This window comes from Gossypium hirsutum, chromosome A11 (assembly GCF_007990345.1).
Source record: "Gossypium hirsutum isolate 1008001.06 chromosome A11, Gossypium_hirsutum_v2.1, whole genome shotgun sequence".
Taxonomy (NCBI): Eukaryota; Viridiplantae; Streptophyta; class Magnoliopsida; order Malvales; family Malvaceae; genus Gossypium; species Gossypium hirsutum.
In genome coordinates this window covers 110,107,711-110,229,606 of record NC_053434.1, presented here as the reverse complement: position 1 = coordinate 110,229,606, position 121,896 = coordinate 110,107,711, and the positions used below count along the sequence as shown (strand labels likewise).

The window sequence follows — 121,896 nt, the reverse complement described above, 5'->3', positions numbered from 1 at the left end:
ATTAAAGTATTATTTTAAAATTATTATTCAAATAAATTTGAAATTTTCCCCCAAGAAAATCTAATTGCTTAAAATATTTTTGAAATAATTTTTAAGGTAAAATATATATATATTGATAATTGGGAGAGGGGAATGGGATTACTGGCGATTGAAAATATGAAACATTGACATCATAATGTTTTTTAATTCTAAATTTTTATTGTTTTGATAATTAATTTTAGTACTTATATAACATTGGTCAAATTTCAATTTTGATACTTATACTATGTTTAAATTTGAAATTTAATTTTTATAGAATATGATACTTGTATGCTCAGATTTACTCTCTTCTCTCTTTTTTAATCTGACCGATCAATGATTGGACACAATGATGATCGCGGCTAGAAGAGAAGAGAGAAAAATGAAAAAAAAACAAAATGAAAAAAAAAAGTAACCGACACGGTAAGGTTTTTTTTTTGTTATAAAAAATCTTATGTTTTTATTTAAATTTGGCATCGTTGACCCCCTTCGTTTATTTTAATTTTCTAAATGAAAAATGATTTAAGTGGTCATAAGGGTCTCTAACAGTCAACCTTCAAGTCAACAGCTTTAGCTAACGGGAGTAAAGTACAGAGAGTTAATTGGATATTTTGAAAGTATAAGGGCCACATTAGAACAAACCCCAAAGTACAGGGGTCAATGGTGCCATTAACCCTTATGAATATGATGTGTAAAAAACATACGCAAATCTAAAATATATAGGAAGCCACCTACCAATCTTTAATATTTTTAGATTATTGGGCCTGCCACGTGTTTCTTTTCATAGATAGTTGTATAGATATGAAAAAAAAAACTAATTAAATATATGTATATTATATATAAAATAATTAATCAAATTGATACCACGAATTAACAATATTTTTATCTTTTTATATTTTTACATATTTAATTAAGATAATTGAAAATTATTATTTAAGATTTCTAACACATTACTAATAATCGAAATAAAAGCCTTTTATAAAAATATTTTTTAATATAAAATAGTTTTTTAATTTATAGGTATCACTTAAGCAGTGTCGGTAGCCTCTGATTGATGTTTCTGCATCCCCTTTGAAAGACAAAAGCAAAGTCATGTAGTTTAGATTTACCGGATCTACCGCTAAAGTAGTAATAGTAATGTACGCACGCATTCTTCCTCTACGTTGAATTGCTTCATCTAAATTTGTATAATTTAAAAGGCAATTAGTAAAAATATTTTTACTGTGAAGTGAATTGAATTTTAACTTAATTGATATTAGTATTATTACTAATATAGGAGAACGTAGATTCTAATGTAATGAAGTGCGTTATTTTCTTATTTAAAAGTTTAGGAGGAGTTATGGGTTAATTCTAGTCATTCTATAAAAAAAAGTAGATTGAACAATAAATATCGTCGCAAAAAGACAATAATTCTATCTAAAGTTTATTATAATTGAATGTATTTAAGTTTGCAAGATTTTAAAATTGTCAATGGGTAAAATTTAGCGGTATTTAAGATAAGTTTTTAATTAAAACGGGGAGAATATTATAGATGAAAACTTATAAAAAAAATTTAAATTTTGATGCTTCAAATGTGATCCTACAACAATAGTAATGTGAATTTTTTTTAAGAAAAAATTAAATTAATATCACATCTATTTGTGGTTGAACAACAGAACAAACTATTAATGAAAAACAAATGCAACAATACATATTAAATTTGAAAGACGTAATTGTAGATGTGAACGTGATAAATAGCATAATAATAACCATAAAATTAATAGTCATAATAACCCTTCTCACTATCAGAAAGTGAAAAAGTGAAGAAAAACAGAGTCCTCAAAAGAATCCTTTAAGAAATGTAAATAACTTATGTGATTAATATGGTATAAAATATTCTTGGTCACATACTTGATATACGCCTAAATATTTCATTAAATTCTATTAAGATTCTCTTAAATCGAAAAGAGATAATGTGGATATGAATCTAATTTATGATAAAATTTACATTGAATCAAATTTAGCATACAAAAATAATAACTCTAATAGTTTGGATGATACTAACACATCTAGAAATAGAAGACTTATTCGGGAATCATGATTAAAGAATTTTATTCTATTAGAGATAAAATTAATTAAAATTACTTTATTAATTTATTTGTTTTCATTATTTAACATGTTTTTTCTTTCTTACTTTAAAATAATGTTTATTTGCTACATTTGTTCTTACATATTTAGCTTTTAGCTTTTAATAAAGCATATGAGAAATTATCAATTTTTATCTAGTTTGTTACGTAAATATATCGATATAATCGAATCACATGCATAGTATATTAAATGTTTATTAGTCCAATTACATTAGTCAATTCACATGATTGGTTAAATCAATTTCATCATCGAATAAAAGAGGTGTAATTGAATTAAACCAAACTTAAATAGTATCAAGCCCAAACTCGAGTTCAACTTAAAATTTGGGATTCAATATTTAAACTTGAGCTTATTTATCAAATTTCGTACTCGAGCTCAGTTAAAGTTGTTCATATTTAAACTCGAGCTTGTTCATAATAAAAAAAATATTAAAATGAAAAGTTTAATTAAACTTGTAAACCGTCCAAATTAAATATTATGATACTTGAATTCGGGTTTTATTGCTTGAACTCCTGTCAATATAATCAAATTCGAATATTTTTCAAGTAAAACTCGACTACCTAACAAACACCCCTGAGAATATGAAGTTGCCTGGTGTTCACTGCAAATAAAAATAGTTTTGGGTAGGAAAAAGTTTAAAAATGTGTATCTGAAATTTTTGCATTTGTTTCCCCAACATTCATATGTTATCTAGTCTCCATTAAACTAAACAGTGTACAGTTTGAAACACAGAGAGCTTTAACAACTGAGAAATAAAAATATACATAAATTATAATCAAGGTTCCAACATATTGCAATTATTTTTCATCAAAGTTTTGTTTATTAGGAATGAATATTAACACAGTTTATAGTTCAGCCATTAAATACTAACATTTTTTACCGATGTGATAAAAAATCAAACTCATGCAAGAAAACCAAGATTTAAAGATCAATTTATTGAGAATGATTTTGTTATACAAATAATACACAACACGCTACAAAAGTCATGTTCGCCTCACACATGTGCTCGCCACTCGTCCTAGTTGGCGAGGCTGGCTAGCTCCCCAATAGCTCACTCATAGTTTGGTAAGCTCTTTGCTAGAACACTTACCATGTAATCTACCCATCTTTAACGCATCACATCAATAGATCATGCCTTTATATATTTATCGATGAATCGCTCTTTGAGACAGAAAAATAATCACTCAACAGATTTCCTTCATATTAATTTCTACTACTAAAAAGCAAACAATTCTTACATAAATATTGTAATTAGATAGCTAAGTTCAAACCCAGATAGAAGGTCTATTTATGAAGGAGCAAGAAAGCATGTAACTATGGTGGTGGAGGTCCAGGTGGCCCTGGAGGACCCATTGGACCACCAAAACAATCTCGAAACAGCCAGCAGCAGCACAGGAAGTTGACACTGCAAAAATAAACACAAAACCTTTCAGCATTCAAACACATGCCCCATGCCCAACTAATCTTCTTATTTGGATATAAATACCAAAAATATGTGGATACGATTCCAAAAAAAAAAAAAAAAACACAGTATATTCATTTTCATATTCATATGCAGCACTCATCTCAAATTAGAAAGCATCACAACAATGTAGTAAAATATGAGCTTTTTGACCCTCAGAACAACTAACCAAAACACCAGTTAAACGACTTGAAACAATTTTCATTCATAATTCAGCTACAAAGCCCTAATTAACTTACCAAGCACCAATTACATCACAGAAGCCACCAAAAAACCCTGGTCCGACCGGAGGGCCGCCCCACCCCGGTGGTCCCCCTGGTCCGGGAGGAGGACCCCCCCATCCCGGTGGCCCTCCTGGTCCGGGTGGAGGACCGCCCCATCCTGGTGGCCCTCCTGGTCCGGGTGGAGGACCGCCCCATCCTGGCCCTCCTGGCCCCGGAGGCCCTCCTGGCCCTCCTGGTCCACCTGGCCCCGGTGGCCCTCCTGGCCCACCTGGTCCCATTTTCTCCCAAGCGGCAACTAATGAACTTACAGAAGAATGGAGGGAAGGTAATAAGAAAGCTTGAAACTGGTGTCACGAATTGTTGGCAGTGATGGTGGATAGTAGGGGTTTTTATAGTTTGTTGGCCTTAACAAGGATGTATCTACCAAATCAGATTATGTGTGCCATATTTCTCCAACTGCCATTCTTAGACCTAACTTTCTCGAAAACTCTTGGCATTTGATCTTGTTTCCCAAGAAGAGCAATCGATTTTCCTCATTTGACCATGAAGTAAATGGGCATGTATTATCCACACTAGACCCAAGTCTCGAGAGGGGAAAAAATGACGATTTACTTTAAAAAATTACAGTCTAAGCTTTGACTAGTTGATGCCACACAACTCACTCTTGAAGTTTCTACTGTTCCATAATCTATCAGAACAGCTTGTGTAACAAAAAATAAATAAAGTGTTTTGGTTGGCATGTTTGACATAAATGGGCCTTGAATTATTCATTAAAAAACCAGCAAACACTAGGAGAGTTGAAGCCTAGCACACTAAAATAATGAGCACCTGCTGGAGTTTTTTGATGGAGTCAAAAGTATTTTTGTGCTGCTAAAGTCGATCCTTATTTTATATTTGAAATAAGTTTTAGGATACCTGATAATAAAGTTGTTTATAGGAAAAATCCCATGGTTAGGTGTTCATCATTTCCACCTCAAGTGTGCACTGAATTCTGTGTTTCAACTCAGAGCTTCAAATTTAAGGGTTTGGAATTTGGTAAAGATTAAAAAGATAAATTTGTTCTCCGTTTATTACTACTGTTTTTTTCCCCAAAATTGAACTTTGCTTTTTCTTATTCGTTTAAACTCTTAAACCCTAATCTTAAAAGCTAAAACCCCATTTCATTGATTCGGGAAACTGAAGTCACCAACAAAGTCCCAACAGTCAAAATAAAAGTAGCTCGCTTATTCGAACAGCTCAGAGAGCATTTGTCTCTGCTGCTTCGAAAACCCTAACTAATGGCAGCCAATCACGAATCGCATTTGCATATTCACTACTCCAATTTAACCCCCAAACCCACAAATCGCCTTTCACAGCCAACATCATCAGAATCCTAAGCAACGAGATCGAGTACCAGCATGACTACGCTCCACCCCATCAGGTAACTATTTATTTCTATCAAAACGATTTGCACCCAAATTTTAATTTAATTCATTTACGGTCCAAGACGGAGCGGTAGAGAAGTGGATGAGAATGAGGGGAAAATACGGAGAATATGAAGTTGTGTTTTTGTTCCTAAGACTGGAGAAGATAGCAGTGGGGAGAATGTTGATATTTCCAAAGGTGAAGGTCATCCTGGTATGGAAAATTTGTGCTTAGCTTGTGCTGATCATTTAGCACGAGTATATGATGAATAAGGATAGGATTGAATTCATCCAGTGGGTGGGAAATGTCAACACATATGTTTTGTTTTAGTTAAAAAGAATTGTTGGGGGTTCACTAAATAAACATCCAAACTCATTAACATTTCAGATCATGTGCTGGGCGTGTCTGAAAAATAGGTTTAAAATTTTGTTCAAGTTTAATCTAAATAAAAATTATTAAAATTTAAACTTGATCTAGTCCACTCAAATTAATTTTTTATATTATTATTTTTATAAAAATTATATTTTAAAAAATATAATATATCAAGTACAATAAAAATATTACAATAAATATTTATTCACAAATTGAAAATAAATTTAAAAAAACCTTTACACTTAAATAAAATTAAAATATGTACAATTTAACGAGTAAATATTTCTAAAATAATAATAAAATTAACAATAAACAATAGTTGTATAATATCTAAAAAATATCAATAAAATAGTAGCAATATAATAACGAAATGACATTAAAGCAATAATAAAATAGTGACAAAACAACAATAAATTTTTTTTACAAACTCAGGTTGGGTCAAGTCTGGCCAAAAAAAACTTACACAAAGTCCGGTCCATTTAAAAATTGGGTTTTTATTTTTTTGTTTAAACTTATTTTTTGAGTTCATATTTTTACCTAAATCTTTGCACGAAAATTTACACTTTTCATGCAGAGCTTCGAGCTGACCTATGATTAGCTCTATTCCCTTAAGCTCATTCTATGCCATGTGATTTTTTTAAAAATTTTTAATTTAATTTTATCTTCACTCAACACTTATTGTTGAGATTTTTGTCTGATTCATGTTCTGTTCGAAGGTATTATCTCTCTATTCCATGTCTTGTTTGAAACAGGTGGTGATTTCAGTTTCTTGGGCTGAAAGGTTCTTACAGCATCTTTGACAAAACAATATTGTAGGCCACTGGAATGGTTATTTGGATATGGAGAACTTTATCTCTTTCATCATCTCCTTAAATGAATGGACTGTTGATCATGAGTAGTTTTATGGATAAGGATCAATGCTTTATCTTTACCAGATACCCTTGAATTTGAAGCTTTAATTCAGAAGGCTTGTCAACTGGTTAGCAAGGCTTATCAAGTTCTTGCCGATAGACTTTATATATGGAAGGCTCATTCATTTGGTGTGGTGTGCGATTTGGCATGCTAGAAGATTGAATCATTCTTGTTCAACTACTTACCTCTAGTTTTTATTTGTATTTTTGTGTTGAGATTTTCATATGCTCTTTAGTATTTAGAATTCTTGTATGTTGAACAAGAGAAGTGACATCGGGTATATGTTAGTTGATTTATTCTTCTTTATTGGGACCGCATGAAGTCTACTTGTAAGGGAGTTGTTAGGATTTAGCCGATAAAGACATGTTTCAATTGGTTGATTGAATAAGATTATATTTTAAGTGAGGCTTCATAGACTGTAAGACTGTTGCGTTTGAATTACGTTAACAAAATTTGATTTTGTTGTTTCTTTTCTGTATTGCTTTTTAATTTTTCATGAGTCTATGATTTCTATTCTATTTTAAGTTGTAACAAACTTTAGTAAAGTTGAGTATTCTGTTACTGCTTATTAGAAGTGGTTTGAATAAAAAAAGAACTCGTAGAGATTGCCTTTGCAATCTAAAAATTGTTGAGATGAGATAAATTGTTTTTTTTTCTTTTCAAATTATTAGTTAGATTATATAACTTGGGTTTCTGAGTTCACTGTTCTTGTTTTATTTGTATAGTTAGCTTAGCTTTGTAATTTATAACAAGTTTTTTAAAGTTTACAACTTTTGTCTTTTGTCTTGTTTTTTTTTCCTTTTTTCTTTTAATTTTAAATATGATTTTCGAAATTGCTTTCAATAGATTGATGTTTTTCATATTGCTTTCTTTTATTTTAAAAAATCTACTAATATTGGGGGCTACTTTCACCATATTGGATCATAAAGATTTCCTATTGCTTATCTTTTTTGACTAAAATATATATTTCCAAGCAAAAAGTATTTTTTTTGAAATAAATTCTTTTATATCGTATAACTTCTTTTTGCAATTTATATGAAATTTTGATCTAAGACTCGGTCATATAAATAATAAATTTGATAAAATCTTTTAAGTTATATAATTCCCCTTATTTTTAAAATTTGACGAAATAAATATATTCATAAGAAAAAACTAAAATGTATAATGGTACATTAATACATAACACTTATATACTAACACATGGTAAAACGAATAATATATAGCATCCCTCCTTTATATGAAGCGTACCAGACATGACCTATCTGGCCATTTAACCAAACCCACATAGAATGGCTGGTAGTGCCCATTGCCAATAAATATGGTTTGGGTGGGGAAAGGTTGTGAATGTTACAGAGGCAAATATGTATCTGCAATTCTAAAGCATTCATTCACCAATGACATGAGTAGTAAGCATTGAAAAAATATCAGTAAAAAACATACAGGAAATCTCAAGAAATCTTTTTGCACCGAAAAAATGAATGTTACATCATTCTTCACTGGTTTGAATGAACATGACAACAATCACCTATGGGATGAAATAAACACCAATATATACTAAAAGGGAACAATTAACTTTAAACATAAATATCAGCTAAAGAAGAAATGGACTTGGAAGCATTTATTAGAGGTTTTTTTTCTTTCCTTCTTATGTTCTCCGGTCTCCATTAATCTAAACAGTGTACAGTTTGAAACACAACTTTTAAGAACTGAGAAATAAAGATATACATAACAGTGGAAACTTATACTCAAGGGTCCAACAAATTAGAGAGATTCTTTGGGGGCTAAAAAGAATAAAAAAGTAAAGGTAACAAAAAATATAAAGAAAAATTGATTTCAACCCTTTAACAAAACAATACATGCTTCTATGACAAAAAACAAACAAGAACCTATTAAATATACTTGCATTAAGTAGCAGTGTAAGACTCCATGAAAACGATATCAGCAAATGCATTCAACCGCTTTCATAAATCACTTTCTTACGTATGCACTGAGAGTTTAAAGTATGCTTTTCTTCCCTTTAACACGGGAGTCGCCACTTTTGTCCTTTTGGGATCCTGTGGGAGGTTTAGGTGGTTCGTGTGAATCTCCTCCAACATGCTTTTTTCGCCTTGGAGCACCCATGCTAGTAGAGTCTACCAATGGACCAGACCAAGTTTGAATCGGCTCTTTTGAATAAGTAAATGATGTAGAGCTGAAGGGGACATCTGGAGGAACAAATGAAGGATCGATGTGCTGTGATGCTCCTAAAGGAAAGCCGAGTGCTCCATCCTGGTGTGGTGGAGGAAACTTTTCGCTTTTGCTCTTTGCATTCGCATGGGTTATTAAGCGCCTTCTCTGCTTCACAAGGAAACCTCAAATTAGTTGAAGATACCATAAGATTTAAAAAGGGAACCAAATGCCAACTGCTGCTAAACCTAGAACCTCTTGGAGTAGACATCTTACTATATGAATTAATATTTGCAAATACTCTAAAGTAGATGTTACAAAAGGGGCAAGCAACTAGACATAGCTGCATTAATATATTAGGCTAAAATTTAAGCCCAATTGAAATGGGACAAGATCTTACTAGGAAACTATGTTACTCGAACTCTAGTGTGAGTGCCAAGCACAAGCATGTTTCCTTCACAGATATGTTCAAAATTTTCTCAGTTTTTGTAATTGGAGGGTCATATCCGCAAACCCATATTCAGATATGAACCGAATACATGTAGCAAACATGGGTACTTCAAGAAAAAAGAGGAGTCCGAGCAGCATAGCTACAAATAATGAAATACAAACTTGCAATGCCAAATCACCATGAGTAATTGTGCATTCATTGTGTATTTAACTTCCTATCTACCAATAGAACCTGCAACAACTTCTGCTATCAAATCCTAGTCATCTATCTTTAGGGATTTTTTTTCCCAGTGTAGATATGCAACCAAATGCATCTAAGCCAACACGATAGTTGTTGCTAACAAAAGTAAATTATCAGACATACATCAAGATTAGACTGAAGCTCAGCATTGGCTTCTGGAGCAGGAATTGCCCTTGCACGATCACGTGTCCTTGTCTTTCTTGCACCATCACCCTGAGCTTTATTAGCAGCTCTGAGTCTGCACAGTTACACCAGAAAGAGAAAGGGTTCATAGAAAATTAGTGGAAATATAATGGACAGGCACATGCCATGGTGCTTTCAAATGCACATTTAGAGTGTAGTCAAACTCAAATGGAACCAATGAAAAACGCAGAATGATGACTCAACTTTGAACCCATGGCAGTAGCTCCACATTGAACAATTCAAATATTATTGCACATGGTTAACAACACTAGAGTATCTATCCCTACCAGCAAATTTAGGAATTCCTAGGGTTCTAACAAGCTTGACCATCTACATGTAGGGAAGAATCTTTAACACGTTCCAGAATAAGCAAACAACATCCATAAAACCTGAATATCTTTTCAAGCAAACCACATTAGTTTGTATGCCTCTCACCATTTCCGAAAGTATATGGGTGACGGGTTTCCAAAAGGGAAGGTGCTTAAGGGTCCATATCATTCTTATGCATATGCATAGAAGTGAATATACCATAAATCCATCAAATTGAAACAAACAACATTAATCAGCCAGCACAGTTGTAGAAGAGCCAATGATTCAAGTCAACAGAAAGCAAAAGCAAAAGAATTGACCTTCGAGCTTCATCGTCTCGCCGTTTTGCATCCATCTCTTTGCTGGGTGGGTATTTTGGGAGGCTGGAAGGTTCACAAGCATAAGGTTCTGTCATAAAGAACTGCACAAGAACAATAAAACAGTGTTAAAGAAAAAGGAACACTTCTAGAAATGGTTATCTTCAAAACAAAGCAATCTTTAGATATAAAAGTTAAAAGATACCAACAGAAGGTAGAACCAGAGTGTTCACAGAAATCAAACAACTCACGTCACTTTGCAGTGCAGAAGTGGCAGTCAGACGTTCCGCCGGATCAATTGCAAGAAGAGTGTCAATGAGGGGCAGCGATGATGCTGGAAAATCTTTAAATGTCTCTTTTATGCATCTTTTATATGGCTCTCGAGGCTTAAATAAGGTTGCATTGGGCAACTTCGATTTTTTCCAGTATTCATCTGATGGTGAACCGCATAGCTTGTATATTTTATGTAGTTGCTCTACCTAATCAAGCATAAATAATATGCATATAGTTAGTAATAATAAGTGGTAGTACAACTACGTCGAATCACCTATTCGAATCACCTACTCACGTTCAACATTTGATACTGTAATTTCTTGGTTGCAATAAAGTAGCAATTTTCAAAAAGTAAGTGATGCCCAAACATCCTCCCTCTCTAATCTTGCAGTCATGTGGACATAATCTAAAGAATGTTAAACTGAATAAACAGCAAATTAAGCAGAATATACCTCCGTTCGACCAGGCATAATGGGCTTGCCAGCCAAGAGCTCAGCTAAAATGCATCCAGCACTCCAGAGGTCCACACCAACACCATAATCTGTAGCTCCAAGAAGAAGCTCAGGGGCTCGATACCAAAGAGTAACCACCCGACTAGTCATTGGATGCTTGCGGTTTGGGTCAAAGAATGTCGCTAACCCAAAATCAGCAATCTTTAGTACTCCCCCATCATCAATAAGAAGATTTGAGCCCTTAATATCGCGATGAAGCACTCCGCGGTTGTGACAGTGCTCAAGACCAGAGAGTAGTTGATGCATGTAGCATTTAACCTATAACATACATTATAACCATATTTCTTGAGTCACTACCTACCTAACCAAGCATGTAAACCATGGATTTTACTATAATATATCACAAGTTGGAGCTTACCTGTGGTTCTGAAAACTTTACTATTGGGCTTGCCGCAAGCCCAGCCAAATCATGCTCCATGTACTGGAATACCAAATACAAACTACAAGACATCCTCGAAGTAACTAAACCTTCCAATTTTACAACATTGGGATGATCCAACCTCCGCAATATGAGAATCTCTCTAGCCATGAATTTTACACTCTCAGGTTCAAGATTATCAAACCGGACCTTCTTTAGAGCAACAATTTTCCCTGTTACCATATCTTTAGCTTTGTACACATTGCTATATGTTCCTGAGCCAATCTACCATCAACAAGGAATGGTAAGTATCCGAATCAACATACCAACTTCAAAAGTATCCAATAATGAAGAACAAGACCGACAATTAAACTGCATTTGAGATGATGTAACAAAAGGTAAAAGTTTCAATATATCATAGATTAAACAAAGAACAAAACTACAAATATAAAATAGAACAACAAGTTATATTCACTATTATTTCAAAACAAACTGAATTTTGCAACATCATTACTAAACAAGGATAAATAAACACAAAATATTAAACAAAAAAAAAAAGGCTACCTTATCAATCTTCTCAAATGTATCAGCCTTCCGTGGAATCCACCCATTAAGTGCCTCGCCACAGGCATCTGACAGCCACGAAGGCCATCCAGCTGCCACCTGCTCTCCACGCGAATGCTTGGGTAGGTTACTCAACCTGGGGTTTGGCTTTGACCTTCTTCTTTCCCCCTTTTGTTTCCTTTCCCCATCAGATTTTTCCTCCTTTTGGGTACCCTCATTTTCAACCCCTACAACACTAGCATCAGTCTTCGCAGCCGTAACATGCTCTACTTTCCTATTGCATTCAAAGCTAGCATTCCTACTCGCTCTAGACTCTGAAACAATCCCAGAAGATACCTCTCTTCCGAAAACACACCCCATTTCTTAAATCTAAACCTCATTTCCCAACATATTCCAATCTGTGTCTTCCTCTAAATGAACAATTAACCACCCACAAATCAAACAACTTCAAAAAAGAGTGATCAAGCTGATAAATCTGTAAAAAAGAAAAATTAAAATAAAACCCAAATAAAACTAACAATCTAAACTATTAATATCAGGTAGAGTTCAACTGAGCAAAAAATAATAATAATAATAATAAAACCCTACCGTTTGACTGCTAGATTTGGGAAGTTCAAGATTCAGCTAAAAATGAAAAAGAAAAAACCTTGGGGATGAGTAAAAAGGGTGGAAATTTAAGAGGTTTTAAAGAAGAAAGTTATGGAAGTCAAATCGAAAATGATCTGAAAGTGCAACAAAGAGAGAAAGTGGGAGAGTCAGAAGAAGGTTATTTCTTGGTGTTGTTATGCAAAGAGAGAAGAAAAATTGATACTTACTTTGGTTGAATCTGAAACAGAACAGAGATTTCTTTCATTTCTTTCATGTTTTCTATTGGTAAAATGGTTTTTTGCTCTCTTCGTTTTCTGCTGTTTTGGACTTTTCCCCTTTTCCTTTATTTTATATCAAATAAACAAAAAATGAGTGTAGGCGTAGATCTAATTATTGTTTTTTTGCTCTTCTTTCCCTTCAATTATATTTAATTTTTTGGTTAAATTTTAATTTTCCACTTTTATTATTTAAATTTATTCTTGAGAAAAAAGTAATTTCCATAAAAATTTTAATTCTATTTTTTTGTAAAATTTAATTTATTAAATTATTTAATAAATAAAAGTGAAATTTCAATGGTAAATTGAATGCCAATTAAGTGTATAAGTTACCAATATATATTAAATTTTAAAGATAAAATAATTTTAATAATTGATTTAAAAATAATAATGGTGTGGGTAATTATTTATGGTTGAGTAAATAAGGTTGGTATTTTATTAATGAAAAAAAAAAGAGAGTAGAGTATTGTTGAAGTATTTGGGACAAAATTGGTGAGTATTTTAATTGGAATTGCATTAAATAAGGGAGGATAAGTTGAAAAAGGAGGTAAGGTGAAATCAGCTATTATTTTTAAAAGGGAGACAAGACATATTTAGTGGTTTGGTTACTTGACATCAAATGAAAGTTGTTTATTATTGTGTTGGGTTGGATTTGCTGTCAATGTTTGAGTTTCACCCAAGTAATTTTCTGTTTTCCTTTTTTTTTATCCTTCAAGTCTTGGTTAAATTTATTTATGTTAAATATGTTCTCAGTCCCCGTAATTTGATGAAATTTAAAATTTAATCCTTATGCTCTTTTTTATTTATTTAAAAATTTCAATCTAATCATCTAAATTTTAGAGTTTTTATCCGTTAAGACTCAATTAAGATTATATATTTTAATTTTGGTTAGGTTGTATTTATATTTGAATATGTGTTTACTATAAATATTTTTAAAAATTAAAAAATTCAGAAAAGTATGTTTTATTTGTAACATTTTTTCAAATTTATTACCCAAACTTGAATTTTTTATTATTAAATAATAATTCAAACCGTATGTTGAATCTATTTAACCGAATGGAATAATCCAACCTTAGAACAAATGTCCTTTTTTTTTCTTTCTTTCTTGTCAATTTCGTCCTCAATTTTGTCTCACATTTGCAATGCTAAGGTGCAATATATAAATATATATAATATTTTATGTATTAAAGCTATTAACATCTAGAAAAAGATAATCCATCAAGGTTGCTTTTAAAAGAGAGAAAGATCCTAGTATAATTCATGTACTCAATAAAGCTTCTATTTTTAATTCCTAATATTACTACTTTATTTTTTTTCCTTTTTTTAATCAAAATATATGAAATAAAAGTACTAGCAAATTCTCCAACACCTATTCTTCATTTTGGGGAGTGTCTAGTATTTATCAGACAGTTTGTAGGCACTTAAGAAAGATAAGTGAAATAGGCATGACGTCACGAGTCAAGACATCGTGACGAGTTCTCCAATTGACGGAGACGGCGATGTCGTGACAAGCATGCATGGGACGTTATGATGGTACGACATACTTCTCAAGTAATACAGTTGTGTTTTGACAATCAAGCAGGACTTCTTCCAGTTGAACTCTGATTACTTCAGTGATATTTTAGTTATTTTAACCTTTTAAACTTAGTTTATTTAAAGAGGCCTTGTATCTCTGTTTCGATAGGGCAATTAAAGATGTAGTACTACAAAGATTTTCTTTTTGGGCGACAAGATGTAGTCATAGATGAGTTTTGGTGAGATTTTTCGTGCTAACTATAGGGAGAATTTTATATTATACCCCTTTTGAGAGAGAACTGTATGAGAGCTAGGGTTTTGTTTTCGAGGTTTGGATTCGTACGTTTAATATATTTAAGTTTATTTTATCCATATTGTACTATTATTTGTTTACTCATTTAGTAAAAAGTTGAAGCTTCTTTTGCCTGTAATTTTTATCCTCTTCGGAAGAGTTTTCCATATAAAATTTATATTCTTCATTTTCTCTATTTTTTTCTTTTATTGTTTATACAAGTCGATCCTTAACATTTACTATTTTTGTTTATTTTACAAATATATATATATATGAAGTAGTGACCTATTCGTTTAAGGCAAGTCCTAAATTTTATAAAAAAAATTTAAAAATTTTATGTGAAATCATTCTTTTCATTAAAAAAAAGGAAATAAATGAAGGGAGAAGTAGAAGAGGAGAGAAAGAAGACAAAACTCTTTTTCTTTTGTATATAATACTTTCTGTTGTAAGTATATATATATATAAAAAGAAGGGTTGGATTTAAATTAAAATTGTAATTACACTTTTACTTTATTTTCCTCCATCTTCTAAAGAAGTAAGATAATTACAAAGCTAAAAAGTGCTTTATGCAAGTGGGAAGTCAAATTTTAACTTGATGCTATTAATCTCTCTTTTTATTTCTTATTTTATACATAAATAATATAATTTTAAAATATAAACTTAAAAGATAAAATAATTTCAAGTGTGGTCACTTATAGCTTTGGATAATAACTAGTTCCTATATTATATTAAGATAAATTTATAGACTTTTATTATTTAATAAAATTATAATATCTAAGGATATAATTTATGAGTAGAAGGGTTTATAAGGTGGGTCGAAAACTAGTTATAAAAATATTTTTAATTCGAGTTTAGCTCATTTAAATGTTCCTTATATTATTTAAAGAATAAAAAAACATTGTTTATTTAAATTGAAATATATAAATATTAATATAAAAATTATTATTTCTAAACAATAAAACGGATTGGATCGAGCCAAGTTGAAAAATATAAATTCAAGCTTAACTTAAAGTATGACGGCTCATCCATCCTATGAACACCTCTAATTTAGATTTACTCATGGGCCGGGTCACCCTGCCTAACCCAAAGCCCCGTACGAAAAGTGAGAGGGTTTGGGTAAAAATATAGGTTTAAAAAATGAGATTGGGTAAAAAATAAGACCCGTTTAGAAAACGGGTAAAGCCTTGGGTAAGGCTTTTTCGGCTTGGGCCTGGCCCGAATATGTAAAATAAAAATTGCAATTTTTTTTGTTTTTTTACAGTTATTTTGCTATTTCCCTTTTTTTCACTATTTTGCTAGCATTTTACTATTATGTTGCTACTATTTTGTTATTATTGTATAACTCTTGTTTTATTGTTAATTTTGTTACTATTTTAAAGGTATTTGCTTGTTATATTGCACATATCTTAGTATTACTAAAGTATCCATATTTTTTAAAATTTATTTTCAATTTGTTGAGAAACATTTATTTTAATGTTTTTAGTATTTTTGATGTATTATATATATTTTTAAAATAATATAAAAATTAATACGGGCCAGACTTGAGTTTTAACATTTTTATCCGAGTTAGGCTTGAGCAAAATGTTAGACCCATTTTCCGAATTTGGACTTAACAAACGGGCTTAAAATTTGATTAGGCTCAACGTAACCCAGCTCATGAGCACCTCAACTCTAATTACAACGATATTAGATAGCTGGTAAAAGGTATTAACTTTTAAATTTATTGTCAAAACATTACCATCTAATCAAACCTAAAAAAAACTATCAATAAAAACCATAAGTAAGTTAAAAAAATTAAAATTAATTTAAATAAAATATATAATATATTAAATAAAAATAAAAATTTCAACTTCCAGTAAAAATAAATTTTAAAAATACTAATAATATTACAATTTTTTTTTAATTTTCTAAATCTATCATCTTCATCATCAACAAAGATTTTTTATTTTCAAATTACTTAATTTTTAATGCAATTAATTATACTATCACTTTTGTTCCTGCATTCAACTTCACAAAAAAAAATATTATTACCATCAAATAATAAAAGTATTATTAAATATCATAAAATAATATAAGAATGAACATAAAATAATAAAAAGCATACACATCAAATAACAATGAAAGTATTGAACATTTTTGGGTGATGAAAACAAAACCCATCAAGTAATATCATATGCACTTGTGATACGTGGGTCTCTAGTTTCATTATGTGCGTATATCTTATGTAAATTCTATTTTATTCTTTTTAATTTGGTTTAATTCTTTGTCTATTATACTTTATACTAGTTTAATTCTACGCTATAATTACTCGAACATATATCTGTATTTATGAATATATTTATAATACTAAAGCTTTCGAAATAAATTGATTCTTTCATAACGTTAATTAAGTAAGATTTAATATCGACCCTAAGCTTAATTAAGTGAGAATAGCAGCAACATTGATAATAGAAAATATAATAAAAATTGTGTTATATTACATTTAAAACACTACTAAAATAAATAATTATAATTAATGTTTCCTATATCAATAATATTTTATTATATTTATTTGAAATGAAATAATACATAAGATTACTTTTGTTATTATGATATAATAATTAATAAGAGAAGTAAAATTTATACATAATTAATAGTTAATTTTTTATGTTATCATATAAAAGTTAGTAACATATTAATATATTATTATTTTAATATTAATTTAGTAATATAATTAATAATAAAAAAGTTGGTACAAGAATGGAGATGTGGGATATATATATGCATGTATAATTTTGAGCCAAATAGAGACTCAGCTTTTTGGTACCCTTATCCAATTTAATAATCTCAATTCTTTCATTATTTTTAAAATAATATTTTAAAATTTATTTTATTATTTAAAATATAATTTTCCTATTAATATTTATTTTTATAATTTACGAAAAATAGTGTGATTGTAACTAAAAGAATCTTCCCCAGACCCAACCTGATGCAGATGAAATCAGCCTGATTTAAGGGACCGGCCTATTTTGCATTCAAGTTAAAACAGCGTAGCATAGGTATTTCAACGTCACTATCAGTATCCATTAAAAGGAGGTTCCTCACCAACTTCCCCCGCCATTTATACAACCTTTTTGTTTTCTTTTTCATGGAGATAAGCAGGAAATAACACAATCTGCCCAAGGGTTATTACAATTATAAGTTTGCCATTAAATGCAAACCATTGTTGGAGGATTTTTGAAGGTCATATCATCGTATCTATATGTTTAAAGAATATTTTAAGAATGAAGAGTACAAGGAGCATCACTTTTAAGTACCAATCCATGTCCTCTGTCCATCAGATTTCATCTTAAATAGACACGGTAGAATCTCTCAGTTGTTCTTCAACACTCTTTAACCATGTTCAAAAGCTTCAAATAATCATAACTTCTAGTACATACTAAAGATGTTTCCTCGCATAATAACCTGAAAAACAGAAAGCTATAAGTTCAAAAAACATGTTTGTTTTTTTCCTGATGTCCCACAGAATTATCCCTTCAGCTTTCATGCTGCCTGGGAAACCATTGATGCTTTGCGTGGTACCAAATGAGCAAATGTATATAGGAATTGCATGCTTTGTCTCAAATACGGACTATTTATGTTTCTTGAAATATTAGTGTGGAATACAATATATATATATCCGTATTTGAAACTCGTTCTTGACTTTGGGTATCGTAGCTATTGCCATTTTCTGCTTCGAAAACAGATTACTGCTTCCAGGCTAAAACTAGCTTGGATGATTCATCAAGCTGCAACGATGGGCAATGAGGCAAAGCACCATCTAACTGATCCCTGAGACAAATTTTAGATATTTGTTTTTTAGGGACAGAATCCCAAGCATTTACTTCAATCCCCCTGATATTATGTGAAAAAGTTAAAAAAACAGTATAATTAAGACATCAAGAGGAGAGTAACAGGCATTACAATCATTATTGTCTCACATGTAACAACAAGGCGAATTATGCTAAATCTTATCACAAGATATGAAAATTATCAAACAAGATCCAATGCTTAGCATCCATGTATCAGTCTCAGCACAGCTCCCACAACTTCTAAGTTTCAAGTGTTGTTAAACTTTGGGAAAAGTCATTCAACACGCTGGTATTCCCATTGAATAATAATATACTTCATAACTAGTTGCTAACTAGAAGTAAAAGTAGAGTAAGTGCTTGAAGAGTAACTGGATTGGTTACCATTTCCATAAGAAAATGAACTTAAATTAAAAAGAAAAGTTGATATTTCCTTGCAATTGTATCCATAAAGAAGCTGAAAATACATTTAAATTAGGTTTAATGAAGACTACAAGATAATCAACATCTCAAAAAATACCGCATTTTACAAGCACAAGTGACTAAAACCCTATATTACCCAAAACTTGTTAGGCAGCCAATCACCACAAACTTTATTGATTTTCCCCACCTCAATCCTCACTTTTCTTCTTCTTCTTCTTTTTCTCTTTCTTGGTCTGCACTTCAGGTTCTTCTTCTTCTGCATGCTTTCTCTTCTTCTTTTTCTTTTCTTCTACTTCAACATTCTCCCCATCATCCTCAGCCTGACGTTTCTTTTTTTTCTTCTTTTCCTTTTCCTTTGGCGCAGGCTCTTCTTCGGGTTCATTTTCATTTGTTGGTAAAACTGCCTCCCGATCAGCTTTCTTTTGCTTTTTCTTCTTCTCTTTCTTCTCTTCATGGGCAGGCACATCCACTGCTTCCTCTACCAGAGCAGGTTTGGCCTCAGCCTTTTTCTTCTTCTTTGGGACCGTGTCTTGCTCCTCGAGAGCAGTGGAGTTTGTTATTTGCCCAATAAGTGAATCTGCTGCAGGGTTGTAGGTCTGTATAGAAAAAAATGTATCACTAACCACTTAAAGGACTAAAAACACTAAACGTAAAATCTGATGAATTCAGATGCACAGACCTTAGCAGGAGTTATCAACCCAGCCCCCTTCTTCCGGTCCTTGTCATAGACTTCTATCTTCGGCTTGCCTTTAGCTGAACCAGCAGAACGTCCCAATTCTTTGCCTTCAAGTGCCCTTAATCTTGCTTCAAGCTAAAAAGTATAGCATGTAAGGCATTTATTTATTGGAAGGGATGAGGGAAGAAATAAAGCCAACACAAGTTTATAGTTTACCTTGGCTCGGTTCTCAAGTCCCATGGAATTATCTTGGTCATCTCCAAGAGCATCACATCGAATTGCCAGTGCAGCCTTCGCAGCAAGTGACCTGGAAATCTTCCCCTTGTGCTTAGGTGCTGCCTGACCAACCAAGGATGCATGGTAGATAAGCCCGTATTTCGGAGTAGAATGTTTAGTCTTAAGAGCTCTGAAGAGAGCCTTTTCAGCACCAAGAATCTGAACAGTACTTCCAGGTTGCTTTGCAAGATTCAACAAACTGCCACCGTGAGCAATAAGGCGAGCACCAACAAGTTCACCGACAAGAGCAGTCAAGTTTGGTGCAACAGTGTTCATCCTGCTCTTCAAATAATCATACAGTTGTGCTCTGTATTCAGCAAGATTTAGAACTTGATCACATAGTTCTTTGATATTAATAAGATCAAGGTCATTAATTTCAGTTCCCATGGATATAACTGCTGCCTCCTTCACTTCAGTTTCAACCTCTTCCGGTAATATCTATCATAATTCAAGGAAAGAAAAAGAATAAGGAAACAGTTACTTTCAAGTACTTTATGTACAATATTTTGCAAGCCAATCATAAGCTTCATATTAATGTATTGGAACAGTTGATAATAAAGCTCAGGAGATTAGCTTTCTGATTAATAAATTGAACGTCTTACCTCTGAGAAGTCAAGCTTTGCAGCATTAGCACGGTCACCCATTAGCTTCACTGCCTTGGCATATTGTATATTGTCTTGTATAATCTTAGTAAGCTCTGGAAAATGCCAACCATACCATTCACGAATCCTCATTGCATACGTGTTGAGCTCTTTATCAAGATCATCAAGCAACCCAATAGCTTGAACAATCATAGTATCAACCTAAAATGATACAGGTATACCGTCATGATAGCTCCAAAGTACTACATCTCATAATGTTACGGAAGTTCCTTAAAACAGAACAGATATCTGACAGCACACAAATTCCACCTTATATTGGCATACCACCTATCCATATTAATGCCTCTCCCAGATAACACCAACCAAATAAGAGAGATGCAACTAGTTTAGCAGAGATTAACTTTTACATAAATAGGACATCCTTTTTTAATGGAAGTTCTCAATCAGCATTAAAGGATTAGCTCTATAAAATGGTTAACTCATTTTACGTTTTTTAGTGCTTTCATTCAGTAATCAGTAGGTCATTAGCATCAAATCAAACAAATGCTACGACCTAGTACACTGTAAAATGAATTTTTATCTCACTAAAGTTATCCCTCCTCTGATATTCCAAATCTTATATAAGCTTAATTACATATTTCTACCATTGGTAATTTTTTGGCACAAACCCTCCCATTCAAAAAGGAAATAGATAATGTTTGATCAAGTTTGCAAGAAATTAACATAACATAAAAGTACCTTATCGGCGCTGAACTTCAGCTTGTATCTAGAGAGACTATGAGACAAACCAAGACTCATAGGAGCCAAATCTTGTGCACCTAGACCAGAGATGAGTTCTGTCAATTGAGTTCTCACCCCTCTAAGCAGCTCCATAACAGCATTATTGTGAACACAATCAATTTTCTGCATACAAGTAGTTCCACTTAAAATAAGATTCAACTGAATGGAACAGCGGAAAATCCTCACATGATTTGAAGAGTATTAACAGACCAGTTTTTCCTTAATTGCATTTCCAAGTTTTGAATCAGCCACTCCTAGTGTTTCACCATCACAATGAGCACGTAAGAACTTGCGCAAACCTTTGCTGGGCGTGCTTTCAAGTAGTTTCGTTGCTGCTTCCAATGCTTCTGCTGTGTTTTCGAACTTGGAAAAGGCTTGCAACGAGACAACCTAATAACGTCGTAAAAATTATCGGTCAATTCCTAGGTAAAGAAGATCCACAGTAAAAACATGCTCTAAACCATAAATAATAACCTTTCTTGCTGAATCTGCAGCCAAGAATTCTTTTGACAAGTCCTACAACAACAAAAATTTCAATTTCAATTTAAACTCAAAATTGAAAAGTTCCATAAACTAAACTACAAAGCCATTAATTTCATTCAATCAAGAACTTTTTCACAGCTCAAAACTAAATTCTAGAAAAAATATTTCAACATAATGCTCAAAGATTTAAAGATCAAAATACCTCAACTTTGTTTAGCTTCCCTTCATCCAATACTTTGAAAAGGGCAAAGCCCGCGGGAGTCTCGAACAACACAAGCATTTCTCAACCCTTCCCCCAAAAACAAGACCTAGAATCATCACAATGAACTTAGGGTTAACAAAAAATCAAACTTCAAACCCACTAAACTTAAAAGGCCCCAAACATGATCAAAAAGCAATCTTTCTTCTTTTTCCAAATTAAAAAAAAACAGTGCTAAAAAAACAACATTTAGGCGATTCTAAATGATCCCATTAGAGTTTAATTTACAGTCAACAAAACCTACCACCAAGAAAAAGAATTGCAAAGCAAAATCACAGGAACAAGCAGATGAACAGTGAGGAAAATAGAAACTAACTCAAGAAAACCCTAAATTTCTTTTACCTAAGTATTTTTGGGCTGCTGAGTTATTGAGAGAGAGAGAGAGAAGGGTTTAGGGTTTTAAGTCACCACTTATATTGCCGTATATTACGATTTCTGCAGTAGGGTTCTCTTTTTTTTTTAGAACAATTTCTTTTTTTTCTCTTTTATTTACTTTTTGTTTTGCAATTTTTGATGTTTGATGATGTAGGATATTCAAGTATTAATTTAAGTTATAAAATTTATTTAGTATATTATTTAAAATTAAATATTGAATATAATTAGATTTTTTTATAAAAATAATATAATGTTAAATAAAATATAATAAAATGATAAATAATTGAATTTATTCTCTATTAAGGAATAAATAAGTTTTATCTATTTATCACTTTATTGTGAGTTATCAAACATGATTAAAAAATTATGATGTTTAATAATATAAAAAATTAAGTACTGAAAAAATAAGTTCTGAAGTTAAATTATAAAATTGTTCATTATATTACTTAAAATTAATTATGCTATATAATTAGGTTATTTGATAAATATAGAATTTAAATTATAAAAGATAAAATTATACATTTTATCATTAATTTTTGAATATTTCACCTTAATTTAAACAAAACTTAATTTTTTAAATAAATAAATAAATAATATTCTTCCAAGTGTTAGTAGTTCTTATCTACTTATTATTTTTTACATTTTTTTATAAAAAAATTCTATTAGATTGTTTTTATTTTGAATTATCAAACATGTATAAAAAATAAATTAATGAAAATATTAATTTTCTCTATTAATTATAGAAAAAAAATTCTATCTCATAATTTTCATGATGGATTATCAAACATATTTAAAAAATTAAATTATTGAAAATATCAAATAGGGGCCTTCGGATCAAATTTAAGTTATAAATTTTGTTTCGTATATTAATTAAAATTAAATACAAAATTTAAGTTCTAAATTTTATTTGGTATTAATTAAAATTAAATAAGAAAAATAACTAGATTTTTGATAAATGATTATATAATCTTAAATGAAATGTAATAAAATAAGAAACAATTGAATTTATTCTCTATTAAATGATAAGTAGTCCTTATATACTTGTCATTTTTCGCAACTTTTTGTAGAAAAAATTAAATCTAACCACTTTCATTGTGGGTTAGTGCAAGTGTTTAAAAAAATAAGTTGTTGAAAATATTAATTTTCAATTAATTGAATTTTTTCAACATCGTATCAAAGAGGGCCTTAACACATAATTTGTTATCCGAGTTTGACAGTTTTTTCTAACATGGTACATGTGTTGTTTTTTTATTCAATGTGGTACTTGTATTTTGACAAAAGTCATACATTTTGGTATTTGAATGTATTTTTGTTAATTTTTTAGTATTTAATTCGGGTTTTAAAGCTAATTTGATAGAAATTCATAATTAACTAATAAAAATCAAATTAAATCACATCAATCGAAATGCATTTGACAAATTAAACGTAAAATTAAACAAATTCATAATTAATATTAAATTTATTATATTAAAAAATCAAGAAAAATTCAAACTTAATAATATTAGGAATTAATTTTTATCAAATCAATCATAAAATCCAAATTAAACACTACAGGGTTAGCACTTTTTACCTTTAAATACCAAAAAATATATAACTTTTGTCATATATATAAATATCAAATTAGAAAAAAACCACAAATATAATATTTTAAAAAATCTAACTCATGTAGCAAATAATATAAAGTATATCAAAAATATCTTGTAGCCTTAATATGATAGTTAATATGGTAAACAATAAATTATTTAAACAAAATAAAAGTAGTTAAAAAGCTTAACCCAACTAGATTTAAACACATCTATAATATGTAAAGAAAAATTATATAAACAATAAAATTGAGGCTTTAAAGATTATGGTATATTTAGGTATTTTTATAAAAAAAATGAACTTTGGATATTTTTCAATGATTGATTCATGAAAATAATTTAATTAAAATTTTATTTTGTAAAATTAAATTTTAATATATAATTAGACTTATTTATAGGTTAGGTTATCTGCCTAAACTTGAAGATCTGTTTGAAATTTGAAAGAGTTTGGGCAAAAATATTAGACCTGAAAAATGGGATTAAGCAAGAAAATTAGACCCATTTAAAATATGGGCTCGGGCTTGAACATTTAAGGCCCAAGCTTGACTCGATCTGGCCTGATCTGTTTAAGTTTATAATATTTTATAATATGTTATTTTTATATATTATGTAATTTAGATTACATTAAAAAAAATAAACCTAAACTAAATCTATAATACTACTCTAATGTAAATATTAAAATAATGTTAAGATGATTATATATAAAATTTCAATAAAAATGTATAAAATTATTAAATATTAAAAAATAAAATAAAATAGATATTTTAAATAAATTAAAATATAAAATGGATGAACCTAAAATGAACTCCAGTTACTCTTTTGCAAATATGGGCGGATTTGGGCAAAATTTTAGGCCCAGATTTTAAGTCAGACCAAGCTTGGGCAAGCTTAAAGTATGTTAATATCATACTTAGACCCCGCCCAAACTCGAACTCATAAACACGTCTATATATATAATATCTTAAATATAATTATAATATATAAAAAGTAACATAAATATAATACAAATCCATAACCAAATTGTTAAATTAAATCTAACCAAATATATGCATGCATGAGATTTTTAGGATGAGAAAACGTTATTTTTATGATACATCATGCATAACCAAATAAGTCTTTTTAGGAGCAAAAAGAAGATGATGATTATTATTAGGGTTAATGTATACTATACTTTATGTTAAAGTTGAAATTTGTCATTATATTTTTTTTATTGATATTTATGGTTGTACTTTTAAGTTAAAGATGTTATAAGTATCTTATTAAGTAGATGTCTATCAAGATCAATATAAGTTTTGATCAACTTTAAATTCTAATAGTGATTAGAAAAATATCTCTACTTTATTTATACTTCTTATGCCTATAAATAGAGATTTTAGAAAATCAATAAAATACGCTCTCCCATATTCTTTGTTCTTTATTTTCTCTGTGTATTCTTTTTTATAACAAAAGATAAAATTACCACTATATTTTAATTTTATTTTAAAATTTGCCACTTCACTTTTGTTTTATTTAATTTGTCACTAAAATTTAATTTTTTTTATTGAATTTTACTATTCAATTTTAATTTAGTTATATTTAGATAAAAATTTTAATAAAAATTAAGATTATAATTTAATACTTAAAAATAATAAATTAATATAGCATCAAGCATTAATAAAAACATTTACCAATAAAAAATAAACTTAAATCTTTTTTATTTTTTATTTTACAAGTCTTTCTCTTATTAAATAAAAATTCTATGTTAATTTATTATCTTTTAATATTTTATAAATTAATTTGTTAATTATTAAAATAAAATATTTGAAATAATATTTTTTTTTTAAAAATCTACTTTCAAATCATCAAAATCAATATTAATTGATAAGTTTTAATTAAAAAAATCAAGATTAGTGGTAAAAGTCAATAAAATTCAAGTTTAACAATAAAATTGAATCACATAAAAGTCGGTGTGAAAAATTTAATTATAGTTTTAAAATATGATGGCAAATATTAATCAAAATAAAGTATAGTGACCAATTTCAATATTCATTGGTAGTGTTGTGACAAATTTAACCCCCACTATTATAATAATTATTATAGTAATTAGAGCCAATCTTAAATTAAAAATATGAATTTTCAGTTTTATACAGAAATTAGCAAGCTCCTATTTTATTTATTCTAACTACTTCAAGAAAAGATGAAACAGCTCTCCCTCTACATGCTAAGCTTATTGAGTTCCGAAGTTGCAGTTGAAACATCCTCTGAAACATTATCTTTCTTGACTTTGTCCTGGTTGAAACTTGGTGTTTTTCGTGGTGGTGGAGCCGAGCACACTGGTACAACTGATCTTATTCTAACTGGTGGTGCCATGGAAGTGGGACACATACCACCAAGGTTCGTTCTTTCGAACCTGGGTCTGGTTGAAAATGGTGGAGCTCCTGTTCTCATTCTTGGCGGGACAGGCACTTGAGTTAATGTCGGCTTTTGAGTGTTCAGTCTTGTGGAAGAAACAGGGCTCATTGTTCTGATCAGCATAGGCACTGCTTCGGAGGATGGCGGTCGAGAATTTCTATAGTAACTTGCTCTTGAAGAATAGTGTGGTCTAAGATTAGATTCAACAGCATGTTGGGAACCAGCACCTGATTTCCTATGATCGTTTTCGACTTTGCTTGCCAACTTAACATACTTCTGCTTGCAAACATCCTGTTTCGTTTCATCAACAGATATTTCAACATTAAATTGACTGGGAACGACATCAGAGGGAGTGTATTTGGATGCTTCTTCTTTTATCTCCTCGTGTATCTCTTGAATGGTCACAGTAGATCTACCAATCAATGGTTGAGAAGTGGAGGGATTAGAGAGGTAAAGAGGAGGGCATGAGGTAGCAATTGCTAGTCTGGGTGTAGTAACATTAGATTCTTGGTCTCGAACTTGAAAGGGCGGGTGACGACCTGGTTGTAAAATTGACTGCATATATGGAAGAATCTGAGGTCTTGGCAGAGGAACCGGAGGAACAGGGAATGTAAACAGGTGGTTTTGCAGCTGCATTAAATGTTCTTGCTGCCATATTTGGTATATAGGAACAGATATTTCAGGTGAGAAAGGGTAAGGCCAACTTTGACTCTGCATTGAGTATAGGTTCGGGGTTGATTGGGTTAGGTCTATAAATACAGGAATTGATCTAGACTTTCGATACTGGCAATCATATTGCAAACACTGCTTTGATTCTGATGGTTGTAATGATGAAAGAAAACGAGCAATGACAGCTTGCACTTGTTCTTCTCTTCCTTGAGACTCCAAGGAAGGTGGTGAAGATGAAGATGAACCATACCTAGACACTGCAACCACGATACTAGATTAAGTGACCAAGAAAAACTTCAAACCATAGAAAATAAATAAGAAAGCTTTTCAAATAACAACTAATATTAAAATGATCTTTCTTTAACCTTTGATTGAAACCTTTTTCAACGTGGGTGAATGCAAAGAAACATACATTGTTTGCCTAGCTAAGTTTGCATGTTTTCTTCATTGCCTAACCCCAAAAGCCTCCCGAGGGAAGGAATAAACAATGCAATTGTTTGATTCTAAATGAAGTAGGAGCCTTTTAATAAAAAGGAAAGGTATCATACACTTTCTCAAAGCAGACCATGCAGACATTGCTGCATTCTTCTGTGCTTGTTTCTTCGTCCTAGCTGGTTCCCCAGTAAAGCTCATCCCTCCGAGTTCAACCATGCATGAAAAGGTAGGAACATGGCCTGGTCCAGATCGAATAGTTGTGTAGACTGGAAGATTTAAACCAGCTCTATGAGCAGTCTCTTGAAGCAAATTCTTATAGACACCAGTTTCATCCTGTGCAGTAGAGATAAACTCTAAAGAGTTTAGCTTCTTTTTTTTCCTGAAATGAATAATCAATAACTGCAAAGTCCAGCTCAAAGACTGATGCTAAACAATTAGTTGCCTAATGCAAATTTGAGTAGGAAAATGGCATCTAAGTAAGTCTAGCTCGATAGTAGATAAAATTTAAGTTGAATGCTTACCAAAATTCTAGCAGCCAATGCTTTGGAAGGGCCTCTGTTGGCAAGCGTATTTAGAGCTACTTCAGCTGCAGCATGTTCGGCTTGTCTCAAAGTAGAGCAAAATGTAGGGCTTTCGAAAGTCTCTCCATTAAAATTGACAGTAGCTTTAAACCGAGGAGCATGATCAGGTCCTTCTCGGATGCATGACTAAGACGGCAGATTAAAGCAACTTCTTTGAGCCAACTCTTGCAGTTGGTTCTTGTACATATCTACAAACACAACACATATTTGTTAACGATTGAAATTGAAACGAAAAATATACAATTTAACTTCACTTCCATACTAATACAATTGCAAAATACATAAGGAAGGTTAATATTCAATTATCAAAATCATCAGGTACTGCAAGATTTCACCAAATTCTCAAAAGTGACAACATTAGATTAACAGATAATGGGAACAGCTAACTTGCAAGACATTTAAATCAAAACTCACATCATTAATCTCAAACAGAGTCCATACAATTGCATAAGACTCATCAGAAAATGAAAATCTCAATCTAACTATTCCAAGAGGTGCTTTTTTCACTATTGTTCAAATGATCAATAACCTCAAACTCGAAAAAGACCTTACATTTTCTTTCTGTTCTTTCACTTTCTAATCAACCAAACAGAAATAAAGTTTCGATCACATGATCCAAACACCCAATTCCTATATAAAACAAGTTCCAAGTAAACAAAAAAAAAAGTTGAACCTAAATCGATCTGGGTATAAACCAAAACCAACAAGAGGTTAACTGACCTTCTGGGTATGTAGGCTTTCTGGGAATTTCTTTATTGTTGAGTACTTAAAAAACTCTAGGGAAAGTGATGGAGAAAAAATAATGGGTTTCAGTGAGAAAATGCCAGTAGTAAAGTTAGCAGTAGCATTTCTCCCATTTTCTTTCAACACTTCAAAAAAAAAAAATGGAGTTTGGGCTTTTGACTGCATTCAAAATGTAAAAAATGATAGCTTTTTTTTTTTCTTCTTTTTCCTGTTGAAAACTTGAAATTTAGATTTCTCTCTGGCTTTAGCGATAATGACAAAAAGAAATTCTTCTTGCAAATTATGACTTATTATTCGTAAAACCCTCAATGTTGATAAAAAAAATAACTATATGATTTATCAACTTAAAATTCTACACATTATGAAATTTGATTTAATTTCACTTTTCCTCCCTCTATTTTAATATATTCCAAAATAGTCATTAATTTTGAAATCGCATATTACAAGTCTGAGATAGATTTATACTTAAAAATTAGTTTTGTCACTTATTTCCACTTACTCCTATTAAAGTGAAGTTTAGGTTGAGATAGCATAATTCTACGTCTAAGATTGTAGAATGCTTTGTACTAAATGGGTTATTCACCTTTAAATTATCTCAAAACTTATCTCTTTTTTGTAAGATAATTTTTCCTCTCCTTATTTATAATTTTTGTATAGAAATGTATTTGATAGTGTCTGATTATATAAGCGTAATTTGTCAAACCATATTAAATTTATGGTATTATTTATTGTTTTTATTTTGTGATATTAAAATACATTATATGAAGATTAAATTAAATTAAAAGAAATTAAATTCTAAATGAAAACATTTATAATCTCTCTAATCTTTTCTAAAAATTAAATTTAATGTGATTTTCTAATTATTCGCACCGCAACTCATTGGTCCAACATATTAGCATTTAGCATTATGTAATGGAATTGTGACTTATCAACATAAAAATTAGGAAGTGAATACACAACTTACTTTCCAAGAGCATGCCCCATCCAAACACCATCAATCCCTGCAATTGCACTCTCGATGACAAATAGAAAACGAAATGACGTTGTTATTACACACTATTAAAACATTAAAGGGGACAAAGAAGCAAAACCAAAAAGCTAAAAAAAGAAGACACAAAAGGGGGTAAAACACAATTGCCCATCATTCCTACTCCATCTCATACTCACAACTATTGTAAATCGTTAATACCCATTTTCAAGCACCAAAAGCACAGCATTTAGACCCTTTATTCCCAACTAGCAATAATTCTGCTTGGTCCAAACAATCACACTTTTGTGCCAAAGAAATACCACAAAAGTTGAGGGTCTTTCAAAACATAAACTATAATTCTAGAATTTCTTGCAGGAGAGACAAATAGCGAAATGACTGCGGTTTTAGGTCCAATAATCTTTTCTGACAAACAACAATTTAACCATTGATTCTTATATTGGATTTGGCAGCTGTCGGTTAAATTTTCATAATTACTTAAGAGTTAAAAAGATGGCGGGTTCGGTTGAGTGGTATAGTGGGCGTAAAGTTGCTATCTCTCTACACCAATGTCAGTCACCATGAAATGCTTGTCTTTTAATTTTTTAATATATCTATTAAAGCTAATTAATTTAGATAATTGAGTTCAATAAAAAATATTTATATTTTTAAATATTTTTATATATATTTATTTTGATAATATATTCTGATTGTACACGTTGGTTGAAATCTAACTAAGATAAAAAAATTTTGAATTAGAGAAATTAAAATAAAGAAAATGTCTGTACATAATTGCAAATATATATATAAAAGGAGGGAAAAGGTGTAATGATTTATTTTGTTATCCAACTTAATAAAAAATATATTTTAGTTCATTTAACTTTTTAAGTCTTTTTTAATTTTAAAATTTCATTTTTATCAAATTTTACCAAAATTGATGAAAAAAAATTAATGTCTGTTATCTTTGTTGATGTTGCATAAATTTAAGTTGCTACATAAAGAGATGTCAACATTTAATTAATATTTTAAAATATTATATATATTTTTATATTTTTAATATTTTTAATGATTTTTATTTTTTAAAAATAATTTTTAGAATTTTTATCGATTGAATCTTAACTCGATTGATATGAACATTGTTTTCAATACAGGAGGATGTGAGTTCGAGTACGCTGAAGTGCATTATCTTCCTATTTATAGGTTGGAGAGAGATTATAAGTAATTATAGACTTTGTATCAAAAAGAGCAGAAATGATTAGAACTTATAATAAGATTGTTCAAATAATAATAATTTTTAAAATTTTAAAAAAATGAAATGCTAATTTGTCATTTAAGTGACAATTCATATGTATGTCATATCAATAAGCTTAATAAATGTTAATTTTTCATCTATTTTAAATTATTTGATCAAAAACATAATTTTAATGGTTAAAAAATTAAACAAAAGATTAAAATATTTTTTTAAAGTGAAAAAAAGCTAAATAAATCCTCGTGCCAAAAGAAAAATATTGTTTTGCGGAGGCTAAAATATAGGGGGACGTAAACTTTGTGAAAGACAAAAGGTGTAAAAAGTGCAGGGCATGGGTGCTGGCTGCCTTTATTGTGGCCACTTGGCAATGGCTATGGGCCGTGGGAGTACGCTGTCTATAGTCTACCATTGAAGCAACCACTTACATTTCACGCTGTCTATAGTCTACCATTGAAGCAACCACTTACATACATATATATAGACATGTGATCATAATTCATAACTGATTTGAAGGGCTTTTTCTTTTTATATTTTGGATAAGGATGGTGTTGTTAGTGATCGAAATCAAACTCTCATGTCATAATATAAATATTTTTGTCCTTATGTTGAGAGATTGTTAGTTATTTGAATATGGAATAAATATCTTTAGTAAAAATTAAAAAGAGTTGATTTATATGAAAGTACTTGAACTTAATAATTTATACCTATTTGGTACTTAAATTTTTTTAGATTTAATTGGTACCTAAACTTGAAAACTATAAATTAACTTGTTATTTTTTCAAGTACCTAACTAATACTATTAAAATTCATTAATATTGAATTGACGACAAATAGCATAGCAATATGTGGCAGCCTCACATTTTAACAAAAAAAAACTTTGATATAGGCTTAAATTAATAACATCGCTATACAGATTTTTCAATTAATAACTTTGTTATTAAAATAATTTGGATAACTTTCTTACGGTAAAAATTCACATTATCACTTTAATAGAAACAATTTAAAATGTTTATCAATTTGGACCTATTAAAAAAATTATAAAAGTAAAAAAATATTAAATTATGTCAAATTAAAATAGAGGGATTAAATCTCAAGTTTTAATATAGTAAAAAGATTAAAATCAAAATAATACCATTATTTTTATATTTATTAAACGTGAAAATTTAAGTAATTAGGATTGTAAATTAAGTTTATTAAAATTTAAGAATAAATATCAAATTTGCACATGAACTTTGATCTAATATGTAATGTTATATTTGAATTAGAATTTTATGCAATTTTTTTTATCTATGATTTTGATTTGATTTAATTTATTAGAGAAAAAGATCCTAACAAAAGAGATTAAAGATGGACGCGATTATTTATTAGAGAAAAGGATCCTATCTCTAAAGAAAAGCATGAGAAACCACGAGATGATCATGAATCTCATCTTCTACCATTCTAACGACTCAAATCCGTAATGAGAAAAAAACAAAAAATCTTAAAACATATTTCAACTAATATAATAAATTAGGATTCGGATTTTGAACAAAACCTAAAGTTTTAACCATTTACTCTTTTAAATTGTTAATTGATGTACTAGGCAGACCATTATTTAAGTATAATATATATTTAGTCTATATAATTTAATATATAGACTAAAATCATAATTTGACGATTATATCATGTAAAAGCTTGCAAAAAAGAATTTATTTTATTTATATTTAATAGTTATATTAAGTTTTGATCAAATTTAAAGTTGAAAAAAAGTCAAATCTCTAAATATTATTAAGTTTCGATTAAATTTGAAGTTTAAAAAATTAAATCATTAAATAAAAAGTAAATCTCTAGAAACTTATTTTCTCCGTCCACATATTAGATGAGATAGGTTGTATTATTGTTGTGCGAATGGTTACACTTAGAAAAAGGATGGAAAATTCAGCTTTCAGTGGGTTGGTCTACTCTACTTCAATTAATAAAGCTATGGGAGAGTTGGGTGTAATATTAAAAGGCTAATTATATTTTGCTTATTTTATTTAAAAATAAAAAAATTTTAATTTTTATACATTAGATTAAAGAATAAATTAATTATTCTAATGAAAATTTTATCCATCCTTATTATTAAAAATTAATTCTTGTACGTCAAAATAAAATATATATAATAGTGGCGAAACTAGGGGCTCATAGGGGCCCCGGCTCCAGCCTGGCCCCCTAAAATAAAAAAAAATTTATATGGCCCTTTAAAATTTTTAAAAATTTAAATTAATGAAGGTAAAATTATATTTTGACCCTCTAAAAATATTAAATTTTGATTTAATCATTTAAAAATTATAAATATATAGTCTACTAAGATAATGGCATTGCATTTTTTCTATCGTAAAAATTATAATTTAATCTTGCCCTCTTAAAAAAATTTTTTGGTTTCGCCCCTAACATGCAGCGTGCCACATGTAACTATTTGATTATTCTGACAATCATATCGAATTTTAACAATAAAATTAAATAAAAATTAAAAAAACAACTAATTTAATTAATTTATTTTTCAAAAACAATAAACGGCAACCATGATACTTGTTTGAAAAGAGCAAGGAATTTTGGGTAGTGGGCCACTGTGTTGTTTTTGTTTGGGTCCCAATTATATAGTGTAAGCTTAAGATAGGGACGGCAGCAATCGACACAGTAATCTATTGTAAAGTCATTGCCCCCTCATTTGTGCAAAAATGCCTAACTTAGACAACAATGATTTTAGTTCACCAATCAATTCAAACATTTATCCTGTTAATATATATCACATAAATATTGAATGTAATACTTAATTGATGTAGTTTCGGGAAAAAATTGGAGTGTGAAATAATTTGTGTTGCTTAAATACATGTTTAGTTTAGATATTTACCCCTAATAAATATATAATAATATATATATATATAATGCACGGATTAATTGTAAATATTAATGAAATTACTTTAAATTATTTTTATTAAAAATTTAAAATTTTATAAATAGTATAATTAAAAATTAAAAATTAAAATAGATATATATTATTTGCGTGGAATGGTAATTAAAGTTTTTGTCTTATATCTGTTTGATTTGAGTTTAAATTCAATTATGTCCATCTTTTATCTCTTATATTTATTAAAAAAGTATTAAATACATTATTACCATCAAATTTTTATTTTTTAATATGTTGTTTAAAATAAGTATATCAAAGTGTTTTTAATTTATTAATTTTATTATGTTGTAATTTAATTTTTAAATAATGATTTTAATTATGTCTTTATTATTTTGAATTAAATAATGGTTTTAATAAAAAATATATTATGTTTTAATTTGATTTTTAATTACTATATTGCTTTAATAATATATTTAAATAAGTTTACATTTTTAAAATACATTTTAAAACTTATGGAAGTTTTGGTATATTAATAACATAATTTTTTAAATATATGTGTTTCAATAAAATTGAAAATCAAATTTATTGAATTTAATTTGTAAATAAATGATGAAAATATAATCAACTTACATCGTGAAAACGTGGGTTAACTTGCATATAATTAAAATTTCAAAGGAGATAAAAAAATTGTGATTTAACACTTAATAAAATATCTAATCAAGATAACAGTATTAAAAAAAATTATTGAAAGTGAAAGAAAATTATTAATCTTTGATTCACCCAATTAAAGCTAACGAGAGGGACCAACTATTGAATAATTAAAATCTTGAAGGAGTTAGAAATAAAAAGATCCAATTTAATCCTATTGCATGATATATATTTCAACTCAGAATAAAAATAAATTTATAATTGATTATACAAAACATAGTCAAATTAAATAAATCATACACAACCTCATGTGATGGCCTGATAGTCAAGGGTGTTCATCGCCCTAGGTGTGTCCTTGGTTCGAGTTGCGCTAGTCATATTTGTTGTTCGAGCTTTACCCTGTTATTGTAATTCACCCCAAAAAATAAATAAATCATGCAATAAATTAAATCTTTAGGCAAAGAATTTAACAAGTCAGTAGCGAATCAAGGCAAAATTTTCCTTATCCAAGTCGACGGGGCCAAGACCATATCTTATCTATTTTTTTCAAGACTTAGATGTCATGGATACCTATTTATCCGGCTTCTTCAAAGTGAACATAAATGAAAAAGCCCCTCTTATGCATATGTAAACAAGGTATAGGGCTAAATGAATTATAGCAAGTGGATCAGTACCGAACGAATGTATGAAATTAAAGTCAATATATCTTGTAGATCCGTATAGGCGATCATATAAAGTGGATGGTTTTAGATCGAAGCAACTGCCAATTTTCAAGCTAAAAAGCTAAGTCAACTTGTGACGAATTTTTGGATGATATCCAGGAATTTGTGGGCTTAGATGTCTGCATAGAGTTTGAATAGTTGTCTCTTAGCTTCAAAACGCTCTTTGAATTACTTGATTTCGAGTTTGGGAGCTCAAGTTATGACTGTTTTAGTGAAGACTGCATGAGTAGAATTTCTGGACAAGATTATTACGAAAATTACGAGTTTCAGTCTTTTTATTCGAGTTTAAATCATATTAGGTTCGAGTTTTAGGCTTAAATTTTACTATATACGAGCCCAATATTGTATTTATTAAGTTTTATTATTTTATTATTTATTTATTCTGAATTTTGGTTAATTTTTAAGTATTTAAAGTCATTTAGGAGTTTTATGTCAACAAGAAAGTTTAGTTTAAAACTACTTGTTATTTAGATTAACTAGATCTTTAGTATACTTGAGAGTTTTATTTAGATGTACTTAGCTAGCCTATATAAAGGCCTCTTTATTGTACACAGCTGAATTATTTCATTCATTATTCACTTTGAGGTAATAAAATTCTTTTTGAGTTTTCTTTTTAAGAATTTCTTTTAAGTTTTCTTTTAGAAGAGTTTTAACAATTTTTTCAAATTGTGGGATCATCTTCAAGCTTTTTCTTGCCAAGTTTTCTTTCTTGGAGGAGAAATTAGAGTCGTTTGAAGGGGGTTGTGGATTCATCTGGTTTCTAAGGCTCCTTAGGACTTCTACACGCCACATTCCATGCCTTTTCCATTTATCTTCTTAATTCTATCTTATTCTTGTTTAATTGTACAAATCTTTGATTTATTTAACTGTTCATTTTTTTCATCTTAATTATTTATTTTAATTGTTGTATTTTTTCATTCATAAATCTGACTTGGACTTGTTTGCATTCCAGGTTGTATTAAAATCCAAGTTTCTTTTCGATCATCTAGAGCACTAAGTCAAATCTGCAACTTGGACAAATTTACAATCCTATTCTATGCAAGCCTAATTATCATTGAAACCTCTTAAAAAAAGGTGTAGAGGCAAGTAGAATCCCACTTCAAATACATATAATGGAAAAAAAAAGCTAGGGCTTCCATCAGGGTTGTGGGGTAGGTTGCTCAAGAAGATGTGTAACAACCTGATTTTCAGTAGTACAGGAAAATGCAGTTTTGAGACTTCATTTTCGTAAATCGAGTTCGTAAATATTAAATAGGAATATTTACAGAGTTAATATAAAAATATATTGAAGAATGGTTGAAATTTGGTCGAGTAATTTCATCGATAAAATGGTTAACCAAAGCTCAATGACTAAATTTTAAAAGTCTAATCGCTATTGAATTTTAATTAAGAAAAGGTTTAAGGAAGTATGTAGCAATTATCCAAAGGGGCTAAAATGGTTATTAAACTATTTTGAATCATAAGATAGTGGATGATGATGTTGTTCACCACTAACTTGATTAATGATAATTAAAATAAAAAAATTTAAAGATTAAGTTAATTAAGATTAATCATAGTATAAATAGAGAGTTAGTGGAAAAATGCCATCATCCTTCTCCTCATTTACTGTCCATCATAGAAAAAGATTGAAGAAAGCTTCAAAACCCTCCTAGCATTTGACCATTCATCTAGATCAAGAATTGGACCAAAGTGGAGCCAATAGAGGAAAATAAAAAATTGTGGAATAGTCTCTGAAGAATCTACTCGTTTTGTGTTTTGGTTAGGTAAGTTCATTTGAAACTTAGTACCTTTCCTTGTGTTATATGTATGCTTTTTTTTATTTCATTGTAATTATGCTTGAATATAATTTGATATGTTAATAGACATTGGCATATATGACTATTAAAATGAAATAGAATTTGAAATGAAATGAGATAAGTGATTACTATGTGATAGTACAATGTACAAGGTATGAAAAATTACAGGGTATGATATGTATGTGAATGAATATAAGGTATGAACATGCAAATATGAATAATTATAGGGTATGAATATGCAAATATGAATAATTATAGGGTATGATAATGCAAATATGAATATTGATGCCTATGCGAACTTAGTAAAAGATTAGGATACGATTAGCATGCAATATGGTCATATGTGCACTTGTATGGGATTCGAGATCCAACATTTATTGCGGATTATCGAGTACTCTTTGTCTCTACAGAGACTTTGGTGTGGTGGAGGGATGTAATCAAAAAATTTTAAACATTTGATGTCTATGGGCTTTGCACTTCGATGCCTTGGTGTGGTGTAGTTTAAGCTCATACGGGCTATCCTAAAGTGGTGTAATTCACCCGTGTATCCGAGTCCGCTTTACTAGGGTTCCATTGGGTGAAACATTGAAATTGAATCTAGAAATTGGAAAATGAAATGAATTGAACTTGATGAACTAATATGATATGTAATTCATTTGAACTGGTATAAACTTCTGAATTGATGATAGTATATGAAATTGTTCTGATTTTGCATTAATTGGTATGATTTGATGATGTTCTGGATATGTTATAATGCCTAACCTATTTGGATACCTATGTTGTTATGCAACTAGTTGTGACATTATGTAACATCCATTGCCTGACCCGATTATCGGATCTGAACTACAAGATGCTACATTTGTTGCTGGAGCAACAATAGTTAATTAGACAGTATTTAAACATTCGTACATGTAGTTAAGTGTCAGTCACATTCAAATTATGTTAAATAAACATTTTCGGGTATTATACGAGCTTACTAAAGCTCTTGTTAACCCAACTTGTATTAGAACAGATTGTAAGGTTTTAAAAATTCAGGGTTGACGTTGCAACCTCGCATCCTCCAAGTCATGACGTCGCCAACACAGTGAGTTATGTCGTGACTTTGAGCATATCAACATCGGTTGGCTCTCACTGTTGGCACCACATTATGATATTATACAATCGTGCTCGTGACGTGAATCCTATTTTTGGTATAACAAAAAATGCCATTTTGAGTCCCAATTCAAAGTGAGCCAAACAAGTTCCAATTTTTTTTTTTAACTTAGTACACCTAAAAACATCCCAAACTCATAACACTTCATACCAAAACAAGTCATTTAGCCATTTCTAATAAAAACCAATTCAACATGAGTTCAACCTATTGCAAAACTATCCATTTCAATAGATTCAATCAAATGCCAAATGAGCCCATGTCAAAACACACTAAAACATGCCATACAATCTTAATACCTACTTCACCTTACCTTAAAATGAACAATATCAACCATACACCGACACATATCTCAAGCGTGACAATCAAACCTACCATTTTCAACTAGGCACCAACTTAACTATTTTACTTACCACATTCTTCCAATTATAACATACCAGGTTTAGATGGATTCATATTTCTCCTTTCCAAAAGCATCAAACATTGCCAAATCATGCATCAACCATATTACATGCCATGACCAACATTCAAAATCATCATATACCACATTAATCACAATTTTCAACTCATCAAGATACTTATATACATTAAGGATTACACCAAGATATTTATATACATGCCACAACCCTAGACTCAAGATGATCGTATAACTATCGATTCGGTGATAGTGTAAGCTTCAAGACGATCTAACTTGACGAGTTCTGTAAGGTGATGATTTATAAGGAAAGTGAAAACAAACAACATAAAAATATAAAATGCTTTCTAAGTTCTTATGTATAGTACAAGACTTACCTTATCTTTTATCTAGACATTACAAGTTACCTTAACTTGACATAACTTGGTTAGACATGACAAACTAAAACATCAGCAAGGTGAGCATTAACTTATAATCAAAACCATATGATGCCACAATTATTTAACATGCCAATTCATGTCACTTTAGATATCCAATCTCAAAAAATCATTCAATAAAAGGATAATACAATTACATACATGTCAAAGACATTACTCCAATCCATTTTTCATGCTCAATTCAATCAATATTTTCCCATTGGAACATGAAGTTTATTTCATCCTGTTTCAATTTCTCATTTCATATAAACTGTTTCACCCAGTGAACCCTAGTAAATGGACTTGGATACAAAGGTATATACGTTAGACCAATTGCTCATCCGAACTGAATATATATATTTTAGGTTACTCATCCGGGCTAAACCTTTATAATGACACATCAAATTACTCGTCCAAGCTAAACCCGTGTCACATAACACTTGAGAATCCATAAAAAATGTCAGACCTCGATAACATCTGTAATAAATCCCGTACAAGCGTACACAAGACACTATTGGCATTCCAATTGTACCCTAACATTTACTAAGTTCAGACATGCATCTTTTATACATGTAAACATCACATTTCAATTTAGTCCAATTCTAGCCTTTCCTACTAATTCACAGTTAATTAATCACAAATCAAACATACACATACAAATCAAATATATAACAACCTAAGTAAATAAGCACCATATGAATTTACTTGATCAAAATGCCAAACAAGTTGATTCTTTAGGACTAATAAATAATTTTAGCTTTTCCTCGATTATCTTCACTTTGTTCAGGTTCTTGATCTAAACAATTATTTTATACAATCCATCAATACCAAACATCTTAATATTATGCCATGACATGAATGAACCTATGTAATCTCATTTTTTGATACCCCTAAAAATTTACATTTCATTCAATTTAGCCCCTGAATTCGAAATTGCCATATCTTTCAATTTTTTTAGTCTCGGTTTAAAATCTAACTTCACATACATTCATTAGGGACCCTATAATTTCTATTTATGCTAAAATTTCATAATATTTTTATATTTTATTCACTTTAGTCCTTATGTACAAAACTAACAATTAAATGTTACAATCGAGTCCTTTTCATAATCTAAGCTTAAAATCTATCAATTTCACACCAAATTTTTCAAGAAATAAACAATGAAAACTTTCAAAAACTTTAACAATTTTACAAATTGGTACATATGCTAGCTAATTGAAGCTCCCATGACCTCAAAAATATAAAAATTACATGAAAATGTCTTGAAATTTTTTACCAATTAAAGGTAAAATGTTTTAGAAATTTCCTAGGTTTTCTTCTTTTCTTTGGACAGAAATAGAGAATAGATGAAGAAGATGACTTTTTCATTCTTTAGTATAACTTACATAGTAGGTTTATTGATTAATTAATTTATTTTAATTATCTTGACATGTTTTAATTAGCTTAATCTAACATTAGTTAATTTTAGTGGGTTTCACCATTATCATCAACTTTTTCCTATCCAAAAATAGTCCAATAACCATTTTGGCCCTTTAGATCAATTTCTATTTGGTCCAATAACCATTTTGGCCTTTTAGATCAATTGCTATTTAAGTCCCCAAGCCTTTTCACAATTAAAACTCTATAGCGGCTGGACTTTACAATTTAGTCCCTACACCAAAATTGACTATTTTATTGACAAAATTGAAGGACCAAACATCAATATAATTTTATACCAACTCCATAAATATTTATATTTAATATTTATAGACTCAATTTACAGAAATGAGATTCCAAAATTGTCTTTTTTGACACCACTGAAAATCGAGCTATTGCTCATTATGTGTCAAGTTTTTGCCAAATGTTCGCCAAAATTATGGTAGTTAGCATGCTTATATATGAGAAAGGCAAGTGTTGCAATTTTTCATTTGAACTTACTAAACATTTAAATGCTTACGATTGTTGTTTTCCTACTTGTAGATCTCCAACTTGCGGAACTCATCAAGCCGTATCAGTACAAATCACATACTATCACTGAGATGGCAGAATTATGTTCATTTTGAGTCCTAATTTTGTGGCATGTATATAGGTTCTTTTGGCTCATGAATGGTCATCCTTACTGTGATTGCCAATGTTGTGTGATTGGTTAAGGTTATATTTGTTTGATAAGCTTGAAATATGATCTAGTATAAGCCTAAATTGATCATATAAATGTCTTTGGAATCCTTGATGTTAAAGTTACACGGCCCTTATATGTTTGAACTTGGAAATATGGTAACTTGGTATGTTAAGGATTATGAATGGCTTGAATAAGCTAGATTATGATTATGTGTGTTTTGTGCTATTTGAGCATTGATTGTATAAATGCGATAAGTTCAATTTGGTTTGGATCGGTATGATATGATGTTGTGATATCGGTATGATATGATGTTGTGATGAAATTAGTATGAAAATCCATAATGATGAATGTTATTTCAAGTCACAAAGGTTGTATACTATGTGATAGGTTGAGATGAATCAAAAAAGGATTGAAATTGTTGTATACTGCCTATAGAGTCGTGACACCATTTCATAAATGTCATGATATTAGTTGAAAAATGAAATTGACTTATAGTAGACTATCCTCATGGTCATGACACCACCTTATGGATGTCGCGACACAAGCCTTTAATGTTGCGACATTGAACTGCAAGTTCGCGACGTCCATTTGGTGAAGTTTCGAAACTTTATAGTTTAGTCCCTAAGTTTATATGTCTGCCTACCATTTTGAAGATCGCGATATATTACTCTGAAAGTAGCGATTCTAGTTCAGAATATTGTGAAACATTGCATTTTAGTACTCAAATGGTCTCGAGTTATCAAAAGAGCTTTCGTAAGCTTGTATAAACCCTAGATCAGATTATACGTTATAATATAATGATGCAATAATTATATTTATGATATAATGTGTCGAATCAAAATAAATTATGTTGTTGTTAATTGTAGTTGCCCTAAAAATAAATGTGGCATCCAATAGCTCAGACTCGACAATCAGGTCGGCCAAAGGGTGCTACAAGATAAAACCCTGGGATGGATGAACTCGAATCCATAGTTTTTGATGTGTACCGCAACATCGCAACATCTCCAACTCCATTTTCTTGATGGTACACCTTAGCATCGAACCAATCACCACTACATCTTCCAATCTCTTTTGGTTAAAATCTGTGGGCTCGTTGTCAATGAATTTGTGCCACCTTTGCCTTGACCAGTTTGTTAGTAAATGTTAAATGAAGCAAAAAGAAAGGAAAAAGTATTTTAAATTTACCCAAAAGTAAAAGTATCAACATTTTCCAAGGAAAACAATGGAAATTTTAAGTTAAAAAATGATGAAAGGGAGACGAAAATTCAAGGGAAATAAGAAGATTTTGAAGAAAATTGTTGAAGTGTGGAAACCTAATAACAATGAACCTTTTTATAAAGGCCTAAGAAACAAATCATGTCACAAAAGTTTCGCAACCACACAATAATGCCCTAGGCATGTGGCGACATGTTCCCAAGTTTACCGCCCACCAAACCATTCAAAGAGTGAAATGTGGCTCATCACCCAATAACAACCTCCTCTCACATTAGTTATGCTAACATTTATTTCAAAATTTAAAATATTTTTTAATTTCAAAACTCCTAAAATATCTCTAAAAAAATTTTCGAAGTTCAAACACCTATACCACTTAAGGAATAAATACCTTATAGTATCAAGTGCCTCGCAACAACACAAGTTACCTTGCTATATTTAAACATATCTTAACCATCCCAAATGAAAAATTGTAGAAACCTAAGGTCTCAAGGAAGGTCACTTTATAACTTCCCCCTCTGCTAGGAGGACAACTGTTATACCTTACAAGCCCAAAATCCCATTAGTCAACACCTTTGAGTAAGGAAAACACCTTGCAAAGGGCACTTGTAATCCTAAGGCCATGTAAGCATAATACCTCATAAGCTATAACAAATGGGACCATATGTTTGACATGGATAGGAGGTTTTCCATTCACATGCCACACATATTTGCTCTCTAGACATGATACCCTATAAGTACGTCAAGGCATTAGTAGGCCAACTAAAATCCTAAGAGTTCAAAAGTAGTATACGGGTGACATGTGGCACCTTGAGAACTATAAGAAACTATCCTTTAAAGGCTTATTGGCATGAGGAAAAGAGGCTAAGACACTTTTTCCTCTAAGACTGTTGACTCTCTTTTTTTTTCCTCCTTTCCGATCCTCTCCCGGCCCTCATATTTGATCATCCTAATCTACCTATGACTCTCCACCTATCGAATAAATTATCATGAACTTCTACAATCTCTTCTTCGTACCAACACATTATTTTGATTAATTTTCTGCTGCAAATTATAGATAAATCAGAGGTATCCCTTGTAAAAGATTCAGAATTAAACAAAAGATAGAACCAACAACAATAAAAACATATATTCAAAATATATATCAAAAAGCAGAAATAATACATAAAAAGAATATAAATATACATTTGCTGGGACATGAAATGGATTAGGTATTATGTTTCTTGAAATTGGATATGGCTAGGATTTAACTTTGTAGAATGATGTAGATATGTACCCCAATTATTTTAAATAAATCATTTAAAAATAAAATGCATGTCTTATATATAAAAAAATAAATTAAATAAAATTTAAAAAATATCAAAATTTTGTGAATGGATCATATATATCTTAAAAGTTGATTCAAAAATAAATATAGAATAAATTATAAATATATCATCTTAAAAAAATTTAAAATTACAAAATAATTAAATTTTGAATGCAACAATTTTTAAACATATATAATCTTTTATAAATTTAATTAATTAAATATACTTTTAAAAAATTCATATTTTTTATTTGTAAGTTGATTGGCCATAAGTAATTTTATTACATGTGTCATTAATTTTATTTATTTATTATGAAATGGGTAATTAGCTTAAATCTTTGCTTTCAAAGCGAAATAATTAAATTTTGGAAAGAAAGTTGTGGTAAATATTTTTTCCTTTTCCTAATGTAAAAAATCGCTATTGACTTTTTATTTTATAATATTTTTACAAATTGAGAGGAAGTATTACAATAATAAAATTTAAATTCTAATTATTGAAGTGTTTACAAAGGCTAAATTAGACTTATATTTTGTTTTAATTAGCTTTTTAGGCTTTTTTTAAAAAAAAAGGGAAATATATCATTTTTGGAGAGAGAGTATGAAAGCGTGTCCAACTGGGCACACTTTCACACTCACTCCTTGACTTTTTTTTTTAAAAAAAATTAGGGTTAGGTTTTTTTAAGAATTAGGATTTACGGTTTTAAGACTAAAATCGTGAAAATTTATAGGTAGGTTTAAGGGGTCGAGGATGCAGTAACGCGTATCAGGACACATACATTTCATATTTCATGTCGAGATAGGACTATTACCTTAGAAGCCCATAATATGGAAGCCAGGTTTCGGGGTGACAGTGTTTGATAAAGTTAAGGGTCGAAGTTTAAGTAGAGGTCCCAGTCGGTAGTTGTGATGCAGTCACAGGTTCGAGTATAACTAAGGGCCAGTTGACGGTCGTAATGCGGTTACAAGTTTAAGCTTTTTGGATACCCACAAATGACGCCTTATAAATATCATACATAAGATTAATGCTATAATCATAGGGAAAAAAGAAGGCCTTTTTGGTGTAATCAATATAATTTTTTCTTTATTTTCAAGCAATCAGTATTTTTAACCTTTCATTCTTATCTGAAGGCTGATAGGTGGACACAAGAGGGCTCTCAGGCGAAAAGTGGATGTTCCGACACAGTAGAGGTCAAACTCGGGTCGGTGCGACAATGATTGTAGTTATTAATGGGTTGTTTAATAAAGACAAGCGTTGTCACCCCGAAAGAAGCATTAATATTACTACACCACAACAGCTGCTGTCCGCCTGAAAGTCCTTCTACGTCTATGGTGGTGATGACTTTTGGATAAAAAGAAAGGTTAAAGATATCAGCTGTGTGGAAAGAAAGAAAAAATTACGTCGATTATAGAGGGAAGCCCCACAGTATTTCCCTACGATTATTCCCTTAAACTTCTATATGATATTTATAAGGCAACAACACCGGGTATCTGGAAAGTTTGAGCTTATGCCCGCATAATGACTAGGGGTGTTCAGTCGGTTAACCGACCCAAAATAACATTAATCGAATTAATCGACTCTTCAAAATTTTTAACCGTTAACCGAACCAAAATTTTTTCAAAAAAATTAATAGAACCAAATTTTTTCGGTTAATTTGGTCGGTTAACAGAATTAACCGAAATTATATATTTTTTTAATTTTTGGTTAAAATAAGTATAAAATTAACCGAATTAACCGAATTAATCGAATTGACCGAATTACTTGAATTAACTGAATTAACCGAATTATTTGTATAAAATTATATTTTTTTATTTTTATTTTTAGTTTTACATTTTTATTTTTATTTATTAAATTATTTTTAATTTTTATGATTGGGTTGGGTAATTGGGTTGGGTTGGGTTGGGTACTTGGGTTAATATATATTAGATTGGGTATTTGGGTTTATGTTGGATTAGGTTTGAGTGAAAAGTGGGCTATTTATATTTTATAATTTTATTTATTAATTTTTTCAGTTAAACCGAAAAAATTTAGTTAACCGACCGATTTCGAACCGAATTAACCGTTAACCGAAAACTCAAAAAATTATTAACCGACCCCGATCGAATTAATTCGGTTAATCAACCGATTAACCGAATTCAGTCGGTTAACCGAATTTTGCACACCCTAATAACGACCATCAACTGGATCCCTCATTATACTCCGATCCATGACCTTATAACGACTATCGACCCAAACCTCTACGTAGGTGTATAAAGCAAAATCATCCCGGAACCAGACTTCCAAAAGATAGGTTTCTGAGGTAATGGTGTCATCTCAACAAAATATATGAAATATGTGCATCTCGGAGTGATATCGCATCACCGACTACATAAGAATACCTCAAATCGAAAATTTTATTAGCGACAAAATTTTTTAACACTGACGTAAGGAAGAAAATCAAGGGAGAGAAATATTGTAAATTGGAGGGATAGAGGTTAAGAGAGATGATGGGTTTAGGGATGATGAAGTATGGAGGTTGAGAGAGAAGAAATATTGTAAATATTGTAAATTATTTCACATTTCATTATACAATTGCATTATCCACTCCATATTCATTTCATGAGTATATAACTCATATATTCCATATATTTACAACATATTTCAGATTCTATTTTTCATTCACTATTTCACTTCCATTTCTCATACTATATTATTTCAATATCAATCATAAAAATTTATTTTTCTTTTACCCCTATTAACACGACTCGGACTCAAACGGATACACAGATCCAACCAAAACACACCAGTTTGGCACCCAATGCTTCATCGGATAATTCAAAGTAATAATCTGACACCTAGTATCTCATCTGCTAAACTAAAGTAAATTGGCACCCAGTGCCTCATCGAATTAATCCGAAGTAGTAAATTGACATCCAGTGTCTCATCGACTTGAAGTCGAAGAAATCCCTAAACTCTTCCAATCCTATGGCATGCCATCTACATCTGACACAGCCCGATACAGTTAATAGGGTTTAATTTCACTTTTCAAATATAATCAGTATCCAATTCTGATTTTTCATTTAATCACATAATTACACATATATTCATTTCAATTCAAAAAATCAATCCATTCAATACATATATATCTACTAATTCAATTCATTCAATCAATTATCAAAACATCACTTACTCACCTCAACACTTACCATATACATTAAATAAAAATTACAATAATTAATAACTAGCTTCGGATTATAGAAATACAAACAAAAAATTTCGAGCTATTCCTCGTCAACGTTATCTTTCCCCTTATTAGTTGAGGGTTTTGGTACGGCGTTAGCTACGGAATTAAAATAATTAAAATTTATCAATACAATACAATTTAAATTTCATATTGAGGCTCCGTTTGTTTGCAAGTAAAATGTTTTCCGGAAAATGATTTCTGGAAAATAATTTACTTTTCTGGAAATGATTTACTTTTCTGGTGTTTGGATGAATCTGTGTAAAATATTTTCTGTTGTTTGTCAGATTTCCTGAAAATATTTTTCGAAAAATCTGTTTTTACATATATTAATAAATTTATATATATATTAATAAATTTATATTTTAAATTTTTTTACATATATTGCAATAATTTATTTATAAATAAATAAATCAAATTAAATATATAATAATACTTCATTATTAAGCTGGAATATTAACCGTCATAAATTGAAAATAGCCAAAGTCAAATAAATTATTTGTATTTGTGTTATAAAAAAATAAAAAACACGGATTGAATAATTATAAATTAGCTTCCAAACGTCAATTAGTACTAGAAATTAATAATATTATCCAAATACATAATTAGTAGTACACCACATAATAACAACAACATTGTCCAAGAGCATAACTAATATTACACTACATTAAAAGTATCAATATCTTCAACCTTGAGAAAATTTTTGAAGCCAAATTTTTCTATGCTTCTTACTTTTAACTAAAAAACCTTTGGCATTAGATTCATGACTCACTAGATAATCAAATATAGAACACAGAAAGTCATCATCAAATCCTTCTACCTCCATCGACATCACTTCTTCGTAAAGATCTGGTGTCTTTTCCGCAGTAAATTGTTCCAAAGCATTAGCAATTTTGCCAAGCTGTTCACCCACAAATTTAATTTGTTCATCAACGACACTTTCTTGAGCATTTTTTCTTTTATGTTTGGATGTGCCAGATAAAGATACTTTTGTTGTTACCTCTTCAATCTCTTCATTTTCGTAGTCTATAGGCACTGAATCTTGGTTATCATCATCCAAATCTATGTCAGCAAATGTTCTGGAAAAACTCCCTGTTGCCATATCTTTGCCAACAACCAAAGCCATTTCATCATAATGATCAATGCTTTTATTCAAAAATGATTCATACTTCTTGTGTGCCTATTGGATATTATACACAATTAGAATAACAAGTAAAAAAAAATTGAAATATACTTAACATATATATACATATATTACCATCACTGCTGCATCATATGTCGCTCTATCACATGTGATCATTTTCATATTATCATCCCATCCAAAATCACTTTCACCTCAAATTGTGCATATAATCTGCCACTGGTTTTTTACAGTCCTCAAATGATTTTCCAAATGCTTCACATCGTATTGGGCTTGAAATCTTTCTGAAATAGCTTCGGCAACTCGATTAATAGAAACTACTTTGAAAGAGTTAGAAGGCTTATTTCCTTTCTGGGCCTCCTCTACTAGAATTTCATGAAAAAGATGTTCCATTGGTTTTGTCCATCTGAATTGCTTAGAGGTCCCTTCTTTGTTGCCCTTACCCATTCTACATTAATAATTGTCATTGTCAATCATTTCTTTATCCAACAAGCTTAAAACATAATAAATTCAATATGTAACAAATTCAAGACATAATAATTTCAAAATCCAACTAACTAAATTTTTAATATCATTATCCAACCAACATTAACAAAAAAAAACAATTTTAATACTACAACATACATAGCATAGAAACAAGAACCTTAAACCCTAAAACTACCTAATATTTCTAGCCATATAATCAGTCTACATAGTTTGTGCAATTTCGTCTTTCTTAGCAGATTATTCTATTGCTTCTTCTCTTTCTTCTCCCTCCGTAAGAGTTGGTATTATCAAATCAGACATAGGCTCCTCATATAATCCTTGATTAAGTAAATCACTAGGATCAACTCCAATTATATGATTATGAATGATACAACAAGCCAAAACTATATCTAATTGAGTTTGAAAATTCCAAAATGGTTCAGCATCTAATACACGAAACCGTTTCTTCAAAATCCCAAAAACACGTTCAATAGTGATTCGCAATGATGAATGACGAAGATTAAAGAGTTCCTTTGCATTTTCAAGCCCCTGAGCACTAAACTCTTTTAAATGGTATCAGACACTACAATATGGGGTAATATATCCATTTCGGATGCCATATCCAGTATCAGCAAGATAATATTTACCTACAATTTGACAAAACATAATTATTACTAATAAATTATGAGCTTACTAGAACTATTTGGTATTTAATGTTTTATAATTCTTACCTTTCGGAACTCTTAATCCTCTTGGGCATGAAAGTGCATCACTTAAAATACGAGTATCATGTGCACTACCTTTCCAACCAGCTGGAACATAGGAAAATTTCAAATCAAATGTAATGGCAGCCAATACATTTTGTGTCGTCCCCCCTTTACGGCTATGAAATCTTCCTTGAATGCTAAATGGAACAGATGCACGAACATGATTTCCATCTAATGCTCCAATACAATCTTTAAAATAAGGATAAAACCTTGGATTGTTTATGATTTCACTAGGAGTTGACTCATCAGATAATCTAATAACTAGCTTATACAATTTCAAAATAGCTCTCAATACAACCCTAAAGTAATCATGAATTGTCTCAATTGATCTATAATATCTAGATCCAATCACTAGAAACCTTACATTATGACCAATTATATGTAAAAATATAACTAGTTGCTCTCTAATATTCACCGATTTAGTTGACTGTAACAAATTATTCCTATTAAGAATAAAAAGGCTATTGGTCTCATCCTTATCACATCAATACAATGCTGGTCACCACTATATAAAATACTATTAATATAATTTTTTCTTTCATAATCTTGATTCACATGAGAGTGAGAACTAATTTCCTTCCTAGTTTTTAATTTTTTAATCCAAAGAGCCCCAAAAGCTAAAACTGAAGCCACGACTCCGACAATTGCATTTTGATCTTGATCACGATCCATCTACACAAAATAATGCCACACAAATATTACTAAAGTTACCATGACTAAAGTGCATACATATATATATGAAAGTTTCTCAAGCAATGACTAAAGTTACCATGACTAAATGGAATGGAGTAAACTAACCAACCCCACCTTAAATAATAACAAAAAAGGCATAATTCAAGACATATTCATCACAAATTGTAGTACCCAATAGAACAAATTTTGCATCCTACACATATTTGTGATTATTGGCTGAGTTAACCATTGAAATTAATAGACTCACATATATGTGAGTTACATATATCAACTGTTAGTTTCTGTTTGTGATTATTGCCTAATCATAATAGCTGCGAAATTCGTATGCTAGAAATTGTCATATATATTTAAAAAAAAAAGAGAAAAATATGCTAAGTTCATGAATTTGAACATAATAGGTATAAAATTTAATCAATATATACAATTACTACAATGCAACACGTGGCAGGAAAAATCTATTTTAAAATCAATTTTTAATTCAATTAATTCTTCCAATAATTCAATATTAAAAAAAACATTTGACTACAAAATTCAGGCTTTTGCAATTTCATTTTCTATTCCTAAATAAAGAGAAGGGGAAGGAATTTTTTTTCAATGTTGCTAACCAAATATGTTTCGTTGATCCTTTTTTTTCTTTTTTTTTCAAATATATAAACTAATATACTGTTTTATTTACTAATAATAAATTAAAAAAATAATATTTTCAATATAAAATTATTATTATTATTATTATTTATAATAAAAATGGTTGAGGAGATTATTATTATCTAACCCTTTCAACATAACTAAAGGGTTGAATGGCTTTGAGTAAAGACAAAGTTGAACTTAAGACTTTGAGGCAAGAGAAAAAAGAAGTTGGATGGCTTAAGAAAAAGAAGTTGAGTTTGGAAGAAAACACTAGGAAGAAGCTCGTCGAGATGGATGTTGCTTTGTCCAAGGCTAGCAGGCAGGTGGAACGCGCTAATGCTACTGTCCGCAGGCTTGAGGTGAAAACTGTAGCACTACGACAGGAAAAAATGACTGCAAAATTATGTGCTACAGAGTCGGCAGCTAGTTTTCAGGAGGTACAAAAAGGAGAGAAATCTAGGACCGATGTAACACCCCCTACCCGTAACCATTGCCGGAATAGGGTACGAGGCATTACCGGAGTTTACTGAACATTTTCAGATAATTCTGAGTCATTTATTATTCATATTTTAGAAAAAATCATAACGTCTCTCTATTAGGCCCTCGAAGCCCCAAACATACATTAGAAACCACCCGAAATTAAATCGGGATTATAAAAAAATTTCGTAAAATTTTAAATTTTATTTTCATCTAAGTACTTACTATTTCAATGCTCCTTATAATTAAACATGTTACCGTTCAATCAATAGTTTGGCACTTGTCTAAGCGTCAAACAACATCATTGTTAGTATACTTGCACACATTTCATCTAAATTCAACATTAATATACTTATTTTCTCTACATATCGTACTTGAGTTTAATAATAGTCTCAACTTACATAATTTCCTTGTATCAACATATCAAAGATAATCATATATGTACATGTCATGAAACATATCATGCTCTTACCGTTTCTTCATAAGCATATATCATTCATTTCATTATATCAATATTTCATGCTCCATCATTTCCATATATTTTATGTATATTTATTCCGGTAATAGTTTATATCAAACTTGACATAAATTATATTCCATGTACTTATACTTATTTCGTTTATTTATCTTTATAATTATTTCATACTTTGTACATATATTTCCATATGACCAGTTCTTGTAAACATTTCACACAACCATTTCATAGAACCATTCGTCATCTGATAAGTATTACTTGAATATCAATTGTTCAATAGATGTCATAGCGTCTCCCATCCACGGTCTTATTTATCTTTGACATGATGCCATAGTGCCTTTCAACTATGGTCTTACTCATTCATTTTCTGTCATGTTGCCATGGTATCTTTCAACCATGGTCTTATTCTTTTTCATGTCACGTTGCCATGGTATCTTTCAACCATGGTCTTACACATTTCATACCAGGTTGCCATGATATCTTTCAACCATGGTCTTACACATTTCATATCAGAGAGCACACTCCCGCGAACCTCATCCTTATAGTGGGATTACCAGTCCAGGCTAAATCCCCTGTAATATAAACTCATAGAGTATTGTCGGGATTACCGGTCCAGGCTAAATTCCCCGCAATGACAATTACTCTAATGAGCTTGGATCTGAATTACCAGTCCAGGCTAAATTCAGACCCTAATTCGGATTACTCGTCTGGGCTAAATCCATTTTACACGTATTCTTTGGGAGGGTTGTATCAGAATAGGATCACCTGTCTGGGCTAGATCCTTTTTACCGTCAATTCATTTTCAGAGATCCATCGAATTTTCCTTTCATTCAACTGGGCTTTATTTTCAATTTATGTCGAGTATTAGCAATATTTCATCAATTATCATGAATTGAACATTCAAATCATATTTTCATCACATAACCACATATTTCCAGTCTTTAAAATACAATTCAAGTTACACAAACTTACCTCATTGCTTGTTTGTGTTTATAATTTCATTAATCTGATATCTTTTATTTTCCACGATCAAGTATCATATTTGAGTCGTTCGGATCTTTATAAATAAATTTGATCATCATTTTCGTTCATTTCATATTCTAATGCATTTAATTAATGCTCTAGGAAAAATTACCATTTTGCCTCTAAACTTTTAATTAATAACTATTTCATCCTTAGGGTCAGGAAAATAAAATTCTTGCAATTTAATCCTTATTTCTAGATATTATTCTCATACATATTGATAACAATCCATGAATTCTATAAAATATCAGAATTTTCCATAATTTCAACACTTTTCAATTTAATCCCTAAAACATGTTTTCTCCCGATATTGAACTAAATTAATAATTTCATTAAATTTTGTAATTTATATAATAAAATAATCCATTTCATGCAATTTGGTCATTTCTGACATTTTTACAAAATTACCCATAAAGTTTTACTTTTATTCAATTTAGTCCCTGAGCCTAAAACATGCAAATTAGCCATGCTAGATGAATATTCATACATATTTTTCCTCCTCCTCCTCTCCATTCCACATCCTTAGTGTATATAACACACTTGTAAGTAACATTATCTATAATTTTTATTATTTACTTTTATGAATATTCAAGCTGTCCATCTGTGTTATAGTCACTAAATTATTTATAACTCGAGCTATGGAACTCCAAATTAAGATCCGTTAATTTTCTCTGAAACTAGACTCATATCTATTCTTACCATAAAATTTTAAGAATTTTTAGTTTAGCCATTAGGTACAGTTTATTCTTTAAATTCACCCCTATTCTGCTGTCTGATAGTTCCGACCCTTCTTCACTAAAAATTAATTATCTCACAGTATAAAACTTGGATAATATTCCCGTTGATTTCTCCTGAAAATAGACTAATTATGAATTGTAAACATATAACTTTAAGCCTCTAATTATTTTTCTTAAATTTTTGGTGATTTTCCAAAGTCAGAACAGGGGAACCCGAATTCATTCTAACCTTGTCTCACAAAACTCATTATATCTTATAATTTATAATTCAATTGCTTAAACCGTTTCTTCTATAAGAAATTAGACTCAATAAAATTTAATTTAATATTTTATTCATCCTCTAATTCAATTTATACAATTTTTGGTGATTTTCAAACTTAAACTACTGTTGCTGTCCCAAACAGTCTTAATGCAAAATGTTAATTTTCTACTTTAATTTCAATTTAATCCTAACTAAATTCACTTACTTTTCTATCTTAATTCATACTTTATTTCTACCCAATTTTTATCCAAACTTAGACATAATTATCTATTTTTCATCATAAAATCATAATTTCGAAATTCTTTCAATTTAGTCCTTAAAGCATAAAACTTATGAATCACTTTACAATTCAATCCTTATTTCATTTTTAACTTGAATTTCTATCAATTTAGCCCTTAATTCATCTTTTTGTTCAACTTAATCAACACATAAAAATTCATTAACTTCCTAACTTTTGATATAATTCATGTAGTACTCTTCTCTAGAATTTCATAAACATCAAAATTGCAAGAAAGGGGATCAAATTGACTTACCTAGTAAAGCTTATGGCTTCAAAAACCCCAATTTTCCGTTTATTTTTCTTTCCTTCCTTTCTTTCCCCTGTTTCGTCTCATTCTCTGTTTCCTATGTCTAGGCGCGCAAACAACTTCGCTTAATTATGACAAATGTACTCTTAGACAGGGCCTATTCCTCCTCTGAATAAGAGCTTATCTTGAATCAGTATCATTGGATATCAAAATAAGAATTAAGAACACATAATTAAGAATAAGTTAAATATTTATCATACAATTTAGAAAATAATAACAAGATTCGTCTTAGGTTTCACTCCCCTTAGGTATTTAGGGATTTTAGTTCATAACTAAATAAGAAAACATCTCAGAATAATAAAGAATACAAAACATAAAGAAAACCTAAAACTCCTGAAGGGGAAATTGAGGAGAGATCTTCAGTCTTGATGGTGAATCCGGCTTCTGAGATGGATCAATCAGCTTCTTTGGTGTAATTCCTTAGTCCCTATTCTGTGTGCCCCCTTTTCTTCCTCCTCTAGGATGTATTTATAGGCTTTAGAATGCCTAAAAGCCCTCAAAATTAGCCTTTTCCGAATTGGACTCAACTTGGGCTCGACAGGGACACGCTCGTGTGCGATTACTTTAGTCTGTGCTCGAGCCTGCCAAATTGACACGGCCGTGTGGTATGCCCGTGTGAGGATGTCTAGGCCGTGTTAATTTCGTACTTTGACCCATTTCCTCCATTTTTAGCCCATTTCTTGTTCCTTTCACTCTCTTATGCTCTCCTAAGTATAAAACATGAAATTAAAGCATTAAGAGCATCGAATTCACCAATTCTAATCGAAATCATCCATAAAATGTGTTATACATGGGGTAAAAATATGTATAAATTACGGTTTATCATTGTTTAAAAAGTTCAAGAAATTTACCGAATTGTGTATCCATGCAGTCTTTCTTCAACTTTGATGGGTATGGGATTGGTGGTCTATATTCTTTTGGCATTAGATTGTCATTGTTTTCGGGTTCGACCTCCTTTCTGTCAGCTTCTTGTGGTGGCTTCTTTTCAGATTCAGCTAACACTTTCCCACTCCTTAGTGTAACTGCTTTCACGTGCTCTTTTGGGTTGGGTCCAGTGTTGCTCGGCAGGCTACCTTATGGTGTTCAGAAATCAGTTTGTCGAGTTGGCCTATCTGAGTTTCGGGTCCTTGGATTGACACTTGTTGATTCTTAAGGGCTGTCTCGGTATTCTGGAAACGAGTTTCTGACACCGAGATGAATTTTGTTAACATCTCCTCAAGTTTTGGCTTATTTTCCTGCTGGTAAGGTGGTTGTTGAAAACCCGGAGGATGTTGTGGCCTTTGATTTCCTTGACCACCCCACGAAAAATTGGGATGGTTCTTCCAACCTGCATTATAAGTGTTACTATACGGGTTATTTTGGAGTCTAGAGTTATTGTTACCCATATATTGGACTTGTTCCTCCTCGATGCTAGGGTTGAAGGGTTGATATTCTGTGCATGCTCCTCCTCCATTCGAGTCGCATCTCATCCCTAGATGAACCTGAGTAGAACCACACAAACAGTCAATCTTTTTATTTAAGAGTTCTACTTGGTTAGATAGCATAGTAACCACATCGAGGTTGAAAACACTGATTGCTTTCGTTGGCTTTGTCCTCATAACTTGCCACTGATAGTTATTCAGTGACATCTCCTCAATAAATTCGTAAGCCACCTCAGGTGTCTTATTATTTATAGTTCCACTAGCGGCTGCTTCAATCATCCACCGAGTCGAAGGATTCAGGCCATTGTGAAACGTTTGAACCTGTAGCTAGAGTGGTAACCCATGGTGAGGGCATCTTCGTAAAAGGTCTTTGTATCTCTCCCATGCATCGTAGAGTATTTCTAAATCCATCTGCACAAAAGGGGAGATATCATTACGTAATTTGGTTGTTTTAGTCAGTAAAAAATATTTTAATAAAAACTTTTCGGTCATTTGTTCCCACGTAGTGATTGACCCTTGTGGTAACGAGTTCAACCATTGTTAAGCCTTATTCCTCAATGAAAAAGGGAATAACCGAAGGCGAATGGCATCATCAGAAACGCCATTGATTTTAAAAGTGTCGTAAAACTCTAAGAATTTTGCCAAGTGAGCGTTAGGATCTTTGTCCTACAAACCATCAAACAAATTGTTATATCATTTGAATTGTGTTAGGTTTCAGTTCAAAAGTATTTGTAGCTACAGCAGGTCTAACTATGTTCGATTCAGTTTCTGTTAAAGAAGGTTTAGCATAACCATACATAGTGCGCGGAGCAGGATTCTGATTAACAGCAATCGCAGGAGGTAGTGGATTTTCTTGGTTTTCAGCCATATCCTCGGTTGTGGTTGAAGTATCGTCCTCTTGCTCTTCCTCTGTATATTGTAAGGTTCGCCTTATTTCTCTTCGGTTTTTGCGAACTGTGCGATTGATCTCACTATCAAACAGTAATGGTCCTGACGGGTTTCTTCTGGTCATAAACTAGAAAAACCTGTCAGAAAAAAATAAATAAAGAATTAGAAAAGAAAACAAAAATTTAAATTGCAATAAAAGTAAATTGGCTAAAGTAATAAGAATCGAGTGTTCCTAATATCCTAGTTCCCTAACAACGACGCCAAAAACTTGGTACGTGATATTCGTGACAGGTTTTAAAGATTTATGAATGAATCATTCTTGAGACTAACTTATTATCACGATTAAGTCAAGTGCACCTATCGAACAGTAGTATACTTCAGGAAGACCGAATTATCGAACCCAAAGGAACCACGAGTACTAGTATTTACTTCTTTTTTATTATCTAGCCTAAAAATTAAGAGGTTTGGTTATCTAAACTAATTACTAAACTAAGAATTCACAGAAAGAAAATTTGGGAAAATACTTTTGGGAAAATTCGATTGATTAAGACAATACCTAAGGAAAATCTACCTAGACTTTACTTGTTATTTGACTCTGAATCAGACGATTTATTCATTTGACTTGATCCGTAGAAATCCCTAAGTTATATTATTATCTCTTTCGAGACTAATAACGTCTAATCCTAGGTTGAATAATTGAAATCTCTTTCTAATTAATACCCCAGAATTGCATTAACTCGATCTATTAATTCCCTTATTAGGTTTCACCCTAATTCGGCAAAATCTTGTCACCCTATCTCTAGGTGCGCAATCAACTCCGCTTAATTATGAAAATTTTACTCTCAGAAAGGGTCTATTCCTCCTCTGAATAAGAGCTTAACTTGAATCAATATCCTGGAATATTAAAACAAGAATTAAGAGCACATAATTAAGAACAAGTCAAATATTTATCATACAATTCAGATAATAATAACAAGATCCGTCTTAGGTTTCATTCCCCTTAGGTATTTAGGGGGTTTAGTTCATACTTATGAAAGAAAACATCTCAAAAGCATAAAGATAACAAAACATAAGAAAACCCAAAACTCTTGAAGAAACTTGAAGGGAGATCTTCAGTCTTGATGATGAATCTAGCTTTTGAGATTAATCAATCGGCTTTCCTTGAGTAATTCCTTGCTTCCTACTCTGCGTCTCTCCTCTTAAGTGCTTCATCAGGTGTTTAAATAGGCTTTTGAATGCCCAAGAGCCTTAAAAATTGGCCTTTTCTGAATAGGACTATACTTGGGCTCGGTAGGGACACGTCCGTGTGCGATTACTCCAGCCTGTGGTCAAGGTTGTTGAATAGGCACGGACGTGTAGTCTACCCGTGTAAGTCGTGCTTCAATCCTGCCAAATGGACATGACCGTGTGACACACCCGTGTGAGGAAGTCCTGGTTGTGTTGATGTCCCACGTGGGTCCATTTTCTTCATTTTCGGCCTATTTCTCGCTCTTTTTAATCTCCTATGCTTACCTAAGTATAAAACATGAAATTAAAGGATTAGGAGCATCGAATTCACCAAATCTAAGGAGAAACCATTCATAAATGGGCTAAGCATGGGATAAAACTATGTATAAATTACGGTTTATCAACTATTAAATCAAATCTTTCTTCCACCTTTTCAATTGAATTCTATAAAAATCAATCATAGCTCATATAATTTCTGAACTCATTTTAGAACTTAAAACTATACCTGAACTTAACAGAGTAGCTCTGATGTTCTCCTATCATCACTTTATCATTAGTAGTATAATTACCAAGAAATTCTTAGTAATCGTCTGTCGAAACATTATCGAAAAACCTGGATTATCAAACTCTGACTGATGCTTCTGATGTGGTTGCATCTGTAACTTCCAACTGATGTTTGTTCCCCTTTTTTCCAGTAAAGCGTCAAACAATATCATTTTACACAAGTGCGATAATTTCAACAATCAGTACGACTTTATCCTATAGTGACATTTCCCAATTAGAACTGACCTAATACATATATTTCTGTATCAAGTCTTCTAGAATTTGAATTTTTCGTTCTGACTGTTCGTCTATTTACCTATGAATGCACAAAATTTATTCTCGGACCTGAGGATAGATTCAAATATGTGTAACGCAATTAACTTTCAATGAATAACCCACTTTGATTTAAAAAACTGAGTCGATTTTATCTATCAGATAATGGCATTTCAGAATAATCCCTTCTTCTTGTTGTCAAGACAACCCAGACATACAATCTATCACAATTCCCTCATAATACTAATCAAAGATCCTTAAAAACTGCATTAACTTAAACGAAACATAACATCCCGTTTTAACTTATTGACATTAATCAAGATTACCTGAGGAATGAAAACCAATATACAAGTTTGATCCCAATCTTCCACTGTCTACTGTTTTGCCGATGTCAACCCTTTTACAAAAGCTAGAAAGGGATTATATATAATAAAGCTATTTTAATTATTAACATCGAAGCTTTGAACTATACTAGAGCCACAACCATCAAATAGATTAAAAATCATAGTGCTATAATAGGACCAACGTTTCAACTTTATAGATAGAACAATACCTCAACATCAATAGTGCACCCCAAAATTGAAGAGGAAAACCAAAAGTAGTCCCAATAACAGCCAGTGCAGTAATACAACTTCTATAATCTGAGATCCATATCACCGCGCTCCCATGATCGAACCAGGATATATAACAGTAATAAATGTAATTACCTCTGGCCAATAAATATCTTTTACAAATAAATCATGTTTGATAAATTAAACAATAAGAATGATAAGGAAACCGAGATGATGAAATCCAAGATGTGAAGCTATACTGAATTTTTGAGAGTAAAAACCACATTGAATGATAAAAAGATCGATGATATCCTAGAGAAAGTCTAGAAGAAGAAGATCGCTCATACGCACTAGAAACAGTTGTGATAGAGATAATGTAAATTGCATATATGTAATTCAGAACATCAACCAGTAGAAGTAGAAAATAGCTTCATATGAGTCTTATCATTAAGTCTTCTATCTAACATAATGAATTAGAAAACCAAAGAAAGATAGAGTAATGTCGATCATGAATCAACCAAACTAAAAATAATTTAGTCTAACATTATGATTAGCTAACGTTATCTTACGATAAGAATCACCTCTGAAGATGAATTATTACATATACCTCTGAGAATAAATGAACATATAGAATACCCAAAAGAGGTCACTATAAGATACGCAACTATAACAGCTGCATTCAGATATCTTTGCAATTTCAACACTATCCCACTGACTACTACAATCATCAATGATCCCACATTATCCCAATCACTAAAGAAATCAATTTAAAAGAAATTCTGGTTGACTCGTTCTTTAAATACATACCTGAATAAGTCGATTACTCGTGAATAACTTCTTCATTAATAGTGACATTGCGTATCTCGAATAATATTCAGAAAAATCTGATATCTCTTCTAGAACTCTCTTTACTTACTAACCCATCCTCAGCTCTTGCGGCATTATTATGCATACAGCTATTGAGCTCTTCAGTTTCACACTTGTAAGCTTAATGAATCTAAATCTTGTAAGTTTCGTTGTATAAGACTGTACGGTGAGGGGTGAATGTAGTAAAGCCTTAAAATTTGACTCTCATATATACACATGTATAACATTACATTTATCATCAACATAATCATTATAATCATTCGACATTTTCACTATAAAACAAAAAACAAATATATCAGCATTCAAATCCCTGCTCAATTCGACTCAATTATGGCATGTACCTCTAGACTCAATTCCAAGCTAGATTTAGTTTGAGAATTGACTAAACCAGAAAAGCTCCGATACCATTAACTGTAACACCCCCAACCCGTATCTCTCACCGGAATCGGGTTACGGAGCATTACAGAAGTTTACAGATCAAACAGACATAAATTTTAAACATTTCATATCATCAAAACAAGTCATCAAAGCATCATTTTAATCCAAATTATAAACAAACCAAATCCAAATTAATTTTCCTAGTTCATAAGCACTTAAACATAAAATTAAATTCACATGCACCTATCTAGATGTAGTTCAACTTACCATGCCATAATATGGCTTCAAAAACAAATACATATTTATATGTATAAAACCAACCAAAATTAAACTTAAAACCTCATTTACAATCAACCTACAAAATTACTATTATTTAGACACCCTAGGTACATACCGACACAAAGGATAAACATCACCACATTTGGATGTTGAATCGGTGATCAAAAGTTAAGTACCTAACCTGCGCACGGGAAACAAAACCGTACGTTGAGTAAAAAATCAGTGGTATTTCTGTAATTCAAATATTTAAAGATAAGAAATTTCAAATATGCTATTGAAATATAAACACATATTAATATTTAATTATTTCAACAACCATATCATATTTCATTTGTTTCACAAATATCTTAATTCTCATACTTGTTATATAAATAGCTTTTCACAATTTATTTCACATTTCATTATACAATTGCATTTTCCACTCTATATTCATTTCATGAGTATATAATTCACATATTTCATATATTTGCAACATATGTCACATTCTATTTTCCAATCACTATTTCACTTTCATTTCTCATACCATACTATTTCAATATCAATCATAAAATTTACTATACATTGAAGAGTTTTACTACGATTGTTGTATGCATTTCTTTAGATAACCATTTGAAGATTTTTTTTGTGTTTTAAATATCTAATTCATTTTAAATTGAAATAAGTCCACTAGCGAAATCCATCATTTACTACGACAATTAAATTTGTAATACGAAAGTTGGGGTCTTATTTGCTGGATCCCAGTCCATGGAATTGGCTTTTAAACGTAGTATTCAATTGTGTGAGCTACAGACTAGAATTAAGAGGAAAGTTTAGGGTTTGAGCCAGGGAAGAATTTCGAGCTTGCAATGTAGATATCTGACATCTTTTTTTTTTTGCATTTCAATTGTATTTTCCACCGTCTACTAACATTTATATAGTGAAAACATTGCTACTTTAAATGCTACTTCAAGTACCAATTACAATATCTCTGGCGATTAAACTTTTACCCTTTTTACGAGTTAGTATTTGTACCTTTATTAATCATTAGTTTGATAAATATACCTATTCAAAGTTACATATTTCATATAAAATATTATTTATGGAAAATTATGTATAATTTACATGAGAATTTAACAAACACAAATATGAGTTGCGACAAAAATATAAAAAATTTGATCGTTTTTTATTGATGTCATTTATATTTACATCACAATAAGCAAATGAAAAATACATCATCGGCATCGTTAGGCCAAATGTGTGCTACAGGGTAGTGGTTGACGGGTGCGCGTAGGGTTTCTACATACAACTAGTAGTGCCTGCTCCTCTTCTTGATCGTGATCATCGTGATCATCTTCTTCATCTTCACCTCTACCCTCATACTCATCTTCATCTCCACTATCTTCTTTATCTTCATCTCCACACTCGGCTTCAACTTCTCTATATTGCCTTCCTTCATGCTTAAGTGCGGTGCCGTATTAGCCTTCCATTGTGTCTCCTCCATTCTATGAAAAGGTGGTTGCATGATGACCCACATAGATAAAAAAAATGGCGCAATGGGTGTTTGTGACACTATAGGGGAATAACCATATAATGTCATAAAATTCGGATATGTCGACGTTGTTAACGGTATTGGTGTCGAAAACGATGTCGGTACATGCATCGGTATATGTATCGGTATTTATGTATGCATCGACGTTGGTATGAGGGAGTAAAATACTGGTAAAGAAGGTGCCTCGAAAAACGTACATGCAGGATGTGTAGATACAGGGTTTTGCGGTGGTGCATAATGTGGTACTTGTGAAAAAATACTTGGTTAGTGAAATGAATAGGAATAAGTAGAGTGAACTGACCGAGATGTGGTGTAAACATTGTGGCGCTTGTTGGGTTGAAGTCGAGGATGAACCCGTCATGGTACCTCCTCCAGACCTACGTTGCTGGGGTGGTTGTCGTGGCCTCTTACGAAGTTGCCTACTTTTCGCCTCTACTGATAGCAAATATGGCTTGCCAGAGGCTCTAAACCAGGGCATGCACTCTAAACAGGTGGCCATGTTCGATGAGAAAATAGGTTTGCAGATGTGTAAGAATTCCATCCTATGATCCCAAATGTCGATGTACTCCTTGTGGTAATCTCGCCAATTTTCGTTGGTCTTCCCCCGTAGATCCAACTTGTGCAGTGCTTCCATGTCTCGTGGTGGCGGCAGAAATTTTTTCCTCCACTCAAACTACCGTATCACTCAGTCCAATTCATGCATCTCCAGCGTCGCTATAACAGCCCGTTTTCAGTGAAATTGAAACAGTGGTTTTGGGACCACAAATCTGAGATCCGAAGAAAATTTATTTTAATATTATTTTATGGTCTACATAATGATAGAAATATCGTATAAAAATTTTGTTAATAAATTTTACCAATCACATGTCTAATTTGATGAAAAGGACCAAATTGCATAAAGTGAAAAAGTTGAATTCTAGTAGCTAAAAGTATCAAATAATTATGAAATTTAAAATTGGAGGTCCTTATATGGTAAATAAACTACTTAGAGGAGTTAGTAGATAATGATGACTATTTATCATTGGAATTTAGTAAATTTTTAAGGTTAATTTTGGAAAGATGATAAAATAATGATGATAAATGAAATAAATAATTAAATTAATATCATTTTCATCATATTTCCGAAAATAAAAACATGGAAACCCTAGCCATGGAAGTTGAGTTCTAGCAAACTTATTTGGCTTAGTTAGGTATGTGTTCTTGTCCCGTTTTTAATGATTTTTATATTTTTTGAGATCGTAATAACTTAATCTAGCTATCTCGGGGATTAATTTAAAAAACTATTAAAGTATTGGGGTTTTTCCATGGACGAGTATAGTTGAATTATGAAATTTTATGATAGAAAATGAAAGGTTGTTGATAGATAAACAACTTTTGTAAAGAGAATTTTGATGAAATTATGATTTAGGGACTAAATTGAAAAGATGGAAAATTCATTGAGAAAGTATGAATTTTATGAAATACATGGGCTGTTATTGTTATATATAAAAATCAGTTAGGTTGGAATAATGATTAAATTGTATGAATTTTATTTTCCGAGCCTAGGGAAAAATTGTAATTTATTAAAAGTTTAGGGGCAAAATAGTAATTTTTCCAAAGATGTGTATTGGACTGAATTGTATTAAATTAAGCTAAATTCATTCTATAGATCTGGTAGACCTAGTACGAAATTGGATCGAGAAAAAGAAAAAGTATTAGTTTAGTAGCTTACAAATCTACGTATAATTGTCAAGGAAAGTTCATGTAACTAAATTGTATATTTGTATGATTAGAATTGAATATTGTTGTGTGTATGATTTGTATAAAATGCCATGTATATTATTGATTACATATCTAACAAGTGTAGAATCTCGTTTGAACATTAGAAATTTGATGGATACAAATGACATGTCATTAAGGGTTCCCAATTAATTGTTGTCCTGCATGTGTTGCGGACACACCACAGCTCGTAAGAGCGTCCCATTATGAGCATCTCGTTATGTGGCTCCCATGAGCTTCCCAATAATTGGCTCTGATGAGCTTCTAGACTAATAGCTCTCTTGAGCTTCCGTTTATGGCTCGTATGAGCTTCCCGATACTTGGCTCGAAAAAGCTTCCCATTATACAACTCACATCAGCTTCCTGTTACATGCCTCGAAAGAGCTTCCCAATTATATGCTCGTATGGGCATACCTGTATATGAATTGACAGATTACAGATTTGTACACTTCATGTGTACTACCCGTGTATCCAACGATATTTTAAACAGTTCAACGGGCAATGTTCTGTTATAAGAAAATGTGAATTTGATATGAACTGTTATCAGTATATATATGAAATTACATGGAAATGATATTACATGATATATTGAAATATGAGGTGGATGATATATGTATGGAAATTGTTTGGCAACTATGTTCATCCATGTTTATGGGCTATTATATGTGTTTACATGGCTAACATGATGAGGATATGTGTTTAGGCTTTTGGACAAGTTGATTTGGATATTTCTTGTATGCTTACCTTATATATGAAATAATGGTATGTTAGATTCCATGTTATACAAACTTACCAAGCATTAAATGCTTACTCTATATTATTTTCCCTGTTTTATAGTAATTCAGAAGCTCATTTTGGTTGGAAGCTGGTTGGAGCAACTCCACACTATCCATCGGCTCATTTCAGTATATATAGTAAATTAATTTTGGTTATAATGACATGTATAGGTTAATTTGGCCAATGTTGGCATATAAATGTTTTGTTGGAACTAGCCATTTGAATGACTTGTATTGGGTATATATTTTGATGTGTGTTCGTAATGATTGAATGATGGATAAATATTAGGTATATTGAAGGTTGGTTTGAATTAGTACATTTGATAAAATATGCATATATGTGAATTTGGTTAATTTGGTAAGTTTGGATAATTGGATATATGTGGTAATATGTCATGTTTAAGTATTGATTTTGGCTTGATTTGAATGCCTTGTTATGACTTGTTGTTGGATAAAAATGTTAAGTTAGGTTGATGACAAGTTGGGTGAGAAATGTGGCTTGAAAAATGACCTATTTTTGTCCTCACAGGCAGAGACACGGGCGTGTGTCTCAGCCATGTGTGACACACGGCTAGGTGACACGGTCGTGTGTCCCCTGTATCTTTTAATTAGTGCAAAACAAAATGCTCACACAGCCTAGCACACAGGCGTGTGGCTTGACCATGTGACCCCTGCATCTTATTAATGCAAGTCAGTATGCTTACACGGCTTATCTTTTGACCATGTGAGACACACGCCTGGCCACACGGGCTTATGTCCCCTGCACATTTGAAAATTTTTAATGTTTTCTAAAAAAATTCTCTGAGTACCTGGGTTTAGTCCCGACTTATTTCTAACATGTATTTTAGGCCTTGAGGGCTCACATAAGGGACAATATGATGGATTTGGATTAGTTTCTAATATGAGTGCTAAATGATATGAAATGTCTGCTATTTGATCTGTAAATTCTAGTAATGCTCCGTAACCCTGTTTTGGCGACAGATTCGGGTTAGGGGTGTTACAGTGGCGTACACTATCAATGGCACCTTCATGTCCCACATACTCCGAATGACCAAAAATTTTGGTGAGACGCATTCTAAGATATCCGAATCGACGTATGACATCCATTCAAACTGCAATGTATAATTGTAAATTATGTTATGTATAGAATTTTAAATTACAAATCATTGCGTAATTATTATAGGTTTGAAAAAATTAGTAACTTACCTCAACTTTTGAGCGTTGAACTAATAGCAGCCGAATATCTTCGAGCTGTTTCGGTAGTCCCATGTAACTCGTCCCATGGTTCCACCTATTGAAGCGATATGTTAATTCAAACATATAATAATAAACAACATTTACTATATTAATAGCATATTATTATCAAATGATTTTTACCTTGTCACCAATGGGAACATATAAGGGTCGTTCACTCGGGGATGTAGAAATGGTAGCCGCCACCACGCCCATAACTGTAGCAGGAGCAGGCAACCAGCAATTGACATATTATACGGCTCTATTGCCTAACAAAACTCCCAATACAATGTGGCCAACACGATTGATCCCCAACTTAGTTGTCTGCATTCTTTGAACTCGACTAGGTGTAGTAGCAACATTATGTGTACCAAATTTTAAGATTTATAGGGCATTAAAATGCCCCCGATTAACCTCAAGATGAATGTTCAGGCGTTTTGTTCTTTGACAACATCGGACTCGTTTGAAGGAAGATATTTGAAATTGGCTTCCAACCACTTCATATCTATCCAGCCACCTTGAAACTTATTCGGCACATTCCCCAAAAATGCCTCGCAAAGGTCTTTACTGTGAACGACCGCTGACCTCGTAACGACTGGCCCATCCATTGATAAACTAAGTTGTAAAGCTACGTCTTGGGTGTGATTTTACACTCGCCACATGGAAGATGAAAAGTGTGTCATAGGCCTCCATCTTTCCACCAACGCACTGATGAGTGTAGGATCGAGTTTGCAGCCCCTGAGCATACGAGAGGCATGTAAGAATCCCACGTCTTGCAAGCAACCACGAAATTCGGTGTCTAGACTCTTTGACAAGTTATGTATGAAACCCTCCAAAACACAATTATCTGCCTATTTATATCGACAAAATAAAATATTTTAAAAATTAAAAAACTTTAAATTTAACTTAATTGAAAATAACGAAATTTAAAATTTCGTCTTACCATTATTGCTTGAGCGGCGGAAATATACTTGTCGTCGAAATGAATCAGAGAGCTTACCTTTCATGAAAATTTAATCGAAATGAGTATATAAAATAATTAAATAAAACTATAGTATTTTTAAATAGAGTGTATAAGAAAATTTCGAACAAAAATTGAGAAATTTGAGAGAACTAAGAGAATTGAGAGTTTAGAGAGAATAGAGAGAGCTGAATTTGAGTGAAAATAATGAAAAATGACCTAATATTTATGAAAAAAAAAATTACCATTGGCCCTTTTAAATAATTTTACCGTTGCCAATATTTTAAAGGTCTTTGGCGAAAATAACCGTTAGAAAAAAGCGCGTCCAGCTCTCTAAAAACGTCCTATTTTCTTAATTAAAAAAAACGCTTAAAAAGCCAATTAAAAAAAAACGACATATAAACCTAATGCAGCTGTTAACAAAAGCTGTTAATCACTTCTTCCTTATACTTTTGACAACATCTACTAGGCTTATAAAAATCAATTTTAATTTAAAAGCAAAAAAAAAAATTAGTTCTCATTATTTATGTTATTATTTAAACTCTTGACTGAATTGATATCACGAATCAATTGGATACCAATTCGATTAGAAAATTACAAGAATTCTCTTCCGTAATTAAAATAAGTAATATTATTCGAGGGTGTTTTAATCTTTTCATTTTAAAAAACGAATAAAAATATGCATATATTGAGATTAAAACTCACACTAATTACATTAGTAAAATGTTTAATTTACCACTCAATTAAAGTTTTATTTTAATATTTTTATACATTTTAATTTTATTATGTACACTTTATTATTTCCATCAGTTGCATATATATATTAATAATGTATTTGATTGAGTCGGTGTCAATACCATAATAAACAATTTAATCTATTTTTTAATTTTAATGACATATATATTCATATGTTATAATTAATTAGTTTGAAACCATGATATTTTTAAACACATTTGTATTTTGAATTTGTGATTTCCACACGGATATACATGTGATAAGATTTCTATGTTAATAATGTTGTTGATTAAAATAATGTCACAAATTAACTTAACATCAACTTAAGATTGATGATAACACCATGATAAATAATTGTGTTTATCTAGTAATCTTAATATGAGATATTCATGTGTTTAAATATCTTTTTGCTAAAAAATTTAAATCTATTTTTTATTTTAGTATCGTACAAATTTAATGTATTATTATTAATTAGTTTCAACTCATGCATTTTATTATTATTTTAATATATTATTTATTTATTGAATTCAGAATATTAAGCGGCAACAAAGAGTGACATTTGAATTTAATGCTGATAATAAACAAATTTGACCTTAGGAGATTCCGATATTTCTACTGCAAACCCCCTTCGTGATTTTGAAATTAGATCTGCTTACACGGGTGAATGAACTAACTCACCTATTACTTCTGCCTTCCACCATTCAATTTATAACAAAATAACAACACAACTCCTTAAACCACTTCGGCAAAATCAAATTACATGAATTCCTTGACATTTCATTTCTTGCCTCGGGAAACTACTACAACATGCACAACAAATCATTGACAGGAAATTTTCTAGATATTCTAGCACTAATTCAATGCAAATTTGATTGTTTTATTTCCAGGAAATAATAAACAAAAATATTCAACTTCATGACAACAGTTCTATGACTATGTCTTGTACCCCCACAATTTAAATATAACAGCTTTCGACATCATATACCTTTTCTTTTGGTCCAAGAAAGTACTTGGTGTTGTTCTGGCTGATTGTCACTCGGAGTTGCAAACTGCTCCGCCACTTGCATGTCCGTCCTACAGCTTTTATCTGATGTATGGAAAATGCATGCACGTCTAACATTAACCACCATCCTCTCGACAGAGTAGAGAATGCCCCTGGTTTGAAAACCAGTTGTCTTTCCAAATATACAAGGATCCACATCCACAGACACTTCTGATCATGATAGGCAACCTCAGAAAAATATGTCCTTAGCACTTGGCAAAAAGCATGAGATTTTCATTGGAGGACCAACCTGCAAGCCCAACAATATAAGAGGATGCAGTTCAAACTATTTCAAAAAAAAAAAAAAAACTCGAATATGTTTGAAGTAAAAGCTTTCTGATTCAATGCTAAATTGGCAGAAATATTGAGGGAAGAATTAAAATAATCAGATGAATCCTCTCCAACAGATAACCAACCTCCCTTTTTCTTTCAGGAACAGAACAAATCCAAGGGAATACAAGTTTCCCTACTTTTATCGCAAGAAAATATATTCCCCAAAGAATAACTTCAGAGGCAAAAACCTCGTTGCCAAATTTTTTTGAAGTTCTCTACAATATATATTTATATGTATTTGAATACTAAATAAAGATAAATTGGCCCCCTCAAAGATATGTTTATATGTAGTGAACTACTATAGATTGGGAAAAAAAGAGGTTAAAATTGCATTTTTATTTTTTACTTTTCCATTTTTCTTACCATCATTATTCTTAAACTTTACAAATTAATTAATTAGTTTATAAGTTACAAACTTACAATAGTGTGAACTTCAACTAACCCTTCAAAATACGATTATTTGTTTACAAGACTTTTAACTAAGGGTATTGAAAGTCACATATTCTTTGTCCCCCTATATTTGTCCCCCTATATTTGTTAACTTTTATTTTCACCTCCAAATTCGTAGCTTTTACTAGAACATATACATACTAGTTTTTCGATTCTTTTATGTTTTATATGGTAATCCCCTACCTTTGTATAGTTTTAAATCTCCAATGGATAATCTCTTTAATTTCTATGATATAAACATATATACTAGTTTTTCATCTCCAAATTCGTAGCTTTTACTAGAACATATACATACTAGTTTTTCGATTCTTTTATGTTTTATATGGTAATCCCCTACCTTTGTATAGTTTTAAATCTCCAATGGATAATCTCTTTAATTTCTATGATATAAACATATATACTAATCTGTTCAAATTTGATACATCTTAGCTAAAAGAAACTTGAAAGAAATTATTAAATGAAGATAGCAAAAATAGTATATATTATAATATTATACACATGCATATATATGAGCTCATGAATTTACATTTTTCATGGGAATGAATTTTTTTTGAGCAATTTAATCTTGTAATTGGCCCCTTAAGACTAAATGTCAAGATCCACCACTGAATAACTTCACATATATGTGTTATTCTTTTAAAAGAAAATGCAGATAACTTAAAACATGAATAAGTTGTCACTCACCTGGCCCCAGAAGTCAACAATAATCACTTGCCTTGAATCATTCTATAATTAAGTACCAAGTCCTCAGGTCTCTTCCATATGTAAGTCCGCACAGTGGCTAAGCTCATCTCCGGAGACAGTACCTGGAAGAATAGCAGCACATCAAATGACAGGTATTATAGTATGATTGAACAAGAACTAAACCACTTGGTCTAAAACTGCAAAGTTAGATTTATTAGCAGTACAAATGACCAGCATATAATGATTGAACTTGAACTGTACACCTTGGTATAAAACTATTTTACTATGTATATTATAGTAAGATTTATTTTAGTACCATAAAACAATGAAAAAATCACAGCTTCAACAAAGAGATCTTAGGCCCTTAACCAATCGCATAATAACATTTAACATAGGATTGACTTGCCTGATTATTGCATAAAATCTCAATAGAAGGCCGAAGCTTTTGCCAAGGCTTCAATCCAGACCGAAGAGATCCCTCTCCACTTGCTGAATGTTGCGGTTGTGCTCCAAGTCCAGCAGCATATGTCCCATCGGTATTTAAACTATCAATTGGTTTGTCAAGCACCAGCTTTTCTATGACATAATTAACAACCTAGATACAAAACAATGGAGCGAATGTACTTATTTAAAGAAAACCAAAAAAATATTTATCTACGAAAAAATTTATAACCAGCTTCCCATTAATATCAAGGTTAGTGTCCTTGAAAAAGATACTACATAAATCATCTTTAAATATGCCACCCACGAGCATCTCATGCGAGAATTAGTAACCTGAGAAGAAAAGAAGTCAAACAAACCACAAAGGCATCTCCCTCTAATATAGGTAGCAATAGCATGGCACTTTAAAAAAAAGCTAATTCAAAAGATTATTTGTTCCAATTTGTTCCTATGTTGTTTTGCAACAACAAAGTTAAAGGTTCTGTCAATGCATATGTATCTTGAAATACATTTTCAGTAACCTAACTTTGCTTCTTTACCCCTCAAGCAGTTCATGCTATAAATTGGGAAATAGATGCTAGACTATTAACCTAAGTGTTCTAAATATGTATACTAAAAACATATGCCTGTATAAATAAATGTCATGCAAAAGAAGTTGCCTTTTGCAAGTACTATAATGTATACCTTATGCATTCTCAATATGCGAGGAGCACTTAACTTTCCTTGTGTCAGTATCTGAACAGCTGAACCTTCACATGGATAAAGATAGAAGCTGAACCTGCAAAAAAGAAATATAAAAACTTCACCATAGGAGATGGAAAAAATGATGAAATGACTCTAATTAACACCAGACAAGTAGAATAAATGATTATCCATGGTTCTGACTGTAGTGAAGCAGCATAAAGGAAGTACATCTTTTTCTAAATAAAGAGAAATACAGATACTCACAAGAAATAAATATCAAAAAATTAAGGACTGAAGGCACAACAAAATAAAAGGCACGGCAAACTACTCTACTTAAACAGCAGTTCATTACATTCATACCCTTGTAGTAAGCATATTGACAAAGGGGTTTACCAATAAGCACTTTCAAATATTAAAAATTCCATGCAAATTTGTTTCCTAAAGTTAACTAAGTTGAAGGAAAGCTTAATGAGGTCACAGAAGTTACTTGGTGTTTTCTCTAGGTGGTAGCCGATTATTTAATACACAATCCAAAACCCACGAAGGGAAGTCCTTCTCATCCTCAGTTGCATCCAATTCAGTAATTTTCTTTCTCCAAGGACCTCCTTGGGAACCCTCGGTAATAACTGAGGGAGGGGAAACAGTAGAAAACTCGAAAGGAGGATAGACCAATGAGTCATTTTCAGCATTTCCATCTACCTCAATCCTTGAATGAGCAGAACTTCTGGCAGTCATATCTTTTCCTGATACAACATCTCCATTAGCAGAAGCCTGGAAGTCATGTCTTTGCCTTCTTTTGGCCAACCAATGAACCAAAAGACCTTTAAGGGTTTCACGAGCTAGATTAACCTGCCAAAGGCAAGTCAAAACCGGATGCATATGATAATCACAAAGAATCCTTCAAAGATTTTTCATAGAAATCATATCTTAAGATGCCCACAATAAAAAGAAAGTTTTATTACCTTATCATCCTCAGGCTTGCCAGTTATGTTCAGATCTACAGAATACATCTCTGCAGTAAAGCATTGGGGCGTGTCTAAATGAACAGACAAGCATCCAAGCCGGGTATCCGCAGTGAACCATGCAGGAATGCTTACCTAGAATGGTTTTAAGCAAAGATCCAAAGTAAATTTCATAAACAAGATATATTATATTCAAACTTACATAATTTCAAATAAATAGTTGTCGCACCATCTCAAAAAGCTGTTCCTTTTTCTCGTCAAATGAAACCTGGACATTGAAATTTGAGAATGGATAAATAGATACAGCAAAAACATAACCCTGAATATACAAGTGTGTCTATTTGTTAACCAGTACATGAAAAGCAAAGTGCAAACCACTTCTACTCAAGGGGAGAAAAAAGAAAAATGGTGTGAGAGAATCTTGTTCACCTGTCCATAATCCACAATCACAACACCCCTGGTTATCTCCCAGAGCTTTACTGAACCAGCAGCATCCTGTTAAAGAATCATAAAAACCATACACTTGAAACGCAATATCCCAAAATAAAATCTTCTAATAAAAGTCAACCAATTTTACCTTTGTCAATACATGCCTTCTGTTATTTAAAATTTCATGCTGAACAATTGCTGGAGTTCCAGGAATGGTAAAGATTGGTTCTTTATAAACAGGGGCCTATTAATAACCGACAACAGCACATCAGTGAAGGGAAGGGTATAGAAGATAAACAATTTCCAGACATAGCCAAACTTCAAAGAGATATCCATAACAAAGTGTACATCATAAATAAAAAGAAAATGTAATATTTCATTTTTCTTGGGGTTGGATGAGCAAGGAACAATGAAAGAAATTATTAACAACCTGATGAGTAGCACCAAATTCAGAACATTTCAAGTATATGAAGAAAATAAGTGTTACAGTGCAGATTTTATGTATTAATAATACAAGATGCAAATTAATAAAGAGAAAACAAGGATCTATCAGGTGATTTTCTGTAAGCAAAAACTGTACATACATGAATAAATATATACACAAATGATACTTACTGGGGTAGACCCTTCTAATGAAACTCTTGCCCTCGAAAAAGACAAGTTTCCAGCCAAAAATGAACCACCTCTTTGGAAGACATTCTGAGGAGTCCGTCCCTCAGCAGGCCACCTACAAACTGAAGAATCTGTAGTTGCAACCCATATACTATCATCATGCAATGCCAACTGCAAAATTGGTTGTTCCTTGGTGCAAAGCAAAAGACTCTCTCTTGTTGTCAAGTCTGTCAGATATAACTGATGCATGCAGAAAAAGTTTAACACAAGCTGAGAGTTAAAAGCACTTACCAATGAGGCCCTATCAATTAGTATTACACAGAAGAAATCAATTATAGACACCAATACAATTAGATCTGCTCTTCATAGACAAACTTGGGATTTGCGATCCCAAGTAAGATCAGTTCAGGATCATGGGATCCTTTTCTATCAGATAGGAAGGGGATATCAGAAGCAAGCAACAGACAAATATGTTAAGAATTGTCAAGATTACATGCTGAGAAAAATTGGAGATATGGACTTGTCAGATTTCAGTTTCCTAATTAAGGAATATTTGAGTGTATCAAATAGGATTCTGTAAATATTTTATCCCTAACTTTAAGGCTGTTTTTAGGTACAGCATCCCTAGAATTAGTATGTTTCCTAGTGTAAAGTTTCCTAAGGTAGGCTCACTATGTCTATAAATATTTATGTAATTTCTTGTGAAAAATATAATTGAAATAGCCTATTTTTAACATGGTATCAGAGCTTTTTTAGCCCGATTTCTGGGATTTTTTTCTTTGTCTGGCGATTTTTTTCCTAATTCCAACCAGCCCTCAAGCCTGTAAAATTTGTTCAAACGAAATATGACTAAAACTGTCAAGATCAGTAACACTGGGGATGTCTCAGAAGTTTTTGTGAACAACTCAAACCCAACAAGTGAGTTTCAGAACATCCAAGTAGCCTACAGGCTAAATGGGAAAAATTACCTGAAGTGGTCTCAACTGGTTCGTACGTTCTTGAAGGGAAGAGGAAAACTGAGTCACTTACTCGAAACTGGACCTAAAAAAGGAGATCCTAAGTTTGATGCTTGGGATGAACAAGACTCTATGGTAATGTCTTGGTTATGAAACTCTATGATGCCAGAAATCAGTGATACATGCATGTTTCTTAACACATCCAAAGAAATATGGGAAGCTGTGAAACAGACTTATTCTAAAGTTCAAGATGCTGCTCAAATCTATGAAATCAAGACTAAGGTTTCATCTACCAAGCAAGGAAGTCGATCAATCACGGAGTATTCCAATCTGTTGCAAAGTTTATGGCAAGAGATGGATTATTACCAGTGCATTCAGATGAAGTGCAGTGAAGATGCAACACTCTTAAAAAGGTTCGTTGAAAAGGATCGAATTTATGATTTTCTTGCTGGACTAAACGTTGAGTTTGATGCAGTAAGAGTTCAAGTACTTGGAAAAGAGGAACTACCATCACTAAATGAGACAATTGCAATTGTTCGTGCTGAGGAAGGAAGAAGAGGAGTTATGGTTGAGAACAGTCAAGTGGATAGTTCAGCCTTGGTTACAAAAGCTGTAAGTGAGAGGAGATTTGGCCTAGAGCAGCCAAATAGTGAAGATAATAGACAGACAGAACGTACAAAGCCTATTAACAGGGATTCCGTATGGTGCACCTACTGTAAAAAGGCCCGTCACACTAAAGAAAAATGCTGGAAACTCCATGGGAAGCCACAAACAACAAATAAAAATTTTTCAGAAAAAGGTGGACAACCAAAGGGACAAGGACAAGCATATACAGCAAGACAGCTGGATGGAAAAAATAATTCTCAGGAATCACCTGTTGAATTCAATAAAGAAGAAATTGAGAAGTTAAAAAATTTGCTGGGATCATTGAAAAAAACTTCTTCAACAGGTACTTGTAGTTTGGCTTTTTCAGGTATATCCTCTTCTCAAGATTCTAAAGTCTCAGATATAGTCACCAAAAGTTCTTGGGTCATTGACTCAGAAGCTACGGACCACATGACCTACTCCTCACAAAAATTTGTTTCATATACACCTTGCCCTAGTAGTAGAAAAATAATAGTAGCCGATGGTTCTGTGATCACAGTGGCTGGTCAGGGTGATATTGTTATAAACAAAACCCTTACTCTTAAAAATGCCCTTCATGTTCCAAAACTATTTACCAATCTTTTATCCATTCAAAGAATTACCAAAGACTCTAACTGTAAAGTGGTTTTCTATCACAATCGATGTCTTTTTCAGGAACAGAATACAAGGAGGATGATTAGACATGCTAAGGAAGTAAATGGCCTATACTATCTTGAAGAATCCAGTGGAGAAGTTAGTGCTCTGAATTCCTCACCTTCATCTTTCATATCCGAATCTATTAAAACCAATCAAGACCAAATTTGGCTCTATCACCTTCGCCTTGGTCATCCATCGTTTAGAGTCCTTAAAATTATGTTTCCTTCATTGTTCAAAGGATTGGCTGTTGAAAAATTTCATTGTGATATCTGTGAACTTGCAAAACATAAACGTACCTCTTTTCCAGTAAGCAATAAAAGAACTTTCACTCCTTTTACTCTTATTCATAGTAATGTTTGGGGGCCATCCACTATTTCAAATATTTCTGGGGCTCGGTGATTTGTATCCTTTATTGATGATTGTACTCGTGTGTCTTGGATATTTCTTCTGTCTTTCCAACCTTTTACAACATGATCAAAACACAATTTGGAGCTGAAATAAAAAGGTTTAGGTCAGACAATGCCAAGGATTATTTCAATCAATTTCTCTCAACATATTTCCAGGAAAGAGGCATTATACATGAGTCATCTTGCGTTAATACACCCCAACAAAATGGTATTGCCGAAAGAAAGAATGGTCACATTTTAGCTATTACAAGAGCCCTTTTGTTCCAAAAGAATGTCCCTAAACAATATTGGGGGGAGGCTGTTTTAACTGCTACTCATTTGATAAATAGATTGCCTACAAAAGTCCTTGAATCTCAAAGTCCTATGCAAATTCTAGCAAAATTATTTCCTGATTTCAATACTTCAAGTAACCTTACTCCCAAAATATTTGGCTGTGTTGCTTTTGTACATGTTCATTCTCAAAATAGAGGAAAATTTGATCCACGAGCTATCAAGTGTGTCTTTCTTGGTTATTCTTCCACTCAAAAGGGGTACAAATGCTATCATCCAGCCACAAAAATTTTTTTTGTAACAGCAGATGTTACTTTTGCAGAACAAGCGAATTTCTTTACTCATCCTTATCTTCAGGGGGAGATATTATTCACAGAAGATAAGGACAAAGAATTCTTTCTTCTTGACATTCCAGCTCCTGTCCAGCAACAAAACACCCACATTCCAGCTTCTGTCCAGCAGCAAAACACTCACATTCCAGCTCCTGTCCAGCAACCAAACACTCCCACTCAGTCCTTGCCTACTAACCAACCTGCCCGACTTGAAACAGTGGCCCCTATACAACCTGAAACAAAGCCTAATACACCCAAATCACCCAAAGGAATTCAAGACACTACTCGTCCTTTACTGGTTTACTCAAGGAAGAAGGCACCAGTGCAAGTTCAATCATCTTCTTCTCCTATACGACCTAAGGTAATTGCTGAACCTACTTTGAATTCTAATACTGCAAATTTAGATGATTTTCTCATTGCTATTAGAAAGGGGACTAGAACCTGTACAAAACATCCCTTGTACCTATTCATGTCTTACAAAAACTTGTCCCATAACCACAAAACCTTTCTTACCAGCCTAAATTCTATCTCCATTCCCAAAACTGTATCCGAGGCATTAGAAGATGAGAATTGGAAAAATGCCATGAAAGTTGAAATGGAAGCTCTTGAAAAAAATAAGACATGGGACTTAGTGCAATTACCGAGAGGAAAGAAACAAGTGGGATGTCCTTGGGTGTACACAGTGAAATATAAGTCAGACGGTTCTTTGGAGAGGTACAAAGCAAGATTGGTTGCTAAAGGGTACACTCAAATGTATGGAATAGACTACCTTGAGACATTTGCCCCTGTAGCAAAGATGAACACTGTAAGAGTGTTGTTGTCACTAACTGCCAACCGAGGCTGGAAATTACAGCAATTTGACATCAAAAATGCCTTTTTACACGGTGATCTTGAGGAGGAAGTCTATATGGATGTTCCTCCAGGATTCGGTCCAAATACAGGACAGGTAGTTTGCAGACTAAAAAAGGCTTTGTACGGACTAAAACAGTCCCCGAGGGCTTGGTTTGGAAGATTTACCAAAGTAATGCTCAAGTTGGGGTATAAACAGAGTCAAGGAGATCACACTCTATTTGTAAAACACTCATCTTCAGGGGGAGTGACTGCTTTATTAGTTTATGTTGATGACATTATAGTGACTGGTGATGATCTAGAAGGAATGGAGAATTTAAAGAAATGCCTAGTAAAAGAATTTGAAGTCAAAGAGCTCGGTAAGTTAAAATATTTCCTTGGTATTGAAGTGGCACACTCTCGGGAAGGAATATTCATATCTCAGCAAAAATACATAGTTGATTTGTTGACAGAGACGGGCAAGTTGGGCTGTAAACCAGCAGAGACACCCATAAAGGTGAACCACAGACTTGGAAATGCACTAGAAGATGCAGCAGTTAATAAAAGGTCATATCAAAGACTTGTGGGGAAGCTCATTTACTTGTCTCATACCAGACCAGATTGCCTATGCAGTAGGTGTTGTAAGTCAGTTTATGCACAATCCCAAAGAATCACATCTTAGAGCCGTATATAAGATTCTACAGTACTTAAAGGGCACACCAGGCAAAGGAATCCTATTTAAAAAGGGGCAGAATTTAACCCTTGAAGCCTATACTGATGCAAATTATGCAGATCTATGGTTGATAGAAGATCAACCTCAGGCTATTGTACTTTCCTAGGAGGCAACCTTATGACTTGGAGGAGTAAAAAACAAAATGTTGTGGCTAGATCTAGTGCAGAAGCTGAATTTAGGGCGATGGCTCTTGGAATTTGTGAGTTGTTATGGCTAAAAATTATTTTGGAAGATTTGAAGATCAAGTGGGAAGGTCCAATGAAGTCGTATTGCGATAATAAGTCTGCTATCAATATTGCACATAATCCAGTTCAACATGATCGAACGAAGCACGTTGAGGTTGACAGACATTTTATAAAGGAAAAACTGGACAGTGGCTTAATTTGCACTCCATTTGTGTCCACTGATGGTCAACTAGCAGACATACTTACCAAAGGATTGTCTGGGAAGTTGTTTCAGAAATTAGTAAGCAAGCTGAGAATGGATGATATCCACTTCCCAGCTTGAGGGGGAGTGTCAGATTTCAGTTTCCTAATTAAGGAATATTTGAGTGTATCAAATAGGATTCTTTAAATATTTTATCCCTAACTTTAAGGCTGTTTTTAGGTACAGCATCCTTAGAATTAGTATGTTTCCTAGTGTAAAGTTTCCTAAGTTAGGCTCACTATGTCTATAAATATTTATGTGATTTCTTGTGAAAAATATAATTGAAATAGCCTGTTTTTAACAGGACTTTATTTGATGTTAGAAACATTCAGAAATTTATTTACTCTACAATACAAATTATCAAGCCTTCACATTAAGTTTAATTGAATTGAAGTTGCAGGGTTTTAATTCAAGCCTTCACATTAAGTTTAATTGAATTGAAGTTGCAGGGTTTTAATTCATTCTCATTTTCCTTCATTTTAATATGCCAAACATATAATGCTTGTTTCAAAACCTACTGAAAATTGAGGAATTTGACACTAGGAATCATATTTACTCAAGTTTGTTGTATGTTTATAGGTTTCTATTCATTATTAATGGATTGAATCAAGTCATTTTAGGAAGTTTCCTACTTTTGGATCTGATAACTTTGTGGGAATATAATATTATTACCAGAACTCAGAAAATGAGCAAGACCTATTTCAGTTAGACAACAGATTTACAAAAAACTTCAGCAACTGTTGTCCCAACCCTTCTCCAGTTGCAAAGTTTAAGGAATTATAGGTATGAAGCCTAGATCACCTATTCTTCTTCTTTAATCTCTAATCTCTGGCAATGGCTTCAATTTCAAATCAACCTTAAACCCTTCAAACAAACCTTGACCTCACTTGCATGAATTCATTATCAAATTAAACCTGTAACCTTAGATTACCATTCATGAGTACTGTTAAGGTATCAGCACAGCCCAGGATTACTTTCAAAATCCTTCATTAATCACATCCAAGCCCAACCCACACAAAAATTAAACTACCTAGTTATTCTTGTAATTTCCTATACTTAATTGTCCTAGATCAGCAATAAATTTCTAGTTCAATTCTACATCAAAACATTTGGAAAAATTGATAAAGATGCTGGTTAAAATGATTTGGTATGGTGTGTACTTACAGAAAGATCTCTACCACCACTATAAACATGACTAAATGTTGGGGTGCTTGCAAGTGCCCAAACAGAATCTGTGTGCACAGCATATGAATGCACACAACGCTGTTGACCAAGGTCCCACAGCCTGCAAAATAAAATTAAGACCATTTAAAGGAAAGGTCTTAGATTCTTTACAGTTGAAAATTGCATCTGGTAATACAACCGCGAAACCTATGCACAGATTATGTACCTGATCATAGAATCCGAGGACCCTGACAAACAATATCTGAAAGAAAACGGTGACTGTGAAAACTTCACTCATAAAATAAGCAGTGGAAAATGAACAAGAATTCAGTAGCAGTCAAGCAAGGGAAGAACTCATCAACAATTAACCAACCTATTTATCTCACTGACACAGAAGAGTGCAGCAGTTGCAAGATAAAAAAATCAGGTAAAAAATATGCATCTTATAATGCATATAAAGCTCCATAACAGTAACACCTACAACTAACATCAGGATAATACTAATTTTCACTTAGAATAAAGACTACAGAGCAGAACTCATTGTACTAGCCTGCCAGTAGAATCCAGAAGCAAAGCCCTAATGTTATCTGCATGCCCTCTTAATTTCATATTCTTTGAACCAGTTCTTGGATCCCAAACTCGCACAACCTATATGGAAATGAGGCAGGAAATATAAATAGCTACTGAAATTGTTAAAAGATTAGATGACCAACAGAGGTAATGATAAGATCATCTATGGGAAGATGTTGTGGGGGAAAAGAAAAACTTATTATCAGAAAATTTGAATAAACTAAGAAGCAAAAACTACCTTCTCAGTTCCACCAGAGACAAGAAGGGAGCTGCTATCATTCATTGCCAATGCATAGACCGATTCTTTGTGACCTTTGACAGCAATGGGGACATATCCATGACCCTGAGTTGTGTGCGTCCTAATGCTGTTACTTGAGCTAATTGTTCTCGGACTTGATATCGGTAATAAATTTGCCGAACCATTCATACTGTTGGAACAATCATCTTCCACTACATCACTGGATTTAGAGACTGGAGTTACTGCAGCTTCTATATCCCACACAAAAACTTCCCCTCCAAGACCCCCAGAGGCAACCACATTGGTCTAAAATGCACAACACTAAAATTGAATTAGAAAGTGACCTCAATATTAATAACCACCATACCTTATATGACGCATATGCTACCTAAGTAAGCATGAAACCTAAATTGCAATCTAGCACAGCAGGAACATTTCACACATGCAGCTAATTAAATCAACTGAAAATTTTGACACAGAAATTACATTTTTTTCAGCTGCGGCTAGACATGTAACATAGTCAGAGTGTTGACGGAAAGTCCTGGTGCAAGTTCCTTCAGACAAGCAATTCCACGTCTGGTATTTCTCAAAGAACAAGCACATGTCAATACTTAACCAACATAGACAATAAGACACTAATAACACATTAATTAACAAAAAAACCTTCAATGTAGTGTCTGAAGAGCATGAAACAAGTGTACTATCACCAGCAATAACAGTATCATTTACCTGCACAACAAGAAAATCACCTAATTCTCAATCATAACTTAAATAGTTACAGATATATCATATATTATATATGTAAAATATTTTGATGGTGAATTCCACAAACTGGGAAAAAGAACAGATAACAGGTTTTAAGCATTCAAACTAAATATTGATATAAATGAAGTGCAAAGGACAATTCTTGCTCTAGATTTGCTTTTTGAGAGCCGGTTGCTTGGTTGGTTACTAAGCAATGATTCTTATTTGATATCACATCAGGGATATGTCATTCTAGTGGACCAAATTAGAAAATAAATTAAAATTCCACACCCTCCAAGCCACAAAATAACAACAAAAGATATAGGCTAAAGTATGAAGGTCATGCTCATTGTGAAAGTAAATTATCATGGATAGTAAGAAGGTACCCAATCAACATGCGACTCAAATGTAGCAGAGCATGTGGCAGCATTTTCACCAAGTGCCCATCTCTTAAGTGTGCCATCACGGCTACCAGTGAAAAGATAGTTGCACCCATACAAGGCTGATGACTTTAGCACAGCCAAACAATTTATGCCTGCACAATGCTGCAAAACAACATATCAAAGTAGAGAAACATCAATGCCTAGTGTCTATACTCAAAATTAAATTATAAAAGGCTCAACCAGAATATAAGATAATGACAATTTTTATAATACAAAGCAAAGGATTAGCAGAATTATCCAATTTGATTGGGAACATGGTCCTAAATAAATGAAGGATGAGTGAATAATACAATGAATTAACACAAGCCATCATTTTCATTTAAGTTAAGTATACCATAAGTCCTAAGGATAAAAGGTGTTAAATAATGAAACTGGCACAACATTATCTTGGAGAAGGAAGTTAAGAATTGCCAACCAAGATAGATTTCAAATATGCCAAGTTTATCAATTTCGCAAATATATAACAATCATTCTCCCTGAACCTAATGAAGTAATATATATAACATGTAGCATGGTGCTACAAATCTACACAAGGATACAGCTAAAAAAGAAAATATGCTCAAATCGTTATTATGTGAGTCATTCACCAATTGGAGTACCCCCATATAAGAATACATATAAAAACAAAAACAAGCTTCTAGAATTTTTATTTTAGTTAAAAAATAAACCAAAGATGCAGAAACAACAACAATCTAAAATGTGGCATTACAATGAAAAATACAGATACGCAAATTTCAATCCTAATGAAATCTGAACATGCAAACAGACTGACAAATATATATCAAGGAAGATGTCTTGTTCACTTGAAAGAGGAAAACAAGAAATTAAAAAAAGAATTAAAAGAACATAAGCCACTTCACCTTTGTGTCGGCGGTATCATTCAGTACATATGTCAACCTTTTTTCTTTCCGTGGGCGGTTAGAATTGGTATTGTTCCCCCCACTGCCCACTCGGTGCATTGCAGTGACCCCTAAATAACCAGTTAAATGAAAATTAAAAGCCACATCAAAAAAAAAAAATTAAAATTAAAAGCTTTACCACCCCTATACCTCAGTGCTTCTATACACTTAAATACAACCGCAGCATACTAAGTTAAAATAACCTGCATTCTGCAAATATCACTTAAAAAAGGACAGAACTACTAGTATGCATCAGAGCCAAAATGGACCAGACCTATCTACTTTGAACAGATAATTAGAATTTTAAATATATATATATAAAAAGAAATCCTTGTACATAATTCTACGGAAAACAGATACAATCAACGAACAAAACTATCATTAAAGCCAAACTCCCATTCAAATAAAATCAATAAAAAGATAGTGGCCTTCAACAATGACTACAATAGCAACATTGCAATTAAATTAGATTTCTTTTTCATCTTAATTAAACACATAATATCTAAAATATTGATGAAATCGAAAATGCAAATCGTAATTCTCCAAAACTACAAAACTAGTAAATTAATCTTATAAAAAAACAATGAGTTAATATATGTTCAAACACATTTGCCGCAAAAATATAGTCCAACTCTTGAAGTCCACTAAATAAAGACACAATAAATCAAAACATATGATCGCCGAAAGGTATAAGTCGACGATCACAGAGATATTAAAGAAAAAAAAAGGAGAAATGAAATGGAGAATGGGTTTGAACTTACCGGGACAGTTGTGACCAAAAAAGAAGGAACAGTGATGGAAATGAATTGTTGTAGAGAACGGTGAAATCAAACCCTAGAAATTTGATCCAAATTTTTGTTTTAATTTGTATTTTCTTCGATATTGAAAAGAGGGAAGAAAATGAAGATATAGATATCTGGAGGAAGAAACGGTCATTAATAATAAAATAAACAAACAAACATATAAAAAACTCTTTTCGGGAAATAGATGAACAGGAAAGTGAAAACCGGAAAGTCAAGACATGGGGAGTAAGAGAAATTGGGAGAAATCGGTCTTGTAAAAAAAACCGGGACCACGACGTCGTTTGAATAATAGGTTGGGGACTATAATGCGAGGACTTTGGAAATGATTTTTCTAAACTACACAGTACGTTACCTTAAAATAGCATCATTATTATTTTAGTCATTTTAAAAAAAATTGTTAATTTAGTCATTACTGTCCAAAATGGTCAATGATCGTTAAATTCTTGAGAGATTGCTAATTGGACCTGCAAAAAAAGAAAAAATTATTTTTTAGTCCCTTTAAAAAATTTAAAGTGACTAAAATAGGAGCGATGCTATTTTAAGATGAACTCCAGTATAGTTTACCCTTTTATTTATTATTTGACAAAGATTTTATATTTTTTTATTGGATAAACTCTACTATTAGTCCATGTATTTTGTGAAAGTTATGGATTTAATCCCTATACTTTAATTTAGTCATTTTTAGTTTTTATACTTTTTAAATTTTAAAATTTCAGTCCTTAACAAACAATACTAGTTAAATTCATTAAGTTAAGTTCTGTTATTTTCAAAATATAAAGCACCAAATATATTACTCACTAAAAATCCAATTAATAGATTAATGATTATTATTTATGACAAAGTGAAATTTCATAATTTGAAAAGTATAGGGACTTAGAAAAATCCAATTGTAGAATATGGACCAAATTTATAATTATACACATCGTACAATACTAGTAATTGAATTTATCCAAACATATTTAACTGCTACTATTTTAGTCAGGATAAAAATTTTAAATTTCAAAAAGTATAGGGACTAAAAGTGACCAATTCAAAAAGTATATGATTAAAATTAATCAAATTAAAGTACAATATAACACCATTTACCCAAGTAAACTCGAGCAACGAATGTTACATTAATCACGAAACACTCTTTTACATTATCAAATATTTGTAGTTCGGACTTTTATTAATGAATTCAAGTCTCATTACACTTTTGAGGACATAATTAGACTATTAATAATAATTAATTTCATATAAAGTTTGTTTCAGGGCTCATTTAATTCAAATAAAAAAAATTTCAGTTGCAGGTCTGTATGTCTCGAGACCAAGACCAAATTGTCTTGAGACATTGCTTCGACACTATAGAAATTTAGCTTCAAAGTTTTTCTATCTCACGAGGTAGACACCAACATGGCAACCTTTCGAGGTGTAACATCAGCACCTGGTGAGGCTAAACATCAGTCCCTCGCAAGGAAGACATGTGAACACACCTCATGAGGGACACACGAGCACGTATGATGATATTTGAGTGTGAATCCTATCAAAATGACACGTATAGGATACGTGTCGAACCTAAAGAGGGTACGTGTCGTCCTGAGTTATATGCATGGTACCTAGATACCTCTCTAGCATGTTACATTAAGGGAACCGTGTCTTATAAAAAAAAAGAACCACTCCCAAATAGGGGGACAAAAAACAAATCTCAACAGTTCTCAATTAGTCCAAACATTAACCAAAACTCATGAACTATATAATACCATATATACTTCATCCAAAACACAATTAACTCAAGATTCCAGCATCTAGGCACTCACTTACTTACTCTAGTGTTTCACCTATGTACATGTCATTTACTTAGATCAAAATAAAAGAGATTTCATACTTTTCTCCAAGCGCTTGAGATGTGATGAGATGTGAAGAGTTTGATCCTTGACAAATCCTCACTCCACATCTTTACCTACGCATTAAAAATAAAGCGATAAGCTTGTGAAAACTTAGTAAGTACAACTAGAGTTAAACTTGCCTTTTTAATTAAATAGATGTAACAAAGTACAATAACATTATATTCAACACACTCAAAACATAATAGCATTAAAACTTACATACTATAACTTAATCATTATAATTCCATTCATTATCATTTCCTCAATAACTCAAGATCTTGTCATATTGATTACGCTTTAATTTATCTTTTAATATTTAACAGAGACCCAATGTAGACTTAATAGAACATGTAGGATATACAGAAATAATATAGAGATGTATAAAAGTGCAATAACAAAACAGAGTTGCACCGAAGTGCAAAATCAGAACAGAATAATAGCAAAGTGCTTAATAATAGCAAAGTGGCACCAAAGTTCAATAACAGAACGAAGAGCGCTCTAAATACTTTCTAATGGCATGCCAACTAAATCCTATTAATTTATATATTGTCTACATGGGCAACTATAACATAATCAACTTAATTTTACATTTTAGAACACAATTTACATACTTTTTAATTCTTTACAATTTAACCCTCATCATAAAAATTCAATTGTAACACCCCCAACCCTTATTTGTCGCCAGAACAGGGTTACGGAGTATTATTAGATTTTTCAGAACGATTACAATATTAAACAATTCAATAAGCATACACATCATAAATTAATCATATTGTCCCTTTTTAGGCCTTCGAGACCCTAAATACGAATTAAAAACAAATTGAGACTAATTCGGGTTCTCTGAGAATTTTTCGTAAAATTTCAAAATTTTTCCTAGGTACAGGGCACACACGCTCGTGTGGCCAAGGGACACGCCCATGTGACCTTATGACATGCATGTGCTTCAAGCTATGTCCAAACCCGTGTAACTTTCTAACTACATTAAATGGTCAAGTCACACGCCCGTGTGTTAGGCCGTGTGACCAATTTATTTTTTGAAAATTAGGTGTAGTTTTCACACGGCCTGGCCACATGCCAGTTTGCTAAGCCGTGTTCCTTACACGGCTGAGATATACGCCCGTGTCTCTGCCCATGTGGTAATACCTAAGCATTCTATTTTGAAAATATTTAAATTGCATGGGACACACTGCCAAACCACACGCCCATGTGATAGCCGTATGTCTCACACGGTCTAGTCACATGCCCACGTGCCAGGCCGTGTGGACTCAAAATGAGCCTTAAACATCAAGTTTACCAACCCTGCAATCTTGAACAACAAGCAATTCAAAAATCTATCGTTAACCAATCCAAAATACAATTATATACATCTAAAACATGTCAAAATAATCAATCTAATGAATTAACCAATATACCTTATAAACACTTCAAAAATATTACAAAACAATCCATCATTTACTATAAGAGACCAATTCTAAAATCATGTCAAATTTAACCAAAATTTGCCTACGTTATATTCATTCATTCATTAACCTAAACATACCATTTTATAACCTTAACTTAACACATATGTTTACATATATATATCCAACCAAAATCAATTTATAATATCATTTATTTCCCAAAATAACCAACATAAAACATCCTAGGTACATGCCATTACCAAAAAGAAATATACTTCACCACGTTTTTGAGTTCGGGATTAACTTTGGATGCTGAATCGAGTATTTTGTTCTAAAATAATTTCTATAATGCATGAATAACTTCTAAAAATCCACTAACTTCTAAAATTTCAACATAAATTGTAACAACCCTTACTCGAGTCCGAGGCCGGGACTTGGTACGAGGCATTACCTGACTTAACCGCATGCATACAATCATTTCCAAATTATAAAAACTAGGTCAAAAATTAAAACTTTTCTCTTTTAATCTAAAAGTTCTTAATATGGGCCTATGAGGCCCAAATCACATTTTCGAAATAACCCGAGATTAATCCCAACATCTTTGAAAAATTTGAAAAATGCCACTTGAAGCAGGGCACATGTCTGTATGGAGGGGCAACACGCCTGTGTGGCCATTATGACATGGTCGTGCAAAAGGCCCGTGTGGTTCACACAGCCTAAGCACAAGGGGACATGCCCGTGCCCCGAGCCCATGTGAATTAAATTCCAAATTTGAACTTACAAGAGTTTTCACATGGCCTGACACACCCGTGTCCATGGCCCATGTCCCTCACACAGCCATGACACGCCTGTGTCCTAGCCCGTGTCTAAAAACCTTGACATTCTATTTCTGACGTCAGCAACAATTTAGGGGCACACGGCCAAGGCACACGCCAGTGGCCAGAGGACACAGCTGAGACACATGGTTGTGTCTCTACCCGTGTGTTTACTACCATGCATACTGACTTGCAAATTCGAGGTGCAAGGAACACACGTTCGAATAACACGCCCATGGGGCTGACCGTGTATCACACACGGCGTACCCGTGTGGACGATATAAGGCTATCTACTAAGCCCCTTGCCACCCTGAAACACAATCTATCATACCCAAGTCTATCACAATATGATTTCCCAACCAAGCAACCATAATTAAGGCCTATGTACATTTCGTACATATAGGACCATGCCAACAATTTTCACATTCATGAAAGACTTTCTTTAATTCGTAAAACAACTTTCAGTATTAGCCATTATTCATGGCCTTATACAAAATGAGTCAAGTATTAAATTAAGCTAACACATTTGGCCCCAAAACAATGTGACACTTTAACAAAATCAAAGGATCCTATACATGCCATAATCAAAATAAAAGAACTAACTATACCAATTGCTTCAAAATGATAGTGTGACTGGCTTCTCTAACGTAGGCGATGATCCTTGAGCTACTTTGGCGGCACTATAGGAAAATGGAAAGGAAATGGGGTAAGCATAAAGCTTAGTAAGTTGCATGAAAATAAACATCAACTAATTATCATAGAACAATATGCTCATAACCTTTCATAGCTTGTTCATGAATACCATAAATAGATATAAGCACAACTTACTCATCACCATCCAATACAATTCATACGGCATATATTGAGCCCACATCCCATACATTTCAAATAGGTACTTGTACCAATCACCACATGGTCATAACTTTTCTCATTCAATATAAATCATAAATCTTTCATTAAACCATTTGGAATATCGGATATTCAATAGCCCCGAACATGGGATAAAATGTTGACGCCATGTCCCAGACATGGTCTTACACTGGCTAACACATTAAAGTCGATGCCGTGTCCCAGACAGGTTTTACACTGACTTTCATATATCAAAGCTAATGCCATGTCCCAGACAGGTCTTACACTGGCTCTCATCTATCAGTGTTGATGTCATGTCCTAGACAGGTCTTACACTGATACACAACAAGCTGACACCATGTCCCAGACAGGTCTTACACTAGCTTGTATATCCCGAGGCCGATGCATGTCTCAGACATGTCTTACACTGGCTCTCGTCTCAATGCCGATGCATGTCCCAGACATGTCTTACACTGGCACTCATGATATGGCTGATGCATGTCCCAAACATGTCTTACGTTGGCTCACATACCACCTAATGTCATGGAATGAATATCCAAGTCTATTCCAAATGTTCAACCGGAAATATTTACTACATTAATTTCTCAACATGCATTCTCATATTCACAATCATAACAATTTATGCAATATTAATTCAATCATACATCATAACAATATAGTTGCGTTATTTACATACAACTTACCTCGATATGCAAAACGTGAACGACTATTTCGACTTAGTCCGTTAGCTTAGCTTTTCCCCAGTCTAGGCACAGATTTTGTAAATCTTGATCTAAAATGGAAAAATTTGTTATTTAATCAGCATATCAATCTAGACACTTACAAATTTATATTCTGGGTAAAATGACCATTTTGCCCCTAAACTTTTACAAAATGACTATTTTACCCCTAGGCTCGAAAATCAATTTTTATCAAATTTCCTCATTAACCAAGCTAGCCGAACCTATTTCATGCTTATGGAAACTCATAATTTCACACATTTCACACAAATACCTCCTATTTTACAAACTTTACAAAATGGTCCTATTAGGGGTTTTCATAAAAAATCCTTTCACAAAAGTTATTTATTTAACAACCAAAGTTCATTTTCTTCCATAAAAACTCAGCAAACATCATAAATTCTTTCATAGCAAATCCCTATACTATCAACCATTTTACAAAATAGTCCCCTCAATAGAAAGCTCATGCTACAAGGGTATTAAAAATACAAAAATCATCAACAATGAATATGAAAATCACATACTTTCAAAGGTGATAAGTTGCTGAAATTTCAAGCTTCCAAAAACCCCCATTTTTGGTGAAAATTTCGGTGGAGGAGAAAGGAAAAATGAAAAAGATGATGGCTAGTCACTAGGGTTATATTTTATTATACATTAAGTCACCTACCTCATTGACCATTTGATTTTGTTGTCCCCTATGGCCGGCCATCAACTTCTAAAGGGTCTGTTTGCCCTTTAAAGACCTCCACATTATGATTCATAGTCAATTTACACCTTTAGCTAATAAAATAGGACTTCTGCCCTTTATGCGATTTAGTCCTTTTTTTCACAATTAAGCATGCAATCGCTAAAATTAATTCACCAAAATTTTCATGCACTCACATAATCATACTATGACACTAAAATAATGATAAAAAATAATTTCTCGACCTTAAATTTGTGGTTTTGAAACTTCTATTTCGACTAGGCCCAAAATTGGGCTGTTACATAAATCAAGTAGTATTTTATTCTAGGATTCTAAAAACATCAAAATTACAAGAAAAGTGGCTAAATTGATTTACCAATTAAACTTTGAATCTCAAAATCCTAATTTTCCTTCCTTTCTTTTTCTTTCCTTCTTTTTCCTCTCTGTTTTGTCCTAATTCTATGTTCTTTTCATTTCTTTTATTTTCTTTATTTACTTTATGTTTATTATAGTATTACATTATTATATTATATTATAATAATTACTTAAATAATAAATAAATACATAATAATTACAATTATATGTATATTAGTATTACACATGTGACTAATAACACCATACACTTGTCAAGATTTGGTTTAATTACTTATTTAGTTCCTTAAATTTTCTTTATTCTATAATTCAACTTTTATTCTATTTGCAATCTAGTCCTTACACCTATTTACTCTTAATTTAGACAAATTCACCTAACCAAAACCTAATTAACCACACAACTAACTTCGTAAATATTTTTAATAAATATTTACGAATTCATTATACGAAAACAGAGACCCAAAAAATACACTTTTTGATAACCGTAAATTTCGAATCTTTACATCAATACACTAGAATAATATTTCTTTGACATATATAACACACTATATTATAATATTTCATTTTCACTATCAGAGTACTATTATATTTCACATAACATTTTTGCACATTTTTCAATTTAGTCATTTCCTCGTTATTCTTTCATTTCACCATAACAATTTACTTAGTAAATGGAATTAAATCATTAATTCCATCATTCTTAATTAATTACTTATTTATGCATAACCCAATAGTTAGTAATTAAAAACATGTAAATATTAATGCATCTAATTAAAGATACTAATTAAAACTATTTAATCGAAGTAAAATTCTAGATGTACTTACAACCAAGGTTTTAAAAAAACTTTCTTCTTCTTCTACTCTTTGGTTATCCATTTGCCTTTGTCTCCAACTTCATGATCACTTCAGTTTTTCTTCATTTCCATATCAAAACATACAAGATTTTTTTATCAAAATTATTATCAAATAACATATCTATGTTCTTTAAATAAAATTAACATGAAATCCATGGAAAACATATCACACTTACCTTAATCTCTTATAATTAAACCTTAATTCTTATTTTCTCTCTCCTCCAAGACAACTATGGATGCACTTCTCATGAAACTAAGATAGCTATTGGGCTTCTTTATTGATTTCATCAAATATTCACGGAGAAAATTGGAGGAATTAAGTTTCGAAAGCTTCGAAATGATGAAAAAGGACTAAAATGAATAAAATCTAAAATTTGATTTGTTCATGGAGTAAGTGGCATGTAAGAGAAAAAAGATGAATGCTTGAATGTCATCATCTTTTCTACATAATTCTAAAAAATATTTATTAATTTAAAAATTAAAAATATTAAATATTAAAATATTATCACAAATTATAATTTTACACCGATTTAATCTTCAATCATTAACATGTCATAATTATCTAAATTATAAATTGATCATTTAGTCCATCAACTTTCTCTACAATTCCATTTATGAGTCATACTCTCTTTTGGTAAAATTTCACATCTAGTCTACCCACCTTTTTCCTTCAATTCAATCTAATAATTTCATTTCTTAAATTTCTCACCTTTTCCTCAATACTTTCCACTTTCGTACAATTTAGTCAATACCCTAGATTTATTTCTCACAATACACACGCCTTTTCAATTACCTTTGGTATCTATCTTCTCACTCTACTAACACTAATAATTTCTATTTTATAACTTTCACAAATTCTAACATATTTACTCTTGATTTAACATTGTTCCCAACTCGGAAGATATTGGGGATGTTACATATAAAAATTAAATGCAATGATATATGTATATATATTAGATTTGACGTATAAACAATTTATACTTCCTATTCTTTATTTAAAAAAAGCTAAAGCCACGTTCGGAAAGTCACTTGGTAACCGAATTTGAGTGTAATCACTTGTAATTACACCTTATGTCATGTTTGGAAAACCATTATAATTAGTGAGTCCCACTAAATTGAGTGTAACCGGAGTACCCAATTACCATTTCCAATTATTAAGAGAAGGGTGAAATTACAGTAATTACTTGAGTAATTACAAACAATTACACTAGAATCCAATTACTCAATGACTTTCCAAACATGCCCATACACGATTTAAGTTTTAAAAGTTATTTTTTTAAACAAGTTTTAAAATTTATTTTTATACAATAATAATAGTATTTTAATTTTAGAATATATATTATATTTTTCAAATATAATATATGTTATTTTATTGATCTTATTTACATAATATGAAAATTTTATTGACAAAAGATAATTTCCTATACATTTTGACCTACTAAATAATTAACTAAATTACATAGTATATATTATAAATTATTTATAATAAATTTAACTAAATTACTGTAACACCCCCTAACCCCGAACCGTCGTCGGAACAGAGTTACGAGGTATTACCGGACGTATCAGACAACTTATGAATAATTCACAAATAAAATAACATTCATAGCATAATTTAATTACTAAATCCCTATATCGAACTCTCAAAGTCTAAAACATACATTTAAGTGAAAAGGGATTCGTTTAAATACTCCAAATTTTTATTTTATTTTATTATTTTATTTTTTTATAATTTTCGACAGCATTTCTGCTTATTTTTACATAAAACCCCTTGCAATTAAAACCATATCCATTTCAAACATAACCAATTCAACCAATTTATTTCACACATTTATTTTCTATTCTATTTACTTTCTAATCAACTTAATCAATATAATATTAATTGAAATTTATCATTGTGCTAATTAAATTGAAATGAATAAACTTTTTCATTATAATTCTTAAACTTGCAATACTAGTATTTTAAACCATTTATATTCAAAACATAATAACCTTTATACACATCCTAAGTACATGCCACATTACTAAAAGAAAATATACATCACGAAAAGTTTGCTGAAGTCGGGTCTGGCTTTGGATGCTGGTTCAGTACTTGACTTCTACAACCTGCGCACGGAAACAACCGTACGCTGAGTATGCATATACTCAGTGGTATCACTATAATTCAGTTTATAATTAAATACATTAAATCACGCACATACTTTTACATTACAATTATCATCACTTAATAAACAATTCAATCTTTCATGTTATCATTCAATTATATATATAATTCAAATTTAGTTTTATCAGTAGATTTATTTCATTTATCCCTATTAACTCGACTCGGACTCGGCGGATACACGGATTCCAACCAACACACCAGTACGGCACAATGTGCCTTAACTGTACACAATATCTAATAAGTAATTAGTAATGGTAGCAGTAACAGTAACAGTAACAGTATTCAACACACAAAGTGCTGAATCTGTAACTGTAACGGTAACAGTATTCGACACATAAAGTATCGAATCGGTAACAGTAACAGTAACAGTAACAATAGTCAGCACATAAGTGCCTGATCAGTAAGCCGGCAAAAACCCGTACTCTTCCATATCCTATGGCATGCCAACTATATCCGACTAGCCCGACTAGTTAATAGGGTATTTAAATCATTTTTCAGTATAATTTCCATTTCGATTCAATATTAATTATAATTTATTATTTTGATCAATTTTCACAGTAATATAGTAATTCACTTCATTAGAAATTTTACAGTTCAATGCAATATACGTAACATTATTCAGTAATTTCACAGTTCAATTCGGTATTCAAAACAATATTCAGAATCCAATAATTCAGTTCAGTATCAATCTCAATTTTAATACCCAATCACAAATTTTATTATTTCATTAAATACTTACCTTAAAATACTTACGACATATTCATATTAAATTAAACACATATTAATTATAAAGCTTGAGTTATAGTGATACAAACCAGAATTCTCTTTGGATATAATCCTCGACGATCTTTCCTTTTCCTTTTTGGGCCGATGCTTCAGGCTCGATATTAGCTACGAACAATTAAAATAATTTCACAATTATTAGCAAAACATAATTTAAATGCTGAAATTTTTATCTAACTTTTACTTTAATTCCACTTTAATCTCAACTAAACCTATATATTTTTCTTTCTCAATTCATACATTTTTACTACTCAATTTCTTACCAAACTCACATCTAACTACTTAATTTTTATCATATTTTCATAATTTCGAATTTATTTCAATTCAATCCCTAAAACTCAAAACTTATAGCTTAATTTACAATTTAATCCTTTATTCAATTCTAATCAAAATTTCTATCAAATAATCCCCCAATTCCATCATTTGTTCAACATAAACCCTACTCAAAAATCTATTAACTTTCAAATTTTCAACTTAAATTCAAGAGTATTTCACTCTAAGATTCCAAAAATATCAAATTTATAAGAAAATGACTTGATTAAACTTACCAATTAAACTTCAAGCTTTAAAACCTAAATTTTTCCTTTCTTCTTTCTTTCCTTTTTCTTTCCTGTTCTATTTCGAAATGTTCTGTGTTTCTTCTTTACTTTATTTTATTTCATTTCTTTTATTCTTTTATTTTATTAACTTTATAATAATAATAATAATAATAATAAATATCTTATTTAATAACAAATATATATTACAATTGGACACACATATATTTTACACTTGCCTATTATCATCACCATCTAATTGCCCTTATTTTATTTAGTTTATATAATTTAATATTTTAATATGATAAAAATCTTTTTACTTAAATAAAAAGTAATTAAATAAATATATTACAAATGTATAAATATATGAATTACACTTGTATAATTTAATCACCATACATTTGTCTTTATTTTAATTTATTTTTAATAATAATAATCATAATTTAATAATATAAATTATAATTTAATAGAATAATAATAAATAATAAATATCTATATACTTAAATAAAAAAGTAATTAATAATTAAATTATATATATTTACATAATTAAAATCTAAAAATATCTTAGATTTTAACATGTTTGCCGTTTCGACTTATGCTAAATGGCTTAATTGCCATTTTAGCCCTTTTACTTTCTTTCAATCTATAATTAGACTTTCACTCTTTATTCAATTAATCCTTTTTGCTAATTACTCTAAATTAAGCTAAATTTACTTAATTAAAACCTAATTAGACACACCACTAGGCTCATAAATATTTTTAATAATTATTTTCGAACTTATTTCACTAAGACGGAGGCCCGATAACACATTTTTCTGGTGCCCACGGATTTTGGGTCGTTACATTTCCTCCCCCTTAAAAAAATTTCTTCCTCGAAATTTTACCTGAAAATAAGTGAGGATACTGTGATCTCATAGTTTCCTTCGGTTCCCATGTTGCTTCTTCTACACTATGACTTCTCCACACTACTTTTACTAGAGGGACTCGTTTGTTTCTTAATTCTTTCACTTCTCGAGCTAGTATTTGAACTGGTTCCTCTTCATATGATAAATCTGGTCTAATCTCAATATTTTCAGTAAAGATAATATGAGACGGATCCGATCGATACCTTCGTAACATTGAAACATGAAAAACATCATGAATTTGTTGTAATTCTGGAGGTAAAGCCAATCGGTAAGCAACTGGTCCAACTCTTTCTATAACTTCATATGGTCCGATAAACCGAGAACTTAACTTCCCTTTTCGGCCGAATCTTAATACTTTCTTCCAAGGAGAAACTTTGAGAAACACTTTATCTCCGACTGAATATTCAATGTCCCGACGTTTCAGATCAGCATAAGATTTTTGTCTGTCAAAAGCTGCTTTTAATCTCTGTTGAATCTTTTTGACTGTTTCTTCTGTTTCACGAATCAATTCAGGTCCAATTATCTTCTTTTCATTTAATTCTGTCCAACATACAGGTGATCGACATTTTTTACCATATAGAGCTTCATATGGAGCCATCTGAATACTGGACCAATAACTGTTATTATAAACAAATTCAGCTAACGGCAAGTAACGTTCCCAACCATATTCAAAATCAATAACACAAGCTCGAAGCATGTCTTCCGAAATTTGAATTACTCGCTCAGATTGCCCATCAGTCTGTGGATGAAATGCTGTACTAAAATTAAGTTTAGTACCCAAAGACTCATGTAACTGTTTCCAGAATCTTGATGTAAACCGAGGATCTCGATCAGAAATTATAGAAGTCGGTATACCATGCAACCTTATAATTTCCCGAATATAGACCTCTGTAAGTTTCTGAAGTGACCAATCCATTCTGACAGCTATAAAATTAGCCGATTTTGTGAGTCGATCAACTATTACCTATATAGCATTTTTCTTACTTACAGACAATGGCAATCCTGTAATAAAATCCATCGTAACACGATCCCATTTCCATTCTGGAATAGTAATCGACTGTAATAATCCAGTAGGAACCTGATGCTCTGCTTTCACCCGCTGACAAACCAAGCATTTACTGATATATTCAACTATATCTTTTTTCATCCCTGGCCACCAGTACAATTCTCGTAAATCACGGTACATCTTTGTGCCTCTAGGGTGTAGATCAAATGTACCGTCATGTGCTTCTCGAAGAATTAATTCTTTAATCTCTGAATTGATTGGAATACAAATCCGATCTTGGTATCTCAAACAATCATGCCCATCAATACTAAAATTCCCTGTTGTGTCACTCTGAACCATTTCTTTTTTCTTCATTAGCTTATCATCTTCTAATTGAGCTGACTTGATTCGTTCAAACATCACTGGTTTAATTCTTAATTCAGCCAATAAACCTCCATCATTACTAATACTGAGCTGTGCAAACATCACTCGCAATTCAATTGCTGCCTTCCTACTCAATGCATCAGCTACCCCGTTAGCTTTACCTGGATGATAATCAATAACACAATCATAATCTTTTAGAAGTTCTATCCATCGACGCTGCCTCAAATTCAACTCTTTCTGTGATAGAAGATACTTGAGACTTTTATGATCTGTATAAATGTAACATTTTTCACCGTATAAATAATGTCTCCATATTTTCAAAGTAAAGATCACAGCTGCTAATTCCAGATCATGTGTCGGATAATTACGTTCATGTGGTTTCAATTGCCGAGAAGCATAAGCAATCACTTTCCCATTTTGCATCAGTACACACCCGAGCCCATTTAAAGAAGCATCGCTATACACAATAAAATCTTTTCCTGATTCTGGTAAAGTCAAAACTGGTGCCTCTGTCAGCATCTGCTTCAATTTCATAAAGCTTTCTTGACATTGATCATTCCAGACAAATGGAACATTCTTTTGCAATAATTTTGTCATCGATAAAGCTATTTTTGAAAATCCATTCACAAACCTTCGATAATACCCAGCTAATCCAAGAAAACTACATAGCTCTGACACATTTTTGGGAGTCTTCCACTGGACGATTGCTTCAATCTTCTTTGGTTCCACTCTAATTCCATCTGCTGATACCACATGACCAAGAAATACCACCTCTAATAACCAAAATTCGCATTTAATCAATTTCCCATATAACTATTTCTCTCGTAACATTTGCAAAACAATTCGGAGATGCTGCTCGTGTTCAGATTGGGATTTTGAATATACCAAAATGTCATCAATAAAAACTACCACGAACTGATCCAAGTACGGCTGAAAAATTCGATTCATAAGATCCATAAAAGCAGCTGGGGCATTTGTTAACCCAAATGGCATCACTAAGAACTTGTAATGACCATATCTTATATGAAATGTTGTCTTCGGTACATCACTTTCTTTCACCTTTAACTGATAGTAGCCCGATCTTAAATCAATATTTGAAAATACTGAAGCTCCTTTCAATTGATCAAATAAATCATCAATATGTGGTAATGGATATTTATTTTTGATTGTCACCTTGTTCAATTTTCGATAATCAATACACAATCGCATCGAACCATCGTTCTTTTTAATAAATAACACTGGAGCTCCCCACGGTGAGGTACTAGGTCGTATAAAACCTCGTTCCAGTAAATCTTGCAGTTGTACCTTCAACTCCTTCAATTCAGTAGATGACATACGGTATGGAGGTATCGACACTGGATCTGTACCTGGGTATACTTCAATTGCAAATTCTACTTCTCTATCAGGTGGCAATCCCGGTAACTCTTCAGGGAATACATCTGGAAATTCACATACAGTTTTAATCTGACTACACTGACTTCCGACTGAATCAGAATTAATAGTATATGCCAGATATGTTGTACAACCCTGATGAAGCAACTTATTAACTTTAATCGCTGATATGATTCGAGCTAACCCATTGGTACGAATTCCATTTACCTCAGCACTATCACCATCTTCAGTCTGAACGCTAAATTTCTTTTTATAACAGTCTAAAATTACCCTATGTTCAGCTAACCAGTCCATACCCAGTATAACATCAAAATCCCCAAAAGGCATTATTAATAAATTCACCGGAAAAGTTTTATCATATATCATTAGCGGGCATCTCGGGCACACCTGATTAACTAATATTGTTTGCCCCAATGGACTTGATACTTTTATTGAGACTTTAGACATTTCCGTTTTTAATTTCCCCGACTCTACTAATTTTGAATTAATATATGAGTGTGAAGATCCAGGATCAATCAAAGTATAAATAGGCTCAGAATACAGTAAAAATATACCTGTCACCACATCGTGAGCATTGCCTTCTTCTCGGGTTCTGACTACATAAGCTCTAGCTGGAGCTCTGGCTTCAGATTGCTGTGTAGCTATATCATTGCTTCTACCAACTTCTCTCCTCGAAACAGAACCTCTCCTGGACATTCCTCTACCTCTGGCAGTCGATACTGATCTCTGAGATGTGGCAGGTGTACTACTCTGAGTTCTCGGACAATCTTTAACAAAGTGTTCAGTAGAGCCACAGTGGAAACATCCTCCGGTTTTCTTCCAGCATTCACCAAAATGTCTTTTCCCACAATAATCGCATTCAGGATTTTCACTTTCCTGGGGAGGAGCTTTTACACTACCGGTAGAGATAGTAATCTGTTTTCCTCTACTTCTGTCACCTCTATCAGACCGAAAGCTTGATCTCCAACCACTTCTTGATTCTCTAAATCTCTTCAGTAATGGATTAGAACTGGTAGTTCCCATACGTTTTCCAGTTGATTTACCAATTTCTGATTTTTTATCCAGGCCCAGTACTTGTTCTATCATTTTTGCTCGCTCAACCAGATCAACAAGTCCAGTAATTCTGAGACTTACCAATTGAATCTTGATTTCATCTCGCAGTCCCCGTAGAAATTGTTTACAACTATCAGCCTCAGTTGGAACATATTCTGAAGCATACCTGCTCAATCTAGAGAACTCTCGCTCATAATCCAGTACTGACATATTCCCCTGTTTCAGCACTAAAAACTCTTCCTTTTTCTCTTCGATGTACAATTCCCCAATATACTTTTTCTGAAATTCTTTTTGAAACAAGTCCTAGGTTACCTGATCATCCGGCAAATGTCTAACCACAGATTCCCACCAGAGATACGCTTCTCCTTGTAACAGTGATACAGCACATATCAGACTCTCTCGGGGGGTGCAGTCTAATTGTTGCAAAACTCTTTTTGTTGTTTCCATCCAATTTTCAGCAGCAGACGGATCAACTCCTTTTAATCCCTGAAATTCCGTGGCACCATATTTTCGTAGCTCTTTAATCGGAGCCTGTCTGACAGTAGGTACAGATGTAGTAGCAGGTATAGTTCTCACTATATGCTGTAATGCATCAGCTATATCTCTTAACAGTTGTGAGGCATCTCTTTCTCTTCCTACATTAGGAGGTTGATTATCTAACGGATTCACACTAGGTGTAGCAGATTCAGTTTCTTCAAATTCTTGACTTCCAGTAGACATTTCCTGTTCAACATTATCCATTCTTTCATCTGACATTTTATCTATAAAACAAAATCAAATAAATATATTAGCATCCAAAAACCCGACTCAGTTTCGACTTAAATGTGGCATGTACTTCTAGACTCATTTACGAGCTTGATTTAGCCCAAGAATCGGCTAAACCTTAGCTCTGATACCAACAATTGTAACACCCCCTAACCCCAAATCGTCGCTGGAACAGAGTTACGAGGCATTACCGGACGTATCAGACAACTTATGAATAATTCACAAATAAAATAACATTCATATCATAATTTAAATACTAAATCCCTATATCGAACTCTCAAAGTCTAAAACATACATTTAAGTGAAACGGGATTCGTTTAAATACTCCAAATTTTTATTTTTATTTTTATTTTTTTATTTTTTATAAATTTCGACAGCATTTCTGCTTATTTTTACATAAAACCCCCTGCAATTAAAACCATATCCATTTCAAACATAACCAATTCAACCAATTTATTTCACACATTCATTTTCTATTCTATTTACTTTCTAATCAACTTAATCAATATAATATTAATTTAAATTTATCATTTTGCTAATTAAATTGAAATGAATAAACTTTTTCATTATAATTCTTAAACATGCAATGCTAGTATTTTAAACCATTTATATTCAAAACATAATAACCTTTATACACATCCTAAGTACATGCCACATTACCAAAAGAAAATATACATCACGAAAAGTTTGCTGAAGTTGGGTCTAACTTTGGATGCTAGTTCAGTACTTGACTTCTACAACCTGCGCACGGAAACAACCTTACGCTGAGTATGCATATACTCAATGGTATCACTATAATTCAGTTTATAATTAAATACATTAAATCACACACATACTTTTACATTACAATTATCATCACTTAATGAACAATTCAATCTTTCATGTTATCATTCAATTATATATATATACCATTCTTATTTCTTTATTTCAATTCTCAACTTTCACATAGGACATACCATTCAAATTTAGTTTTATCAGTAGATTTATTTCATTTATCCCTATTAACTTGACTCGGACTCGGCGGATATACGGATTCCAACCAACACACCAGTACGGCACAATGTGCCTTAACGGTACACAATATCTAATAAGTAATCAGTAATGGTAGCAGTAGCAGTAACAGTAACAGTAACAGTATTCAACACACAAAGTGCTGAATCTGTAACAGTAACGGTAATAGTATTCGACACACAAAGTGTCGAATCGGTAACAGTAACAGTAACAGTAACAATAGTCGGCACATAAGTGCCTGATCAGTAAGCCGACAAAAACCCGTACTCTTCCATATCCTATGGCATGCCAACTATATCCGACTAGCCCGACTAGTTAATAGGGTATTTAAATCATTTTTCAGTATAATTTCCATTTCGATTCAATATTAATTATAATTTATTATTTTGATCAATTTTCACAGTAATATAGTAATTCACTTCATTAGAAATTTTACAATTCAATGCAATATACGTAACATTATTCAGTAATTTCACAGTTCAATTCGGTATTCAAAATAATATTCAGAATCCAATAATTCAGTTCAGTATCAATCTCAATTTTAATACCAAATCACAAATTTTATTATTTCATTAAATACTTACCTTAAAATACTTGCCACATATTCATATTAAATTAAACACATATTAATTATAAAGCTTGAGTTATAGTGATACAAACCAGAATTCTCTTCGAATTTAATTCTCGACGATCTTTCCTTTTCCTTTTTGGGCCGATGCTTCAGGCTCGATATTAGCTACGAACAATTAAAATAATTTCACAATTATTAGCAAAACATAATTTAAATGCTGAAATTTTTATCTAACTTTTACTTTAATTCCACTTTAATCCCAACTAAACCTATATATTTTTCTTTCCCAATTCATACATTTTTACTACTCAATTTCTTACCAAACTCACATCTAACTACTTAATTTTTATCATATTTTCATAATTTCGAATTTATTTCAATTTAATCCCTAAAACTCAAAACTTATAGCTTAGTTTACAATTCAATCCTTTATTCAATTCTAATCAAAATTTCTATCAAATAATCCCCCAATTTCATCATTTGTTCAACATAAACCCTACTCAAAAATCTATTAACTTTCAAATTTTCAACTTAAATTCAAGAGTATTTCACTCTAAGATTCCAAAAATATCAAATTTATAAAAAAAGGACTTGATTAAACTTACCAATTAAACTTACCAATTAAACTTCAAGCTTTAAAACCTAAATTTTTCCTTTCTTCTTTCTTTCCTTTTTCTTTCCTGTTCTATTTCGAAATGTTCTCTGTTTCTTCTTTACTTTATTTTATTTCATTTCTTTTATTCTTTTATTTTATTAACTTTATAATAATAATAATAATAATAAATATCTTATTTAATAACAAATATATATTACAATTGGACACACATATATTTTACACTTGCCTATTATCATCACCATCTAATTGCCCTTATTTTATTTAGTTTATATAATTTAATATTTTAATATGATAAAAATCTTTTTACTTAAATAAAAAGTAATTAAATAAATATATTACAAATGTATAAATATATGAATTACACTTGTATAATTTAATCACCATACATTTGTCTTTATTTTAATTTATTTTTAATAATAATAATAATCATAATTTAATAATATAAATTATGATTTAATAGAATAATAATAAATAATAAATATCTATATACTTAAAAAAAGTAATTAATAATTAAATTATTTATATTTACATAATTAAAATCTAAAAATATCTTAGATTTTAACATGTTTGCTGTCTCAACTTATGCTAAATGGCTTGATTACCATTTTAGCCCTTTTTACTTTCTTTTAATCTATAATTAGACTTTCACTATTTATTCAATTTAATTCTTTTTGCTAATTACTCTAAATTAAGCTAAATTTACTTAATTAAAACCTAATTAGACACACCACTAGGCTCATAAATATTTTTAATAATTATTTTTGAACTTATTTCACTAAGACGGAAGCCCGATAACACACTTTTCCGGTGCCCACGGATTTTAGGTCGTTACAATTACATAATATTAATTATTAATTATTTAAAATTGATCAATAAGTAATCATTGATAACAAAAAATATATGCTTAGAGAATTACCCAACAAATACTGATGCTACGGTAATTAGATAAAAATGCATTGAATGTTTTTTTTTCTTATTAATTTTATTAGTAATTGTATTATTGAATACTTTCTTAGACTAATGTATAACCTTAAATTTATACAATCAAACAACATAGGAAATTACAAGGTAATTACATTGTATCAATCAAACATGTCTAGGAAATTAGAATTCCTATAATTATAAGAGGGCATAATTACTACCTTGGTAATTACAAGAGGGTGTAATTACTACTTTCACCTTATTACTCTATAGTGTCCAAACGCATCCTGAATCTTTAGAAATTTTAAATATATATATTTATTTTGTTTTTATTTGATTATCACATTTTTATTTCTATAGTTGTATACTTGTATTTTTCTTTTTTTCTTTTTTACAAATATTCATTTATATATTATATATATTAAGGTAAACTACATTAGAGGTCACCCTAAAATAATGTTGTTCTTATTTTGGTCACTTTAATTTTTTTTTTGTCAATTTAGTCACCGCTGTTAGAAAAATTAGCCAAAATGGTCATCCAGTTGTTAAACATTAACAGATTGTTGACTGGACTTGCAGAAAAGGAAAAAAATATTCTTTAGTCCCTTTGAAAATTACAAAAAAAATAAGCTAATCTCTTAAATCTCTATAAAAAAACTCATTAAATAACATAAAAAATGTTAGGTCTAGCCTCTAATATGCTTATCTAGCCTCTAATATGCTTACTTCACCATCTTCCCCCACTATCTCCTTCGTTTCCTCCTCCTCTGATCTTGACAATAGGGTAAATTTCTTAATTACCCATGTTTACGCATTTATTTATTTTCCAAATAAATAGTTTAGTTGCACTAGTTTTTCAAATGCACCATAATTATCCATGTTTCTCATTTATTTATTTTCCAACCAAAGTCAATGGTGACATCAACAGTGGAGGAAAAGGAATGTATTGAATGACATTTTTTAGGGCGAAAACCATGACAAAATTTTTTTGTTCAGGTGAAAGACAACGGAGCAAAGACGGTGGAAACGTCATAGAGGGTGGAGCTACGGTAAACCATTATATTTTTCTTTGCCTAAGCATAGAAGATTAAAAATTTCGTTGAGCATAAAAGATTAAAAATTTCATGGGTATAGCAACGATGTTAACTAAAAATTTGTAATTTTTAAAGGGACTAAAGAATTCTTTTTCCTTTTGCAGGTCCAATTAGCAATTCATTAAGGTTTTAATGGTTGAATGACCATTTTGGTCAATTTTTCTAACTGTAGTGACTAAATTGGAAAAAAAAAAGAGTTAGAGTTATCAAAATAGGAATGACGCTTTTTTAGGATGACATTTGGTGTAGTTTGCCCTATATATTATACATAATACTAGTTTGCGTACCCATGTGATGTACAAGTTTATTATATTTATTTGTTAAAATATATTAAATCGTTTATTTAAAATATATTTAAAAATTGTAATGGTTGAAAAATAATATGTTTAAAATTAAGTTGAAATAATTTATTTAGCATTGGTTCAAATTTCTTTATAATTTAATATAAATGAATCAATACGTTATAGTTTTTAGGTATAATGATAAATTTAACTCTTATCATTTACATCTTTTGTCAATTTGACCCTTATACTTTTTTTAATCTAAATTGGGCCTTCAACTTTTTAAAAAGTGTCGAACTTGACCATCGACCTTTCCAAAAGAGTCGAATTATTGTTTTTTAATGAAAATACTAACTAAAATGTTAAAATTTTAAACATGATAGGTAACATGGAAATAACATGTGCTTCATGCTAATTTTTATGAATTTTTTTTGTATTTTTTGAATATTTTAAAATAATTTATTAATCTGGAATATAAGATAAATAGTATTATGTCAACATTAAGTATATATGAACTGCCACACGGGTTACCATGCTAACATTGTTAAAAAATTAATGTTTTAGTCGGCATTTCCGTTAAAAAAATGATTTGACTTTTTTTGAAAGGTTAAGGGTCAAATTTAGCTCAAAAAAAGAATAAAAGTCAAATTGACAAAGATGAAAATATCGAGGGCTAAAATTTTCATTATGTATAGTTTTTATGATATATGTGTTGTATGTGAATCATTTAAAAAAACATAAAATATTAATAAATAATAATTATATGAAAAAGAGTTTAGTTTGTAAAAAAAATAAATTAATATACAGAACTTGTAAAAATTAATACCTAAACCACAAGGACCTAATTATAAAAATAAAAACTAAACTTAGGTATTAAATCAAATAATTTAAGACTTCAAATTAGAGATAAAATTGAAGAAATGAAAATTGTGTAGGACTTAAAAACAAAATTAAACTAAATAGAGTTAAAATTTAAATAAGTGATGTGATATTTTAAAATGGAACTACAATAAAATAAAAATAAACTTAAAAAATGAAATTAAATATAGTAATCACCTAAAAAATAAATATATCAAAGAAAAATAGCTTATTTATATAATTCAAAAGGTGAAAATAATCTTATCATGTAATATACTCGTGTTATAAAGGATCAAATAAAAAAAAGTATGATTGTTGATCGAGGTTTAGTTCGGTTGGCATTGACATTGTTACTAGTGTAGGAGAATGTGGGTTTGAGCGTGCTGAGGTGCATTTATCATCCTATTTAAAGGTTTGGATGAGTTATTGAAAGTTCTAAGCATTGTACAAAAAAAATATGGTTACAAAAAAAAAAGAGTCCGCATAATTTCATAATAATAGGGTATTAAGTGTCAGAATGTGAAATTTTTTGAAAAACTTAAGTCTCTCACACCATCAATCATGCATCAACAATAATACAACATTAAGTATCATGAACATTCTTTCCCAGGTCTTATACAAGCATATGAATGCTTTAAAGTCAATCCAATATCAAATAGGAACCTTTTTGCAATATTTTTTTTTAAATTTCAAATCAAGTACATCATAAATAAATCATTCAATATTCAATCATGTCATAAACACCTAGATATTATGATACATAATTAAATATGAGCCTTAATTGAGCTTACGAAAGCTCTTTTGTTGACCCAAGCATGAGTTAGGACAAAAATGCAAACTTTTCAAAGTTTCTAGATCAGGTATCGATACCCCATATAACTATCGATACCAATCTAACCTTTGATGTTTCAGAAGAATTGATTAAAACCAAAGGTATTGATATCAAACATAAAGTATACTTCCTTCAAGGTATCAATACCTTACCTTTGTATCAATACCATTTTGAGGTTCGGTATTTGAAAATTTTGAAAAAAGACACAAGTGCTAGTACCTCTTAGCCAAAATGGTGAGAAATCACATGTTGGTACCTTTTTCATGCTAAAACAACTTTATTATCCAAATGGTACTTAAAAGTACACTCAAACTTGCATAAAACATACCAATATACATGTTAAAACATGACAATTAATCAATTCTAACTACCAATTCCAACATGCCACACTTTGGCACAAAATCAAACCAACTCAATTTAATTAAACTCAATCTATCAATCATTTCCTTTAACCATTCCATATCACCATCTACCATATCAATTCATCAATAAAATTTTGTCATTCAAATACCATATTTATAGCTTATTACCTTATGAACAAGGCACTAATCAATTATGCTGCAAAAGATATAAAACATGCATTCACTCATCACACTCAATCATATAGCAATTTCAGGTATATGTATCATATCTTAGTAATTCATATGCAATTCATATATATATATACCATTCTCTACTTCAAATATGCACTTCAATGTCTTAATCATATTGTTCCTAAGAATTATTCAAGCTATCTAATTATGCATTTCATGCTAGTTTTACACATTAATACCATATCCCTAATAGGCTATCAACAATGCATCCATTCATACATAAGAGCATATAAGCAAGGATTCATACAACATTATAGCCATTTGATCAAATATACATCTTAAAATACCAACTCCAAATGTCATATGAACTTAAAAGCAAACCAAAATTTGACTCATCTAGGTACATACCACTTTAGACACAACAAAAAGCATACAAACTTTGCTGATTCGGGGATCAATTTCTGGATGCTAGAACTTTGCTTGAACTATTAAGAATCTATTATACTTGCGCACAGGAAAAACAAACTGCAAGCTGAGCAATACGCTCAGTGGTAAATCTATAATTCAAGACAATTATAATAGGATTATGCAAATGCACACAATGAATAAATACTCTAAACTCATATGATATACATTTAATCAAATTCATACATAGCATTATAAGTAATTCCGAGTTTTACAGTTTTTCTCAGTTGCAATTTCCCTTTTTAGGCTTGTTTTTCAATACATTTTGCATATACACTTTATAAGTATAACATTCTTCACATTCGTAAGACAATTCTTTTGTTTATAACTCTATTAACTAACACATTACAATTCAATTTATATAACATAGTTCAACACAACCCCATTCCAATTATCAAATATCAAGTAAAATTTAAATTTTGTACTTTATTCAATTTAGTCTCTGTCTCGGAAATCAATCTTAAACACACCAAATCAGTTCCAATAGTCATCAGTTACTTACTTCAACAACTTATGATGTGAAATGACATGTAAATACTGCAATTAAATAGGTTTCAAATCATAGAAATACAAATCGAAAGCTCGTGTCACTCGTCGTCGACTCTCGCCTTTCTTTTCTCTTTCGACGATCCTGTGTCGTTTTTAGCAATGGAAAGACTAAAGTTGGAATATTTCAAACCTTTTTCTTTCTTCAAATTTCAGCAATAGAGAAAAAGATGAAGAAAAATAAAGGTGACATCCTTAACTTTTAGTTTGTATACTTTTAATTAAAACATAATTAATCATAATTATTGAATTAACCTTTAATTAAGTAAAAATTAATTACCATTAATAAGTTAGTAGACTTTAATGTCATTCCATCACCATTTGACATTTTAAAATGGGTTCAATTGCTTAATTGGTGCCCAGTTAATTAAAAGTTCATAGTAATATAAAAAACTAGTATTCAAGATTGAATACGTAGAATATGATAAAGTATGTGATGTTTTCATGAGGGGAAGTAAAACCGAGGTTTTGTCCCCTTAGGTTTTCCTGGTATGGTTTTTAACGAGGTGGCATATTATGTGTATTACAGATGTGGTCTTTTTTTTCCTTCACTAGGAATTTTTTTTCCCATAGGGTTTTTATCTTGATAAGGTTTTAATGAGACACATTATTTACCAATGGACATCCAATGATGAGTGTTATGAATATGTTATTAATTGGATGTCCATCAAGATCTAGATAAGTTTTGATATACTTTAAATTCTAATAGTTATTAGAAGTTGATCTCTATTTTCTTTATACTGCTTATACCTATAAATATAGACTTTGGAGAAACATTATAAATTACTTGTATTGATCTATAAAATACACTCTCTTTTACTCTCCTATTTTCTTTATTCTTTAATATCCTTCTATTTATTTTATAACACTTATTAATATATACTGTCAAATTTGGAATAAATTTTTTTCTTATTCATAACTAGAAAATAATAAACTAATTTTTGAATAAAAAATTTGAAAAAGTATTTTATCAATTACATCTTAAGATTGATTAGATTAGAAATTAAAATACTCCACTCGTTTTGTATAATAAAAAATATTAGACTATATTTGATATAAAAAATGATTATAGGAAAAAAGAATCTAAATTATTAAAAATTTGCAAGTTTAATAATTTAAATATATTAGACATTACTGTAGTAAATTTGACTTGAATATAAGTAATACTTTTAATATACCAACAAATTTGAAAAAAAGTTGCAGGGGTAATACTTTAAATATATGTAAGATTAATACATTAAATTTTTTTAAAATTTAATATTATGTTGAAAAATGAAATTATTATACTGTCTAATACAAAGGGAAAATTTTAGTTGATATATCAACTTTAAAAGTATTAATATTTTTACACAAAGCATAGTTTAAAAAAAAATCCTAGACCCCAACATTACATTGAATAACCATCCATATATCAAGGGTTTAATATGACAATAATCCCTACTATATGTGACATAAACATTGATTATGGGAAAAAAATTCAAATTAGAAATTAAATTAATTTTATATGACAATAATCCATGCTAGATTTTGTTTAAATTAATTATTCTTATGTGTCACGTTTCATATATATTATAAACAATCATATTTTTTAGCTTTTATTTTTTACAATTATAGTGAAATCATCATAACTTTTCACTAAAATAGTAGTTATTGAAGAAAAAAAATTAATCAAACTCTTTAAATCAATTTGGTTAATTCTTTTTCATCTTTAAAACAAATTGTTTCCCATGTAAAAAAATTGACTAAATTAACTTTCATAAACCCTTAAATTCAAATTATCTTTTTCCCTTCCTTATAAGTATGGAAATAATTAGATGTCCAAATTTACTTTTTTAAAAAATAAATTACAAAATCACAACATATATATTTAAACTATTAAAAAATATAATTTAATACAATTTCCTTCATTTTTAATCGCAGTAGTAAATTGTTACTAAAGATTATTAAAAAAATCTCTTCTAATTCGCATCATATAATGTACTAATACCTCTCACATTAAAAAATGGTACTAGAAGAAATAAAGATAAAAATATATATATTTTTTTGGTGAGAAAAATGAAATACATCAACTACATAAACCACCCATTGTTTTTTTCTTCTTGTACCAAAACACTTAATTTCTCTTGAGCCTCCTTAAGGATTTGAATGCTTGTTTTCCAACTCAAGCTGAGTTTAGTTAGATGATCTGCAGCCAAGTTTTGAGATCTTGGAATGTGCTTAATCTTCCAATTTCTTTCCGCCTTCATGCTGTGCTGAGTCCTTTTGAGTACGGCAATCCTAGAATCTTCTAAACTCAAATCCCTCAAATTTTGGACAACTTCAAGATTATCAGTTTGAATAATAACTCGTCTGTAACCTTTGCTAAGCAAAATAATAACCCATCTAGAATGCTTCAAACTTCATCTTCAAACGAAGAGTAGACTCCTAAGAAGCGAGTATATCCCACTATCTAATTTCCATCTTGACCTCTGACCACCCCCCGGTAGCAGCGTACCCTGAACTTCTGTCCACGGCCCCATCAGTGGATAAAATGATCCAAGTATCAACCGAGTTGTTAACTGAATTCGAAATGGGATCATTCCTTCTGCTGTCGCAAACATTTGATTCATATTGGTGAGCCCAGTAGCTAGAGACCTTGATCACTTCAGTAGCAGTCCATGAGATATTCTGAAAAATAAAAAGATTTCTATTTTTCCACATGCGCCAAGCAATTAGTCTCATTTGGTCAAGTAAAAGCCAATTTGAAAAAAAGGTAGAGAAAAACCTTTGTTTAAGATGTTGTGGAAGCACAAGCGACCACACATCCTTCGTAGAAGGATAGTCACGAAGAACATGAGCCAAGTCCTCAAACTCGTAGCCACACAAGGGACAAGAACTACTGTGTCCCATTCCTCTTCTTACACGCTCTGCATTGGTAAGGAGTCTATTCTTGAAAGCCAACTAGAGAAAGACCCTTGCTTTCTGTGGTCCTGAATGCTTCCAAATAAGCTTCCAATGCTCATCACTAGAATTCTAAGTGTCTTCTTTTAAAGTCCAATAAGCACTACGAACAGAGAATGTTCTGGAAAAAGACTGAGTCCATATCACCCTATCCTAACCTGAGTCTGGGCGAGGAGGAGGGATACTGGTAATCTTACAAATCGCGTCCTCCAATAACCAAACACAGAGTAGATCCAAATTCCAACTTCCACTTGTATTGACAAACTCCTTAACACAACAATCCAAGTCAAGGCTAGAAAAAGATAGAATTTTTTATATTAAAGAACCCATACTTGGAATCCAGGGATTTTTCTAACAACGAGCGTAAGCACCATATCCAATGGACCAAATTAGATTCTCCCGGAGTGTAGGCCATATTTTAGAAAGAGACCTCCATAAGTGTGAGCATTGATTCCTGCTAATAGAGTCTGGAAGATGATTTTTCCATCTATACTTAGAATGAAGAACACGTACCCAGAGCGCATTACTGTTGGAAGCAAGGCTAAACCCAATCTTCATAAGAAAAAAAGTGTTCTGATCACTCAAATGTCGAAAGCCTAAGCCACCACGAGCCCGTGCCAACAAATAGAATTCCACCCTACTAAAGACATTTTGGTGTGGCCTTCTATGCTCCCCAAAATAAATTGTCTAACCAACTTTTCAATATCAAAGTAGACACCTTTCGGGATCATCAAGGATTGCATAAAATAATTAGGGATGGATAAGAGTACTGACTAAGCCAAAGTAATCCTCCCTGCGATAGATAACTTCCTCGCATCCCAATTCTGAAGTTTCCACCTAACCTTCTCCACAATAAAGCTCAACATACTGCTTGTAATCCTCCCATGAAGGAGAGGGACTCTTAAATAAGTTCCAAGATTTTGAACTTTCGGAAATTTGAACATTTGTGAAATTTGGTTATGGACACCACCTTCAGTAGCCTTGAAAAATAGATATTGTTATTCTTAGCACTTATTCTATGCCCCGAATTTGCACAAAATTGCTTAAGAATAAAATCCAATAGTTTAGCTTACTCCAGTTGCACTTTGTAAAAGATCACCAAGTCGTCAGCAAAAAATAAATGCGAGATTTCTGGACCCGAGCGAGATCACTGAATTGATTCTCATTTTCCATTATCCTTATTAGCCCGAATGCTATGACCTAATCCCTCCATGTAAAGGACAAATAGATAAGGTGATAAAGGACATCCTTGATGAATTCCTCTAACCGGTTTGAACTTTCGAGTAGGCATTCCATTCCAAAGAATTTGTATAGAAGAGAATGTTATGGCTGACATAGTAACTCTTTGTAAAAAAGTAGGAACCCCACTACAGTCAAAGCATCATGAATATAATCCCAACTCACTCTGTCGTAAACTTTCTCCAAGTCCAACTTAATGGCAATCCAATTTCTCCCCATTCGCTTACAACGCATAGAATGGATGACTTATTACGCAAGAATAATATTGTCTGAAATGTTCCTGCCCGCTATAAACCCAGCTTGTTCTTGAGAGATCAGTTTAGGAAAAATCACCTTAAAGTGGTTAGCAATCACTTTCATCACCAACTTATAAAGGACAGAGCAAAAACTGATGGGTCGAAACTGGCTGAAATCTTCTGGGCTTTCTTTTTTGGGAATTAGAACAAGCAAAGTGTTATTTAACTCTTGCTCGATCGGACGCCCAGCAAAGACACCTTTAACCCACTAACACATATCTTCCCCAAGGGTATCCCACTGACTTTGGAAGAAATGTGCATAAAAACCATCACTACCAGACGCTTTCAAAGGCGCCATGTCAAATAATGCTTTTTTGATTTCCTCATTCGAGACTGCCTCATTCAAAAACTTAATCTCTGTAAAAGTGAGTCTAGGAAAATCAAAATTAGAACTACTACTCAAGATGGGAAAGGCCTCACCATAAAGCCATTCAAAAAATTCTACCGCCTTCGATTGTAAAATATCTTGGTCGAAACACCAATCCCCATTATCAAGACGTAAAGTAGTAATACGATTGAATTTCCTTCTCCTGATCGTACGACTATGATAAAACTTTGTGTTGCAATCCCCTAATTGAAGCCAATCGCAACGAGCTTTTTGCTTCCAAAGTAAATCTTCATGTTCCAGCATGTTTTTCATCTCATTTCGAACCTCCATCTCTTTTTTAGCTTAATGGCTAAAGGGAAAGTAATCAAATGCCTTCTGAATGTTACTCAGAGCTCTCTTGAGATGCTGCTTACGAGTATCCAAAAAACCATGTACATTCATGTTCTAAACTTTAACAGAAGAAGTAAAATTACTCAAAGAATCAGCCATATTACCTAAAAAATTTCACTTTTGTTTAAAAAATGAGGGAAAAGTATTATGCAATGTCCATCCTGCAAGAAATCTGAAATCTGAAAGGTCTTCCAATAGCCAAACCAAGATCAGGTTTAGTAGACAATAAGAGAGGTCGATGGTCAGACTTAATGCGGGTGAGATGTTGAACTATGCATTGTAGGAACGATGACATCCATTCATCATTAGCTAAAGCCCGATCCAATCTGACAAAAGTATCACCTCGTTGCCAGGTGAAAGAGGGTCTACAATACCCTAAATCCTGCAAATCACAAGAGTCAATAAAATTTCCAAAAAAATCACATCGCTTACTTATAGTATATGGACTCCTCTTGTCCTCAGGTGACAAGATGGCATTGAAGTCTCCCATAATTAGCCAATGAATAGGTAATTTGGGGAGGTAGCTTTTAATCCTTCCCAAAAAAATTTTCATTTTGATCTGTCTGGACTTCCATACACAAATGATATGGAAACGAATTTATTACGAATAAAATTATCAACACATAGAGAAATAAATTGTGAATGGTTTCTAATAATTTGAATTCTAATAGAGTCCTTCCAAACAACCCAGATACCACTTAAAAAGCAATAGATTCCACCCAATGAGAAAAATTAAAGCCCAACTGCTCAATAATAACGTTAGTTTTTTTACCGTTCACTCTAGGTTCAACCAAACAAACTATATCTAGATTATGCTCGATTTTATATTCCCAAAAAGCTCGAATAAAGTTCCTACTCACACACCCTTTACAATTCCATGAGAAAATTTTAAGGTTTAAATCCATTAAATAATTAAAAGACATGAAAATTATAAAAAACCAAATAAAACCTAAAAGTAAAATTTTAAAAAATTAAAGAAATTCCTTACTGTTCGGGGTTACTAACACCCCTAAAATTGTTATCAGTTCTGGTGTTAACCCCATAATCCAAATTTTCTTGCGAAAACATTACAATATTTTCTGCTAGCTACTCCATAGACTTTTTTAACAATATCCTTTGAGAATCGGAGTTCTTGAAGCGAGTGTTGTTACCGTGAAGGAATTTGTTCTGTTTGGTGAAAATGTTCTCTTCATTTTGCCTTTTTTGCCCAAGCCAAGAAACCCCTTCTGAGTCGAGATCAAGGGACTATTTGTGGGAGAACCACTGCTCCAGCTGGTTTCACTTTTGTTTAGTGAGAAGGTTACCACTGAATACTTGTCTGAATCAATATGACCTATGCCACCGCCATCGCTTTGGGTTCATCTCCTTTCGAAATCACAGCAGGAAGAAAAATGGTCGAGGACTCACCTGCGTCTTTAGGGGAATTCTTGATGATAGAGGCATTAGTTATAGCTCCCGCTACTAGGGTTAGACTACAGTTTCCAGTAGCAACGAGGCTCGGCTGGGCCACTCTTTCTAGGCTGGTCTGCTCCATCTGATCGCGGGTCGTTAAATCAACAAGGTCCAAGCCCGAATTAATTTCTTTTGAAAGTTGTAAGTACTCCTTAGAGTGGCTTTGGACTAGACTTGGTCTCAGTTCTGGCCCATTATTATTTTTATTAAACGGCCTAGATCCAATAATGGAACCCACCTCTAGATTTTTGCCTATGTTAGTCTTGGTTCCCATTAATTTAGGCTGATCGTTATAATTATCCCCAAATTTATGTCCATGCTGGAACCCATTAATGATTTCTTTCCCTTTTGAGCTCTGAACAGCAATAAAATCTCCATCAGTAATTTCTTTATTGAGATTCCTATTAATTAGTCCATTAGTACGGGAAGCTTCTTTATCTTTCGCATGGAATCCAACAGCCTTCTAACCGTTATCCCTTACTTTCCGCCTTAATTTTCTTTCCATAATCATCCACGGCCCGTAATTCTCGTCTTTCTTCTCTGATTCTTCCCTGATTGAATTTGAATTCTTCGATACCATTTCCGAAATCTTATTGTTCTTCTCAACAGATGGCCCAGCAGTGCTAAAGGAACAAATATTTTCCACATGTCCATATCTCCCGCAATGGAAGCAAATAGTCGATAAGGATTCGTAATCCACCTTCTGTGATCAACCATTGATCAGAATTTGAAAAATCAATAGTTTGTCTAGATTGACATAAATCTCCTGTAACACCCTTGACCCGTATCCGTCGCCGAATTAAGGTTATGAAGCATTACTAAACAAAAACATAATCCCAAACATTCACATATTCATGCAAGTCATATTCATACATATTAAGCACATGGCTAATTAAATATAATACATGCATTATTAATCACATTGTCATTACGAATCATACCTTAAATTTAAACCAAATCCATGGCATTCAAACAAACATAATTCCAACCCAATAATCATACGCATCTTTAACTGAATAATATTTATCACTAATCATTTATTCATTAGCAAATATATTCAAACGCAAATACTTTCATTATAAACCAAACCATTATGTCAAGCTTCAATCGAATACACAACATGTAACCATTATGTCAAGCTTCAATCGAATACACTACATGTACATGTATATAAATATATATAATTAACATCTTATTAAAATTTCATATAACTCCCATAGTACATTATTACTCGAATCACTATTCATTTGGTAGATATCTTTATCTCACTTACAATCTATATTAAACAATTAATCACTTTAAATACACACACTTACATGCAAACCAAACTAAATTCTATTCATTAACACAAAACATATCCTATATCATGTCATTCAAAATATGTGTTAAACAAGCTTAGTATACGAATTCACATTTATAATTAACCAAACATGTACCATAATCGAATTGACTAACCACATTTATACATACCATGACCGATTTATTAAGTACAACCAAATCCAATAATCATTTTCAAACTATTTCTAAATCATAAAACACTAATCACATATACTTTTCATTCATTTCACATAACATTAAAATCAAAATAAGATAAACCATTGCCAAACATAACCATATTCAAACTTTAAAGATAAGCCATATTCGCATGGCTCAATATATATACACATTCAAAGTTGAACAAAATACATATTAGCCTATACATGCCATAAGTTTCAAAATAATCTTTTAATACTACCGAAAGTTGGCGATAGTGTGGATGACTTTGATCACGATCTCTGAGCTTGAAACTTACAACCAACATCTATAAAACAGAGTAACAAAAACACACACAGAGTAAGCCAACTTAGCTTAGTAAGCCTTAAGCAATTTAAACAACTCAAGTAAATAATCAAATCATTTCATACAAGCCGAATTGTACCATTAAAGTTATACTTTAACTCAAATAAGTTAACTTGGCCGAATGTTCAAGGTCAATAATAACACCACATAAATACTTACCTATATAACCGAAAATATATAAGATCCAATATATCATCTCATAAAAACTTACCTATATAACCAAATACACAAGGTTCATTATATTATCTCATATGGCTGAATATATAAGTTCAAATTATCATCACAGGTAACCTAATGTTCAAGTTCAATAAAATATCTCATATGGCCGAATATACAAATTCAATATAACCTCATATGAAATCGAATATACAAGTTTAATATAACTTCACAAGTAGCCGAATATACAAACTCAATATGACCTCACATCTACATACTTATGTGGCCAAATATAAAAGCCATTTAGATTAACTTACTTGCTCACTTTCCACATCAATGTGAAGTCTTATAGACATAGACTTAAAATAAATCACCGGCATAAAACCTGCTAGGCATAAGCCTGAATCACACACCGGCACAAAGCCTGCTAGACCCAAGGTCTGATATTTATTCACTGGCCCTAAGCCTGCTAGGCACAAAGCCCGATCAAAGTCACCGGCACAAGGCTTGTTAGGCTCAAAGCCCGAATATCAAAAACATAAACTCATTCCACAACATTTCATATATCGAATCGTACAATAACCCATGTAACACATACACACTTCCAGATGTTTTGATGTCATTCAAATACAACTCAATCACATTGATTCATTAATATTTCTCATTTGGCTAACATACTAATACATTAAAAAAATTTGAATCATCATAGTAGATCATTCTATGTTCAAAATAAACCATGCTTAATTGCTTAAAGACTTACCTCGGATATCGACGGACGTTACAAATCGGTTATTCGACTATTTTTATTTTTCCTTGATCCAAGTCCGATTTCCTTTGTTCTTAATCTATATAATTTCAAATTAACCTCATTTAAACACAATTTCATTCAATTTAATCTAACAACACATAAATGGGAAAATTACCATTTTACCCCTGATATTTCATACTTTTACAAATTAATCCTAAATGCACAAAACACAAAATACTCAAAATCTCACAACATTATAGTTGGGCCGAATCTTCAACATACTCATACTAGTCCATATATTTCATTTATTTCACATTATAATCCCTCAAATTATTATTTTTTTCAATTTAGTCCTATTAACTCAAAATCATCAAAAACTTCAATACAAAATTTGTTAATCTAAAACATATTTTTGATATTTCATCATCAAACATCACAAAACACAAATATTCATCAATGGCATAACACAAAATATTCACCAAATTCAAAAATTCAAGCATAGGTCGAGTAGTACTCGAAGCAACGATCTCAAAAACGTAAAAATTATCAAAAACCGACAAAGAAACGAACTTAAAATTTAGCTTGCAAAATGGTCGAACCCTAGTTCTTTTTCTTTTTCTTTCTTATTTATGGTTTCGGTGGATGTTGATATATGAACATAACTTAATATATTTTTATGTTATATGTTATATAAAAACTTAACATTATTTTACCTTTTTAACCTTAGTTTTAAACATTTTATTTTCACTTATAATTGTCCATTACCGTCCACCCATTTTAATAATGGCCTATTTACAACTTAAAGTCTCCCACTCAATAAGCCAACATCAATTTGACCTTTATGCTTAAAACCATCAAATTTTGAATTTACGCGATTAAGTCCTTTTATTTAATCAGACACCTAAACGACAAAATTAAATCACGAAAATTTCACAGATATAAATTCACACAAAATAAACACAGAAAATAGTTTTAAAATATTTTTCTGACTCAAATTCGTGGTCCCGAAACCACCATTCCGATTAGGGTCTAAATTGGGCTGTTACACCGCCATTCTGGGAAAACGACCCCGTGCCCTACTGTCTGTATTCATATCTAGTTTGACCACTTTCCTGGCCAACTCCCCAATTTCTGTAATGATTTTACGATTATACAAATAGCTAGGAAGAGCAATGAATTTGATCCACTCCATGACAACGCTTGGGTAGGCCTGGGCAGGGTCGAAGGCCAGCGTCCAAGGCTGAACGGTCAAGTATTGATCAAAAATGATCCACGGCCCTTCAGAGAGAGCCTTTTCGCAATCTATTTTATTCTAAAACTTGACTAAGAAATAGCCATTTCTATGTCCATCATGTGTAACGGTGCTGAAGGTTTCCACATACTGTAAATCTTATTTTGCAACACTGAAAACCCAATGTTACGACCAAGTAATTTTAAAACCATAGTGTTTTCCATACCCTTGAAGAGATTTTGATGAATCCTGTCTGAAAAGGTAATAGAAGGCACGCCATTCACAAAGGTCTTTTGAACGCCTTCCAAAAAATCAATGGCTTCCTTCTCTTCCGGGCCTTTAGAAGCATCCGCCACTGCAGGGCCGACTAGCATATCTTTCCAAGAGATAGGATGGACAGATGGCGAATCAATCTTTATAGCATAGTTCGATTCTCCATCCTTATCTCTGAATCTAACCTTTCTAGGGACCAACTCTTCCACAATGGATTTGTCAGAACCCAAATTTTCAGAGAAAGAAGTCTCTTTTTTTTTAATTATTCAAGAGCCAAAATAATCCTTTAGGCAGAATACTAACTACTCCCTTACAATATTTTTAATTTTTATTTTTTAAACAAAAGGTATGAGAATTATTATGTCTTAAAAATTATTTTTGTTAAGAAATCAGCAAGAATGAATTTATTAGTTTAGTGATAAGACCTTAACTTATCCTTTGGTTCCAAGTTTGAAACCCTTTATATGCTTTCAGCTAAAATATTTTATTTCCTTATTTTAATCAAATCCTAGAATTTTTACCTAGCAAATTTTCAAGAAAAATACCCTCAAGCTCTTTTCTTCTCAAATCAATTTTCATGCAAAAAAAAGCCAAGTTTTCAAAATCATCCCTCTCCCTCAAGTAAATCTTCAACCTCCTCTTCCAAACTAAGATTTTTGTATCTTCAAAATTAGGTGTGGATCTAATTTAAAATAATTATGTATGATTAAATATGTTGAATCATTGAGAAATTAGGCTCAAAATACGTAAAGAATAAACATGCAAGCCCCTCTTTTGTAAGTAAACCTATGAACCCTAGTGTGATTTATTATGCAAACCACATGAATTATTACGTGAACCCTAGGAGGAAAAAATATATATACGAACCCTTAGAGAATTACATGTGAATCTTTAAGTAGATGCTAGACGAGCCCTAACATATTCATGTGAACCCCTATGTTATATAGTACAACGTAGTATACAAACCCCATGTTATATAGTATGACATAGTGTGAACCCTTATGTAACACTCATCACCTTTCTCCCTCATGTAACACTCATCACATTAATACCATAATGGAACATATTTACATGATCATTCTTGAATACAAATATTTAAATAGTTATGCATCATCATTTTAACAGTAGATACATATTTTCATAGCCTGTTAAACTTTAGTAATATGACTCGGATACTCGGGTTCCCCAAAACACACCAAAGAGCATCAAAATGCTAATAGAGGTACTGAATGTTGGATAAAAGGGGTTTGAAAAACGTAACAGAAAATAAATTTAATGAAAATAAAGTTAAAATTTTCTTTTCCAAAACAAGATCTTGGTTGTGATATCTAAAGTAAGAAACACTTAATCAAAATTGTACCTTTTCTATTTGTCTAGAATGAGCGCTTCGACCGAGTAGTCTTCTCCGCTATCCTCAAGTTCATGTTTGACTTGCTTTGAATTAGAAAATTTTTCGTAAAAATTACCATTGGAGTAATTTCTTAATATCTCTAAACTTTTAAGTCAAGTTATAAATCAAAAAATTATCTCTAGAAATTTTTTGAAATAATCTCTTTAGAGAATTTTCTCTCTACAACTTTCTCTTAAATTCAATTCTAATATTAAATTAATAAAATACTATAAAGATAAGTATTAAATTTAATTTAATATTAAACTATTAAAATAATATTATTTTTGGAATAGTTAATTTGAAATCAAATTCTATGGTATTAAATTTTTTTCGATTTGATTCGACTCGACTCAAATTTCATTTCATTTGACTCAATTCAAAAAAAATTACAAATCAAATTGAGATAATAAAATAAGACTTGTAAACTCGATTAACTCAAAAAACTTTCACTTAATTTAATTAGACTCACCCTTAAAAATAAAGTTCTAGTCCTTAATTTGCAAAATAAGAATAGTAATAATAATAAAATTGTGTTGATGTTTGTTAAACATGAATTGACCATATGATTGCATTTCAAAGAGTTGGTAAGGCAAGTGATTTTGATAATGATGAAATCCTATAAGTCTCAATGATTCACTATTTTTATGAACGAATTTTGAGAAGAAAAGTAAATTAGAAGATTAATTCATACAAAAAAAAATATTTTATATATTTTATTTAGCTAGTGATGGAAACATATTTTCATTAAACTTACTGAAAATAATAAACAAAATTATTAGTTGTTTCATTTATTATAATTGTATATTAATTAATACAAGTATTCACTGATAAAACTATCATTAATGTTTTCAAATTAATTATTGAAATTTTATTTTATGATTTCAACAATCCCAAAAGTAGTACTCCGCCCATTATTACATCTTTACCGTTAACGGCAAGTTTTTAGGTTCTCTGTATAAACCGTCAGAAAAAATAATTGTTCAATCTTTTTGTAACCAAAAAAAATACCTTCCCATCTTTAACCTTTGTCCAATCAAATTTGGCCACGTTGTAAGAAACAATGACAGTTACAGACATGTTTGTGTTTTGTTCCAGTAGTTCGTAATTAAATATATATATGTATTATAAAAATGTTCATTGCATCGTAGCAGACTTCAATTCAAAATGTTTTATATATTTTACCCAAAAAGGTTATGTTGAATTTTTGAATTGCTTATATAAAATTCAATATAATTGTATATGGATTGAGTTAGAAGATGGATATAGTGAAGGTTAAATAAATTTGAAGGGTGATTTTATAATTTCAACTATTTTTCCATATTTAAATTAATGTAAGTGCTTTTATCGTAAAAATAAGAATTTGAAGTCACAAAAATAGAGATGAAAAACATGTATACATAGTGGATTAGTTTTGTACCATCTTTGCTTAATATTATTAATGTTTGAGGGTTAACATTTATATCTTGAAATTAGTGTCACAAATTAATTAGGTATGACTAATAATGATATATATATAAAACATAATCTAAAGTCTCGTTTAGTTTTAAGACACATTTTTATAAATATATTTTTTACACTCACATTGTAAATATGTTATAATTTAGTAATTAATATTTCAGTAGGACGATGTTCATTTGTATCATATTTACATTACACTTATAACTTCTAAATTATTATATATTTATATAATATTTTTAAGAGAGAATCTATTTATACCGAGGTAGAACTAAAATAATTTTTCACTTTTTTTGTATATTTTTATACTATTAATATTTTAATATTCCAACAGTTAAACGACTCAATATCTTTATTATATTAATCTAAAATATTATATATATATATATTAATAAATATAGAACGGTTAAATTTTTTTTACATAAACTATATAATTAAAAATTTTAAATTTACGTCAAATTTGACTTACATAATCTATATAAAAGAAATATAAAATATGACGATTAGATCATTAAAATATACTTTTTTTTTAAAAAAAATCCAAAATCGTGGATAGTTACATGTCATCAAATTTTTTTCACTTCATACTCTGACCGTGGAGGGATCCAATCCAAGTTCCTTCACTTTCAGTTCAGTCAAACAATTGAGATATAACTTCTTATTCCAATCTTGCTCCTCCGCCCCTCACACTCCTCCCTGAAATGACAATAACTAAATAAATAAAATTACAGTTTTGATCTTTAGATCTG

General features: G+C 31.4%; 5 protein-coding genes, 2 long non-coding RNA genes and 1 other non-coding gene across 16 annotated transcripts; 2 read left to right on the top strand and 6 right to left on the bottom strand.

The window, feature by feature from the left end:
- Positions 1-3,055: 3,055 nt before the first annotated feature.
- Positions 3,056-4,361, bottom strand: LOC107888580 (cuticle collagen 2). The gene is made up of 2 exons (XM_016812746.2): positions 3,847-4,361; positions 3,056-3,550 (listed from the first exon to the last, which is right to left on the bottom strand). The coding sequence occupies exons 1-2, from the start codon at positions 4,107-4,109 to the stop codon at positions 3,460-3,462; spliced, it is 354 nt and encodes a 117-aa protein (XP_016668235.1). The 5' UTR covers positions 4,110-4,361; the 3' UTR covers positions 3,056-3,459.
- A 145-nt stretch (positions 4,362-4,506) lies between these two features.
- On the top strand, positions 4,507-6,931 carry LOC121209869 (uncharacterized). Its single transcript, XR_005905020.1, has 2 exons — positions 4,507-5,251; positions 6,360-6,931. It is a non-coding gene; the product is annotated as an uncharacterized lncRNA (long non-coding RNA).
- Positions 6,932-8,111: 1,180 nt separating this feature from the next.
- On the bottom strand, positions 8,112-12,860 carry LOC107888590 (probable serine/threonine-protein kinase At1g54610). 8 transcript variants are annotated; one of them, XM_016812771.2, is made up of 9 exons: positions 12,708-12,818; positions 12,481-12,516; positions 11,893-12,367; positions 11,329-11,613; positions 10,911-11,228; positions 10,437-10,664; positions 10,189-10,289; positions 9,500-9,614; positions 8,112-8,856 (listed from the first exon to the last, which is right to left on the bottom strand). In XM_016812771.2, exons 3-9 carry the CDS (start codon positions 12,250-12,252, stop codon positions 8,515-8,517), a joined length of 1,749 nt encoding a protein of 582 aa, XP_016668260.1. In that variant the 5' UTR covers positions 12,253-12,367; positions 12,481-12,516; positions 12,708-12,818; the 3' UTR covers positions 8,112-8,514. The 8 variants fall into 8 exon arrangements, with proteins under 8 accessions (XP_016668260.1, XP_040937650.1, XP_016668251.1 ...); XM_041081716.1 differs by having other exon boundaries at positions 8,112-8,853; positions 12,708-12,815; XM_016812762.2 differs by having other exon boundaries at positions 12,481-12,614; positions 12,708-12,813.
- Positions 12,861-18,799: 5,939 nt separating this feature from the next.
- Positions 18,800-22,381, bottom strand: LOC107888616 (probable nucleolar protein 5-1). Of its 2 annotated transcripts, none has more exons than XM_016812785.2 (9): positions 22,231-22,381; positions 21,832-21,937; positions 21,621-21,662; positions 21,357-21,536; positions 21,105-21,269; positions 20,367-20,567; positions 19,705-20,202; positions 19,492-19,623; positions 18,800-19,408 (listed from the first exon to the last, which is right to left on the bottom strand). In XM_016812785.2, the coding sequence occupies exons 2-9, from the start codon at positions 21,907-21,909 to the stop codon at positions 19,001-19,003; spliced, it is 1,704 nt and encodes a 567-aa protein (XP_016668274.1). In that variant the 5' UTR covers positions 21,910-21,937; positions 22,231-22,381; the 3' UTR covers positions 18,800-19,000. The 2 variants fall into 2 exon arrangements, with proteins under 2 accessions (XP_016668274.1, XP_016668282.1); XM_016812793.2 differs by having other exon boundaries at positions 22,133-22,313.
- Positions 22,382-25,919: 3,538 nt separating this feature from the next.
- On the bottom strand, positions 25,920-28,108 carry LOC107955900 (double-stranded RNA-binding protein 2). The gene is given in 3 exon segments (XM_041081711.1): positions 25,920-27,163; positions 27,455-27,674; positions 27,863-28,108. Coding segments are annotated over 3 exon segments (1,590 nt in total). The 3' UTR covers positions 25,920-26,039.
- Positions 28,109-55,744: 27,636 nt separating this feature from the next.
- LOC121210729 (small nucleolar RNA R71) lies at positions 55,745-55,851 on the top strand. The gene has a single exon (XR_005905842.1). It is a non-coding gene; the product is annotated as a small nucleolar RNA R71 (small nucleolar RNA).
- Positions 55,852-68,260: 12,409 nt separating this feature from the next.
- On the bottom strand, positions 68,261-83,132 carry LOC107888639 (WD repeat-containing protein 48 homolog). The gene is made up of 19 exons (XM_041081710.1): positions 83,094-83,132; positions 82,294-82,403; positions 81,377-81,535; positions 80,910-80,975; positions 80,733-80,822; positions 80,247-80,552; positions 79,989-80,086; positions 79,665-79,700; positions 79,439-79,559; positions 73,045-73,281; positions 72,578-72,673; positions 72,430-72,495; positions 72,230-72,268; positions 72,001-72,135; positions 71,526-71,887; positions 71,039-71,132; positions 70,320-70,508; positions 69,914-70,035; positions 68,261-68,696 (listed from the first exon to the last, which is right to left on the bottom strand). The coding sequence occupies exons 2-18, from the start codon at positions 82,390-82,392 to the stop codon at positions 69,937-69,939; spliced, it is 2,292 nt and encodes a 763-aa protein (XP_040937644.1). The 5' UTR covers positions 82,393-82,403; positions 83,094-83,132; the 3' UTR covers positions 68,261-68,696; positions 69,914-69,936.
- A 26,296-nt stretch (positions 83,133-109,428) lies between these two features.
- Positions 109,429-114,342, bottom strand: LOC107888649 (uncharacterized). The gene is made up of 2 exons (XR_001681437.2): positions 113,755-114,342; positions 109,429-112,985 (listed from the first exon to the last, which is right to left on the bottom strand). It is a non-coding gene; the product is annotated as an uncharacterized lncRNA (long non-coding RNA).
- Between the last annotated feature and the right edge of the window lie 7,554 nt (positions 114,343-121,896).

Coding starts and splice junctions, on each gene's coding strand:
- LOC107888580 (XM_016812746.2), bottom strand. CDS start 4,109: ATGGGACCAGGTGGGCCAGGAGGGCCACCGGGGCCAGGTGGACCAGGA. Junction 3,551..3,846: donor TGTGATGTAATTGGTGCTTG/GTAAGTTAATTA, acceptor TTATTTTTGCAG/TGTCAACTTCCTGTGCTGCT.
- LOC107888590 (XM_016812756.2), bottom strand. CDS start 12,252: ATGGGGTGTGTTTTCGGAAGAGAGGTATCTTCTGGGATTGTTTCAGAG. Junction 11,614..11,892: donor CATTTGAGAAGATTGATAAG/GTAGCCTTTTTT, acceptor TGTTGATGGTAG/ATTGGCTCAGGAACATATAG. Junction 8,857..9,499: donor AGCTTCAGTCTAATCTTGAT/GTATGTCTGATA, acceptor TTCCTTGTGAAG/CAGAGAAGGCGCTTAATAAC.
- LOC107888616 (XM_016812785.2), bottom strand. CDS start 21,909: ATGCTTGTGTTGTTCGAGACTCCCGCGGGCTTTGCCCTTTTCAAAGTA. Junction 19,624..19,704: donor GACTTGAGAACCGAGCCAAG/GTAAACTATAAA, acceptor TATACTTTTTAG/CTTGAAGCAAGATTAAGGGC. Junction 19,409..19,491: donor GGTTGATAACTCCTGCTAAG/GTCTGTGCATCT, acceptor TTTTCTATACAG/ACCTACAACCCTGCAGCAGA.
- LOC107888639 (XM_041081710.1), bottom strand. CDS start 82,392: ATGCACCGAGTGGGCAGTGGGGGGAACAATACCAATTCTAACCGCCCA. Junction 72,136..72,229: donor AGGAACAGCTTTTTGAGATG/GTGCGACAACTA, acceptor AAACCATTCTAG/GTAAGCATTCCTGCATGGTT. Junction 71,888..72,000: donor GCAAGCCTGAGGATGATAAG/GTAATAAAACTT, acceptor TGCCTTTGGCAG/GTTAATCTAGCTCGTGAAAC.